The sequence below is a fragment of the Lactuca serriola genome, chromosome 4, assembly GCF_051521515.1.
Source record: "Lactuca serriola cultivar US96UC23 chromosome 4, Lser_US96UC23_V15, whole genome shotgun sequence".
NCBI lineage: Eukaryota > Viridiplantae > Streptophyta > Magnoliopsida > Asterales > Asteraceae > Lactuca > Lactuca serriola.
The window spans coordinates 342,154,561-342,298,739 of NC_136411.1; the positions used below are offsets into that span (position 1 = coordinate 342,154,561).

The 144,179-nt window shown below is 37.4% G+C and overlaps 6 protein-coding genes and 1 pseudogene across 7 annotated transcripts; 3 read left to right on the forward strand and 4 right to left on the reverse strand.

Moving 5' to 3' along the window:
• The first annotated feature begins 54,090 nt into the window (after nt 1–54,090).
• On the forward strand, nt 54,091–55,368 carry LOC145099635 (protein CANDIDATE G-PROTEIN COUPLED RECEPTOR 7 pseudogene; annotated as a pseudogene).
• A 23,298-nt stretch (nt 55,369–78,666) lies between these two features.
• LOC145097498 (putative amino-acid acetyltransferase NAGS2, chloroplastic) lies at nt 78,667–84,079 on the forward strand. The gene is made up of 6 exons (XM_079035065.1): nt 78,667–79,221; nt 81,429–81,516; nt 81,610–81,803; nt 82,906–83,057; nt 83,174–83,495; nt 83,738–84,079. Exons 1-6 carry the CDS (start codon nt 78,901–78,903, stop codon nt 83,852–83,854), a joined length of 1,194 nt encoding a protein of 397 aa, XP_078891191.1. The 5' UTR covers nt 78,667–78,900; the 3' UTR covers nt 83,855–84,079.
• On the reverse strand, nt 83,963–85,408 carry FRO1 (NADH-ubiquinone oxidoreductase-like protein). The gene is made up of 5 exons (XM_079035066.1): nt 85,177–85,408; nt 84,702–84,790; nt 84,458–84,587; nt 84,342–84,371; nt 83,963–84,213 (listed from the first exon to the last, which is right to left on the reverse strand). Exons 1-5 carry the CDS (start codon nt 85,339–85,341, stop codon nt 84,154–84,156), a joined length of 474 nt encoding a protein of 157 aa, XP_078891192.1. The 5' UTR covers nt 85,342–85,408; the 3' UTR covers nt 83,963–84,153.
• Nucleotides 85,409–91,974: 6,566 nt separating this feature from the next.
• On the reverse strand, nt 91,975–92,755 carry LOC145097500 (Ribosomal protein L12/ ATP-dependent Clp protease adaptor protein ClpS family protein). The gene has a single exon (XM_079035068.1). It carries the CDS (start codon nt 92,665–92,667, stop codon nt 92,182–92,184), a length of 486 nt encoding a protein of 161 aa, XP_078891194.1. The 5' UTR covers nt 92,668–92,755; the 3' UTR covers nt 91,975–92,181.
• Nucleotides 92,756–94,122: 1,367 nt separating this feature from the next.
• Nucleotides 94,123–96,376, forward strand: QQT1 (P-loop containing nucleoside triphosphate hydrolases superfamily protein). 2 transcript variants are annotated; one of them, XM_079035071.1, is made up of 11 exons: nt 94,123–94,235; nt 94,377–94,490; nt 94,598–94,642; nt 94,742–94,821; nt 94,960–95,034; nt 95,113–95,216; nt 95,305–95,461; nt 95,620–95,707; nt 95,791–95,863; nt 95,943–96,073; nt 96,198–96,376. In XM_079035071.1, the coding sequence occupies exons 2-11, from the start codon at nt 94,399–94,401 to the stop codon at nt 96,256–96,258; spliced, it is 906 nt and encodes a 301-aa protein (XP_078891197.1). In that variant the 5' UTR covers nt 94,123–94,235; nt 94,377–94,398; the 3' UTR covers nt 96,259–96,376. The 2 variants fall into 2 exon arrangements, with proteins under 2 accessions (XP_078891197.1, XP_078891196.1); XM_079035070.1 differs by having other exon boundaries at nt 94,129–94,282.
• A 222-nt stretch (nt 96,377–96,598) lies between these two features.
• Nucleotides 96,599–100,619, reverse strand: DG1 (Tetratricopeptide repeat (TPR)-like superfamily protein). The gene is made up of 9 exons (XM_079035069.1): nt 99,917–100,619; nt 99,639–99,830; nt 99,448–99,529; nt 99,170–99,361; nt 98,968–99,081; nt 98,779–98,872; nt 98,476–98,633; nt 97,725–98,159; nt 96,599–97,397 (listed from the first exon to the last, which is right to left on the reverse strand). The coding sequence occupies exons 1-9, from the start codon at nt 100,510–100,512 to the stop codon at nt 96,738–96,740; spliced, it is 2,523 nt and encodes an 840-aa protein (XP_078891195.1). The 5' UTR covers nt 100,513–100,619; the 3' UTR covers nt 96,599–96,737.
• A 35,238-nt stretch (nt 100,620–135,857) lies between these two features.
• LOC145097503 (ADP-ribosylation factor-like protein 8a) lies at nt 135,858–137,829 on the reverse strand. The gene is made up of 6 exons (XM_079035072.1): nt 137,530–137,829; nt 137,015–137,096; nt 136,873–136,905; nt 136,652–136,773; nt 136,385–136,546; nt 135,858–136,163 (listed from the first exon to the last, which is right to left on the reverse strand). The coding sequence occupies exons 1-6, from the start codon at nt 137,565–137,567 to the stop codon at nt 136,046–136,048; spliced, it is 555 nt and encodes a 184-aa protein (XP_078891198.1). The 5' UTR covers nt 137,568–137,829; the 3' UTR covers nt 135,858–136,045.
• Between the last annotated feature and the right edge of the window lie 6,350 nt (nt 137,830–144,179).

The window sequence follows — 144,179 nt, forward strand, 5'->3', positions numbered from 1 at the left end:
TTTAAGCATAAGAACAATCCTATGTGCTCATACAAGCCCTAATGCTTGGATCTAGGTTTCTCTATTGTACATGCTTTGAATCCAAGACTAATAAACTTAGATCTAACATATTATAAAGTAGATTAGGGTTTATAGAATTACCTTTGATTGTTATATAGCAATAACAATCAATTCCTTGCTTGGATTTGCTTCAAAAGCTTAGTGCCTCAAGTGTTGCACCTCTAATGGAGTCACAAACACCTTATGCAACTTGGATGAAGAGGAGAAGAAAGGAGGCTGCCCAAAAACGACTAGAAACCCTAGAGAATCAGTTGTCCACGTTTTTGGAGCCTAAGGGGTCCTTTATATACTTGTGTGGGCTGCTAGGGTTTCAGTCAAAACCCTAATGGACAGCTTAAACTCTAAGCAGCCCATGGAACCTTCTGGATAAGACCATGGATGAAAATATGATGGGCTTCCATCATAATTTCGTTCACCCCTTACTTCTTTAGCATTCCTTAGCCCAATAACTCAATTATCCAATAATTGCAGTCCAGTCCCCTAAATTTAATTAATCTCTTTTAGCCACAAAATTAATTATCAATTAATTCTTGACTAATTCTAATTAAACAATATGATTTCTCCTTTAATATATTATTCTCATAATATATTAATAAATCATATTTAAACCTTTCTCTCCTTAAATCATCCTACATATTGCTATGGTGAAGGCAACCCAAAAGGACCATGCTAATAATCGGGTCAAGTACATACCAAAATAGTTATGGACTTAGACACTAATCCAACATATATATATATATATATATATATATATATATATATATATATATATATATATATGAAACTCCTATGTTTACAACTTATCCAAATTAATTGTTTGATTAATTGAAATATTTCTAAAATTTAATTGTTTGATTAATTGAAATATTTATCAATTTAAGAAGATTATTTCATATTTGGTTATTCACAAAGAGGTAAAGATGAAATATCTTGAAAAAATAAATGTAAATATGATATTTATCAATTTAAGAAAATTATTTCATATTTGTGTATAAATCTATACGGGACTGACAATCTCGCACCTGAGCTGCTTGCAACAGCTAGGCCGGCAGGCCTGGGGTGACAAATATCATAACATTCAGACGCCTAAAGAACATCGTAGAGACCACTAGGTCATATCAAACACGGTTATATGAAACTCACAATAATATCAACTAAAACATTTGTTTATGGGATTAACACTACTTCAAATGTTTTATTTTATGTAATAAAACTACAGTACACTATTTTACACTAGAGCTGGTGGATTCCAAGCACTCATACAAAAGGTTTTATTTTAAATAATGAAACTACAGTACACTATTTTACACTATAACTGGTGGATTCCAGGCACTCATACAAGAAGGTTTTCATACAAACACTACTACAGACACTACTACCTTCTAGTACAGAGTACGCTAGTACAACATACAAATTTCAAGAAACATTCATGATATAGTTTTATTTATTAATAACCCTATAATTTACTACTTCAGAATACAGTAACTACATACATTTTGGTCTTAAGGCTTAAGACTACATTTCATTTACTAATGAAAATATTGGATTTTCTGGAAGTAAACTATAACATTTTCAAAGATCAAGAACAAGCTTTCCATCTCGAAAATATACTTATGAACTCACCAACTTAAATGTTAATACACTTTCAAAACTACTTGTATTCTCAAGGAACCGGTAGACAGGCACACCCATAGGTTTTGAGAAGACAGAGCTTTAAAGAGTCATGTCTTTTATAGTTTTGCTTTACACTTTTGATATTATACAAACTATGTATTGAACAGATGTAAACACTATATTTTATCAATGTAATGATTGTGTTTTCTTTGATTACTATGATGCAATTGTTGTGATATTGTACATGACGTCATCCTCCTTGAACGTTTCCGTCGTTCCGGTTTGGGGGTGTGACACATAGCAACATTTCATCTCTTCACGCTAATCAGACTTGCAAATCGAATATCACCAGAAAAAGGCAAACCTTAATCAATAACTTAATACCATCAAGTTTAACCAAAGGTCAAACTGGTCAAAAAATCAATAGTCAACGGTCAATAAACGTCAATGATCAACAAGTTAACGAACACCATGTCGTGGCAAGCTCTTGGCCACCTCGTGGCCAATCCAGGACAAAACAGTCAAAAAACTGAGAACCACCATGTCATGGAAAGCCTATTACCACATCGTGGGAACAGGAAGATTTCCATAAGCTTCATTAAGTGCTTAATCCTTTCAGATCTAATCTCATAATCTCTGATCCAAGTTTTTTTCAATTACTTAATGTATAAAGTTTTCAACTTTATCCATTAGGACTCTATTCAAGGCTAGATCTATATGTTGGATTTACTATCTATGTCCATAACTATAATTGGTATGTACTTGATCCGAGAGTAGCATGGTCCATTTGTGTTGCATGGCATCAGAACAATTTGTAAGGATTGACTTATGAGAAGTGGATATTTATGGTTTATTAATATATTATAAGTTCTAATATATTAATACGAAATCATATTATTTAATTAGTATTGATCAAGAATTAGTTTGGAATTAATTTTGTGATAAAAGAGACTAATTAAATATAAGGAGTTGATTTGGTAAATCATTCGTTCTTTTGGTGTGGGCTAATGATCCATGATTCCTTATGTTGGGCTAAAACCATGAGACAACCCATGGATGATCCATGGAGGTTTAAACCCATGGATCATAAGGAATACGGAAGGTCATGCACATTAGGGTTTACATGGTGCAACCCTAGTTTTGCCACACTATATAAGAAACCCTCGAGCTCCTAAAATCTGCTCCCTAGTGTTCTTGGAAGAGCCATAGTCGATTTTGAGTGCAATTCATGCTCTCTCAAGTCCTCCATTGTTGGTGGTGTTGTGTGAAGCATTTGAGGCATCACATTTGGGGTGTTAGGCTCTTAAAGGTCCAAGCAATCAAGCTACAAGAAAAGGTATGTGTTCTAACTAGATTTTTGATATACTAGTACCTATGTTTGTATGCTAGTTAGGGAAATGATTTGGAAAATCATTTTGCGTGTATAATTAGAGAAAACATAGATCCAAAGAATTTAGGGTTGTATGTGTACCTTAAGGTTGTTAGGATGCTCAAAACTCTTCAGTGGTATCAGAGCCTAGGCTTGTTTTCTATTATACTTGATGTTAGATTGATTTTCAAAGTGTAAAAAATCGAATTTCTATCTTCTGCCCAGTGAAATCGCCGAGTCCACTGGGTGACTCGTCGAGTTCCTTTGTTAAATGACCAACTCGACAAGTCCAGTTCATGCACTCGCCGAGTTGGTGTTGCAGTGGGCAAATTTTCGACTTTTGGCTAGAAATTGAATTAGGATCATTGCCCGAAACTGTTTTTTGAACCATGAAACATATTTTTTTTCATAAGGTAATGATCATGCTTGTCCAATTAAAAGATAATTGTCAAAGTTTCAAGATTTGTATTAGTTTATGTGATTAGCTAATTTCTTGAAAATTGGTGATGTGAATTATTTTTGCTTATGAGTTTGTCTAGATCATAGATATTATTTGACACTTTTAATTGTTGATCTAAATGCTTTTTAATGGATTCCACAACGTGTCCTCAAGTTATGGAAAACCAAAATTCTTTTTCAAAAAAGTCATTGAACTCATAAGTTAAGAAAATGAAAAGTTTTGAATAGTGTCAAAACTTGTCCTCATGATTTGGAATTTGTAAAGTCAAACTTAAGATACTTTAATTCCAAACCCTAGAATTTTAAAAGTTTTAAATTCAACCCTTATACTTTATAATATTATGATTTTATTAGTAGGCCTCATTCACGAAGTCAGTCTATAAGGGGATGTAAGGTTATTGCCTATAAAATGGCAGTTTAATGGGTGTTCACTCTCACCTGCTGCTTCCTTGACTGGTGGAGGGTCGTTAGCTGAACGGGTAGGATAGGACTATAACTCTCATTAAAAGTATAATGATAATAATAAAGTAACTAAATGTTTTATTAAAATTCCCAATCTTAGTTACTTTAGGAAAATGTGAAATTGATGCTAATCCATGAAAACTGCACTTTGCACCTTGCCAAGTCGTTAATGGAGCATGTGTGGTTAACCGACACATTAACTTGGACTAGTAAGGGTGGAAAAGGGTGGCTCGATGTTTATCATAAGATCAATGGAGCGTATGTGGTTAACCGGCACATTGATTGGGTGATAAATGATGTCGAGAGTACCAAGCACATTTTACATGGTTATTCACACTTTGTTTGTGATCATCGGTATCCCAGTCACAAACCTGAAGGGCATAATCGAGATTTAATCATGCCATTGAATTGTTCAATGAATCTCAATGGATCTAGGAGTTTCAATCCAATTAAAAATTAATAACAATTTCGTTTTTCATGGTGGAAATTGCTAAATCGTCATTTACCTACCTTAAAATATTTTGCAAGTTGGATTACGGCATCCCTCTTTCAATTTGTAAAATATTGTGTTGGGTCCTAGCCTTAATATTTCATTTTGGGTGTTATATTAAGGACTCTTTATCTAATCTAAACTTTGTCTTCTTTCTTTTTAGATGTCTTCCAACACTACTTTTGGCTCAAACCCTATTGGCTCCTTCTCTCTCATGAACTTGTGTAAGAGAGTCATTTTTGATTGTTTCAACTTTAATGATTGGATTAGGAACATCAGGATGGTCACTCGCTATGAGGACAAGGAATATGTCCTAGACAAGGAGCTTAAGGAAATCGATGAGTCTTCTGCTACTCCTAAGGAGATCGCTGAGTTTAGGACTCATGAAAAGGATGCCACCAAGGTGTCTTGTATTATGTTGGCCACCATGACAGCTGAACTCCAAAATTCCTATGAGGACTACTACCCTTTTGAGATGCACCAGGACCTGATGAAGAGATAACATCAGAGTGCTCGTCAAGAGAGGTATGAAATCATCTCTTTCATGATAACAACCAGGATGAAGGATGGTGAACCCATCACAGGCCACTTGCACCAGGATGAAATCATCTCTTTCATGATAACAACCAGGATGAAGGATGGTGAACCCATCACAGGTCACTTGCAGAAAATGTAAAGGTTTGTGGACCGATTGCTAAAGTTAATGTGAAATTCCCTGAGGAGCTGGCTATAGATATCATTCTACACTTTTTACCTCCATGTTATGATCAGTTTCGCATGTCCTATCATAGGAACAAGGAGGAGGTCACACTTAGCAAACTTCAAGGGATTTTAAGGACTGTTGAAAGTAGTCTCAAAGGTAAATCCATTGTTACTACTCCTACCATCGCCCCTGTTCTGGCAATTGGACAAGGGGAAGAAGAGGAAGGCTCCCTCAAAGATTCGTAAGGGAAAGTCTCTTGATGGATCCTCTTTAAGTGGGACCAAGGCTGGTTCTGTTGCTCCCTCTTCCATTCCTAAGGAAGCAGGGTGTTTCTACTGTCATGAGAAAGGACACTGGAAGCAAAGTTGCCCCAAATACTTGCAGGATGTTAAAGATGGGAAGGTTAAACCCACCCATGCAGGGCCTAAAACAAAATACGGATGCGGAGCATGGGAAGATAAACTTGATCATAGGGAATAGGAAGCTTTCACATATGACCAAGATTGGAGTTTACTCTTTATTGCTTAGTAGTTGGTTAGATATAGATTTGAATAATTATTGCTACTCATCTAAAATGGTGAGAAATATTATTTCATTTCATGGTTTGTACAAACAATGTTTTAGTTTTTCATTTGATAATGAAATTGGTGCTATAAATGCTTATTATAATGGTGTTTTTTTTATTTTAAAGCATTACCTTGTAATGGTGTATATGAAACTGTGATGGTTGTAGACAACTTACGAAATAATGTGTTGCACATTGATTCTTCCAATGAATTGGATAAAGCATGCTTGTGGCATTGTCGTCTTGGACATGTCAGCAAGAAGCACATAGGCTAACTCTAAAATGCTGAAGTTTTGGAGTCATTCGACTTAAGGTCAAATGACACTTGCAAATCCTGTTTACATGGAAAGATAACCAAGTCATCCTTCACTAATACTTGTGAAAGGGGTGAAGGTTTGTTGGATCTCATACACACTGATGTGTGTGGGCCCTTCAGAACCGCCACAAGGGATGCTAACTACTTCTATGTGACTTTTACTGATGATTATAGTAGATATGGCTATGTCTACTTAATCAAGCATAAGTCTGAAACCTTTGATAAATTCAAAGAGTTTAAACAGGAAGTGGAGAATCAGCTGGGCAGGAAGATAAAGATGCTCCGATACGATCGGGGTGGTGAGTATCTTAGTATCGAGTTCCTTGACTATCTTAAGGAATGTGGCATTGTTTCTCAGTTGATGCCACCTAGGACACCACAACTTAATGGTGTGGTTGAGAGGCACAATTGAACCTTGTTGGACATGGTTCATTCCATGGCGAGTCAAGCTTTGTTACCTATCTCATTCTGGAGGTGTGCCTTAGAGACTGCCGCCCATATCCTTAATCTAGTCCCAACTAAGAAGGTTGCCAAAACACCTCACGATATGTGGAGTGGGACACGAGATTCACGATAAGCTCGAACCTCATAGTGAGCAGTGTATTTTCATCGGTTACTCACATAAATCCTTTAGTTATCTCTTCTACAGACTGAGTGACAATGTTGTCTTCGTTGCGAGGATAGGAGTCTTTTGTGAGAAAAAGGTCATAAGCCAAGGAGACAGTGGGAGGAAAATTGACCTTGAAGAGCTTCAAAAGTCAAGCGGTGAAGGAACCTCAAACACTAGCGATCAACCTGAGGAGGAAACTCCTGTTGAGCCGATTGACGAGTATGTACCTCTGAGGTGTTCCAATATATTTAGAGTTTCACCTGTGCTTTATGGTTTCCATATTACTGCAGAAGGTGATACATTTATCAGTGATAGCATACTGGTAAATCTGGATGAACCTAACAACTACAAGGAAGCCATGGCAGGCCCCGAGTCTGCTAATTGGAAAGAGGCTATAGAAAGCGAGATTAAGTCCATGTATGACAATCAAGTTTGGAACTTGGTTGACAATGTATTGGGTCGTAAGATAGTCGGGTGCAAATGGACCTTCAAGAAGAATACTGACATGGATGGGAAAGTACACACTTATAAGGCGTGACTAGTTGTGAAGTGCTTTACTCAAACTCCGGGAGTTGACTATGATGAGACCTTCTCACCAGTAGCGAAGATTACGTCTATTAGGGTTATGCTTGCCATAGTTGCATTTCATGATTATGAAATATGGAAAATGGATGTCAAAACCACTCTCCTTAATGGAAAGTTGGCAGAGGATGTTTACATGAGTCAGACAGAGGGTTTTGTCGATGCAAAGTACCCTAATAGAGTGTATAAGCTTGAGAAATCCATTTATGGATTAAAATAAGCATCTCGCAGATGGAATCTTTGTTTCGATGAGAAAGTCAAAGAGTTTGGCTTTTCGAGGAGTGAGGATGAGTCCTGTGTATATGTCAAAGCTAGTGGGAGCATTGTTAGATATATATATATATATATATATATATATATATATATATATATATATATATATATATATATATATATATATAATTAGACTTTTAATGTTATATATAGTATATGGTGTATTTTACACTTTAAAATACTAGGTGGTTTATCTTAGTAAATTATACTTTTAATTTAATTAAATGTAAACCAAAACTTTATGGGCTTATTAAATCACTTTTAGTTATACACTTTAATTAATTAATAAAACCATAAGGGTGTGATTTGAACTTTTTCAAATTACTAGGGTTTTAGAATTTGACATTTCAAAATTAAACTTTTAATCAAATTTTAAAAATCCAAAACTTGAGGGCAAGTTTTGAAACATTTCAAAACATTAGGGATCAAACTACAAATAATTCAAATTAAACAATTAATTACATAATTATCTATATTTGACCTAATATTATTTTAGTCATTAGATAATTACCAAATAATTTGAAATAATCCATATTTATCATATAAACAACCAATATTTAAAAGATTTGAAATTATCTATTGTTTTGGCAAGGATAATCACTAATTTAAGATAAAAATCGGATTTTAACTTCAAACAACGAATTAAGCATCAAATCCAAGTCAAAACAGAAGTTAAAACCCGAAATTCCCTCTGTCTGACCCCTGGACTCGCCGAGTCAGACAGACTCGCCGAGTTCATCCACTGACTCACCGAGTCGGGTCGGGCAGAGGCCAGAAAATCGTTTTTTCAGCAAACAAAATAGTTAAGCATCACATACAACTGAAACCAATCAAGGCTCTGATACCACTAATGGGTTTTAAGCATAAGAACAATCCTATGTGCTCATACAAGCCCTAATGCTTGGATCTAGGTTTCTCTATTGTACATGCTTTGAATCCAAGACTAATAAACTTAGATCTAACATATTATAAAGTAGATTAGGGTTTATAGAATTACCTTTGATTGTTATATAGCAATAACAATCAATTCCTTGCTTGGATTTGCTTCAAAAGCTTAGTGCCTCAAGTGTTGCACCTCTAATGGAGTCACAAACACCTTATGCAACTTGGATGAAGAGGAGAAGAAAGGAGGCTGCCCAAAAACGACTAGAAACCCTAGAGAATCAGTTGTCCACGTTTTTGGAGCCTAAGGGGTCCTTTATATACTTGTGTGGGCTGCTAGGGTTTCAGTCAAAACCCTAATGGACAGCTTAAACTCTAAGCAGCCCATGGAACCTTCTGGATAAGACCATGGATGAAAATATGATGGGCTTCCATCATAATTTCGTTCACCCCTTACTTCTTTAGCATTCCTTAGCCCAATAACTCAATTATCCAATAATTGCAGTCCAGTCCCCTAAATTTAATTAATCTCTTTTAGCCACAAAATTAATTATCAATTAATTCTTGACTAATTCTAATTAAACAATATGATTTCTCCTTTAATATATTATTCTCATAATATATTAATAAATCATATTTAAACCTTTCTCTCCTTAAATCATCCTACATATTGCTATGGTGAAGGCAACCCAAAAGGACCATGCTAATAATCGGGTCAAGTACATACCAAAATAGTTATGGACTTAGACACTAATCCAACATATATATATATATATATATATATATATATATATATATATATATATATATATATGAAACTCCTATGTTTACAACTTATCCAAATTAATTGTTTGATTAATTGAAATATTTCTAAAATTTAATTGTTTGATTAATTGAAATATTTATCAATTTAAGAAGATTATTTCATATTTGGTTATTCACAAAGAGGTAAAGATGAAATATCTTGAAAAAATAAATGTAAATATGATATTTATCAATTTAAGAAAATTATTTCATATTTGTGTATAAATCTATACGGGACTGACAATCTCGCACCTGAGCTGCTTGCAACAGCTAGGCCGGCAGGCCTGGGGTGACAAATATCATAACATTCAGACGCCTAAAGAACATCGTAGAGACCACTAGGTCATATCAAACACGGTTATATGAAACTCACAATAATATCAACTAAAACATTTGTTTATGGGATTAACACTACTTCAAATGTTTTATTTTATGTAATAAAACTACAGTACACTATTTTACACTAGAGCTGGTGGATTCCAAGCACTCATACAAAAGGTTTTATTTTAAATAATGAAACTACAGTACACTATTTTACACTATAACTGGTGGATTCCAGGCACTCATACAAGAAGGTTTTCATACAAACACTACTACAGACACTACTACCTTCTAGTACAGAGTACGCTAGTACAACATACAAATTTCAAGAAACATTCATGATATAGTTTTATTTATTAATAACCCTATAATTTACTACTTCAGAATACAGTAACTACATACATTTTGGTCTTAAGGCTTAAGACTACATTTCATTTACTAATGAAAATATTGGATTTTCTGGAAGTAAACTATAACATTTTCAAAGATCAAGAACAAGCTTTCCATCTCGAAAATATACTTATGAACTCACCAACTTAAATGTTAATACACTTTCAAAACTACTTGTATTCTCAAGGAACCGGTAGACAGGCACACCCATAGGTTTTGAGAAGACAGAGCTTTAAAGAGTCATGTCTTTTATAGTTTTGCTTTACACTTTTGATATTATACAAACTATGTATTGAACAGATGTAAACACTATATTTTATCAATGTAATGATTGTGTTTTCTTTGATTACTATGATGCAATTGTTGTGATATTGTACATGACGTCATCCTCCTTGAACGTTTCCGTCGTTCCGGTTTGGGGGTGTGACACATAGCAACATTTCATCTCTTCACGCTAATCAGACTTGCAAATCGAATATCACCAGAAAAAGGCAAACCTTAATCAATAACTTAATACCATCAAGTTTAACCAAAGGTCAAACTGGTCAAAAAATCAATAGTCAACGGTCAATAAACGTCAATGATCAACAAGTTAACGAACACCATGTCGTGGCAAGCTCTTGGCCACCTCGTGGCCAATCCAGGACAAAACAGTCAAAAAACTGAGAACCACCATGTCATGGAAAGCCTATTACCACATCGTGGGAACAGGAAGATTTCCATAAGCTTCATTAAGTGCTTAATCCTTTCAGATCTAATCTCATAATCTCTGATCCAAGTTTTTTTCAATTACTTAATGTATAAAGTTTTCAACTTTATCCATTAGGACTCTATTCAAGGCTAGATCTATATGTTGGATTTACTATCTATGTCCATAACTATAATTGGTATGTACTTGATCCGAGAGTAGCATGGTCCATTTGTGTTGCATGGCATCAGAACAATTTGTAAGGATTGACTTATGAGAAGTGGATATTTATGGTTTATTAATATATTATAAGTTCTAATATATTAATACGAAATCATATTATTTAATTAGTATTGATCAAGAATTAGTTTGGAATTAATTTTGTGATAAAAGAGACTAATTAAATATAAGGAGTTGATTTGGTAAATCATTCGTTCTTTTGGTGTGGGCTAATGATCCATGATTCCTTATGTTGGGCTAAAACCATGAGACAACCCATGGATGATCCATGGAGGTTTAAACCCATGGATCATAAGGAATACGGAAGGTCATGCACATTAGGGTTTACATGGTGCAACCCTAGTTTTGCCACACTATATAAGAAACCCTCGAGCTCCTAAAATCTGCTCCCTAGTGTTCTTGGAAGAGCCATAGTCGATTTTGAGTGCAAGTCATGCTCTCTCAAGTACTCCATTGTTGGTGGTGTTGTGTGAAGCATTTGAGGCATCACATTTGGGGTGTTAGGCTCTTAAAGGTCCAAGCAATCAAGCTACAAGAAAAGGTATGTGTTCTAACTAGATTTTTGATATACTAGTACCTATGTTTGTATGCTAGTTAGGGAAATGATTTGGAAAATCATTTTGCGTGTATAATTAGAGAAAACATAGATCCAAAGAATTTAGGGTTGTATGTGTACCTTAAGGTTGTTAGGATGCTCAAAACTCTTCAGTGGTATCAGAGCCTAGGCTTGTTTTCTATTATACTTGATGTTAGATTGATTTTCAAAGTGTAAAAAATCGAATTTCTATCTTCTGCCCAGTGAAATCGCCGAGTCCACTGGGTGACTCGTCGAGTTCCTTTGTTAAATGACCAACTCGACAAGTCCAGTTCATGCACTCGCCGAGTTGGTGTTGCAGTGGGCAAATTTTCGACTTTTGGCTAGAAATTGAATTAGGATCATTGCCCGAAACTGTTTTTTGAACCATGAAACATATTTTTTTTCATAAGGTAATGATCATGCTTGTCCAATTAAAAGATAATTGTCAAAGTTTCAAGATTTGTATTAGTTTATGTGATTAGCTAATTTCTTGAAAATTGGTGATGTGAATTATTTTTGCTTATGAGTTTGTCTAGATCATAGATATTATTTGACACTTTTAATTGTTGATCTAAATGCTTTTTAATGGATTCCACAACGTGTCCTCAAGTTATGGAAAACCAAAATTCTTTTTCAAAAAAGTCATTGAACTCATAAGTTAAGAAAATGAAAAGTTTTGAATAGTGTCAAAACTTGTCCTCATGATTTGGAATTTGTAAAGTCAAACTTAAGATACTTTAATTCCAAACCCTAGAATTTTAAAAGTTTTAAATTCAACCCTTATACTTTATAATATTATGATTTTATTAGTAGGCCTCATTCACGAAGTCAGTCTATAAGGGGATGTAAGGTTATTGCCTATAAAATGGCAGTTTAATGGGTGTTCACTCTCACCTGCTGCTTCCTTGACTGGTGGAGGGTCGTTAGCTGAACGGGTAGGATAGGACTATAACTCTCATTAAAAGTATAATGATAATAATAAAGTAACTAAATGTTTTATTAAAATTCCCAATCTTAGTTACTTTAGGAAAATGTGAAATTGATGCTAATCCATGAAAACTGCACTTTGCACCTTGCCAAGTCGTTAATGGAGCATGTGTGGTTAACCGACACATTAACTTGGACTAGTAAGGGTGGAAAAGGGTGGCTCGATGTTTATCATAAGATCAATGGAGCGTATGTGGTTAACCGGCACATTGATTGGGTGATAAATGATGTCGAGAGTACCAAGCACATTTTACATGGTTATTCACACTTTGTTTGTGATCATCGGTATCCCAGTCACAAACCTGAAGGGCATAATCGAGATTTAATCATGCCATTGAATTGTTCAATGAATCTCAATGGATCTAGGAGTTTCAATCCAATTAAAAATTAATAACAATTTCGTTTTTCATGGTGGAAATTGCTAAATCGTCATTTACCTACCTTAAAATATTTTGCAAGTTGGATTACGGCATCCCTCTTTCAATTTGTAAAATATTGTGTTGGGTCCTAGCCTTAATATTTCATTTTGGGTGTTATATTAAGGACTCTTTATCTAATCTAAACTTTGTCTTCTTTCTTTTTAGATGTCTTCCAACACTACTTTTGGCTCAAACCCTATTGGCTCCTTCTCTCTCATGAACTTGTGTAAGAGAGTCATTTTTGATTGTTTCAACTTTAATGATTGGATTAGGAACATCAGGATGGTCACTCGCTATGAGGACAAGGAATATGTCCTAGACAAGGAGCTTAAGGAAATCGATGAGTCTTCTGCTACTCCTAAGGAGATCGCTGAGTTTAGGACTCATGAAAAGGATGCCACCAAGGTGTCTTGTATTATGTTGGCCACCATGACAGCTGAACTCCAAAATTCCTATGAGGACTACTACCCTTTTGAGATGCACCAGGACCTGATGAAGAGATAACATCAGAGTGCTCGTCAAGAGAGGTATGAAATCATCTCTTTCATGATAACAACCAGGATGAAGGATGGTGAACCCATCACAGGCCACTTGCACCAGGATGAAATCATCTCTTTCATGATAACAACCAGGATGAAGGATGGTGAACCCATCACAGGTCACTTGCAGAAAATGTAAAGGTTTGTGGACCGATTGCTAAAGTTAATGTGAAATTCCCTGAGGAGCTGGCTATAGATATCATTCTACACTTTTTACCTCCATGTTATGATCAGTTTCGCATGTCCTATCATAGGAACAAGGAGGAGGTCACACTTAGCAAACTTCAAGGGATTTTAAGGACTGTTGAAAGTAGTCTCAAAGGTAAATCCATTGTTACTACTCCTACCATCGCCCCTGTTCTGGCAATTGGACAAGGGGAAGAAGAGGAAGGCTCCCTCAAAGATTCGTAAGGGAAAGTCTCTTGATGGATCCTCTTTAAGTGGGACCAAGGCTGGTTCTGTTGCTCCCTCTTCCATTCCTAAGGAAGCAGGGTGTTTCTACTGTCATGAGAAAGGACACTGGAAGCAAAGTTGCCCCAAATACTTGCAGGATGTTAAAGATGGGAAGGTTAAACCCACCCATGCAGGGCCTAAAACAAAATACGGATGCGGAGCATGGGAAGATAAACTTGATCATAGGGAATAGGAAGCTTTCACATATGACCAAGATTGGAGTTTACTCTTTATTGCTTAGTAGTTGGTTAGATATAGATTTGAATAATTATTGCTACTCATCTAAAATGGTGAGAAATATTATTTCATTTCATGGTTTGTACAAACAATGTTTTAGTTTTTCATTTGATAATGAAATTGGTGCTATAAATGCTTATTATAATGGTGTTTTTTTTATTTTAAAGCATTACCTTGTAATGGTGTATATGAAACTGTGATGGTTGTAGACAACTTACGAAATAATGTGTTGCACATTGATTCTTCCAATGAATTGGATAAAGCATGCTTGTGGCATTGTCGTCTTGGACATGTCAGCAAGAAGCACATAGGCTAACTCTAAAATGCTGAAGTTTTGGAGTCATTCGACTTAAGGTCAAATGACACTTGCAAATCCTGTTTACATGGAAAGATAACCAAGTCATCCTTCACTAATACTTGTGAAAGGGGTGAAGGTTTGTTGGATCTCATACACACTGATGTGTGTGGGCCCTTCAGAACCGCCACAAGGGATGCTAACTACTTCTATGTGACTTTTACTGATGATTATAGTAGATATGGCTATGTCTACTTAATCAAGCATAAGTCTGAAACCTTTGATAAATTCAAAGAGTTTAAACAGGAAGTGGAGAATCAGCTGGGCAGGAAGATAAAGATGCTCCGATACGATCGGGGTGGTGAGTATCTTAGTATCGAGTTCCTTGACTATCTTAAGGAATGTGGCATTGTTTCTCAGTTGATGCCACCTAGGACACCACAACTTAATGGTGTGGTTGAGAGGCACAATTGAACCTTGTTGGACATGGTTCATTCCATGGCGAGTCAAGCTTTGTTACCTATCTCATTCTGGAGGTGTGCCTTAGAGACTGCCGCCCATATCCTTAATCTAGTCCCAACTAAGAAGGTTGCCAAAACACCTCACGATATGTGGAGTGGGACACGAGATTCACGATAAGCTCGAACCTCATAGTGAGCAGTGTATTTTCATCGGTTACTCACATAAATCCTTTAGTTATCTCTTCTACAGACTGAGTGACAATGTTGTCTTCGTTGCGAGGATAGGAGTCTTTTGTGAGAAAAAGGTCATAAGCCAAGGAGACAGTGGGAGGAAAATTGACCTTGAAGAGCTTCAAAAGTCAAGCGGTGAAGGAACCTCAAACACTAGCGATCAACCTGAGGAGGAAACTCCTGTTGAGCCGATTGACGAGTATGTACCTCTGAGGTGTTCCAATATATTTAGAGTTTCACCTGTGCTTTATGGTTTCCATATTACTGCAGAAGGTGATACATTTATCAGTGATAGCATACTGGTAAATCTGGATGAACCTAACAACTACAAGGAAGCCATGGCAGGCCCCGAGTCTGCTAATTGGAAAGAGGCTATAGAAAGCGAGATTAAGTCCATGTATGACAATCAAGTTTGGAACTTGGTTGACAATGTATTGGGTCGTAAGATAGTCGGGTGCAAATGGACCTTCAAGAAGAATACTGACATGGATGGGAAAGTACACACTTATAAGGCGTGACTAGTTGTGAAGTGCTTTACTCAAACTCCGGGAGTTGACTATGATGAGACCTTCTCACCAGTAGCGAAGATTACGTCTATTAGGGTTATGCTTGCCATAGTTGCATTTCATGATTATGAAATATGGAAAATGGATGTCAAAACCACTCTCCTTAATGGAAAGTTGGCAGAGGATGTTTACATGAGTCAGACAGAGGGTTTTGTCGATGCAAAGTACCCTAATAGAGTGTATAAGCTTGAGAAATCCATTTATGGATTAAAATAAGCATCTCGCAGATGGAATCTTTGTTTCGATGAGAAAGTCAAAGAGTTTGGCTTTTCGAGGAGTGAGGATGAGTCCTGTGTATATGTCAAAGCTAGTGGGAGCATTGTTAGATATATATATATATATATATATATATATATATATATATATATATATATAATATTAGACTTTTAATGTTATATATAGTATATGGTGTATTTTACACTTTAAAATACTAGGTGGTTTATCTTAGTAAATTATACTTTTAATTTAATTAAATGTAAACCAAAACTTTATGGGCTTATTAAATCACTTTTAGTTATACACTTTAATTAATTAATAAAACCATAAGGGTGTGATTTGAACTTTTTCAAATTACTAGGGTTTTAGAATTTGACATTTCAAAATTAAACTTTTAATCAAATTTTAAAAATCCAAAACTTGAGGGCAAGTTTTGAAACATTTCAAAACATTAGGGATCAAACTACAAATAATTCAAATTAAACAATTAATTACATAATTATCTATATTTGACCTAATATTATTTTAGTCATTAGATAATTACCAAATAATTTGAAATAATCCATATTTATCATATAAACAACCAATATTTAAAAGATTTGAAATTATCTATTGTTTTGGCAAGGATAATCACTAATTTAAGATAAAAATCGGATTTTAACTTCAAACAACGAATTAAGCATCAAATCCAAGTCAAAACAGAAGTTAAAACCCGAAATTCCCTCTGTCTGACCCCTGGACTCGCCGAGTCAGACAGACTCGCCGAGTTCATCCACTGACTCACCGAGTCGGGTCGGGCAGAGGCCAGAAAATCGTTTTTTCAGCAAACAAAATAGTTAAGCATCACATACAACTGAAACCAATCAAGGCTCTGATACCACTAATGGGTTTTAAGCATAAGAACAATCCTATGTGCTCATACAAGCCCTAATGCTTGGATCTAGGTTTCTCTATTGTACATGCTTTGAATCCAAGACTAATAAACTTAGATCTAACATATTATAAAGTAGATTAGGGTTTATAGAATTACCTTTGATTGTTATATAGCAATAACAATCAATTCCTTGCTTGGATTTGCTTCAAAAGCTTAGTGCCTCAAGTGTTGCACCTCTAATGGAGTCACAAACACCTTATGCAACTTGGATGAAGAGGAGAAGAAAGGAGGCTGCCCAAAAACGACTAGAAACCCTAGAGAATCAGTTGTCCACGTTTTTGGAGCCTAAGGGGTCCTTTATATACTTGTGTGGGCTGCTAGGGTTTCAGTCAAAACCCTAATGGACAGCTTAAACTCTAAGCAGCCCATGGAACCTTCTGGATAAGACCATGGATGAAAATATGATGGGCTTCCATCATAATTTCGTTCACCCCTTACTTCTTTAGCATTCCTTAGCCCAATAACTCAATTATCCAATAATTGCAGTCCAGTCCCCTAAATTTAATTAATCTCTTTTAGCCACAAAATTAATTATCAATTAATTCTTGACTAATTCTAATTAAACAATATGATTTCTCCTTTAATATATTATTCTCATAATATATTAATAAATCATATTTAAACCTTTCTCTCCTTAAATCATCCTACATATTGCTATGGTGAAGGCAACCCAAAAGGACCATGCTAATAATCGGGTCAAGTACATACCAAAATAGTTATGGACTTAGACACTAATCCAACATATATATATATATATATATATATATATATATATATATATATATATATATATATGAAACTCCTATGTTTACAACTTATCCAAATTAATTGTTTGATTAATTGAAATATTTCTAAAATTTAATTGTTTGATTAATTGAAATATTTATCAATTTAAGAAGATTATTTCATATTTGGTTATTCACAAAGAGGTAAAGATGAAATATCTTGAAAAAATAAATGTAAATATGATATTTATCAATTTAAGAAAATTATTTCATATTTGTGTATAAATCTATACGGGACTGACAATCTCGCACCTGAGCTGCTTGCAACAGCTAGGCCGGCAGGCCTGGGGTGACAAATATCATAACATTCAGACGCCTAAAGAACATCGTAGAGACCACTAGGTCATATCAAACACGGTTATATGAAACTCACAATAATATCAACTAAAACATTTGTTTATGGGATTAACACTACTTCAAATGTTTTATTTTATGTAATAAAACTACAGTACACTATTTTACACTAGAGCTGGTGGATTCCAAGCACTCATACAAAAGGTTTTATTTTAAATAATGAAACTACAGTACACTATTTTACACTATAACTGGTGGATTCCAGGCACTCATACAAGAAGGTTTTCATACAAACACTACTACAGACACTACTACCTTCTAGTACAGAGTACGCTAGTACAACATACAAATTTCAAGAAACATTCATGATATAGTTTTATTTATTAATAACCCTATAATTTACTACTTCAGAATACAGTAACTACATACATTTTGGTCTTAAGGCTTAAGACTACATTTCATTTACTAATGAAAATATTGGATTTTCTGGAAGTAAACTATAACATTTTCAAAGATCAAGAACAAGCTTTCCATCTCGAAAATATACTTATGAACTCACCAACTTAAATGTTAATACACTTTCAAAACTACTTGTATTCTCAAGGAACCGGTAGACAGGCACACCCATAGGTTTTGAGAAGACAGAGCTTTAAAGAGTCATGTCTTTTATAGTTTTGCTTTACACTTTTGATATTATACAAACTATGTATTGAACAGATGTAAACACTATATTTTATCAATGTAATGATTGTGTTTTCTTTGATTACTATGATGCAATTGTTGTGATATTGTACATGACGTCATCCTCCTTGAACGTTTCCGTCGTTCCGGTTTGGGGGTGTGACACATAGCAACATTTCATCTCTTCACGCTAATCAGACTTGCAAATCGAATATCACCAGAAAAAGGCAAACCTTAATCAATAACTTAATACCATCAAGTTTAACCAAAGGTCAAACTGGTCAAAAAATCAATAGTCAACGGTCAATAAACGTCAATGATCAACAAGTTAACGAACACCATGTCGTGGCAAGCTCTTGGCCACCTCGTGGCCAATCCAGGACAAAACAGTCAAAAAACTGAGAACCACCATGTCATGGAAAGCCTATTACCACATCGTGGGAACAGGAAGATTTCCATAAGCTTCATTAAGTGCTTAATCCTTTCAGATCTAATCTCATAATCTCTGATCCAAGTTTTTTTCAATTACTTAATGTATAAAGTTTTCAACTTTATCCATTAGGACTCTATTCAAGGCTAGATCTATATGTTGGATTTACTATCTATGTCCATAACTATAATTGGTATGTACTTGATCCGAGAGTAGCATGGTCCATTTGTGTTGCATGGCATCAGAACAATTTGTAAGGATTGACTTATGAGAAGTGGATATTTATGGTTTATTAATATATTATAAGTTCTAATATATTAATACGAAATCATATTATTTAATTAGTATTGATCAAGAATTAGTTTGGAATTAATTTTGTGATAAAAGAGACTAATTAAATATAAGGAGTTGATTTGGTAAATCATTCGTTCTTTTGGTGTGGGCTAATGATCCATGATTCCTTATGTTGGGCTAAAACCATGAGACAACCCATGGATGATCCATGGAGGTTTAAACCCATGGATCATAAGGAATACGGAAGGTCATGCACATTAGGGTTTACATGGTGCAACCCTAGTTTTGCCACACTATATAAGAAACCCTCGAGCTCCTAAAATCTGCTCCCTAGTGTTCTTGGAAGAGCCATAGTCGATTTTGAGTGCAAGTCATGCTCTCTCAAGTACTCCATTGTTGGTGGTGTTGTGTGAAGCATTTGAGGCATCACATTTGGGGTGTTAGGCTCTTAAAGGTCCAAGCAATCAAGCTACAAGAAAAGGTATGTGTTCTAACTAGATTTTTGATATACTAGTACCTATGTTTGTATGCTAGTTAGGGAAATGATTTGGAAAATCATTTTGCGTGTATAATTAGAGAAAACATAGATCCAAAGAATTTAGGGTTGTATGTGTACCTTAAGGTTGTTAGGATGCTCAAAACTCTTCAGTGGTATCAGAGCCTAGGCTTGTTTTCTATTATACTTGATGTTAGATTGATTTTCAAAGTGTAAAAAATCGAATTTCTATCTTCTGCCCAGTGAAATCGCCGAGTCCACTGGGTGACTCGTCGAGTTCCTTTGTTAAATGACCAACTCGACAAGTCCAGTTCATGCACTCGCCGAGTTGGTGTTGCAGTGGGCAAATTTTCGACTTTTGGCTAGAAATTGAATTAGGATCATTGCCCGAAACTGTTTTTTGAACCATGAAACATATTTTTTTTCATAAGGTAATGATCATGCTTGTCCAATTAAAAGATAATTGTCAAAGTTTCAAGATTTGTATTAGTTTATGTGATTAGCTAATTTCTTGAAAATTGGTGATGTGAATTATTTTTGCTTATGAGTTTGTCTAGATCATAGATATTATTTGACACTTTTAATTGTTGATCTAAATGCTTTTTAATGGATTCCACAACGTGTCCTCAAGTTATGGAAAACCAAAATTCTTTTTCAAAAAAGTCATTGAACTCATAAGTTAAGAAAATGAAAAGTTTTGAATAGTGTCAAAACTTGTCCTCATGATTTGGAATTTGTAAAGTCAAACTTAAGATACTTTAATTCCAAACCCTAGAATTTTAAAAGTTTTAAATTCAACCCTTATACTTTATAATATTATGATTTTATTAGTAGGCCTCATTCACGAAGTCAGTCTATAAGGGGATGTAAGGTTATTGCCTATAAAATGGCAGTTTAATGGGTGTTCACTCTCACCTGCTGCTTCCTTGACTGGTGGAGGGTCGTTAGCTGAACGGGTAGGATAGGACTATAACTCTCATTAAAAGTATAATGATAATAATAAAGTAACTAAATGTTTTATTAAAATTCCCAATCTTAGTTACTTTAGGAAAATGTGAAATTGATGCTAATCCATGAAAACTGCACTTTGCACCTTGCCAAGTCGTTAATGGAGCATGTGTGGTTAACCGACACATTAACTTGGACTAGTAAGGGTGGAAAAGGGTGGCTCGATGTTTATCATAAGATCAATGGAGCGTATGTGGTTAACCGGCACATTGATTGGGTGATAAATGATGTCGAGAGTACCAAGCACATTTTACATGGTTATTCACACTTTGTTTGTGATCATCGGTATCCCAGTCACAAACCTGAAGGGCATAATCGAGATTTAATCATGCCATTGAATTGTTCAATGAATCTCAATGGATCTAGGAGTTTCAATCCAATTAAAAATTAATAACAATTTCGTTTTTCATGGTGGAAATTGCTAAATCGTCATTTACCTACCTTAAAATATTTTGCAAGTTGGATTACGGCATCCCTCTTTCAATTTGTAAAATATTGTGTTGGGTCCTAGCCTTAATATTTCATTTTGGGTGTTATATTAAGGACTCTTTATCTAATCTAAACTTTGTCTTCTTTCTTTTTAGATGTCTTCCAACACTACTTTTGGCTCAAACCCTATTGGCTCCTTCTCTCTCATGAACTTGTGTAAGAGAGTCATTTTTGATTGTTTCAACTTTAATGATTGGATTAGGAACATCAGGATGGTCACTCGCTATGAGGACAAGGAATATGTCCTAGACAAGGAGCTTAAGGAAATCGATGAGTCTTCTGCTACTCCTAAGGAGATCGCTGAGTTTAGGACTCATGAAAAGGATGCCACCAAGGTGTCTTGTATTATGTTGGCCACCATGACAGCTGAACTCCAAAATTCCTATGAGGACTACTACCCTTTTGAGATGCACCAGGACCTGATGAAGAGATAACATCAGAGTGCTCGTCAAGAGAGGTATGAAATCATCTCTTTCATGATAACAACCAGGATGAAGGATGGTGAACCCATCACAGGCCACTTGCACCAGGATGAAATCATCTCTTTCATGATAACAACCAGGATGAAGGATGGTGAACCCATCACAGGTCACTTGCAGAAAATGTAAAGGTTTGTGGACCGATTGCTAAAGTTAATGTGAAATTCCCTGAGGAGCTGGCTATAGATATCATTCTACACTTTTTACCTCCATGTTATGATCAGTTTCGCATGTCCTATCATAGGAACAAGGAGGAGGTCACACTTAGCAAACTTCAAGGGATTTTAAGGACTGTTGAAAGTAGTCTCAAAGGTAAATCCATTGTTACTACTCCTACCATCGCCCCTGTTCTGGCAATTGGACAAGGGGAAGAAGAGGAAGGCTCCCTCAAAGATTCGTAAGGGAAAGTCTCTTGATGGATCCTCTTTAAGTGGGACCAAGGCTGGTTCTGTTGCTCCCTCTTCCATTCCTAAGGAAGCAGGGTGTTTCTACTGTCATGAGAAAGGACACTGGAAGCAAAGTTGCCCCAAATACTTGCAGGATGTTAAAGATGGGAAGGTTAAACCCACCCATGCAGGGCCTAAAACAAAATACGGATGCGGAGCATGGGAAGATAAACTTGATCATAGGGAATAGGAAGCTTTCACATATGACCAAGATTGGAGTTTACTCTTTATTGCTTAGTAGTTGGTTAGATATAGATTTGAATAATTATTGCTACTCATCTAAAATGGTGAGAAATATTATTTCATTTCATGGTTTGTACAAACAATGTTTTAGTTTTTCATTTGATAATGAAATTGGTGCTATAAATGCTTATTATAATGGTGTTTTTTTATTTTAAAGCATTACCTTGTAATGGTGTATATGAAACTGTGATGGTTGTAGACAACTTACGAAATAATGTGTTGCACATTGATTCTTCCAATGAATTGGATAAAGCATGCTTGTGGCATTGTCGTCTTGGACATGTCAGCAAGAAGCACATAGGCTAACTCTAAAATGCTGAAGTTTTGGAGTCATTCGACTTAAGGTCAAATGACACTTGCAAATCCTGTTTACATGGAAAGATAACCAAGTCATCCTTCACTAATACTTGTGAAAGGGGTGAAGGTTTGTTGGATCTCATACACACTGATGTGTGTGGGCCCTTCAGAACCGCCACAAGGGATGCTAACTACTTCTATGTGACTTTTACTGATGATTATAGTAGATATGGCTATGTCTACTTAATCAAGCATAAGTCTGAAACCTTTGATAAATTCAAAGAGTTTAAACAGGAAGTGGAGAATCAGCTGGGCAGGAAGATAAAGATGCTCCGATACGATCGGGGTGGTGAGTATCTTAGTATCGAGTTCCTTGACTATCTTAAGGAATGTGGCATTGTTTCTCAGTTGATGCCACCTAGGACACCACAACTTAATGGTGTGGTTGAGAGGCACAATTGAACCTTGTTGGACATGGTTCATTCCATGGCGAGTCAAGCTTTGTTACCTATCTCATTCTGGAGGTGTGCCTTAGAGACTGCCGCCCATATCCTTAATCTAGTCCCAACTAAGAAGGTTGCCAAAACACCTCACGATATGTGGAGTGGGACACGAGATTCACGATAAGCTCGAACCTCATAGTGAGCAGTGTATTTTCATCGGTTACTCACATAAATCCTTTAGTTATCTCTTCTACAGACTGAGTGACAATGTTGTCTTCGTTGCGAGGATAGGAGTCTTTTGTGAGAAAAAGGTCATAAGCCAAGGAGACAGTGGGAGGAAAATTGACCTTGAAGAGCTTCAAAAGTCAAGCGGTGAAGGAACCTCAAACACTAGCGATCAACCTGAGGAGGAAACTCCTGTTGAGCCGATTGACGAGTATGTACCTCTGAGGTGTTCCAATATATTTAGAGTTTCACCTGTGCTTTATGGTTTCCATATTACTGCAGAAGGTGATACATTTATCAGTGATAGCATACTGGTAAATCTGGATGAACCTAACAACTACAAGGAAGCCATGGCAGGCCCCGAGTCTGCTAATTGGAAAGAGGCTATAGAAAGCGAGATTAAGTCCATGTATGACAATCAAGTTTGGAACTTGGTTGACAATGTACTGGGTCGTAAGATAGTCGGGTGCAAATGGATCTTCAAGAAGAATACTGACATGGATGGGAAAGTACACACTTATAAGGCGTGACTAGTTGTGAAGTGCTTTACTCAAACTCCGGGAGTTGACTATGATGAGACCTTCTCACTAGTAGCGAAGATTACGTCTATTAGGGTTATGCTTGCCATAGTTGCATTTCATGATTATGAAATATGGAAAATGGATGTCAAAACCACTCTCCTTAATGGAAAGTTGGCAGAGGATGTTTACATGAGTCAGACAGAGGGTTTTGTCGATGCAAAGTACCCTAATAGAGTGTATAAGCTTGAGAAATCCATTTATGGATTGAAATAAGCATCTCGCAGATGGAATCTTTGTTTCGATGAGAAAGTCAAAGAGTTTGGCTTTTCGAGGAGTGAGGATGAGTCCTGTGTATATGTCAAAGCTAGTGGGAGCATTGTTAGATTTTTGGGAAGTGTTTTGCTATGAAGGACCTCGGAGAAGCTACCTATATTCTTGGGATAATGATATTGAGAGATAGGAGTAAGACACTAATTGGACTTAGTCAAAGTACCTACTTGGATAAGGTGTTGAAAAGATTCAGCATGCAGGATTCCAAGAAAGGTGACTTACCAATGCAAAGCAATGCCAAACTGAGTAAAGCTCAGATTCCGAGTATAGAGGCCGAGATAGTTGAGATGAGTCGAATACCATATGCTTCTGCTATTGGCTTGATCATGTATGCTATGACTTGTACTCGCCCTGATTTAGCCTTCGCTTTGAGCATGGTCATCGGATATCAATGGAATACTGGCAAGGGTCACTGAACTATCGTAAAGAACATTCTCAAGTACATGCGGAGGACTAAGGACTGGTCCTTACCCTCGGTGGGAGTGATGACTTGAGAGTGGTTGGGTAAAGTGATGCCAGCTTTCAGACCGACAGAGATAATTTTCGCTCTCAGTCGGGCTAGGTCTTTACCCTAAATGGAGAAGAAATAACTTGGAAAAGTTCCAAGCAGGAGATAGTAGCTGATTCAACTTGCGAATCAGAGTACATAGACACAAGTGAGGCGGAAAAGGAGGAAATATGGCTGAAGAACTTCATCGGAGACCTTGGAGTTATACCAGCTATAAAGGAGCCTATGAAGATTTTTTGTGACAACGAGAGTGCAGTTGCCTTAGCCAAGGAAACAAGGGATCATGGTTGATCCAGGCACATCGACAGAAAATACCACTTCATAAGACATCGAATAGAAGGACTCCTCGTGGAAAAGAGGGTATCGTCTGATGAGAACCTTGCAGATCCCCTCACGAAGGGACTGAGTAAGTTTAATCACTTACATCATGCGAGACGCATCGGGCTGAAGGACGATATTGGTTTTAATGATTAGATAGCTTTCGAAACTTGTAATAGTTGAAATTTAATTGACATTTGATGATAAATAAAAGGTGCTTTTTATTTATAAGTAAAGTTACTATCTTGTGTCGATCATTTACTATTGTTTCACTTTGCATGTTTTGACTTCCATAATAATTACATTATTCAAAGTATCCACAGTCGATCATACGTTTGAAGTAGGTATTGAAGCAAGACTGTCATGAATTGGGCTTGTAGATTTGTCTAAATTGTGTTAGACATAGCAAAGTGTGCTGCAACATTCTTGAGTGCTCATAAGGTCTGAGTATTGGAATAAACCCACGCTCACTTGTATCACTTCATGGAATTTATCTCGAGTGATCATGAGACGATAATATCATATAAGTATTCAAACCAAGAGATATGAGTTTTTGACTATGAGTTGGTTGTGCATTGATAGTATGAAACCGCTTCAGCAACTTAATGCTATAAAACGTGCTTTTGTGTACAATTAGATGAGTAGTTAGTACTGTTGGATAAGGTGTCTAAGTCCATAACTATTTCTGGTATGTACTTGACCCGACCTGGCATGGTCCATTTGGGTTGCATGGCACCATGCAATTGGATAGACTAAATGAGAGAATTAACACATATGGTTTATTAATATATTATAAGCTCTAACATATTAATAATATTATTTAATTAGTTTGGTCAAGAATTAATTTTAAAATTAATTAAGTGATCGAAAGATAACTAATTAAATATATGGGTTGATTATGTAAATCATCCATAACTTATATAGTGGGCTAAGAGGCTCCATGGATAATCAAGTTGGGTTAAACCCATTGGATGCTCCATGGAGGCTCCATGGGAGTTACAAACCCATGGGTCATGGAAATGAAGAGTCATGACACATTAGGGTTTACATGGTGTAACCCTAGATGTGTCAACACTATATAAAGGTCATGTATTCTCCCAAAATCGGTACTACTAGTGAAACAAGAGGGCTTGGTCGATTTTAGTGTGTTATACATTCTCTCCAAGTTTACTCCATAGCATTTGGTGTTGTGTGAAGCATTTGAGGCATCACACTTGGGGTGCTAGGTTCACAAGGTTTCAAGGAACACTTACAACAACAAGGTATGTAATTCTATCTATTATTAATGTTAAAATTGTTCCCCATGTATGCTAGATAGGATCATAGCCTTGGAAATCAACTTTGCATGATAATTAGACAAACAAAGATCCAAGGTTATTAGGGTTGCATGTACACTTAGGAAGTGTTAGAATGCTCAAAACCCATTAGTGGTATCAGAGCCTAGGCTTGTTTGTTTGTTATTTGTGCTAAATAGTTGAACAAAGTCGAAAAGCTTGATGTCTGCCTGATGAACTCGCCGAGTCCATGGGGGGACTCGCCGAGTTCACTTGTATCTTCAACCTACTCACCGAGTAGGTTCATGCACTCGGCGAGTAGGAGTGACAAAGTGCAGATTTTCAACCTTTGCTGCTGGAAATGGACTAGAAACATTACCCTAAACTGTTTTGGTGTTATTAAACTTGTTTTAGATGGTGTAATGTTTTTTCTAATCCATTTACAATGGCATATATCAATTTTTCATAATTATATGTGTTCATATGGTTTTGAAATTTTGATTTGGATATTCATGTTCTTGATCTTATGAATTTAGATGATCATAGGAATTACTTGTAACCTACTTGGTAGTTTAATTCTTGATCATAATGTGTTTTAATGGAGTCCATAACTTGTCCTCAAGTTATGGAAATCCAAGAGTCATCCTTGAATTAAAACCATTACAAGAACACAAGAGTTAGAAAAATGAAGAGCCTTCATTTTTATTACTGTATTTAACTCATAAGTTACAAGAAATGAAAAGTTTTGAAAGTTTACAAAACTTGCCCTCAAGTTTTGGAACAAGTAAAGTCATATTAAAAACTTTAGTTCCAACCCTTAGTTTTTTAAAAGTTAAAATTCTACCCTTATACTTATATTATTATGATTTAATAATTATATATATATATATATATATATATATATATATATATATATATATATATATATAAGAACAAAGTCGTCTTACCGCTAGTACGCCTCATTCACGAAGCCGGTCTATAAGGTGGGTATAAGGTTGTTGCCTATAAAATGGCAACTTAATGGGTGTCCACTCTCACCCACCGCTTGCTTGACTGGTGGAGGGTCGTTAGCCGAACGGGTAAGACAAGGACTTATAAATTCTCATTAAAAGTATAATGATTATAAAGTAACTAAATGTTTAATAAATTCCCAATCCTAGTTACTTTAGGAAAAATGTGAATAAGGTGCTAATCCATGAAATTACACTTTGCACCTTGTTTAAGTCGTTGGTGGAGCGTGTGTGGTTTACCGGCACACTAACTTGGACTAAACAAGGAAGGCAAAGGGTGAATTAAGGTTTTTCATGAGGTCGGAAGGAACGCGTGTGGTTTACCGGCACTACGATTAAGTGAAAAACATTAAGGGTACCAAGTAATTTGCATGGTTACTTCACACCTTGTTTTGTGATCCTCGGTATCCCAGTCACAAAACTTGAAGGGCACACTCGAGATTGAAACATGCCATTGAAAAGTTCAATGAATCTCAAAGAATCTAGGAATTTCTAAAAGACAAATAAAAACCAAATAATTTATATTTCGTTTTCATGGTGGAAATTGGTGAATCGTCATTCACCTACCTTTCAAATATGTTATAACTTGGATTACGGCATCCCTCTTCTAGGTTATAATATATTGTGATTGGATCCTAGCCTTAATATTACATTTGGGTGTTTTATTAAGGACTATCCCAATATCTAAACTAAAACTTTTCCTTCTTTTCAGATGTCTTCCAACAATGCTACTCCTGGCTCAAACCCTACAGGCTCCTTATCTCTCATGAACCTTTGTAGGAGAGTCATCTTTGATGGATCTAACTTTACTGATTGGATCAGAAACATCAGGATAGTCACTCGTTACGAGAACAAGGAATATGTTCTTGACAAGGAGCTCAAGGTGCCTGAGCCAACTGCTTTGCTGAATAAGAGGCACATGAAAGAGATGCTACCAAAGTGGCATGTATCATGATGGCCACCATAACAGCCGAGCTCCAAAAGTCCTATGAGGACTACTATCCTTTTAAGATGCACCAGGATTTGATGGACCGCTACCATCAGAGTGCTCGTCAAGAGCGATGTGAAATCATCTCCTCTATGATCACAACCCGAATGAAAGATGGTGAACCCATCACAAGCCACATGCAGAAAATGCAAAGGTATGTGGATCGTTTGATGAAGTTGAATGTGAACTTCCCTGAGGAGCTAGCAATAGATATTATTTTGCACTCCTTACCTTCGTGTTATGATCAATTCTGCATGACATACCACATGAATAAGGAGGAAGTTACACTGAGCAAACTTCAGGGACTCCTAAAGACCGCAGAATCAGGTCTTAAAGGCAAGTCGGTTGTGACCACTCCTACTACTACTCCAAACTCAGCACCTGTCCTGGCAATCGGGAAAGGTAGAGGGAAGAAGAGAAAAAACCCTTCGAAGGGTACCAAGGGTAAGACCCTTGATGGCTCCTCTTCTAGCGGAACCAAGAAAGGTTTTGATACACCTTCTTCTGATCCCAAAGAGGCTGAATGCTTCTACTGCCATGAAAAGGCGCACTGGAAGCGTAACTGCCCAAAGTACCAGCAAGATTTGAAGGATGGGAAAGTTAAACCCAACCATGCAGGTATTTACACTATCTCATATAATAATTCACTCTATTCTAACTCTTGGGTCCTTGATACCGGTTGCGGTATTCATATTTGTTCTGAAATGCAGGGACTAAGAAGAAGTGTGAATGTGGAGCATGGAAAGATAAACTTAATCATGGGGAATAGGAAAATTTCACCTGTCACCAAGATTGGAGTTTATACTTTGTTGCTTAGTAGTGGATTTACTTTAGATTTGAATAAATGTTGTTACTCGCCAAAAATGGCAAGAAATGTTATTTCCCTTCATGCTTTGTATAAACAAGGTTTTACCTTTTCTTTTGATAATGAAACTGGTGGAATAAATGCTTTCTTTAATAATATGTTTTATTTTAAAGCATTACCTTGTGATGGTGTGTATGAAGCTATGTATGTTGTAGATAACATAGGAAATAATGTATTGTGTATTGATTCTTCTAATAATAATAACTTGGATAAAGCATCATTATGGCATTGCCGTCTTAGGCATATAAGCAAGAAACGCATAGGCCAACTCCAAAAGGATGGAGTCTTGGAGTCATTTGACCTAAAGTCAGATGATAGTTGCGAATCATGCTTGCTTGGAAAAATGACAAAGTCACCCTTCACTGGTTCTTGTGATAGGGGTGAAGGTTTGTTGGATCTTGTACACACGGATGTGTGTGGACCCTTCAAACATGCCACAAGGGATGCTAATCGTTATTATGTGACTTTTACGGATGATTATAGTAGATATGGATATGTCTACTTAATCAAGCATAAGTCAGAGACTTTTGAAAGGTTTAAAGAGTTTAAACAGGAAGTCGAGAATCAATTGGGCAGGAACATTAAGATGCTTCGATCTGATCGAGGTGGTGAGTATCTTAGTACTGAGTTCCTCGATTATCTGAGGGAATGTGGGATTGTCTCACAACTGACACCTCCCAGGACACCACAGTTGAATGGTGTAGCTGAGAGGCGTAATCGAACCTTGTTGGACATGGTTCGTTCCATGATAATTCGAGCTACGCTACCAATCTCATTTTGGGGGTATGCCTTAGAGACTGCCACCCATATCCTTAATCTGGTCCCTACAAAGAAGGTTGCCAAAACACCTCACGAGATGTGGACTGGGAAAGTTCCTAGTCTAGCCCACATCAAAGTTTGGGGTTGTGAGGCTTTCGTGAGACGCGAGACTCATGACAAGCTTGAACCTCGGAGCGAGAAGTGTATTTTCATCGGCTACCCACAAAAATCCTTTGGTTACCTCTTCTACAGACCTAGTGAGAATGTGGTCTTTGTAGCAAGGAGGGTTGTCTTTGAGAGAGAGAGAGAGAGAGAGAGTTCATAAGCCAAGGAGACATTGGGAGGCTAATTGACCTTGAAGAACTTCAAGAGTCAAGTGGTGAAGGAACCTCAAACCCTAGCAGTCAACTTGAGGAGGAATCTCCTGTTGATCGGACTATACCTCCAGTTGTACCTCTGAGGCGTTCCACAAGGGTTAGGAATGTACCTGAGCATTACTATGGCTTTCATATTACTGCGGAAGGTGAGACACTTATTAGTGATGAGACACTAGTAGGCCTAGATGAACCTAACAGTTATGCGAAAGCCATGGCAGGCCCTGAGTCTGCTAAATGGAAAGAGGCAATGGATAGCGAGATACAATCCATGTATGACAATCAGGTTTGGAACTTGGTTGAGAATGTACCAGGTCGTAAGACTATAGGGTGCAAATGGATCTTCAAGAAGAAGACCGACATGGATGGTAATGTACACACTTATAAGGCTCGACTGTAGCAAAGGGCTTCTCTCAAACTCCTGGAATGGATTATGATGAGACCTTTTCTCCATTAGCCAAGATTAAGTCTATTAGGGTATTGTTAGCCATAGCTGCATTTCATGATTATGAAATATGGCAAATGGATGTCAAAACCACTTTCCTTAATGGAAAGTTGGCTGAGGATGTTTACATGAATCAGCCAGAGGGTTTTGTCAGCACAGAGTTCCCTAATAGAGTGTGTAAGCTTGAGAAATCCATCTATGGATTAAAGCAAGCAACTCGCAGATGGAATCTTTGCTTTGATGAGAAAGTCAAAGAGTTTGGCTTCTCTAGGAGTGAAGATGAATCTTGTGTATATGTCAAGGCTAGTGGGAGTATAGTTACCTTTTTGGTACTGTATGTGGATGACATACTACTCATAGGAAATGACATCCCAACTCTGCAGGAAGTTAAGTCCTGGCTTGGGAAGTGTTTTGCTATGAAGGACCTAGGAGAAGCTGCCTATATACTAGGGATAAGGATTTTGAGAAACCGAAGTAAAAGACTAATTGGACTTAGTCAAAGTACATCCTTGGATAAGGTACTAAAGAGATTCAGCATGCAAGATTCCAAGAAAGGAGAGTTACCCATCTAGAGTAACACTAGACTGAGTAAGACTCAGAGCCCGAGTAATGAGGATGAGATAGCAGAAATGAGTCGAATACCTTATACATCGGTAGTAGGATCGATCATGTATGCTATGACCTATACTCGTCCTGATGTAGCCTTTGCTTTAAGCATGGTTAGCAGGTATCAAGGGAATCCTGGTAAGGCCCACTGGACAGCGGTAAAGAACATTCTCAAGTACCTGCGGAGGACTAAGGACTGGGTCCTTACCCTCGGTGGGAGTGATGACTTGAGAGTTGTAGGGTATAGTGATGCTAGCTTCCAGACTGATAGGGATAATTTCCGCTCTCAGTCGGGCTGGGTCTTTACCTTAAATGGAGGAGCAATCTCTTGGAAAAGTTCCAAGCAGGAGACAGTGGCTGATTCAACTTGCGAATCAGAGTATATAGCGGCAAGCGAGGCGGCAAAAGAGGCTATATGGCTAAAGAACTTCATTGGAGACCTTGGAGTTGTACCAGCTATATCGAAGCCCATAGAGATTTTCTGTGATAGTGAAAGTGCAGTTGCCTTAGCAAAGGAACCAAGGGATCATGGGAGATCCAGACATATCGCATAGAAGAAGGACTTCTCGTGGCAAAGAGAGTATCATCGGATGAGAACCCGGCAGATCCCCTCACAAAGGGACTGGGTTGGGTTAAGCATCTCCAGCATGTTAGGAGCATAGGGCTGAAGGATGATATTAGTTTTAGTAGTTCGATAATTTTGAAATTTGTAAATTGTAATTGACATTTGATGATGAATAAAAGTTGTGTTTATTTATGAGTAAAGTGTTACTATCTTTTGTCAATCGTTTACTATATTTCTTTTGCATGTTTTGACTTCCAGAATAGTCATGTTGTTTTACATATTATTCAAATTATCCACAGTTAGTCATATGTTGGAAGTAGATATGAAGTAAGACTGTCATGAGTTGGTTGTAGAGGTCTAAGATGTTGGACATGGCCTCAACACTCATGAGTGCTCATAAGTTCTGAGTATTGGATTCAACCCACGCTCACTGGTATCACTTCTTGGAATTTATCTCGAGTGATCGCGAGACGGTAATATCATATAAGTCTTCAAACCTAGAGATATGACTTGTTAACTGTGAGTTAGTTATGCATTGAACGTACGAAATCGCATTGGTAACTCGATGTTATAAAACGTGCATTTGTGTGTAATTTAACAAGTAGTAGAACAAGCATATGAGTCGGAGTTTATCTGTTCCTTCTTGGATTAGAAGCTAATATATGGGCCCCTCGATGATTTTGTTTTGACCTATGTACCGGGCCCGGTCAGAACTAAGTTGATGTGTTCAATTGAGTTCTTTGTCAAACAAATCAGAAATCGGGAAACAAACTGCTAGACAATAAGTAAGACATTGTTCCATGTATTTGTCCGGCTAATATCTAGAACAGAGGATTATATGATCCCTTATCTTAAATGGCATACCATCATCTTCTCAGTTCCGAGAAACCTTGAAAAGAGCTACGATTGTCGATCGGTTCCTGAAGTCATACTTGCAGTTATAGTTATTAGACATATCCAAGTGGGAGACTGTTGGATAAGGTGTCTAAGTCCATAACTATTAATGGTATGTACTTGACCCGACCCGGCATGGTCCATTTGGGTTGCATGGCACCATGTAATTGGATAGACTAAATGAGAGAATTAACACATATGGTTTATTAATATATTATAAGCTCTAATATATTAATAATATTATTTAATTAGTTTGGTCAAGAATTAATTTTAGAATTAATTAAGTGATCGAAAGATAACTAATTAAATATATGGGTTGATTATGTAAATCATCCATAACTTATATAGTGGGCTAAGAGGCTCCATGGATAATCAAGTTGGGTTAAACCCATTGGATGCTCCATGGAGGCTCCATGGGAGTTACAAACCCATGGGTCATGGAAATGAAGAGTCATGACACATTAGGGTTTACATGGTGTAACCCTAGATGTATCAACACTATATAAAGGCCATGTATTCTCCCAAAATCGGTACTACTAGTGAAACAAGAGGGCTTGGCCGATTTTAGTGTGTTATACATTCTCTCCAAGTTTACTCCATAGCATTTGGTGTTGTGTGAAGCATTTGAGGCATCACACTTGGAGTGCTAGGCTCACAAGGTTTCAAGGAACACTTACAACAACAAGGTATGTAATTCTATCTATTATTAATGTTAAAATTGTTCCCCATGTATGCTAGATAGGATCATAGCCTTGGAAATCAACTTTGCCTGATAACTAGACAAACATAGATCCAAGGTTATCAGGGTTGCATGTACACTTAGGAAGTGTTAGAATGCTCAAAACCCATCAAGTACAACCATATGAGTCAAAGTTTATATGTTCCTTTTAGTCCTAGGAGGATTAAAAGCGATATTTTGGGCCCCTCGATGATTTTGTTTTGACCTATGTGTCAGGCCCGGTCAGAACTAAATTGATGTGTTCGATTAAGTTCTATGTCAAACAAATCGGAGATCGAGAAACAAACTGTTGGACAATAAGTATGACGTTGTTCCATGTATTTTTCCAGCTGATATCTTGAGAATAGAGGATTATATGATCATTTATGTAAAATGGAGTGTCTTAGTTCGACGGAGGCTTTTAAGAGCTACGATTGCTAGTCGGTGTTTTAAGTCGTACTTACAGTTATAGTTATTAAAGTTATCCAAGTGGGAGATTATTGGATTTAGTGTCTAAGCCCATAACTATAATTGGTATGTACTTGACCCGAGAGTAGCATGGTCAATTTGGGTTGCATGGCACCGGAACAATTTGTAAGGATGGACTTATGAAAAGAGGATATTTATGGTTTATTAGTATATTATAAGTTCTAATATATTAATATGAAATCATATTATTTAATTAGCATTGATCAAGAATTAGTTTGGATTAATTTTGTGATCAAAAGAGACTAATAAAATATAAGCAGTTGATTTGGTAAATCATTCATTCTTATGGTGTGGGACAATGATCCATGATTCCTTATGTTGGGCTAAACCCATGTGACAACCCATGGATGATCCATGGAGGTTTAAACCAATGGAGCATAAGGAATATGGAAGGTCATGCACATTAGGGTTTACATGGTGTAACCCTAGTTTTTCCATGCTATATAAGAAACCCATGAGCTCCTAAAATCTGCACCCTAGTGTTCTTGGAAGAGCCATAGTCGATTTTGAGTGTAAGTCATCCTCTCTCAAGTCCTCAATTGTAGGTGGTGTTGTGTGAAGTATTTGAGGCATCACATTTGGGGTGCTAGGCTCTTAAAGGTCCTAGGAATCAAGCCACAAGAAAAAGTATGTGTTCTAACTAGATTTTTGTTATACTAGTACCCATGTTTGTATGCTAGTTAGGGAAATGCTTTGGAAAATCATTTTGCATGTATAATTAGAGAAAACATAGATCCAAAGCATTTAGGGTTGTATGTGCACCTTATGGTTGTTAGGATGCTCAAAACCCTTCACTATAACCCTAAGTCCATTAAGTCCTTACTGAGGCTATAACTTGAGCATGAACACAATGTACACCAACCATGATCCTTCTTCTTATCCATCAGAAGTCTAATGTCGTTGAAAAAATCATCACAAGATTTGAAGTTCTTCAAACTCCAAGAGCATCCAAGAAAGCAAACAAAATCGTACAAAATGGACTCCAACTTGAATCAAGAAGAACATAAGTCAAGATGTGATCATTATACCTCTAATCACTCAAAAATCTGATGAAGATAGTGGATCCAAACTAGTTCCTTGCTCCCTTGCACCAGGATGACCTTCCTCTTTCATCAAGCTCCACCAAAAACCAAGAACAACGTCTTCAATCAAGTAAACAAGCTTATAAACAACCATTGAGGCTAGGGTTTCGTGTCTAGAGTTTAGAGGCTAAATAGGATGCCCTAATCCTAATCATGGGCTACGGTTGAAGCGGCTACCACGTCGTGGCCTTCCTTTTGCCACGTTGTGGAGGATATCGAATACATGTTCCATGCATTTGACATGCCATATCATGGTGCACAATTCACCATGTCGTGGCACAAGGTTTTTCCCAAAAATCTTAGCTTACATTCCTCTAATCCCTAAACCGATCTATTCTAGAAAATGCGTAATACATCAACATACTTCATGAAATTAACATGTATCTAGGATGAGATACAATCCATGTAATCGCAATCCAAGTCTTTGTGCGGAAAATGCTCATGTAACCTTGGAAAAAGACCCATCGGAGAGAGAGAGAGAGAGAGAGAGAGAAAGACCACATCTTTGAATTTTTAATGGGTCTCAATGATGAATTTGGAACGGTTAGAACCCAAATCCTTAGCGTCAAATCGGTGCCAAGCTTAGGGACTATGTACCATATAGCTACCGAAGATGAACAACAGAGAAGTATTACCACCTCACGCAAAGCCATTGTTGAGGTAGTAGCCAACCAAATCTAGAGTCAGAAAACCATAGATAAAAATCTTCTCGAAAAGAAGAAGTTGAAGTGCAAACACTGCAGAAAAAGTTGACACAATATTGACAACTGTTTTGAAACGATTGGATACTCGTAACGGTGGGAAACTCGCCAACACAAACCTACAAGGGACCAAAGAAGAAACCCTAAAGTGAAGCCAAAAGTTTCCACACTTGAGCTTAAAATTAGTCCCATACCCGGTCTCAGCTTCGAACAATACAAAACGCTTTTTATACAAGTGAATGATCAACCAAAACTAGAAGTAAACATGGAATGTAAATTAAACTTCATTTCTCTGTGGGTAATCGAATTCGAAGCCACTAAAAATGTTTCTTGTAATAATTCCATGATGAGATCCCTAAAGGAAACTACTGATGGGATACCCATCAGCATCCCAAATGGTGATAGTGTTGCAGTAAAGGGTGTAGGAAGTGTAGAATTACCAAACAACTTAGATGTCATTAATGTTTTATATATCCCTGATTTTAAATGCAATAGTTAATCTATTAGTAGGATTACTAAAGTCCTAAACTATTTTGTAACCTTTTTTCCCAACTCTTTCTATTTGCAGGACTTGCACTCGAGGAAGTTGATTGGCATGGGGATATGTAGGAATGGTCTTTATCACATGGAGAAGATGGAGAAAAGGGAAATTTTCATCATTGTCACTATAAACTGCGAGATCTAGCATAGAAGACTATGGTGTATCTCAAACTATAATCTTCAACAAATCAATGAGATAGGTAGCGTAGCAAGGTTTGATCATTGTGATTCTTGTGTTCGAGCTAAACAAGCTCGAATACCTTTTTTTATAGTAATATTAAGAAAAGCTCCTATTTTGATTTAATTCATTGTGATATATAGGGTGGGTATCAAGTACCTTCAATGTCAGGAGCATGTTATTTTCTCACAATAGTTAATGACTATAGCAAAAAACATGGGTTTGTTTGATGAAAAACAAGTCTGGCACTAGTTTATTTGTAATCAATTTTCACAAAATGCTCTTAAAACAACTTAATAAGAAGACCAATGGAATACGAAGTGACAATGGGGGAATTTGTTAAACATTATGAAAAAATTCTATAAAGATCATGGAATCCTTTTAGAAACAACATGTGTACACACCCCACAACAAAAAAGGTCGTAGAAAGAAAACACAGGCATCTATTAGAGATTGCTAAAGCTCTACGTTTTCAAGCCAACCTACCAATAGAATTCTGAGGAGAATGTGTTATTGCTGCCACCTATATCATAAATAGGTTACCTTCACGAGCAATCAATAACAAAACCTTGTATGAAATCCATTTAAATCAAAAACCTCAACATGAGCACATGAGAGTACTAGGTTGCTTGGCATATATAAAGGAAAACAAGGCATGAAAGGATAAAGTCGAAGAGAGCGGAGGGACTGTGCTTTCATAGGGTATCACCAAGGCCAAAGATGACATCGTGTTTTCGGTCTACAAGAGAAAAAATCTATAGTATCAAGAGAAGTAAAATTTGTTGAGATCTCTTTGCCATATGAAACAAATAAAACAAACCCAAATTTAAGGGATAACGAAAGAGATACTAAGAAATTCACAAGGGATCCCATACGCATAACATCGGGTTCCCATCAAGATAAGACTGTTGAGCCCAGTTCATAAGAAATAAACCTAACCGAACAACCAATTAGTGAGTCCCCCTACCAATTTATAACGAATACTTACACCCAAACTCAATCCAGATACCCGATAACACTTCAAACATACATTGCCAACCTACCCAAGCTAAAACACTGCCACGACATCTTGAAGAATGTGAAACTAATTTTACACCTTCCATAGACCATTCCTCCTTCAATGTCAATCAGGCTTCCTCATCGATAAATCTTCTATTTCACTTTGTCTCTTATAAAAAGTTTACTGCTTCTCATAAGGATTACCTTATTAACATATCATCCCAAGATGAGCCTAAACGTTTCTTTCAAGCTGTTAAGGTTCAGTAATGGAGATATGCTATATGCAAAAGGAAATTATTGCCCTTGAAAGCAATAACACTAGGACATTGACAACATTGCCTCCCAAGAAGAAAGCCATCGATTCAAAGTGGTTGTATAAAATCAAGTACAAGTCGTCTAGTGAGATAAAGATGTATAAGGCAAGACTTGTCACAAAAGGCTTTACACATATACAAGGGATTGATTTCCATGAAACTATTACCCCGGTTACCAAATTGGTATCTATGCGCACCATGCTAGATGTGGCAGTGAAGAAAAACCGGTACATTCATCAGTTAGATGTAAACAATGTGTTTTTACATGGTGATCTTGATGAAGAGGTCTACATGAAAGTCATGCAAGGACTTGCAAAAGAGAATGATGCACGTGTTTGTCAACTCTCGAAAACTTTATACGAATTAGTAAAAGCTTATTGAAATTGGTACAATAATTCACTAAAGCTCTACTTTCCATTGGTTTTAGATACTCCAAAGCCAATCATTCTCTATTTATATTCAAAAGAGATGAGCTTTATGTTGCAGCCCTCATATACGTCGACGATGTCATTCTCTTGGGAAACGATGGAAACAAAAAAGAGAAGATAAAGGTGTATGTTAACGAAAAATTCAACATCAAATATTTGGGTCCCCTAAAATATTTCTTAGGTATTAAGATCTCACGCATCTGTAATGACCCAAAAATCATGGGTAAAAAAATCATTTTTAATATAGCTAAAACATTGATACCATTTATTCGAATCATTTCAAATTATCATTAAGTAAACCATTTATCAAAGTTCATCCCAAAATCATTCATTGCGGAAATCATAGGTGTGTGCACTGCAATCAATCCGAGCTCTTCATTTCCAACACGATGATACCTGAAACCAAAACTGTAAACCGTAAGCATAAAGCATAGTGAGTTCCCCAGAGTTGTAACGCCCCATTCCTGGTATGTAATTGATCTACTTTTATATCATTTGTATTAAGTGACTTGACGAGTGGCAGCCCTAACTCGTCGAGTAGATGTGAGGTTGCGACGTAGGTTTAAGTAATCTACTCGCCGAGTTCCCTCTTGGACTCGACGAGTAGGCCCGTATGGATGAAACCCTAATTAAAGGGTTTGCACCCTATTTAAGCAACATTATGAGCTTCAGATCCAGTCTCCATCACCTCCAGAGCATTGCTTTCAAAACCCTAACTCCTTTTTGGCAAACTTGAGCTTTCTTAGTGACTTGGAGGGTTTTGGTGCATTGTATATCTAGTAGAAGAAATGGAAGGAAGAAGGATCAAGGGAGAAGGACTAGATCCAGGAGCAACATCATTTTCTCTTCACTTTCAGGTAATCAAGCTCAAAACTTGACTTGTAGTTTTATATATTTTCTCCTTTGCACCTTTATGGAGTTTTGGGTCAATAAGCTTGATCCTTAAGACTTGGACATCCCAAGTCAATTCACCTTTAGATCTAGACTCTAGAACCGAGTTCATGGCATAAAGATGCAAGCTTTATGGAAATATTAGCCCATGCACCCCTTTAGGCCTCATTTTTGGTCCTTAAAGCTTATACTTCCATGCATGCACGTAAAGTTCATAACTTTACGTGCTAGACCCATCTTAGAAGCCCAGATCTACCTTTTGGATAAGAGTTGTACGCCAAAAATCGAGATTATAGACTTGGAAAATAGGCAACTCGATGAGTTGTTCTTGGAACTCGGCGAGTCCGAGGCTTCAGTCCCCAATCTGTTGTGGTTCAAAGGGACCCAGCTGAGTGATAGCAAGAATTTAGACGAGTCTAGAGGAGTGATTCGAAATATTGAGTTATATCCTTAATCTAGAAATCATGGACTCGACGAGTGTTAGAACACACTCGGCGAGTCCAAGGAAATCTCCTTACCCACAAGAACAGACTCGACGAGTCGTTCATACAACTCAGCGAGTCATAGTCTGGACGTGTTCATATGATGAAGATGAACTCGACGAGTTATTCATACAACTCGGCGAGTCGGATGATGACTGACTCGAGGAATTATAGAAGTAGAACTCATTGGGTCTTTGCTAGGCTCAACGAGTAGAACCGGGTAAGGGGGTAGAAGAAAGGATAAGGACTCGACGAGTTGGCGGCCCAACTCGGCGAGTCGGGACAAGCTTTATGGCCATATTAGCCTATGCACCCCTTTAGGCCTCATTTCAGATCTAGACTCTCGAACCGAGTTCATGGCATAAAGATGCAAGCTTTATGGCCATATTATCCCATGCACCCCTTTAGGCCTCATTTTTGGTCCTTAAAGCTTATACTTCCATGCATGCACATAAAGTTCATAACTTTACATGCTAGATCGATCTTAGAAGCCCAGATCTACCTTTTGGAAGAGAGTTGTACGCCAGAAATCGAGATTATAGACTTGGACAATAGGCGACATGACGAGTTGTTCTTGGAACTCGGCAAGTCCGAGGCTTCAGTCCCCAATCTCTTGTGGTTCAAAGGGACCCAGCTGAGTGATAGCAAGCATTTAGACGAGTCCAGAAGATTAATTCGACATATTGATTTATAGCCTCAATCTAGAAAAATCATGGACTCGATGAGTGTTAGAACACACTCGGCGAGTCCAAGGCAATCTCCTTACCCACAAGAACAGACTCGACGAGTCGTTCATACAACTCGGCGAGTCATAGTCTGGACGTGTTCATATGATGAAGATGAACTCGACGAGTTGTTCATACAACTCGGCGAGTCGGATGATGATTGACTCGAGGAATTATAGAAGTAGAACTCGTTGGGTCTTTGCTAGGCTCAACGAGTAGAACCGGGTAAGGGGGCAGAAGAAAGGATAAGGACTCGGCGAGTTGGCGGCCCAACTCGGCGATTCGGGACAAGCGGAAGTTGAAATTGACCAAGGGTAAAATAGTCACTTTACCCTAGGATTTGTTATCAGTGTTGGATTAAGTGTCTTTGTGGGAATTGTGGCTGGGGAGTTACCGGAGCAACAGACAGACGGTTCCCGATATACCTTTCTGCACTTAGCCTTACGAGGTGAGTTTCCTTCCAGTAGGAACAGGTCTACGTCCATAATGTCGTCCTGTTTAGATAGCAGTAGTTCGGCATGCTTGATGTCTTTGTGATTCAGGCATGTCTACGTATTATGTGTTCCGGGATGCGATCTGATGCAGTATGCAGTTTGTGACTTATTGTTATATGTTATGATTATGTTATGCCATGTTCAGTCAGTTCCAGACTCCTGTCTAATGCAGTGGGTAAGGCCCTAGTCAGTTACGGGCTTCGGTCTGATGCAATGGGCAAGGCCCTAGTCATTTCCGGACTTCGGTCCGATGCCGTGTGCAAGGCCCTAGTTAGTTTCGGACTTCGGTCCGATACAGTGGGCAAGGCCCCATTCAGTTCCGGACTTCGGTCCGATGCAGTGGGCAAGGCCCTAGTTAATTCCGAACTTCGGTCTGATGCAGTGGGCGAGGCCCGGTATGTGCTTTATTTGTTATTGCATGGTATGTGGTAGTTTGGGGGAGCTCACTAAGTTTTGTGCTTACAATTTTCAAATTTGGTTTCAGGTACTTCAGCTAGCCTGGGGAAGGGCTCAGGTTGATGGCATGGCATACACCATAGTTTTAGCCTAGGAGTTGTACTCTGATATTTTGACACGATCATGACATCAGATTTGATTTGATACATTTATTATGACATTTTGAGATACACAACTTATGGTTTTGTTATATGATATTTGGATATTATGGTTTTACTAATGTTTTCAAATGAAAGTTTTGGCTTTTATTTTTGGGATGTTACAAATTGGTACCAAAGCCTTGGTTTGAGGGATTCGGGCACACTCTCGGGTGTGTCTGAACTCAAACTGAGGAAATGGTATAAGGTTTTCAAAAGATAAACATTTTTGAAAGAAACTTTTGAAAAAGAAACTTAAAAAGAAAAGAGTTTTTGAAAAAGAAAAAGAAGAGGTGTGGTGCATGCGATCGGCTGAGCTCAAGTAAGTACTCCCAAATTACCAATACGAGTTTATGTTATGATTATCAGTTTCAGTAGAACAGCATTCTAGAATTGGACTAAGGAGCTAGGAAGGATGCCTTATGTGCCTGCTATATGTGTTTCAGCTATATGAGAATTGCATGCTAGTATCGAGTAGATAGTAGTAGGATAGCCTGTTTAGGTTATGACTGATAGTATGAGCTTAGAATCGTATGCTAGTATAGATTCTTGTTAGAACAGAATTGTTTGGATTAGATTTCCCTTTTTGTCTGAATGCTACTTGCTTTGTGCTTTGTGGGACTCTGAGTGATGGGAGTTGGCCATTAGGTCAATACGTCACGCCACATATGATCAGGGTTGAATAATCTCAGAGGGCTGGATTTGGTCGTGCTGCGCAGCTCTCGTTTGAGTCTAACCGTTGTAGGGACGAGTCCTTTACTCGAAGGATTATCCAAGCCTCGTCACATGTGATGGTATTCACGTAGTGGCTAATCGGCATTACAAAGATGCCTTCAATAGCTGAGGATTGGGTGCGAGTTGGAGGTTCCCTAAGGCAAGCCTAGGATGAGAGTAACAGAGATCAGTAGTAGTAGAAGGGACTTGGTAGAGTCGAGGCAGTTCTTGAGGAAGGTACGGATAGATGTCAAAGGTAGTATGGGCCCGTATTACTGAAAGCAAAGGATCCATACTCGAATCAAGAAGGGCTGAGATAAGACCAAGGAACTCGTAGTAGATATGATCCCTCGAGATATAATTGTATTCTGATGTTGTCATTATGTGTTTACGAGAATGGTGGTTTTGCGCCCTAAACTAGCAGTCAGCAGCTCCGGTGCCGTTAGAGATGGCAACGGGGGCGGGGAACACAGGGGACCCCAATCCCCATCCCCATCCCCATCGGGGAATATAAATAAACCCCCATCCCCACCCCCAACAGGGACCGAGGATCACCAACGGGGAAATGGGGATTTATTTATCTCTTTTAACATGCAAACTTTTATGTAAGAAAAAACTCTATATTTCAATTTTACCAGCATAAGTTTAAAGATTTTATAAAATATATAAGTACCCATAAACTGCATAAAAAATATAAATAAACTTTCTACCAAATTTAAATGCATATATGAAAAATCAAGTAGAAAAAAATTATCAAATTGATATTTAAGGTAAAATAGATCAACCAAAGAGAAATATATATATATATATATATATATATATATATATATATATATATATATATATACGAGTTTAAATTGGATAAAAGAAAAAGCAAAAAGTATAATTTCAACCAAGTAATTACTAATGAGTTAGGTAACTTAGATCAAATTTTATGTATTATAAACTATACTATAAATATATGTTCTGTATTATTTTTATATATTAATATATGTCGGGATGGGTCCAGGGTCGGGGATTAAAGGTATCCCCATCCCCATCCCCACTTTTTATATTCGGGTATTCCCCATCCGTCGTCCCCATCCCCGGTCAACCTGGGGATTCCCCAGTCAAAACAGGTGCAGGTTTTGGGTTCCCCATTGGGTATGGGGCTTTTTTCCATCCCTATGTGTCGTAGAGGGATCAGGTTCAGGCTCGAGGGTCGAGCATTTGGATGAGCAGACTAGGGAGTTCATTTCCTCAGAAATTACACGTAGCATACTTGAACAGACTCTTGTGATCTTCGGTTCGATAAAGGACAGTATTTTGGAGCTTTTGGATGAGAGGATGAGTACGTTCCGAGCTGAGGTGGCGGCCATGTTGGGGTCGCGCACGCTCACATTCAGGGAGTTCAGGGCTTGTAGAGCTCCAGATTATCAGGGGGCCCGAGACCCCATCGCGAGTACCAGATGGTTGGCTGATGTGGCCAATCCCTTCCACACTAGCAGATGTCCCGAGGGGGACAAGGTCCGACTTGCATCTTGTCTTTTAAAGGGCAGGGCACGTGATTGGTGGGACGAGGTCAGACATGTCATCGGGGATGACGCAGCTCTTGATACTATGACCTGGACGTATTTCACGACTAGGTTCATAGACGAGTTCACACCTGTTATTGACATGCAGCAGCTTGCTAGGGAGTTACAGGATCTCCAGCAGATGACAGAGACAGTGGTGGAGATTACCGCCAAGTTCAGGGAGACGGCTCTTCTCGTTCCTCAGTACGCGGCAGAAGCGGAGATGAAGAAGGCCCAATACCATGAGATGGTGAGAAGTGATATCAGACAGTTTGTGAGTCGTTCCAACTGTAAAATCCTAGATGACATGATTGCAAGGGCTCATGAGAGGGAGATTGATTTAGAGATGGAGAGGAAGAGGAAGCCAGAGGTGGTATCTGGCACAGGGAGTTCGAGCAAAAATCCCAAGGTATCCGATCACAGACCTAGGGGATAGCAGAGCCATAATCGGTGTGGAAAGTGTGGGAGGTTGCACGATGGAGTGTGAGGGGCAGGGAGTTTCTGCTGCTATAAGTGTGGTCGGACTGGGCACATGAGCAAGGATTGTACCGCTACTACCACTACGACTCCCACCTCAGCATCTGATCTAATTTGCTTTCAGTGCAAGCAGAGGGGCCACAAGAGGTCCCAGTGTCTGAGCTTAGCAGCAACAGGGAAGGTGGTGGCACCTGCCCCTGCTATTTTGAGGATTACAGACGGCCGTCCGGGTCGGGCTGAGGCGCCAGTGGTGAAGAGCAGAGCCTTCCAGATGACAGCAGAGGAGGCGCGAGCGACTCCTGACGTGGTAATGGGTATGTATATTCCTCTTATCTTTGTATTTAGTATTGATTGTTTCTCATGATTATATGTTTGTGTATAGGTTCATTCTTAGTGAACGGCATTTCAGCTACAGTATTGTTTAATTCGGGGGCTACCCGATCATTTGTCTCGCTTGTGCTTAGCAAGCGATTTAGCAGAGTTCCAGGGGAGCTGGATTGCCCACTTGAGGTTGAGATAGCAGATGACAGGACCGTCAGGGTCGCGAGGGTATATAAGGGGTGTTCGCTGTGATTATTTGATGAGTCGTTCTCAGTGGATTTGGTTCCTATTCCCCTACGAGGGAATAAGGTTATAGTAAGTATGGATTGGCTGAGCCCCAATGTGGCAGTGATTGATTGTGAGTTGCAGTTAGTGAGGGTTTCCACTCCTAGTGGGGGAGAGTTAGTGATTCAGGGTGAGAAGTCGTAGCGCGGACCGATTCTTTGCTCCGCAGCGAGAGCGAGGCGCTACTTTCAACAGGGTTGCGCGGGGTACATCGCATATGTTATGGATGCCCGGGAGAAGGGTAAGGCGGTAGTTGACGATGTACTGGTGGTACGAGAATACCCCAGATGTATTTCCAGAGGATTTGCCTGGAGTACCTCCTGAGAGACAGGTTGAGTTCAGGATTGACCTGGTTCTTGGTGCGGCTCTGGTAGCCAAGGCACCATATCGGTTAGCTCTTCCAGAGATGCAGGAGTTGTCTACGCAGCTGCAGGAGTTGCTAGACAAGGGTTTTATCAGGCCAAGCAGTTCACCATGGGGAGCCCCGATCCTGTTTGTGAAGAAGAAGGACGGGTCGCATTGCATGTGTATAGACTACCGGGAGCTGAACAAGGTAACGGTGAAGAACCGTTACCCACTTCCGAGGATAGATGATCTGTTTGACCAACTTCAGGGAGGATCTTGGTTTTCCAAAATTGATTTACGGTCGGGATATCACCAGATGCGGGTCAGGGACGAGGATGTACAGAAGACCGCTTTTAGGACCCGCTATGGTCATTATGAGTTTGTGGTGATGCCGTTCGGGATCACCAACGCTCCAGCCGCGTTCATGGATCTCATAAACCGCGTATGCAGGCCGATGTTGGATCAGTCTGTGATAGTGTTCATCGATGACATCTTGGTTTATTCCAAGACCCAAGATCAGCACAAGGAGCACCTAAGAGAGGTGCTAGAGACACTGAGGAGGGAGAAACGTTTCACGAAGTTCTCCAAGTGTGAGTTATGTTTGTGCGAGGTGCAATTCCTTGGACAGCTCGTCAACTAGAAGGGTATACTTGTAGATCCGGCAAGATAGAGGCTGTGATGTAGTGGGAGGTCCCGAGGTCTCCTTCTAAGATTCGGAGCTTCCTAGGTCTAGTAGGGTATTATAGGAGATTCATTCAAGATTTTTCCAAGATAGCAGTACCGCTCACTCAACTAACTAACAAGTCAATGGCATTTCGTTGGGGTCCTGAGCAGCAGTCAGCATTTGCAACGCTCAGGCAACCACTGTGCGAGGCACTGATTCTTACCCTACCAGAGGGAGTGGACGACTTTGTAGTCTACTGTGACGCTTCGATCACAGGTATGGGGGCAGTGTTGATGCAGCAGGGGCATGTCATAGCTTATGGCTCTAGACAGTTGAAGCCTCACGAGGCTAACTACCCGACGCATGATTTAGATTTGGGGGCAGTGGTGTTCGCCCTCAAGATTTGGCGACATTACCTCTATGGGGTCCGTTGTACCATTTAAACGAGTCACAAGCGTCTGAGGTGCCTCATGGATCTGTCAAATCTAAACATGAGGCAATGTCGATGGTTGGATGTGGTAAAGGATTACAACTGTGAGATCCTTTACCATCCGGGCAAGGCCAACGTTGTGGCCGATGCTTTGAGCCTCAAGGTGGTGGTGGCTCCGATTAGAGATATATGTCTGAGGATGACAGTGATTACTCCATTACTAGAGCATTTAAGGGAGGCACGGGTTGAGGGCCTGAAGGAGGAGAGGCAAAAGTGTGAGAGAATCGTGGACCGAGTAGCTTCTTTTGATTATGGCAGTCGAGGATTGGTGACCCTGCATGGTAGGGTCTGGGTGTCATACTGGGGTGGGGTACGGCAGGTGTTGATGGACGAGGCCCACAAGTCTCTGTTCTCCATCCATCCGGGAGTGAAGAAGATGTATAGAGATCTTCGACCTGATTACTAGTGGCCCTGCATGAAGTGGGATGTAGCGTGGTATGTAGAGAGATGCCTGACCTGCAGGAAGGTCAAGGCAGAGCACCAGAAACCCCACGGAAAGATGCAGCCATTGGATATTCCCATGTGGAAATGGGAGGATATCACCATGGATTTCATTACTAAGCTTCCTAGGACCGTACATGGAGTTGATTCGATTTGGGTCATCGTGGATCGGTTGACCAAGAGTGCGCATTTTATATCGATCCAGGAGAGCGTCTCGGCTGAGAAGTTGGCCAATATTTATGTGTGAGAGGTAGTGGCACAACATGGAGTGCCAGTTTCAGTGGTGTCAGACCGAGACGTCCGGTTCACTTCCAGGTTTTGGAAGTGGTTTCATGATGAGATAGGTACTCGTCTTCATTTCAGCACCGCTTTCCACCCTCAGACGGATGGGTAGAACGAGAGGATGATTCAGGCTCTCGAAGACATGCTTTGGGCATATGTCCTAGATTTCGGTGGCAATTGGGATACGTACCTTCCATTAGCGGAATTTTCGTATAACAACAGTTACCACGCCAGTATTGACCATCCTCCTTTTAAGATGCTTTATGGGCGGAAGTGTAGGACCCCAGTCTGTTGGCGTGAGGTCGGTCAGAGAGTCATGAGGAATACGGAGGTAGTACTCAAGACCATAGAGTTGATACAGTAGGTCTGTAGCAGGCTTCAGACTGCGTAGAGTCGGCAGAAGAGTTACGTCGATAAGCGGCGCTCTGACTTGGAGTTCCAGGTAGGCGATATGGTCCTCCTGAAGGTGTCACCCTGGAAGGGTGTCATCCGATTTCGGAAGCGGGGAAAGCTGGGCCCCAGATTCATTGGTCCCTTTAGGGTTTTGGCCTGGGTGGGTCGGGTTGCGTATCGGTTAGATCTTCCGGCAGAGCTCAGCCAGATCCACAGCACTTTCCATGTTTATCAACTACAAAAGTGCCTAGTGGATGAGTCGACAGTTGTACCATTAGATGATATTTAGGTTGATGGAAGCCTGAATTACATCGAGAGACTTGTTGCGATCTTGGATCGGAAGACAAAGACCTTGAGAAACAAGGTGGTTCAACTAGTAAAGGTGCCACTTTATGGAGTTTTGGGGTCAATAATCTTGATCCTTAAGACTTGGATGTCCCAAGTCGATTCACCTTCAGATCTAGACTATAGAACTGAGTTCATGGCATAAAGATGCAAGCTTTATGGAAATATTAGCCCATGCACCCCTTTAGGCCTCATTTTTGGTCCTTAAAGCTTATACTTCCATGCATGCACGTAAAGTTCATAACTTTACGTGCTAGACCCATCTTAGAAGCCCAGATCTACCTTTTGGATAAGAGTTATACGCCAAAAATCGAGATTATAGACTTGGACAATAGGCGACTCGACGAGTTGTTCTTGGAACTCGGCGAGTCCGAGGCTTCAGTCCCCAATCTGTTGTGGTTCAAAGGGACCCAGCTGAGTGATAGCCCAGTATGTGCTTTATTTGTTATTGCATGGTATGTGGTAGTTTGGGGGAGCTCACTAAGCTTCGTACTTACAGTTTTCAGTTTTGGTTTCAGGTACTTCAACTAGCAAGGTAAAGGGCTCAGGTTGATGGCATGGCACACACCAAAGTTTTAGCCTGGGAGTTAGACTCTGATATTTTGACATGATCATGACATCAGATTAGATTTGATACATTTATTATGACATTTTGAGATACACGACTTATGGTTTTGTTATGTGATATTTGGATATTATGGTTTTAGTAATGTTTTCAAATGAAATTTTTGGCTTGTATTTTTTAGGATGTTACAATAGCATACACCACACACAATCATCATAACACATACCATATCATTTATAAAAGCTACAGGTATCACATAAGCCATGCATACATAAACCTAAAAGGATGTCATGGGCTACGCCACATGGTCTTTACATAGGAATGACATGGGCTACCCCACATGGTCTTACAACAAATTTCATGGGCTACCCCACATGGTCTTTACCTACGAATGTCATGCGCTACCCCACATGGTCTTACATCCAATGGCATGGGCTACCCCACACGGTCTTTACCTAGGAATGCCATGGGCTACCCCACATGGTCTTACATCCAATGTCATGGGCCACCCCACATGGCCTTTAACTAGGAATGCCATCGGCTACCCCACATGGTATTACATCCAATGTCATGGGCTCCCCCCGGGGTCTTCCATGCAAGTATCACAAAGACAACTAGCATAACACATATAATATGATCACTAGCATACCACTTAGCATAAATCTAACTATCATACCACATATCTCTACTACAGCTAGTGTACCACATAACATAAAATGGGTCGGCCTTGGTTCCTTAGATCCATTGGTATGGTGACAAGACTCACCTCGCACTACAGAAGCTTCCCGCATGAATTCCTTAGGTGCTGCCCCGCCAGCTTCCCAAGCTGTCACTACCAAACACTATACCCAATTAGCAATCGGGTCTCATACCATAATCCATAATCCTTGCATGGGGGTAAAATGACCATTCTACCCCTAGCCCAGTATGATCCAAACCGAGGCCCAATCCAAAACAAAAGCCCAACACTAGGTAGGCTTTCTAAGCCCAGTAATGGCCCAATTTGCTAAATTGGGCCTAACATTAAGCCCAAACATATTCTTGGTCCAAAACATCTAACTTTTGATGGTCCACTAAGGCCCAAAGTCCACTACCTGGCCCAACCCGAGGCCCAAAACACTCCAAGCCCATAACTGATGAGTACGCGGGGCGTACTCCCTTGTACGCTAAGCATACTGGCTGAAGGTAGTGTACGCCGCGCGTACCTGCATGTACGCCCATTGTACTCCTCTATTAAGCCACTTTTCCATTAAGTGCTTAATACTCTACTCTAGAAGCTACATTTACAGTTCCAAGAACTTTTCAACGTTTTAAACCATAAAGTTGCTTACTTGACGGCTTTGTATGACCCACATAAGCTTAAACTCCAAAAATGATAATCTACTTCCATGGAAATGGTCTGAACTCAAGCATGAACCCATTAAGACCTCTAAGATGGCAACTTTCTAGCTTAGGGACTCATTTAACACTGAGAGTGGCAACTCTAAGTCTAAGAATCAGATTTCAACCATAAAGTTCCATCCTTGGGACCAAAATGAACTAAAACTCTCAATGGTAGATCTAAGAGATGAATGATCAAGATCAAAGCTTTATACCTTCATCAAGTTGAGAATGAGTCCCAAATGCTAGATCCACAAGCTCCTCATTGATTCCCATCTTCGAAACAAGTTCCATCTTCTTGAAATGCACCAAAAACCACCCAAAATGCACCCACAAAGCTCACAACACTCTTGGATGAAGCTACCACTCGAATTTAAGGTTTAAGGCTCTAAGAATGAAAGGGAGGCGTACTTCCCTCAGACTTAAGGTGCTTAAATAGCGAGCTAACCCTAAAAATTAGGGTTTTTGTGATGTTGGATGTACGATGGGCGTAATCCCCGTACGTTGGGTGTACGTCTTCAACATCTGCGTTTCATTATGTAACGCCCGTGTTTCTGGGCTTGCCATTTTGAGCAATTTAATAGTCTAGGTTAACCTTTGTAACCCCAATTTGAAATAATAAATTGTATTATTTGTGAATTATTTGAATTATGTGATTTATGTGTGTATTTTCTTAATTTTTATAATTTAATGAATTAAGAATAAAATAAGCATCAAAATTAAAGTGTGAGATAAGCCCGATATCTTTACATAAAGTTGTAGTGGTTGAAACAAGGATTCCGGAGATATAAGGAATGCCAAAATCCGAGTTATAACGAAGAAGATATGACCTGTCGAAGTTTCGCGACAGAACCGGCACGACGCCGAGTGACGTAAAATATGAATTTAAGATAGAGCGATATTTATCCTTAGCGATCTAAACGAAAGTCGTAGATTTCGTTAAACCGAGAGCGTGAATAAAAGGAACGCCCAAATCTGACTTCGTATGAGAAAGTTATGATTTTTCTAAGTTTCGACTTAGCAGTATGTAGCCCAAATACTCGATTTGAGATCGAGCGGTTTTTAGCCGAAACAATCTAAATGAGAATCGAAGATCTCGTTGTTAGTAGCGAAACGATGAAAAGATAGGCGAGAACGGACGTCGGACGAAGAAGTTATGATTTTATAATGAAGTTTTCCTGTCCGGACCTTCTAAAAATAAATAATAAAAAATCAAGTCAAAATTAGCCGACAGAGTCTAAATGAAAGTTGTAGAGTATGGTCTGACCTTGGCGTGGATATAAAGAACGTCGAAAACAGAGCTTGTATGCGAAAGTTACGCAATTTAGAAGTTCGACGAGTCAATTACGCCCAGCGTAATTTGAGTACGCCCAGCGTACTCAGCCGGATGCAACTTGTCTGACCAATACTCGAGTGCCACCAGTCGACGCATGCAGTGACGTCAAAGTACGCCCCGCGTAACCAAGTTACGCCCCGCGTACTGAGTACGCCCTGCGTAATTTGAGATTACGCCCCGCGTAATCCCAGACCCTCAGTCTATAAATAGAACTCGAAATCAGCCATTTTCTCTTGTTCAAACTCTTCCCTCTCTCTAAGTTTTGCCTCGATTTGCGTGCCAATCATATCCCGAAGCCCCGGTAATATTCCCGAACCCCGAAGCAAGATCCGAAGCCCCGAGGATCCCGAAGAGCGTTATTCCCGAGCCGAAGCTCTGCCCGCGAGGAGTTCGATTTTGGTGAAAATCTTCGAGATCTATCGAAGTATACTACTTCTATAAGCCGTAGTGTTGTCGGATCATCTTCTGATCAAGTGAGTGTGTAGTTATTTTCTTTCCAACGGAATATTATGAAGTATCCTATATAAAATACGTGTTATGTGTATATATTTTTGCTGTTATATGTGTGAATGTATATTCACTCTCTTCTATCTCATAGATCTGACTTATTCTCTATGAAATACGTGTTATGTGTGTATGCCTCATCTGTTATGTGGAATATGTATTGATTAAAGCATGCTATACACGTTTTTAAACAATGTATAAAAATGTATATTTTTATCTAATAATATGTTGGGTAGAACATGGGTAGATAATTGGTGTGAAATAAACAGATGAGAGGCCTCGGTGTTATTGGTGTTATTCTAGTCATTCAGCAGAGTATGGATGACGACCACGGACTATTCTAGACTGTCCTGTGGAACACTAGCAGGCTCATTACCTGTAGGTGTTGTGAACGACATGTTCACCAGTGTACTCTATCCCCCACATGGTTGCCTTTAGGATACTTATTGTTGAGGAAGCCCCTCTGCAGTAATGTTCGTCCCGATGAAAATCCTGAATTAGGTTCCTTATAATAGAAGTTATTTAGGGACGTAAAGTGAGGATAACGGGAATGGGTAATCGGGTTTATTGTGGATTGTTGAAATTAAATATAATTATTGTGGGTTGAAAACCCTATATGCTCACCAGGCTCCCAAGCCTGACCCACTCAGTTTATTTGCATTACAGGAAGTGGCGCAAGAGCTTAAGATGGGCGAATCATCAAGTTGTTTTGTTTACAAGTCTGTATATGTATATATTTGTTGAATGACTTGTAATGTTATCGTTTATGCTTTATGATCTGTATCGGAACATGACATCCCGACTTTTGATTATGAAATAAAATCATATTTCTTTATGAAATGTTTTGATAAATATCTATTTTATCATGTTTTGTTTTTGGGAACAAATTCCGCATCTCTTTTAAAACTAAAAGGATTTACTCTGAAAATGTTTAAAAAGCATAAATGAAATCGGTCTTTTCTGGCCGAGATTTTGGGGATGTCACACATTATCCAGCACTACGCTTGGCGTACTCACCTGGCTGCCACCTTGCATGTATGGGCTGAAATGCAAACTTTTCCCTTCAGTGACCAATTCTGCCAATAACTTCAAAGTACTATAACTTCTTTGCTCTAAGTCCATTTCCGACGAACTTTATATCCACGAAAAGGTGGCAAGATGTCCTATGCTCCTAGCTACACCCCAGGCCTTAAAACCTTTCGAATAAAACCTGAGACCCATAAAAGACCGAATCTTTATATTACGCTTATACCCTTAGCCTCCGAAGACACAATCGGACACTTTCAAAACCGGGTGTTACAGCATCGCTAATGGAATTGTCATTAGTCAACGAAAGTATACATTGGACTTTGACTAACAGTGGCTTACAAGGCTGCAAACCCAATCAAATTCCCATGGAACAAGTCACCTAAATGGACATCACCCTTGCTGTAAACATGCTTAGCCAGTTTGTCTGGTCTCCTGACAACCTCACTAGGAAGTACCGATGCAAGTACCTCGCTATCTTAAAACTACACCCAGGAAAGGAATATTTTTACCCTACAAAGGGTAACTTGGGTTTAGTTGCATATTGTGATTCAGACTAGCTTGGTTGCTCACTTACTAGAAGATCAATAACTTATTTTATCACCTTAGGCAGGGCACCTATATCTTGGAAAACCAAGAAATCATCTATTCTTCCTGCTCTTCTGCTGAAGTTGAGTACATATCGATGGCCAGAAATCAGTGAACTCATATGGGTTTGTTGATTGCTCGCTGATCTAGAAGTCGCTCAGTCAGGACCAACTCCACTTTATTTACTTTATTTTGATAATCAAGCCACTCACCATATTTCTAAGAATCATGTTTTTCATGAAAGAACAAAACATGTCGAGATTGATTGTTAATTCTTTCGTAAGCGTGTGGAGTCCAAAGAAATTTTACCATGTGCAATTACTACTACAAATCAACTTGCATACATTTTTACCAAACAACTAGGGACACCCTGTTTTCGTTTTCTATTAAGTAAGATAGGCGTTCGTGACCTCCACGCTCCAACTTGAAGGGAATAAAGGAGTTTGTTTAGGATTAGATTTCCATATATGTAGTTTATTATTAGGATAGTTATAGTTTCCTTATTTTATTATTACTTGTTGATCAAGAATGTTCTTGTATAAATACTCTTCCTATTCTTCAATAAAAATATAGTTCATGAATGCAATTCTTCCTGTCAGCCTAATTCCGTTTTCTATATATTTTTCGGTTGCTACACTTATTTATTAGGATGTTGAAACATAAAATTCGAAAGCAAACGCGGTGTGGAAATATATACAAAGACTTTTACTTGGTAGAAAAACAAAAGGATTGAATTTCACGAACCTTCTGTGGATATATCTACCAAGTACATATTTCTATATGATTAGGATGATCAGTGGATATATACCTTTTCGTGTATATCCTTTCGATTTTTTCAATATTAGTTGGAGAAATTATAGGGTTTAGTTTTAGATTCTATATAAACTATCCATTGTATTATCTGATATTCATTGTCTTCCTTACCGGTGAATCCAGCATGATGAATTTAGCCAGAATCCTTACTGGTGTTCTCCTCCTCTTCTTCGTCTTCACAGCACCATCCACCGGGGAGATCACTTCTGTGAAGATCCGATCCGATAACCGACGCTTTATCTTCTTCGAGAATTTCGGCTTTACACAAACCGGTCATGTCTCCATTGCCATCTCCTCCGTTTTTGTTACCTCAATGCCGGTCACCTCCAACTTAACACGACCTGATCCTTCACGTATTGGTTTCTATCTTATCTCAGATGTTGCAAGACCCTATAAGAATTACGAACGTATTTCATGCAGTCTGGACTCCAAATACATCTCACTACTCTTTACTTTCCAAGATCTCTCCCCTTCTCCTCAGTCTTCCTTCAACAAATCCCACTCTGTGACTTTTCCCAGTGATTACTCGCTCTACTTCACCAATTGCAACCCTTTATCCTACGTGACGATGGACGTCAGGACAGAGTTCTACAACACTGACAATGGCAACACCAAAGACTATCTATCAGCCGAGCTAACACAGCTTCCGTCTCATTACTATAATTTCTCCCACGTTTATCTCATTTTTCTAGGGTTTTGGATCTTGGTATGCTTCAAGAACAAGGTATCTGTCAACAGGTTTCATTTACTAATGGGTGTGTTGCTTGTTATGAAGTCACTTAGCTTGTTCTGTGCTGCAAAAATTCATTATTATATGAAGGTTACAGGTAATCCTCATCATGGCTGGAATGTCATGTTTCACATATTTCAGCTCATCAAGGCTGTGCTTTTGTACATTGTGATGATGGTGATCAGTGATGGCTGGTTTTTGTTAAAGCCGTTTGTGCAAGAAAAGAAAATTAACAACAAGGTTTTAATGGTAGTGATTCCAATTCAGATTTTGGCTACTGTGGCTTCTATAGTAATAGGGGAAAGCGGACCTTTTATTAAAGGCTGGATGACTTGGAACGGTGTCGTATTGGTGATAGAGGCCGCCTGTTGCTATGTTATAATGCTCCCCACAGAGGTGATTTGTTGGTTTTGTGATGAGACTCGTGAGACTGATCAAGATGCGAAGGCTGCTAGGAAATATTTGGCAATGTTCTCTATGGTTGTTTTTGGATACTTCGGTATTGTGTGGTGCGGCGTTGTCGGACAGTTGATGTCTATTAGGTCATTGGAAACAACTGGTCTTGTGTTATATATGGTGATGTTTTGCATGTTCAGGCCATTTGGGAAAAACAAATACTTTCAACTTAATCTTAAAGAACAAGGGGCGCAGGAGGAGTTCGTACTTATCTAGATTATACTCGAGTAAACTTAATCGTCAAGTAGTTTTTTTTTTTCTGGAACAATATGTTGATAATGTCTTTTTGTTTTCTTTTTCGTCGTAGGGAATTAATGTGGTAATTGTTAAAAATCTTGGATACTTCTCGTTAATGTTGGTAGTTCAAAATATCTGCAGCTGTAGTTCTTCATATTATATTGTTCGTGTCTTACTTTGTTTCTTTTGAGGGTAATTCTAGTTTTGTGCTTGATCTGTTACATATCTTGACATTTGTTATTCATGATATTTTTCCCACCGCCTCCAACACATTTAGAGATCTCTCCGCATTATTATACGTTCCCCCATAGCATTTAAATCAAAAGATGTGATCTAAATATGTTAAAAGATAATGGGAAAATGACTTACCGGTCCAACAAAGTTTCCAAACCGATCAACAAACTCCAATGATGTTTTGTCTGTTCAAAAAAACACAACAAACTTAACATTTTGTCTAAAAAGCTCAACTAAGTTACACTTTCCTGAAAGTCAAATAAGAGAAATAGATGACATGGCTTATTACCGTCTCGGGAAAATGACTTGTTAGACCAACGAAGTTTCCAAAACGTTTAAAAAACTTCAATCATGTTTTGACTGTTCAAAAAAAAACCAACGAACTTAAACAAAACAAAATTGAGATTTTTTGAACGATTTAGAACTTTGTTGGACTTTTTAAACAAAATGTTAAGTTCGTTGGGTTTTTTTGAACAGACAAAACATGATTGGGGTTTTTTGAATAGTTTGAAAACTTCGTTGGGCTTTTAAGTCATTTTCCCAAAGATAAATAAATGGTATCTTCAAAAGAAAGAAAAGATAAACATATCACAACAAGAATTGGGAGTATTTGGGACGTCGCTTTTTGCGATGACGGGACCAATAGCGGCGACACCAAAGTAGACGCGCTTGCTGCCGCTGCTAAAACAACATCGTCGTCGCTAATAGAGGTGTCGCTAAAGATATGCGCCGGAGATCCGTCGGAGACACGCCCCTTTCAATGCTGACCCTTGGTTCGGCACATAATCCAACGGATAGAGTTTGTTCCAGTGGAAGGCAATAGAGACGACGCTTTTAGCAGCGACATGTCGCCGCTATAGGTGACGATCCGTTGACCAACCTTAGATCAAATCCTGGCCCTACGATTCTTACCCAATCCAACGGTTGGTGATCCCCAGAAAGGGCGCGTTCAGTTCCCTTAAGTATGTCGCCGCTAATAGCCCATTTGTCGCTGCTATTAGTGTTGCCCCCTTTTGTTCATCTGCGTCTTCCCAGACTCTATTCTGTAACTCCAATTGATAACCTATCTCAACTAAACGATCTCTCCGTCGACGATTTGCGACATCTCCGGTGGCACCACTGCTCTCCACCACCGATTCACCTCCAAAGCCGACTCCCACTGCCGGTATAACCTCCAAATCTAATTGCCACCTCCATTGCCGACTGCACCTTCGATTTAGACTTGGTATCTCCGGCGAGGTTTGTTTTCACGACCCATTTCTCTTTCTCTTCTTCTCTTAACACACATAACCACCACCGATTCCGATTTCAACTGATTTAATTTGTTTTTTTTTCTGTTTTAAGTTCCCAGCTTCACCACCGAGTGCAGCTTCACCACCGAGTCTAGCTTCGTTTTTCCAGCCAAGAACAGGTTAGTTTGATCTGTTTCACTTCTGAATATGGATTATATGCATGTGGATATCTTAATCATTGTATGAATTTGGAATGTATATGTAAATGTGATGGAAACTATTGACTGTGAAATTGATGAAAACTATTGCATATAAGTTTGATTATTTTGATTTGTTTCACTTGTTTGAATGTATATGTAAAATTGATTGAAACTATTGACTGTGAAATTGATGGAAACTATTGTATGCAGGAACATGTTAGTTTGATTAGCCTGATATGTTTCATTTGTTGATAATGTAAGAATTGATGAATTTATATGTAAATTGATATGTTTCACTTGTTGATCATGTATGAATTTATATGTAAATTGATAAGTTTCACTTGTTGATCATTTATCAATTGATGAATTTATATGTGAAATTGATGTATATATGTGAAACTATTGTATGTTTATCATGAATTTATATGTAAAATTTAAGAATGTTTATATGATTATTAGAAATATATTTTATTCTATATTAAAAAAAATACATCATAATACATAATTTTTTCTATAAGCTAATAAAGAAACATTGGTCAAAATGTTTTTAAAAGAAAAAGAAGAAGAAGAATAAACAAACTTGCAATTGCTACAGCCAATTCAGCTTTTGCTAAATCTTTTAATTTCATTATCTCTAATATATAATTTTTTCTATAAGCTAATATCATTTATGAAATATATTTTATATATTAAAAAAAGTCATAGTCCAGTTTTTAAAATATAAATAAACATATTTTATGATTTAAAACATTAGTGACTATATTTATATATTTTAATAATAATAAACCTAACTATTTCCAAAAAAGACTTTGATATAATCAACTTTTCTATTCTTTTGATATAATCTAACTTTCATATCTTTTACACTAACAATACTATTTCCAAAAAATATGATAGTTATCATTCAATAATACAATCATAATAAACTAATTAAATTATTTATAAATTAGTTATTGAAATATTAATCACTTTAAGTATAAATTAGATTAAATGAATCTTATTATGAAAACAAAAAAAAAAAAAAAAAAAAAAAAAAAAAAAAAACTTATTAAATGAATCTTATTACGTAAAATAAAAAGTAGGTTATTTAGTTACTTAATCCATCATATCCATTAACTTTATCACTTCAATATCTATATTTTCATTCCTAATTCTGGTTCTTGTAGAGTAACACTAAAACATAACCTATGTTTCAGTTGCAACATGTCTATTGATAAAACCTGGACTACTATTGAAAACCGGAACATTACCCTGTTCCAACAAGGACTCGAATCTTTTATCGAGAGGTCCAAACCACATGTCAATAACAAAGGTCAAATCAGATGCCCGTGTAACAAATGTAATGTCAATAAATTTATACTACTAGCCATAATGAAATTCCATATACTTTAACACGGTTTAGTCCACATTATGTTATATGGAAGTATCACGGCGAAAATATAGTCCATCCGGTTGTTGAAGGCATACCGCGTAGTAACGAGATGGACGGTGTTACTGTTGATGTTATGGGGGTGTGATTGGAAATGATACCAACCACGACGAAGGGAACCCAGATATTGGTGATAGCGGTGTCGATGATGGATTTCAAAAGCTGTTAGATGAAGTCTAATTAAAATTATATCCTGGATGTTCGTTTTCGTCCCTTGACTTTTTAGCAAAGCTAATGCATACCAAAGTGATCAACAAATGAACTAATAGTTCATTCGATCAGCTTCTTGAGTTGTTGAAAACTGCATTTGGAAACAGCCCCCCCCCCCCCCCCCCGGGGTCACATTATGAAGCAAAAAAGACACTTAAAAAATCGGCGTGGGTTATGAGTCGATACATGTATGTAAAAACGACTGTTTTCTTTTCTGGAAAAAAACACAAGTTGTTGCAAAGGTGTCCAATTTGTAATGAGAGTCGGTGGGTTGATGAAAATACAAAGGGAAAGAAGCTAGCTCATTCACTCCATGCATGTGATAGAAATTGGATTTGTGGTGCAATCCTAGTGTAAGATTTGGTGGTTCCAAGGAGATCTCTATCACAAGAATGAAACACCCACTTTGGGGCCTTGGATAACCCTAAATATAAGGCTTGGATACATGCATCTAAAAGATTCTTGTACTTCTGTAAACTCTAGTATATTATCATTCACTTTCAACCATAAAGGTTATGCATGTTGTTATTGTGAACATATGACCCAAATGGGAACTTTAATCAACCAAAAATAACATGCATTCTGTCAGAAACAATTGTTCGGCTGTGAACAGCCATATCTCACTCATTTCTTGACCAAATCATGATATTCTTTTTCTGAGATGTAATTCTCTGAGTTAATTTTCGAACCCAGTGCTCTCACTGTAAAACATTAAGAATTCGATTTTTTTTCGATTTTTACAAAACAGTTGCGCATACATAACTTTTTCTATGATCACTAGTATTTCATAGCATAATAAAAGGCCTTAAACCTCACATTAAATCTGTAGAAAATTTTTTTAGGTGACACATTTATCTCAAAAGACCTAAACTTTCATGAACAAAAACGTTATAGAAGTTTCTACAAAAATTGTTGAACTTCCAACTACATTTGGAATTCATGCACTAGTTAGTGCTATATTTCTAAACTTGTTGGGGTTGAATACCCCTATTTAGCTCCGAAATAATTTTTATCCAAATTGATTTATGTAAGCTCATGGTTTCAAGGGAAGGGATGTTCTGTAAAACCCCAAGTGCTAGAACAAATTTTTTGTTTTTCTACAAAAATAATGATTTAATGGCTAAAAACTCAAAATAAATACTTATGGATGAGATAAAATTCTGACAATTTATAGAACGGATTTATGTACGAAATAAGGATGTTACCTAAATTTTCATACAATTTGGTGAATGTTTCGTATTTTATTCAATTTTTTCATTAAATTAGAGCATGAATGTGCTAAGCTGCATAATGCTTAGATTACATAATTTTAGAGGATAGGTGTTACTCTATTGCGCATATCTTGTCTCAGTCCAACCATTGTAGTGTGAGACCTTTTAGTCGAAGAATTATCTAGTTTCGGTACTATGTAATTGCATTCGTGAGGTAGTTACATGGTATTAAAGGGGGTTCCTTCTACAGCTGATAGCGGAGAGTGGTGTGATAGTGTCCTAGGAGATCCTAGGAGATGCTTTAGAGCATTGAGCATTTCGCTATGTAAGTGGATATTTAGATTGTTAGAAAAGTAACTTGGAGGATTCGGGGTGATTCTTAAGGAAAGTATAGATAGATGTGTAAGGGACTATGGGCTCGTATTACTAGAAGCAAATGATTTGTACTCAAGTCAAGGAAAGTCACGATGATACCAGGGAGCTTGTAGGGTGTGGAATTCTTCGAGTATATTCAGTTGGTTTGTATGGTTTATTTTCAGTATGGTGGTCACTCAAGGAAATTCTGGTGTTGATATGGGTACCAGTGTCAGTTCTAGTACTGGTGATGGTTCGGGTTCAGGCTATGGGGTCGGGATTATGGATGATTAGATGTAGGAGTTCATTTCATCAAATATTACCCGCAACATTCTTGAGCAGACTCATGTTATCTTTAGTACAATCAAGGAGGATATCATGGATGAGCGCTTAGGCGCTTTTTCTGAGATGGTGGCAATGATGGGAGCTCGCACTTTGACTTTCTGTGAGTTTCAGGCTTGTGGGGCTCCAGAGTTCTTTGAGAAGAAGGACCTGATCACGAGCAAAAGTTGGTTAGCGGATGTCACGAACGCCTTCCGTACTAGTTGTTGCCCCGATGGGGTAAAGGTTAGACTTGCATCCTGTCTTCTGAAAGACAAAGCTAAAGATTGCTGGGAGGAGGTTGGATACGCCTTGGGAGGTGAGGCGGTGGAGTCAATGACTTGGGAGGATTTTGTTGACGAGGTTTTGGGCTGAGTTTGCACCATTGATTAAGGTCCAACAGTTGGCGAGGAAGTTTCAGGACCTTCTCCAGACTAGTGAGACGGTGGTGGAGATCACTGTTATGTTCTGAGAGAGGGTGTTACTAGTTCCCTAGTGTGCGGTGGACGAGGAAATGAAGAAGGTGAGATATCACGAGATGTTGAGGACCAGTTGCAGCGTCCGCTCCGACGACCTTGAGGATCATAGATGGTCGCCAGGGCCAGGCAGAGGCACCTGTTGTTAGGAGCAGGGCATTTCAGTTGACATCCGAGGAGGCTCGTGCAGCACCAGATGTGTTGACGATTTATGTATCTTATCCTTATCTTTTTATTTATTTTGATTTTCCTTCTTATATATGTGTTTTGTTTTTAGGGTCGTTCCTGATGAACGGTATCTCTAATTTGGTTTTGTTTGATTTAGGGGCTACCCGATCTTTTGTATCTCTCGTGCTCAACAAGAGATTTGTTGATGCTCTGGCGAAGTTGGAGTATTTATTAGAGGTTGAGATTGTGGATGATCGTCCTGTACGGGTATCTAGGGTTCATTAGGGAAGTATATTGGAGTTGTTTAGTGATCATTACCTGATTGATATGGTTCTTATTCCTCTGTGTGGGAGCAAGGTTATTATGGGGATGGATTGGTTAAGCCCCAATTGGGCAATGATTGATTGCGAACATTAGATGGTACGTATTTGGACCCCAAGTGGGGGAGAGTTAGTGATCCAGGGAGAGGGAGTTCATTATAGTTCAGTCCTCTATTCAGCAGTCAGGCTCAGGCATTATCTTCAGCAGGGTTGTTATGGGTTTGTAGCTTATATGAGGGATACCCAGGAGAAGGGTAAGACGACTATGAGTGATATACCAATTATTCAGGAATAGCCGGATGTTTTTCTGGAGGATTTGCCTGGTGTGCCTCCGGAGAGGTAGGTAGAATTTCGGATTGACTTGGTTCTAGGTGCGGCTCCGATAGCTAAGGCACCTTCTCAATTAACACCCCCAGATATGCAGGAGTTGTCTACACAGTTACAAGAGCAATTAGACAAGGGATTTATTCGGCTAACTAGTTCACCATGGGGAGCACCAATCATGTTTGTGGAGAATAAGGATAGGTCGCATCGGATGTGTATAGACTAACGGGAGCTGAATAAGGTAACAATGAAGATTCGTTATCTACTCTCGAGGATTGATGATTTATTTGACCAGCTTCAAGGTGCATCTTGGTTCACCAAGATTGATCTGTGTTCAGGTTATCATCAGATGAGGTTCAGAGAGGAGGATATGCAGAAGACGGCCTTCCAGACTCATTATGGTCATTACAAGTTTGTGGTGATGCCATTCGGGCTCACCAATTCTCTAGCCACATTCATGGATCTCATGAATCGCATATGCAGGCCCATGCTGGATCGGTCTATGATTGTGTTTAATGATGACATCCTAATCTATTCCAACACCTAGGAACAGCTTGAGGACCATCTGAGGGAGGTGTTAGAGACTATAACGATGGAGAGATTATATGCGAGTTTATCCAAGTCTGAGTTTTGGTTGTGCGAGGTGCAGTTTCTGGGGAACCTTGTCAACCATAACGGTATTTTGGTCAATCCGGACAGGGTTGAGGCGGTGATGAGGTGGGAAGTTCTGAGGTCTACATCTGAGATTCAGAGTTTCCTTGGATTGACAGGTTATTATCGAAGATTCATTCATGATTTCTCCAAGATAGTGGTTCCTCTAACTCGGTTGACGAAGAAGGTCGTCATGTTTTGTTGGGGGCCTGAGCACCAGGCAGCTTTTTAGACTCTGAGGTGGAGATTGTGTGAGGCGCCAATTATAACCCTGTCAGAGGATGTTAAGGATTTTGTAGTGTACTATGACACATTAATCACAGGTTTGGGTGCAATATTGATGCAGCGGGGTCATGTGATCGCTTATGCTTCGAGGCAGATGAAGCTTCACGAGGCGAATTATTCTACGCATGATTTGGAGTTAGGGCTTGTGGTGTTCACCCTCAAGATTTGGCGACATTACCTATATAGGGTCCGTTATACTATCTACACGAATCACAAGAGTCTGAGTTATCTGGTGGATCATCCAAATCATAATATGAAGCAGCATAGATGGTTGGATGTGGTGAAGGATTATGATTGTGAGATCCTTTATCACCTGAGGAAGGCCATCGTGGTGGCCGATGCTCTCAGCCACAAGGAGGTTTTCCCCCCAATCAAGGATGTGTGTTTAAGGATGACTGTGATTACCCCACTCTTAGAGAAAATTCAATAGGCTCAGGTTGAGGCAATGAAGGAAGAGCGCCGGAAGAGTGAGAGCATAGTGGGTCAGGTGGCTTCCTTTGATTATGACAGCCGAGGATTATTGATCCTTCATCGGAGGGTGTGGTTTCATTATTAGGGTGGTGTGTGTCAGGTTTTGATGGAGGAGGCTCACAAGTCTAGATTCTTTATTCATCCCAAAGCAACAAAGATGTATACAGATCTCCAGTCTGATTATTGGTGGTCATGTATGAAGCGAGACGTGGCCTGGTATGTGGAGAGGTGGTTGACTTGCAGGAAATTCAAGGACGGGCATCAACGACCTCACGGAAAAATGGAGCCATTGGAAATTCCTGTTTGGAAATGGGAAGAGATTACAATGGATTTTATCACAAAGTTGCCACGAACGACGCACAGAGTGGAATTGATATGGGTCATCATGGATCGATTAACCAAGAGCACGCATTTTATCCCGATCCAAGAGAGTATTTTGGTGGAGAAGTTAGACGATATCTACATTCGGGAGGTTGTGGCAAAGCATAGGGTGTCGGTTTCCATGGTCTCTAATAGAGATGTTCGGTTTACTTTCATGTTTTGGAATAGATTTCATGATAATTGGGGTACTTGATTGCACGTTAGCACGGCTTTTCACACACAAACTAACAGTCAGAGTAAGCAAACTATCCAAACACTGGAGGACATGCTGCGGGAATGTATACTGGATTTTGGCGGGAGTTGGGATACATATATCCCTTTGGCGGAGGTTCCGTATAACAACAGTTTGTTGGATTAGGTGTCTAAGCATATTATAATTGGTTTGTACTTGACCCGATAGTAGCATGGTCCTTTTGGGTTGCCTTCACCGGAACAATTTGATAGGATGGACTTTTGAGAAAGAGGTTATTTGTGATTTATTAATATATTATAAGTATAATATATTAATTGAGAGATCATATTATTTAATTAGTATTGATCAAGAATTAATTTGGAATTAAATTTGTGATCAAAAGAGACTAATTAAATTTATGGGGATTGATTAAGTAAATTAATAATACTTATAGTTTGGGCTAATGATCCATGGTTGATTAGGATGGGCTAAACCTATATGATAGTCCATGAAGGTTTAACTTAAAGGGCCTAAGAAATATGAAGGGTCATGGTGAATTAGGGTTTGCATGGAAGAAACCCTAGTCTTTGCCATACTATAAAAGCAATCCCTTAACCCCTAAAATCGGCCCCATGCATTCCAAAGAAGAACCATAACCGCTTTTGGTGTTACCTAGCCTCTCTCTCATAAGCCTCCTCTTGCATTTGGTGTTTGTGACACATTAGAGGCATCACATTTGAGTTGCTAAAGCTTTTTAAGGCCACGAACTACAAGCTACATTAAGAGGTATTAAGCTAACTTGGTTTTATGTTGTATATCTCCAATTGCATGCTAGTTAAGGTGTATGCTTTGGAAAAATGAAATTGCATGTATAATTAGAGAAAACTTAGATCCAAAGCATCTAGGGTTGTATGTGCATCATAGGAGTGTTATAGTACTCAAAACCCAACAGTGGTATCAGAGCCTAGGGTAGTTTTCTGTTATATTGATACATTGGTAATTGTTCAAAGCAAGAAAATTGTTTTCTTTGGAATCCGACTGATGACCACGATGTGGTGACTGTTCAGTGAACATTTTTTTCAGTTTTTTGGCCAAATTTTGGATTAGAATCATTACCACAAACTGTTTTGACTATTAAAAATCGTTTTTGTGATAAAGTAATGATTTCTCTCATCCAGTTAAAGGACAATTATCAATTTTTAAGGTAATAAGTTGATTATTTGTATTATTTGATTTGAATTGTCTTGTCTTATGAGTTAGATTAGATCAACGACAAATTACATGATAATTTTATTGGTTAAAATTGATCTAATTCTTTTAAAGAATTCCATAACTTGTCCTCAAGTTATGGAAAATGAAAAGTCTCATTCATAAAAAAAATGCATTAACTCATAAGTTATGGAAACCAAGAGTTTTGAAGAGTTTCAAAACTTGCCCTCAAGTTTTGGAATTTGTAAAGTCTCATTCATGAAACATTTAATTCCAAACCCTAGGATTTTAAAAGTTTAAAATTCAACCTTTATACTATTATAATACTAAAAGTTAATACTTATATATATATATATATATATATATATATATATATATATATATATATATATATATATATATATATATATGTCTAAAACAAGTCAATCTTACCCTTACTAGACCACATTCACAAAGCTGGTCTATAAGGAGGGTATAAGAAAATTGCATATAAAATGGCGATTAAATGGGTGTCCACTCTCAGCCACTGCTCCCTTGACGAGTGGAGGGTCGTTAGCCTAATGGGTAGGATAGGACATTAATCCTTATTAATAAGTATAATGAAATTATAAAGTAACTAAACTTTTATAAATTCTCAATCTTAGTTACTTTAGAAATATTTGAAAATGGTGCTATTTCATGAAATTGCACTTTGCCCCTTGCCAACTTATTAGTGGAGCATGTGTGGTTAACCATGTAACGACCCGAAAATCATATTGTAAACAACGATAATTTTTCTGTTACTTGAGGAACTATTTATGCAAAATATTTTAGCTCTATGAGGTTAAAATGGAATAAATTAACTAAAATAGTATTATTTAATATCTAAAAGAATTAACAAAAATTAAAAGGTGTGTAATTTAATGAAATTGACTTATGAAATTATTAAGGTAAAATATAATTCGTTTTAATAGGGTAATTGGGGTTAAGGAACTCAAATGTCATAAAAGGAAACTTTAATTATCAAGACTCTAGGGGTAGGTTGGAAAGGGTTTAAATTTAACAAGTGAGGGGGCATTAGGTAAATTATGGCATAACTCCCCAAGGAGAAGAATCGATCCTTCTCCTTGGCGTCCGTTCCCTATTCACGTGCAAAAAAGAAAACGGCAATATCTTCTATTCTTGTGTGTGTGTCAATTGGGAAACAAGAAAAAACAATTATTTGTGTGTATGATTGTGCGACACAAGCTGCAAGGGAAGAAAAAAAACAAGTTGAGAGGGAAGAAGACATCAACAAACCAAAGGAGGAGGGGGGAGGAAAGAAACCTTGCTTGATCGATCCTAGAGAGAAGAAAGAGGGCTGCGATTTTGGCAACAATTGGTAAAAAATTCTCTTCTAATCTCTTTTGTTATGTTTATATATCAAATCTCATGTCAATTGATGATTGTTGTTGTCAATTCTCTTCCTAATTGATGACTAATGGTTTAATTCCATTGGTGTTGGGTGTTTTTGATGGCTTAATTAACAATTTTATGAACACCTTAAATAATTTCCTTGTTCAAGTTCTTGTTTTTGTTATCTTCAATTCTTTTGGATTCGTATGATTGATTTCCTTCATCTAATACCTTGTGTTGAACCATCCAAAAGGTCCTCAAAACAGTCCCTAAAATGTCTTAATGTGAGGCTTAATGGTGGAGAAAACTAAAGCCCTAGTGATATTTTTCTCTGTAGCAACGTACTTTGTTTTTTCCATATAAGCAATGTACTTTGAATCATGGCTTGAGGTGGGAACTGTTATCTAAACTTCGTAACATGTTGCTACTGTTTAGTACTTAATTTTTGTAACACCCGAAATTAGAATGGTCAAGAAAGGAAAGGCAACCCTAAGTCAAAGGGTCAACTCGTCGAGTCCAAGGAGGAACTCGACGAGTCGGAGCAGGATTCGGGGATGGGGTAAGTGACCAACTTGGCGAGTCGGCCTCATGGACTCGGCGAGTCCGGTCTAAAGAGGGAAACCCTAAATCCGAGACTTTGGGCACTATTTAAGCATCTTATTCTCTCCATTAGGGTTCCATATAGCCTCTCTCATCCAGAAATCGAAACCCTAAGCCCCCATTATTGCTCATTCAAGTTTCTTGCCATTTTTGGGTGATTTGAAGGAAGAAGGAAGGAAGGAACCATTGGGGATTCAAGGGTTTGCAGTAAATCCAGAGTTTGAGGGCCTTTCCAGAGCAATTCAAGGTAAGGAGTCGTTACCTTCCCTCTTTTGCATGTAAATCAATCTTGATTGTGAGATTTGGGACTCTTATGCCATGTTCTTGAACCATTTCGAGTTAGAGCCCAGATCTGAAGTTGCTACTTCAGATCTAAGTGTATTCTGGCCTAGAGAGTCATAAAATATTATTCTTGGTGGTGTAGGTGAAGCATGGTTATCTTAAAACCTAGCCCTAGAGTGTTTTGAGCCTAGATCTCCTTAGTTATACGTAAAGTTTGCAACTTTATGTGGGGAATGGACTTTGGAAGTATGGATCTATGATTTGGAGCCCCTGCATGGCTCGAAAAGCCACTAAATGGATTAAGAACTAAAGTGACTCGGCGAGTTGGATGAAGATGGGAAGGAACTCGGCGAGTTGGTAGAACAACTCGGCGAGTTTGTTGAAGAATGCCTTGGACTCGGTGAGTCTGTTCTTGGACTCAGCGAGTCAAGTCGCGAAACCCCAAACCCTTCAAGTTAAGACTCGGATCAGTGAGTTGAGTGGGGACTCAGTGAGTTGGACAGGACTGGACTCGGAAATCGGTAGACTTGGCGAGTCAGGGGCTGACTCGGCGAGTCGAGTCGCGAATGGAAGGACTCTGAGCGTATGAACTCGGCGAGTCAGTAGGCAGACTCGGCAAGTAGGGTTAACCTGGAAGGTTGAATTTGACAAAAAGTTGACCAGTTGACTTCTAGGGGTATTTTGGTAATTATTGGCATTTATTGAGTTCAGTTATCTGGTGTTGACCAATGGAGGAGTTCGTGTCGGTGATTAGAGCAGCGTGATCTTATTTTCTTCAGCCGACAGTTGCAGGTGAATCTTCTCACCATACCAATGGGTCTAAGGCACCAAGGCTGACCCATCTTATGTTGTGTGATATGATAGTTAGCTTTATACTATGTGGTATGCTGGTAATTATGTGATATGCTAGTTGTCTTTGTGATACTTGCATGAAAGACCATGTGGGGTAGCCCATGGTAAAATGATATAAGACATCCTAGAACATGCTAAACACCTTATATAATCACACATATATGTACCCAATTAGTCTTAAACTACTAATTGAAAATGTTAAGAAATCCTAGAACATGATAAACACCTTATATAAGCGTTATAATCCCTAAGGATTGCATCTAATTTGTTGTAGGACAAGGCTAGTGGGTTTAGGGTTCCAAAGGACCCCATTCTTGAGTTTAATCCCCAAGAACCATCACACAAGGAGTTTACGGTCGTAAACTCTTGAGTTTACGGCCGTAAGCTCGTAAGCCTTAGCTTATTTGGTGCTTTGAAGCTTTATATGTTCCCTAGAAGCATTTCTACTTGATGGTTTAGTCCTTGGAAAGGTTTAGGGCATCAATACACTCCTTTGAGGAGTTTACGGCCCCAAGGCCATTTCCTTTTGGTTTTACTACCGTAAACCCATATGGAAAGTGGTATGTTTATGTTTTCAAGTCCCATGCTCATCTAGGATAGGGTTTAGACATTTATCTAAGGCTAATGAAGGCCTTAGGCACACTTTGGTACCCTTATTTGATGTTTACGGCCCAAGAACCAAAACCCTTAGAGATTACGGCCGTAATCTCTCATGGGTATGGTGTTTATGGTGTTTTCAAGTTCTACACACATTAGGGTACGAGCCTAGCATAGTTTCATTGCAAAAGGAAGGGACCTAGGCACTAATTTGGCCCTTAAAGAAGGGTTTACGGTCCAAGATGTTCTTGGGCCGTAAACTCTTAAATCTTGTTGGTTTCTTATGATTTCTAGTGTATTAGACACATATCAAGCCTTATAACACACTTAGATAGAAGTACTCACGATTTGGGACGAAAAGCCGAAGATCCGTGAGAGAGAATTTGGCTTTTCTCTAGTTGGAAATGTAACAAATGAATAAATATGGCTAAGAACCATATATATACCCCTAGGGTTTTTGGCAGAAAATATTTTATTCAGACATTGAATTCTAATATCAACGAGTTTTGGAATAACAAAGTTGCACAATACCCTAGTGCATCCTCTCTCCTGATATCTCTTTAAGTGTAAATCCTGAAATACTCAAACTTATACTAAAAAGTTTGAAAATTTACTGCAACCGTTCTAACTTCTATTGACTTGATATTGTTTGTACAAAATAGAAATTTCGGGTTGTCACAGCAGGGCTTATGTGATATATGGTAGCTTTTATAGCTAACTGTATATATGATATGTGTAGCTTTTATAGCTAACAAGATATGTGATATGTGGTTTGTGTGAATGATATGCTCTGGGAAACTCACTAAGCTTCGTGCTTACATGTTTGTTTATGGTTTCAGGTATCATCGTTTTGGAAAGGAAGAGCTCGGGTTGATCGCAGTGCACACACCTATGATTTGCGCAATGAATGATTTTGGGATAAACTCTGATAAACGATTTGATTGACTATGATTTGATTGTTAGAATTAAATGGTATCTATGTTTTAGTTATATTAAAAATGAAATTTTACCCCTGATTTCTGGGACGTTACAATTTTCATCTATATAGTTGATTTTGGTTAAGTCTTAATGGGTTAAGTTGTCAAATAACCCTTAAAATGCATTGCTGGGAAATTCTGAAAAATTATCAATCTGCCCCTGTTTTGAAAAAAAATGTAGAAAAATCATCAGAGATCGTATCAGTGATCCGTAAACTCTCAAAGTTTTCATTTTGAGTCTAGTTTGTCCATGAATTTTTTCAGGACCTGTTGTTTCCTCCAACTTAGGTGAAAATCGCCTTTTTCACCATATGGTCACAATTTAGCTGCACGGATGGGTTGTCTTGTAAAATCCATATAAAATTGTAGAAAAATCATTTGGACCTTTAAAAGTACTTTCTGAAAAGATAAGAGTCTAAAATACTGTAATATTCAAAAATATTGTATATTTTGAAGTTCTTGGTGGTGTTAAAATGGCTTTGAAACTTTACGTGGAAACCATGCCCTATGAGATTAGATCTGCAATATGGAGCTTTGGTGTGGCTTAAAAACGTCTGGATAAGAAATTGTGACAACCCGAAATTTTCGTTCGGTCAAACCCTAAAATCAATCACTTCAAATTATAAGTCAAGTTCATTTTTATTTATTTAAAAGTAAATTTAACGTTCGTTTGATTATAATAATAATTATTTTTTAAACGAACGGGTGAAAGGAAGTGTCGTCTCGAGTCTTGAAATTCCAAAACCGCAAGGACCACGTAGTTAAGGAATTCACGGCCAAACTTTTATGTTTGGGCGGTAAATTCTTCCAAAAACCGTAAACTCATTCCTTAAGCATGAGTTTACTCCCCAAAGTACCTCACTTCTTACTTGCAATCTCAAGAGCAAACTCCAAACACTCTCAACTACCATCCCGTCTTTCACCCGATTTCCCAAAAACGTAAGTACTTCTTGGCTTGATTTGTTGTTCTATCATAACAACTAGTGAGTATACATCTTTTCATCCATCAAATTTCGTGTTTTGTTTAGATTTCCAAAACACCAAGAACACACACTAGTGTTCTTGGGTCCTTAGCACCTTTTCAAGCTTCTAACTAGTAAGTGCTTCTACCCTAGTGTATTGTACAGCTTATTTCCTTTCCAAACATCAAGAAAGTGTCCCAAGAACACCAAGAACAAGGTGTCCACGATTCAAGAAGTCCTTGAATCGTAAACACCAAGTAAAGGTGCCAAAGGGTGCCTTAAGGTGCCTTAGTCCTTCACAATGCCTTAAGGACATGCCTAGCTCCTTCCTTGATGTGTTTAACACATAAAAAGACACAAAAATCCCTCTTTTATATGTGTTTACGGTTTGGGGAGCTCCCAAAACCGTAAACACCCCAAAGTAAGTATAAATGCCCCATATTCCTTCCTATGCCTTAGAAGCTAGCATGGATCCATTCTTTGTTGAACTAAGGACTTAAAAACCCCCAAAATACCATATACCTTATGAGTTTACGGTAGTAAACTCAAAGGAAAATGGTTTAGGGACCGTAAACTCCAATTAGGAGTGAATTGGTGCCCTAACTTCTTCCATAGGCTTATACTTCAAGTAGAAAAGCTTCTAGGGACTTTTTAGACTTCAAACCATCAAATGGTTAAAAGAGTAGGAGCTTACGACCATAAACTCAAGGGTTTACGACCATAAACTCTTTTAGTTGTGACCACAAAACCGTAAACTCCCTTAGGGAGTTTTCCTTGAACCCTACACTCACTAGCCATGCCCTACAACACTTGGTTGCAACCCTTGTGATCTTTAACACTTGAAACAAAGGGTTCCCATGTCCTAGAGTGTCTTAACTTGATTAATTAGTTATTAATTGACTAATTAGATTACACATATGTCTATTATATAATAACTAGGATCATAGAGTGTGTTCAAGACTTCACTTGACGCCTAGCAATCCTACATCTTCAGTTCATCCAAACCACTTGCTACAGGTGAGTTCATACCCCTTGAATTAACCTTTTAAATGTTTCTAAATGATTTTAAATAGTTTATGGGGGGGAATACAGGTTGAATCATGGTATTTATTATATCAAGCACATGTGATTAATAACTAACGTGCAATTAGATTTACTATATGTTGGTTGTTTTACCAAACAGATTTCTTCAAATGTTTTATTAAAGGTAATATATGTTCAAAACTCTTTATCAAACCGCTTTATAAACCGACATCAAGTCGAACTTTTCTTAGATATTAATCTTTTTCAAAGGCTTTATAAAACTCCTCTTATGCTTTTATATTATCAATTGCATGCCTATATATGTATAGTTATATAAGTAATGCTTGAAGGACTTAGGAAGGCTAACCCGCTTTATTTCCTTTTCCTCGTCGGGATGTGGTCTGGTAGGGTATCGAGTATCCGTCCGAAGGTCATTCAACTATTAGTTATATATCATGTATACATATATAGACATAAAAGTACCCTCAGTCAGTTAAGTACCTTTGGCTAGCAAAGGTATACCTTTAGTATACTTGTACCTTACTAATAACTATTATAGGTATAGTTAGGAGATACTACTTACCATTCCAAGTACAAGGAATACACCAGAGTCAGTTCATTCATGAGTCTATACTAAATGATATATGAAGGGATACACTTACTTGGATACCTTTACATAGATACTTTGTTAAAAGCATGTCTGTATATGTATAGTTATATAAGTAATGTTTAAAGGACTTAGGAAGGCTAACCCGCTTTATTTCCTAGTAAGCTATTATAGGTATAGTTTGGGCTTATATATGATTTGGTAATAAATATGGATTTCGACCTAGCGATTCGTTGCGAAAGTCACATTTAGTTCCAAATGTAGAATAGGGACTACCAATCATATTATTACTTACTTACAGTGGGTCTCGTGAGAAGACTACTTACTTACTAGACGGGGCTAAACATTCCGGCACCCAACTGTTAGCAACAGAGGTAATGAACATCTACGGATGCCTACGGTTAATACTTATATTAGGGTACCTTTACGGAACTAACCATTCCTACGCCCTGCTATTAGCTACAGAGGAAAATGAACATCTACGGACGTCCAAGGTTATTACTATTTCGGCAGTCGCGATGTCGGGTTGATCCTAATACAAAAGGATAAACAGTTACATGGCTATATTTTTCCTATTACTTTTATTTTGTGATACATTCACATAAACGATGAGGTAGACTATATATATTGTTAATGGTAGTCATACAAGGGAAAAACCATCTTTGTTACTTTCAAAACAGTTAGGTCTTGGTAGAAGATTTCATCTATACTAATAGGAATCATAGGGATTTCTAGGGTTTTTCAAACGTTTTCCAGTACTTACAAGCATTTCCACACTTGTACGAACTTTCTTTCAAAACAATGTCAAGACTTTCATTACAAGTTTTACAAAACAAAGACACATTAATACTTATGAATTCACCAGCTTTTTGGCTGATACTCACTTTCAAAATAACTTGTATTCTCAGGTGACTAATAGATAGGTACGATGACCGGGTTTTGTGAAGACGGAGCAGTTCAGACTCGTCTTTTATTTTGATTGTTCATTTTGTTGTCTTATACTATGAAAGAACACCCTTGTAACTAAAATTATACTATTAATGCAATGGATGATGTTGTTGCTTGTTTACTACTTTGCATTGTTGTGATACATTACATGACGTCCTCCGCCCCAGAACGTTTCCGTCATTCTTGGTTTTGGGGTGTGACAGAAATGGACTGCATGAACTCGACGAGTCGCATAGAAGACTCGACGAGTCTGATGACGATTGACTGTGGATAGTTTTTGCATGGACTTGGCGAGTCAGTAAGACGACTGGACGAGTCAGTTAGGGTTTTCCCAACTTTTGGACGCACATGGACTCGACGAGTTGTCAGGAAACTCGGCAAGTCAACTTGGGTTTCAGGAATTCTCGAGTTCTGGAAGGACTCGACGAGTCAATAAGCTGCACTCGACGAGTTGGGTCAACATGGAATATTAACCTTGACTGTTGACTTTGACTTTGACCAAGGGTTGACCAATTTCACTTTTGAGGGTATTTTAATAAATTGGAAATGTATGGAAGTGGTCTTATGGTATATATATAGGTGGTGGAGTTCGTGGCTGTAATTCGATAGTTTGAGCTTATCACTTCAGTTCGACATTTGTGAGGTGAGTTCTCCTCACTATACTAAGGGGTCTAAGGCACAAAGTTCGGCCCATTGGATTTGATATCCTAGTAGTTGTTGATATGTCGGGTATGAGTTAGTATGGCATGCTAGTTGTTAGGATAGTCTAAGAGTGGTTATGCATGCTAGTTTTTATAATAGCTTGGTAGATCTGTAGGACTACATGTGATATGGCCTGATTATCTGTATGCATAGTTAGTATTATATGTCGACATGTTATGTGGGTAGGGTTGAGGTTGCACTGCTCCATGCGGTGACCAACAAACCATGGAGTATGCCAGATATGAGTTGAGGGCCAAGGAGAGCATGCCAGACTCATACTAAGGACTCCTAAGCATTCCAGATGCGAGCTGAGGGCCAGAAGAGCATACCAGACTCGCACTGAGGGCTAGTCATTTCGTTACAGTCCAAGGACTGAGGGAGCAAGCCAGATATGAGCTATGGGCCTGTAGGGCAAGCCAGACTCATAGTGTGGGCTCAGGGGTAATCCAGTCTGTAGAGTTGTGGACCCATCACATGTTGTTTTTTATGTGTGCTACTTGTTATGTATTGGTATTTTGGGGAACTCACTAAGCTTCGGGCTTACAGTTTCAGTTTTGGTTTCAGGTACATCAGATGATCGCGGGAAGGCGGAGGCATGATCGTACAGCTCCTCACATTTTGATTTTGATTTCTGGGATACTCTGACATGAAAATATTTTGAAAACACTTTGTAATAATTAATGGTTTTAATTTGGTTGAAAAAGTTTTAAATTGGCTCAAATTTTATGGATGTTACATTCTCACTATACTCATGGGTCAAAGGCATTAATGTCGTCCCACTGGATTATGTTTGTAGGATGCTAACTGTCTTTGTGACTCTTGTATATGTATGTATGTTTTATATGGGTTGGGCTTGATTATGTGGGATCGGCCTGAAGCATGTATGTTGGGTTGGACCCGTTCTTGTTTGATATATTGTACTTTGGGGGAAACTCACTATGCTTTCTGCTTACGATTTATGTTTAATTGTTTCAGGTACTTCGGTTCAAATGGGAAAAGTCTGGTATGATGGCATTGAACACCCTAAAGTTTCTTCCGCATTATCTCTTGATTTATCATTGATGTTTTAGGATATATTATCATACTCTGATCATTTTTATTTATATTGAATGGATGTTGGTTATTGGCTATTTTAAAAATGAATTTTTTACCTTGAATTTTTGGGATGTTACATGGATCCTAAAACTTTATGATGTAAAAAAAATATAATCAATAATAATTGTTGATGCAAATTTTATGATCTATAATTTTAAGATGCAAAATGAGTGTTTGGATAATATACACATTCATCAAAAATTATGACTCATAAACTTTGGATCATATTTTTATGTATCAAAGAATTTTTTGAATCTTACAATTATAAATCATAAAAATTTTCATCATTTACTTTGGATCAAAAAGTTTTACATCATACAAATCAGAATTGTTTTTTATCATGTATTTTTTAATCATATTTTTAAATATGAAAAAAAAAATTGAACCATACAATTCTAAATCATAAAAAATTTGTATCATTTTATTTTGGATCATTAATCTTTTCTTATTATAAAAATACTTGAACTTTATACTACAAATATCATAAAGATCCAAACTTTTATATCCTATATTTTTGGATCATAACTAATATTTTGCGTCATAACTTTTGGATTATAATTTTAGGATAATAAATTTCAATTATTATAGTCATGACCAAGGTTGTAGAACTCGTTACTTGGTACCTGTTCAGCCGACTACCGAGTAGCGAGTACTCGGGAGTACTTGGGGAGTACTCGGATTTGGAAATTTGTGTGGAAATATTTTTAGGGAAATTATATATGTCAAAATCATAAGATAAAATCATAAGTTGATTGAAATATATAACAAAATTGGATACATGTGAATACAAAAAAAAAAAAAAAAAAAAAAAAAAAAAAAAAAAAAAAAAACACACACATAATGGTCTCGCTTCGTGAATAATTACTGAAAATTTAAGATATATATGTAGTAATAATCACATGTGTGTGTTAAATAATAAATCATTAAGTATATTATACATATTAATCACCGAGTTGACCGAATTTCACAACACTACTCAGTTCGTAAAGGGCCGATCGGGGAGTACTCGGGATATGTAACTCGCCTTGGCGAGGGGGGGAGTAGCGAGTACTCGGAGGAGTAATCGGACAACTCGGCGAGTTTTATAACACTGGTCATGATCCATAATTTTATAACTCATCTTATATTTTGGGGGTGTAAAATTTGGCATCATAAGTTTTGGATCATTAATTTTGTAACTTATATCTTTGGATTCAAAATATACAATAAATAATTTTTATGATTCAAAATGTACGACATACTTTGAAGCTTTTGTTAATTATAGCATTGTCCTTTCAAATGTTTAAAACTATGACATTATACTCTTACAAATATTCCTAGTTATAGCATTGGAGTTTTGAAGATCTATTAAATTGTACAAGTTGACCTTACAAAATATACATGTATGTTATGATTCAAATGGTGAATATGCATTCTAACTACCTACTTCTAAATTTATTTATTCAAGCATTATAATGGTATAAATCTACATGAGTATAAAATTATATTTTTTTAATGTTATGGTGCAAATAATCTCTACTATGATTCAAACACATAAAACCTATATTGTGTACTTTTTTTTAGTTATGTATTGTAACAACTATAAACATTTCATGCCACGTTATTCACTCTTCACATATCCTTTTTATGAACCCATATTTGTTATGATCTAAAAGTTGTTTTTTTTTTGAAACAGCAAACTAACTAATCTACTCCTAAATAACCATCTATGTCTCCATAGAGACTTGAACCCCTGACCTCTCATATGAGAATGTCACTCCATACCGCTAGGCCATTGGCCCTTTGGTGATCTAAAAGTTGTTATGATCCAATATTTTAAATGATGTAAAAATTGTTATGATCTAATACATGTTATGATCCAAAACCGACTATGATCCAATAGCAAATAGTTAAATTGATTTTTCTGGTCCAAAATGATATGATACAAATATATTATGATCTCAATCACTACAATGCTCTAGTTTATATCAACACATATATTATGATCCTAAACTCTACAATTATCTAATTCGAACAGTTTACAATCCAAATAATTTTATCATCTAAACATGTTAGGTTTCAACTCTACCAATGAGATTAAAACTAAATATATAATTTATCTAATCCAAAAGAGAATTAAAAATCCAAATATGTTATGAGCCAAAACTATGATATGATCGATAATTGTATAATGCTCCAATTCAACAATAAAATGATTCAAACATGTGATAAACCATAGAATATATCAAAGTATAGACCTAATACCAATATAAACCTACAAATAGAAGACATTCAAAAACATTTAACTTGAGCAACTTTTAGCTTAACATTAGGGCAGCTTGAAAACCATGAAAAACATTACACTTGTAAAGCTCTATGATTAAACATTAGGCATCTTGAAAACCTTAAAACATTACACTTGTAAAGCTCTATGATTAAACATTAGGCATCTTGAAAACCTTATACACATTGATGTCCCCAACAATAATAGAAAACGACTTTAATCCTTAACAATGACTAAAAGAGCAGCTTTAAGAGCTAAAATTGCTATGAATCTTGTTCATACTATCACAATTAACCCATTAAAGTAATGGAGATGAGCTTTTATCCCCTTACTAAATAAAAACCATGTATTGTGAACAATAGGGAAGCAACATCAGAAACCAACTTTGTAGTGGAACCAAACCAACCAAAGATGTAGTTTAATGCCCATAAGATGAACATTAAGATCAAGCATATACCCATGATCATCACCTATGACATTCCATTTCAAAAAAAAATAGGTCAAGCCACTAGAAGGAGGCCAATACAACAAAATTATATAACATTTAGGAACCACCACACACAAATTATGATCATTAGGACATCAGTTATAGAGCAAGTTGAACCGTCAAGCAATCCAAAAGACAACAAATAACATTATGAAACCTACAAATATGTACACCATCAAAAGAAAACACATTTGAAAGACACCCACTAAACACAAAATCGAGCTGAAAACGATAAACACTACAAGAAAAACTATGAACTCTCTTATACATTTCATCAAACACCTGTAAAGCATCATTAAACATAAGGTTTAGTTTTCCAATTTCGAGTAAAGATCATGATCAATCATATAGAAATATACCACAAATTAGATCCTAAACTACTTTCTTTTGTTCAACCATTAGTTCAATTAACAAATTAATGAACTTTGATTAACTAAATCAAAGTTTAATTGAAAAAATGGTTTTTTAACCTAAATATTGTAAAACATATAACATACTAGTTATTTTTTATAAATCATGTTTTTTATTCATAAATTTTATTTAATTGTATCGATTAACTATCTGAATCAATATGATTAAAAAAAGAACAATATCTTTTTTATTCTTGAATTAAAAGAAGAGTTTAAAGAAATTGAATATATAAATAATTACGGTTTGTTTTTTTTTATGGTTTTTGTAAAACTAAAAACCATACTATCGGATTTTGTTTATTTTATACGGTTTTTTCAATTTTCTGGTTTTTGCACATCTAAACAATATAAAACAAAAATCACACTAATTGTTTTCAAAATATACAAACACCTTTACATATGCTTAAACAGTTAAAAGAATAAGAAATATCCATATCGGCATATCCCCTTCTTCCAAGAACACTCCACGCAAATTGCAACATTGACGGTGTATGTACACATGTACCTGACTGTAAAACCAGCTCAAATGCAATTCCACAAACGTCCAAACTCTCTCTCACATCAATCAATCAATCCACAAACATTTCGCTGCATCTTTCACTCACGAATCACTATCGACACTAGTCCGTACTCAAAATCATTCACATTATAATAATATTCTACTCGATCACCGCTTTCGTTTTCATGGCTGTTCCAAGATCGAAACCTTTTTTTCCTCTGGAACACCGTCATTCATGGTGGAACACGGCGGAATGTGGTGGTGGAACTTTGAGAGGGTTTGGTGTAAGTAAGATCGGAGCTAAGTTGGTGATGAATTGTAAAGTTAATGAAGAGTGTAGAAGGTGTCGTGATTGTTGTACGGACGACGGTGGTCGGAAGAAGGATGAGTTTGTGGAGATGATGAGGGAAGCTTGGCCGTATTTTGAGGCTCACGGCGGACGAACGTTTGTAGTTGTGCTGTGTGCTGAAATAATCGAGAGCAACAATTTGGGGGGCATTCTTGAGGTATTTATATTAATTAATTTCCGTTTAATTAACTACTAGTACAATATTTGATTTGATCGACTTGTTTAAAATTAATCTGATATAAAGAAAATAAAAAATCTAATTTGATATTTTTAATAAAGTTTAAAAAATCATCAACAATAAAAAGCATTAATTCAAGCTCGACAATTTAGTAGCTATACACTTAGATTTGATTTTATGGATATTTATAAAACCAACCGCTTTGAATGTAATATTTATAAAAATAACCCTTTATCTAAAAAATGGTCAACTTTTTAAAAAGAACTCCGTACTACTTTAGGTCAAATGAAATGTATTTTTTCTTATTGAAATTCCGGATTTTAGACAAAATAAATAAATAAATAAAAACTATAGCGTAACAAGTTCTAAATCCAATGAACAATTCCAAATTCGAAATTTTTTTGTTTTTTACTAAAATCTAAAACAAATAAAGAAACATAGCAAATGGAAGTATGTATACGATACATGGGCACAAATGTGACATTTTATTGAAAAATATTGAAATTTGACATTTCGAACATTATAGATATGAGTAGAGAGAGTTTTTTGAGAAGTTTTTGTGCAAATGAGAGGAAAAAAATACACACTATATGTTCTTGATTGGTAATGAAGGAATTTAGGACAAAGTGGTAATTTTTTCAAAAAGACGGAAAACTTGGTTCTGATGGTTACTTTTGTTAATATCCATTTTTTTAGAAATGGAACTTTTCTAACAAGGGTTTTCGGACCAATTTTCACGCACCGACTAATCCCCCGCTGCGAACATGAGGTTATGTCTCATGCCTTGGAGTCACTGCAGGCGAATGGCCACAGGAGCTGAGTAGTGTCAGGATTTAAACATGGATCAATATGTTATCCACCATATCTTCCACATGTCTTACCAAGTCACCACAACCCAAGTGGTTGTTAATATCCATTTATTTTAAGGTTAATTGCAAATTATAGCAACCAACTACCACTCAACTATCAATAACAGCAACTATCTTTTCTTTCATCAATTATAGTGTCGTTTTTCACTAATCAAATTGCCACCCTAGGGGTAATAAGAGAGAGCAATACTATGTAGGAAAATGTACGTTTATATACAGAATCACACATTCTTAAGAATACTACAAATGTATGAGGAAAACCAACAAAATCGAAAAAAACACATTCTCGAGAATGCTTTGTATTCGAAAAATCCTTTAATAAACTCATTCTCAAGAATACTCTATCCTTTTATTTCCTTCACTCCCAACCTTGGAAATCCATTCCAACCTAAACTCATTTTGGTACATGTTTCTATGCATCAATGACAAATTGAGAGAAGAGGAAAGTGAGAGGGAGAACGTGCTTGCATATCCCCAACACCCGTGTATGCATAATCAAAAACTCAAGTTGAATTATGCTTCCCAACTCCATCTAAGACCCGATTTTGTTCACCAAGAATGCAATTTGAGCAAACATCCAAGTTTACATGGAACCTCCAAATTCTTCTTTGCCCTATCTAAAGTGTATCCAACTTCTTTGAGATATTTTCGCCCAACCTCGAAGGTATAGTTTCACCACTTATTTCTAGTTGAAACATGATAAATTCACGCACCATTTATTCTAGATCGAATTCAGAGATGGTTTTAAGGATCTTAAGTTTCCTTCTATGTTAAAAGTCTTGTTTATCTTGAAGAAGATCGGCACACAATGCATCAAGGTGTCACCTTACAAATAACATCGCACATGTTGCTTCATTAATCATATCATATCTTAACAAAAATAATAATATGTCGGCTAGGTTCCAATATATTTACAAATCAAAATGTAACATCCTCCACCGCGATATATAGAGTAAATATCTCGAATATCTCCATTGATCTCCTCTCTGATACCATTTAATTAAGAGTTAATAACAAAATGATCATTTATATAGCAAAAATGTCCACCACTTTACAAACTTACTTTTTGTGATATCATATATTGCGATTTCATCTTTTTATCATTGATTTCCACGCGATGAATACTTAATAACGATGGTAACAAACCTCCTTTTGAAGTTTCATAATATGAAGAATAAATTACAGTTTTTTTCCCAGATAATTTCCTCTTGTAACAAACTCAGGAATAAATTACCATACGGGACCAAATTTGCAGTTTTTGAACAATCTCAGGGACCAAAAATGTAACCTACTTTAATAACATGCAATGCAATGCAGGATATCTCTCTTCTTCATGGCCTAGGAATAAAGTTTGTTCTTGTCCCAGGGACACACGAACTGATCGACAAGCTGTTAGCTGAGAAGGGTTTGTAAAACTTAGCTCTTTTATTTGTTATAAATTATGGGTAATATTATTAATTAATTATTTATAATGAAAGTTTATAAAATTATATTACAGGATGCAAGCCCAAGTATGTTGGAAAATGGAGAATTACCGACCCTAATTCTCTTAAAGCCTCAATCGAGTCAGCCGGAAGAATTAGTCAAATAATCGAGTCAAAGCTCTCTCCCACACCCTCATTAAACATCACAGACAACACTTGCTGGCATCACAATCTTACTGTTGCTACCGGTAATTTTCTTGCAGCCAAGGTAAAATCATCAAACATATATATATATATATATATATATATATATATATATATATATATATATATATATATATATATATATATATATATATATATATATATATATATACATTGGACATGTTTGGCAAAACTAACAAAAAGAAACTGTAGTTGTGTAGCTGAAAGTTATAGCTTTTATTTGTATATGAGCGTTCTGCAAAAGTAGCCGAAAGTTTTTAAAACATATAAACTTATATAAAAATACATCTTTGTAAAATGTAAAATAGAAACATAATTTTAAAAAAGGATAATTTGCAAAAATATAAGAGTTTTTTTGTTAAACGCCACTTGAAGTAGCTTTTGGATTTGAAACATTTTGTTTAAACTAAAAGCAGAAGCTCCTACTACTACTGAACAAATCTTTTTCTTTTTTTCAAGCTTTTTTTATAGGCTAAAAGCTAGAAGTTTGTAAAAGTTGCATGCCAAACACACTCGTTATCTTTCTTTTTGAAATAATTGTTTTACTATTATATAATACACTAGTTTATAACCCGTAATAACCACGGTTATAAAATTAATTAAACTTTCATATTAAAAAATCAAAATTATTAATCAATTATTTAAAAAAGTTAAATAAATACGTTTATTTGAATTATTAATCAATTTTTTAGGTATATAAAATTATAACCGTTTATTTAAATAAATACATGAAGTTATATCAACTTATAATCTGTATTAATTTTATTTTGCTTTTTAATCTAATGTTATTAATTTAATATAATTAAAGTGAAAATTTTTAAAATTTGAAATTTAAATAAAGAATCAATTATTAATTTAATGTAATTAAAATGAGAAATTTAAATTTTGAAATTTAAAATTTATAATTAATAGGTTGACAAGTAGCAATGATATGTGACATATAATATTAACGAGAATCTCTAATAATTTGACACTTGCCAATAAAAAAATAAACTTATTCATTTATTAGAACAGAGAGATTTTCTCCACATCATAGATCGATCTATAAAACAATTGATATACATGTGTCTTTGATTTTATGGATTTTATAAAATTGACATTATCTTTTAGAATAATCACCATATACTTGTCCATTTTTTTGGTAGAAAAAAGGAGTGGTTGAAGGCATTGATTATGGAGCCACGGGTGAAGTGAAGAAAATAGATGTTTCACGTATCCATGAAACACTGGATAACGACTCAATTGTGATCTTAAACAACATTGGATATTCGAGCTCTGGGGAATTACTAAATTGCAAGTATGATTGATATAATACAAGAATATAACATTTACAATCTTTATGAATTATGAATTATTAATTATGACCACAAATAAACCATTTTAAGTATTTTTGTTATTAAAAAAATAATGCAGCACATATGAAGTTGCTACAGCTTGTGCTATGGCAATTGGAGCTGAAAAGCTTATTTGCATTATAAATGGGCCCATATTGGATGAAATGGGCCGTGTTATTAGGTTTTTAAGTGTTGAAGATGCGGATAGGTTGATCAAGCAAAGTGAAATAGCTGATAATTACGTAAATGCCATTGCTGAGAAAGACCATTCCAATTCCAATCCCACGTTCCGGAATGGAATTGGATTTGACTTTGACCATGGGAATGGTTTTGCTATTGGTGATCAAGAAAGATCAAATGGTTATCTCTCAGAGTTAGCTGCTGCAGCTTTTGTGTGTAGAGTAAGGGTTGCTTTTTTTTACTTGATATTTGTTTCTTGAATGTAAGGGTAAAATGGTCATTTAGTCTCATTCAGACAGTTTATCACGTCTAGAAAAGAAACATACCTTATGTATATATACAGACCCTTATCTAGACTAACCTAAGAAGGTGGAATAAGATAGAGATAGGGACTTTGCTCTAGATCTTTTGTTTGTACAAAAAGACGTAAATGCCCTCATCTAACATAAACTTTATACCACAGGGAGGTGTGAAGAGAGTGCATCTACTAGATGGGAACATTTGTGGAGTGCTATTGAAGGAATTATTTCAAAGCAATGGAGTTGGAACAATGGTAGCTAAGAAAGAAGAAAAAAGATAAAATCTTTTTATAACAAAATTTAAGTTTTATATGAAACAATTGTTAGCAGAATTCATGTTGAAAACAATGTGTAAACTAGCATATAACTATCTTATGTAATCATGTAAATAAATCAAATGTTCTTAATCAGATTCCATGAGCATAAATGTTTTTGTAGAATTGTTAAACACTTAAACATACAGAATAAGGAGAAATGAGGGTAAGTGCATCAAACAGACTGATTTATTGTAATCCATGAAACCAAACATACAAATTGCAATTGAAAGAACCTGAACAAGTGTTGTAATTGTAAAGCCACTTTAGTTCTCAGGTGTTTTTGGAAGCCCTTTCCATTTGAAGTTGTCTGAATATGCCTTTGCCTGAAAAAAGTTAATTACAAAGTTATGTCAAAAGAAGAAATTAAATTGGATATAAAAAACAAACCCATGATTGCTTCATGTAGAGGTAATTAAAAGAAGTAATTAGAGTTGGTTTTTGAGTGTCAAACCTTCAATAGAGGTGATTGGTACTTCTTGACCTGTAGTTAAGAATCATTTAGATGATCAATAAACAAGTTTAAGAACAAGAACAAAGCTGTGAAATAGTTTTGGATGTAGTTCTCACAGTGTAATCCCAACCATGTCTTTCTGCAAATGCTTTTGCATCTGCTTCACTACTAAAACTGAGTGCAGAATCACCGACATTGGCATAAGGATCCCCTGTTGATGTCCAACCCATCAATGGATTCTCCCATCTACATTGGAAGAAAACAAGACTTATTCCATCAGGTAGATGTCTAAATGAATGACAATACTTCCTTTAAGTTGTGGTGTATGTGAGAATCACAAAAGAAGAGAAAGAAGCATACTTCTGTGTCGACATAAAATTAATCTTCCACTTGCCAACTTTTCCAGCTCCTTGCTGTGAAGCTGTTCGAGCAGGTGAATAGATCAGAACCTGGCATTTATGGAAGTTATACAAGTTAAACAATCAGCAAGATAGGGAATTAAAACGTTTTGATCAATTAGGTCAACAGGGACATAAAAATTAACAATACATACAATCAACAATTGCATACGAATACCATATTACCATAAACAATCAACTGGAAAAATACGAGATGGGGATTAGGGATGCATGTTAGCTTATTGGTGATATGCATATCCAAAATGTTCGAAAATGACATCATGATTGACAAAAACCCTAGATTCAGAATCCCATCGATCGACGAACTAGATAAAAAGGGGGAAAATGAAGTGCTAAAGGTTCTAATCGATGGAAGAAAATGAGAATTCGGCGAACGGAAAGATGCAGTAAATTAAAGAATGATAAACGGATCTTACCCTCCGTTGAAGATGTTCATCCGGAATACCGGAAACAGTGCCGATTTCTCCAGCTTTATACTCAACAGACAAGGCATCTGTAGAGAATCGACTGATTAATTGAGGAAGAACAAACCGATGCGCGGTACTTGAATGGCTTCCGATACGACGGAGAGAGCTCGCCATTTGTCTGCAGAGAAGCAGATGCCTAGGGTGTTTGGATGTCCGACTAGGAATGTTAACCTCCGTTAAGCCTTTCTATTTTTATTGAATTAAATTATGATTTTGTATAACGAAACATATTATATATAATCAGGTTCATTAGTATCAAATGTTTATAGAAATAAGTAAAAAAATATACTCCCTCCGTCTCAATATTATTGTCCACAAACAAAAAACACAAAAATTAAGAAAAACATTAATTAACACTAATTTTATATAATAAAATGACAGTTTTGTCATTATTTTGCATTTAATGTTCCATTAAATGCTTAATTGGTTAAGTAATAATGAGGGGTATTTTGGTAAAAATGTTATTTATTTTTAGAAGTGGACTATTATTTTGGGACAAACCAAAAAGGAAAGATGGACTATAATTTTGGGACGGGTGGAGTAAAATACAATAATTTATAGTGACACGTATATAAAGTAAAAAAGTTTAAAGTTAACGAACAGAATTTCAAATAATCAAAAATATATAATATATGAATCGACTCATACATGGAAAGTGTTTATAAAATTAGCACAAAAACATAAAAACAAAAACAAAAACAAAATTACGTCAAAATATAGGCAAACTCAAATTTATATCGACACGTATGTAAAAAAAAACAAGTAAGTTTTTCTAATTAACGAACGTAAGTTCTAAATTTAAATCGAAACATTGACCGCTTCGAACATGTCGAATCTTTCTCATCATGGACACCCTATTACCTCCTCAGGATGAGCCATTGTTGACACTTTATTACTCAAGTTTGTTGCTTTAAACTGCTCGCAAATTCAAATTTTCAAGCAATCTGCTTTTTTTTAGCAAATAGGTTTTCAAGCAAGATTTTTCTTACCATGATATGTGTCGTTGGCAATGGAAGAGGTGGCGTTGGCGAGGTCGGAGGTAGTTGTGTGTGTCTGCTAAGATGGAGGAGCATAAGAAGGAAAATATGGGTGTCGCTTAATAAGGGAAAAAGGAAAACACAATTTATTATTTCATTTGGAATCTCCTTAGGTCTGATCGAATCAAAGCCTTGTTGGCCTATTCATATGCGTAAAAATAACAAACAAAACACTCTGAATTAACAGATTCAACGAGCCTCTTAATAGAACCATTAAGATGCTCAACAAACAACATCTTAGACGCTTTACATGTTCACCTTTCGTGGTTTCTTTTCTGGTTTTTTTAAGGTCTTGCTTGATATTTTATATTTGCCAAAAAAGAACTTCACAATCGGAATTTTTGTAACACCCAAAAACTAATATGTCTTGAAACCATCAAGATTTTATATTTTTGCATAATTGGTCCCTTGAGTACGTTGGGCGTACCTATGAGTACGCTTAACGTACTCTGCATGAAGGATCGTGGAGGAGCCTTACGTACGCTGGGCATACGTAAGGGTACATCGGGCGTATGCACCAGAGGGCTAAAACCCTAAATATCGGGCGTATACACCTTTTAGCCTCTTGGACCAAACCTTATCAGCCTCTTTTCGTCTACCTTCAACTGTGTTATTGTATGTGAGAGTTTTGAGCTTAAGGAGAGGGTTTTTGGTGGCCATTTTAGAGTTCTTTCAAGAAGAGGAAGTGGTCTAGCAAGCTTGGGTCGGTTTGGTGCTTCAAGGATCTGCATCTTGGTCATCTTGCAAAGCTCCTGGAGGTAAAAAGCTTGCACCTTTCCATTTAAATCTCTAGATCTAGCTAGGGTTTTCTAGTCTTGTCTCTTTGGTTGATTTTGGACACCCATTTGTGAGTTAAGCAACTCCAGAAGGTGGGGATGACAGATATGAGGTCCCTTGGTCCTTTAGTATCATAAAAATGGAGTCTTGATGGGAGTTTTGGCCTCATGCATGGGTTAAAGACCTTGGAAAGGTCTTATTGGAGGTGTTGGGTGTATATGAGGCATGCAAAGGCATAAAGTTGCCAACTTTATGCCTTAGGACATCTTAATGGACTTAGATCTGGCTTTTGGACGTAAAGGAACCGAGTATTAAGCACTTAATGGAGAAAGTGCTTAATATGGTAGTACGTTGGGCGTAACCCAGTGTACGCTAAGCATAGTCCTAAGACCCCAGTACACTGCACGTACCAGGATAGTACGCCAAGCGTACGCATCTCAGTTGGGCCGAACCTGTTTTGGGCCTTTGAGCTTTGGGGCCTCACTTGGTTATTGGATTTGATTACCTTCTGTGAATTATGGGCCGCTTCATCTGTTATGGGCCATGGATATTTTGGTTGGGCCTTATTGGGCCAAGAGGCCCATTAGTGATTTTGGACTTGGATTTTGAGCCCATTAGCAAGGGAAGGATAATTGGGCCTCATGGAAGGATTTGGGGTTGGGTTTTCCTTTGATTAATTTAAGGTCCTAACATTGATTAATATTATTTGTCCAGCATGGGAGATTACAGACTGTTAAGAGAGCAGCTTTTGTATTCAACAGACTGAGGTGAGTCTTATCACCATACCCATGGGTCTAAGGCACCAAGGCCGGCCCATTATGTGATTATGATATATGTGTTAGTCATTCTATGATTTGATATGATATGTGATTGCGTGTTTTGCATGAAGGCCCCGGGGGGAGCCTGTGGCATTGGATGTAAGACCATGTGGGGTAGCCCATGGTAGTCCTAGGTAAAGACCATGTGGGTAGCCTATGGCATTGGATGTAAGACCATGTGGAGTAGCCCATGACAGTCCTAGGTAAAGACCATGTGGGGTAGCCCATGACATTGGATGTAAGACCATGTGGGGGAGCCCATGGCACGCTTACAAGTTTTCTGTATACATGGCTTATGTGATATGTGTGTAGCTTTAATTAGCTAACAGGATATGTGTATGTGTAGTGTATGGTATGCTCTGGGGAACTCACTAAGCATTTTGCTTACAGGTTGTTGATTTGTTTCAGGTACATCTGAGCCCAAGGGTAAGGGCAAGGCGTAATGGCGCGGTGTGCACTCTATCTCTCTTTCACTGATATGTTTGGGGATACTCTGATGATTTAAAAAAAGATGTAATGAATGTTGTTTTGAAAACAAATATGTTGGAATTTCATGGTTTATGCAAATGTGTTTTGTTAATTAAAAATGAAAATTTTCCTTGAAAATCTGGGTCGTTACAATTTTTTTGCTGTGAAGATATCAATTCCAATCGAGCATCATGTTATGTTAAAGTTTTGTTTGGGGCCCAGCTGAAAAGCTAACTTTTAGCTTATAAATCAAATTATCAAAAGCTAGCTTATAAGGTATTTTATAAGCTAGGATAAGCTACATTTATGGTCTTACAACCACTAAATTATAAATTGTCTTATTTATGTCAAATAGAGCCTAAATGAAATTATAAAAATAACATGTTTGTGTGTAGGTAACATAAGAAATATTTGAGCACCACCACATCAGGATTCATATAGTTGTGTTTGTGACCAACCTGTTTACTTGGAGTATTATTGTTGTGTATAAGGAAAAAGTCTGCAACAATAAATGGTGTATTAGAGGTTAACCTTCACATAAAGAATGTATAACATTTAAATAAAAAACCCAGCAATATACACACACATGAAATATGGGAAAGAAAAACAATCTAAGTAATTTCTTAAGGAGTTACAAATGGATATATTGGTTCACTATTCATTGATGTTTCTAGAACCTTAAGCCTATGTAACATTCAAGAGTACCTAGAATTACTATTCAAAAAATATACTGTATAAAATGATCATTGGGCCATGCATACACATGTGTGTATACATATAGAACAAATATAGTGATTGATGTACGTTATTTTCGGTTTGATTCAAAGAAAGTTTGTTCATTTCAAAAGTTTACAGTTAAATAGTTAGATTAAAAAGGATGCCCATGTCACAAAATGAAAAGTTAGAAGATTTAATTTCCACTGTACCATAGAGGTCCTTTTCGTAATTTACCCATTATACATTATAAAAGTATAACTATATTTAAGGAGCTAGAAAAGGAAAAACAATTACAAAGCATTTAAAGCTAACATTTGGTTATGTTACTAAGAAAATCAATTGAAATTATTTTGAACAACTCAAAAAATAACAATGACATATTATTTTATCGAAAACATAACCTTTAAGAAACTTATGAGATTTAAATAACGCCACATTTGTGTACTTCCAAAACTCCCATATGATCATTAAAATGACTACCTCTAAACATGAACATTATGTGATAGTTAAGTGCACATAATCCACCCAAGACAGTTATTTTTTAATCGTAGTGACATAAGGAGTCGCCAAATCCCATCGTCGGTTGATGAGATATCTAGTAGTCATCGCCACCTCACACAAAATGAACAAGTTAATCAATATTATCATCGTGATTTTGACAAATCGGACAAAAAATAGAATCCAAATCAACACCCCTATTAGCAGAATTGATCATGTTGAAACGCAATTTAACAAAACTCTCCACATTAGGGTATTTAACTTTTAGGGCAATTCCATCTAGTGGAATAACCTCTAGTAACATCATCATTATGATTTCCGCGTTGAACTAATAGCGAAATCCTCTAAAACATCTATATATCTAGGGATGAAAGTGGATCAAACCCAATCCGGATGGACCCAAACACAAAAAACGGTTAACTGGATTTTGTAGGACCGGAAAACAGACCGATATATAGGAACCGATTCCGATTTTATTTCAGGTACAATACAGGGTAAAGTGGGTGTAGAACTGAAAAACTCGAAAATGTCAAAATGGGTCGGTGGAACCTGGTAATGTGGGTCTAGTATTGAAAACCCAAAAACTCGGGAAAACCAAAAATTTTTGGTAATCACTTAGTAGGTTGAAATTTGAAATTTTCCATATTTGATATCCCGACTTCAGGGGATTATAATTCATTGAATATTAAACCAAAATTAATGAAATTATAGTTTAAAATCATGTAAAACTTTAAACTAGACGTTGGAAAAATTGTATGTTAATCTTACTTAAAACGAATTAAATATGCATGTTTTAAAATTTTTACATAATTTCAGTTTTAATATCCTGACCTTGGGGGACTGTAAGTCAATGAATATGAAACCAAATTTGACATAATTATAATGTAAAATCATGCACAAACTCTAACTACATATTGTTGAAAATTGCATGCTAATTCGACTTCAAACGAATTATATATGCATTTTTAAAATTTTCATAGAATAACAGAAAAAGTTGGAAAACATAAAATTTCCAGTTTTGGTATCCTAACTTTGGGGATTGTAAGTTAATGAATATGAAACCGAAAATGAAAAAGTTACAGTTTAAAGTCATATACAAACTCTAAGGTTGCGTTTGGTTGTGGAAAATTTTCCAATTTCCATGAAAAATGAAAATGAAAATGAAAATTTTGAAAACACACTTAGTTGATTCAGTTTTCAAAAAATTTCCAAGAAAATGAAAAATTTCCCGTTTTTCAAATTTATGTAAATTAGGAAAGCGATTTATGTAGTTTTCCAACTTATAAAAAATAAATAAATAAATAAATAAACTCAATCAGTTTCAACCAAACGCGTTTTCTAAAATTTTCATTGGAAAACTAAAAATGAAAACTCAATTCTATTTTCTAAAAACGTTTTCTTGAAAAATGAAAAAAAAAAAACTTTCCACAACCAAATTCACCCTAAACTATACACCTGAAAAAAATGCATTCTAATCTGCGTTCAAACGAATGAGATACACATGTTTTAAACTTTTCACAAAAACCGGTTTTTGTTCCTAACATCGATTCTGGTTCTTAAACCTGGTTTACCCAGACCCAAAGGACCCAAACCCAGTTTACCTAGACCCGAAGGACCCAAACTCGAATAAAAGTCATTCTTTAAACCCGAACCAGTTTTATATATTCTGGTTCTAACGGTTATGGTTTTAAGTATATCTCTATCTATATCCAAAACCCACTTATTTAATTAATATGACACAAATGAGCAAGTGAACTAAACAAAACTATTATGAGGCACAATGCCTTTATTGTGTAATTGATTTATCAAACCAACAATTATGGACCAACCCGATGCCTATTTGCCTCATAACCATTCGACCCAAACCAACCTCCAACACCATATAGTAGCCCACAAGGAACTCGAATCAACAACAAACCGCCACCTCCATTCAAGTAACAAGGCCCGATCAAAAACTCCCAATGCGAGTTCCACCTTTGTCTTTAGAGGTCAACACCTTACTCCATTTAATCCAAAGAATTTCATATTGACCTTCTTCAACTCCTCAAAAGAAAGGAAACCTCAAACTTTTGCACTAATTCTTCCTAGACTTTAAAATGTGACCTATAAAATTGCTCAAGCAACCCAAAACCGATTTCAACAAAGGTGTACTCACATTTTTACTTTCGAACTAGAGTTTCTTCTTGAATCTCTCAATGACCCCATCCCCCAACATGACACTCTATACAAATTTTTCGCATTATCTTACCTACTCTAACAATTTTATATATAAGATATATGTATATTTGTTTTAAAAAGCATTGTAATATAATTTTTTGTTATTATGAAAGTGTATATGATAAGTAAAAAGTTGTACAAATTGGGTACATGTTTTACCTCAATGAACATTTTATGAGCACCTCTCTTAGGCAACCGAATATGAAAGTTAAAACTAACAAAGAACATCAAGTGCAACATTTCTCCCAATGAATTACAATGGAATCTTCATTCTAAAATGTGTGGCTATATAATACTTTGATCTAAAACACATTGAAAACTGAGGAAATCAACAATCGAATTAGAAAAATCGTTTGCAACTACTCAAAAGAGCTTCAAGAGTTATTCAAAAATGATAATGAAGAACTAAAAAGAGATCAAGTTTATTCCAATACCACAGTAGCACCCAAATCCTTGAGCTTCGCCATGATTGCTTCAGCGTCGTCCTTGGTGATTCCTTTCTTGACCACCACCGGTACTTTCTCCACCAAATCTTTCGCTTCTTTCAATCCTAAATCAGTAAAAGATCTAACTTCCTTAATGATTTTGATCTTCGAAGCTGCATCATATTTCTCTAACTTCACATCAAAAACAACCTTCTCGGCGGCTTTGGCATCGGATCCTGGTCCGGCAGAGGCAGCGCCGGCGGATGATGGTGAACCAATGCCGGTCACCGCTGGGCCGTAGTTATTGAAACCCATCTTGTAACGTAGGAGGACTGCGTAATCATTCCTCTCGAGTTTTGTAAGGCTGAGGATCTCGTCGGCGATTCTTTCGAGCTTCTGTGATTGAGTTCCGGTGGCCGTGCAAAGGTGGCGTGAAAGCGAGAAGAATCTGGTTAGCGATTTAGGAGCAGTTCTGGCAATCATTTTGGCTGGGGTTTCAGATTTGGGGGTTTAGGGTTCCATAGTTGTCTGGTGGAGTGAGTTAAGACGAGAAGAGGGTGATTTTGTCATTTCGATAGGTATTTGATCTCACATTTTAGACTTATTTGCGCTTTGAGTCCCTCTACTTTCAGTTATTGTGAGATGTGGTGTATAGCTTTAATTGGACCAATTTTTGTTTAGAGAGTGGTGATTTTGTCATTTCGATAGATAGGTATTTGATCTCACAACTTAACTTCCTTAACGTTTTCATCAACTTATCTATGAAAACCATCAGTTCTATTTATATTATTTGATCAAATTTTATACAAATTGTTCATTTTAAATCTGTTAGAAAATCTATAGGACCACATAATCAGTAAATAAGTTCAATATAAGAGCAGATGAACCTATTTTTTCTGCCCCTTCCAATCTATGGCCACCTAGGAGCTACATAAGCTCTTTTTTTTACTTTCATTTTTATAATCCTCAAACACAATGAATTATGGTGAACAAAAAGCCCCGAACTAGAATACTGAATCAACGTTGTTTATGTTAATATGAGACGATGCTTGATGCTTGAAAATCACAAAATTTAGGATTTGGTACGGTGGGTATCAGTGCTACTGCCAAAAACCAGTACCGTATCGGGTACCAATACCATTAACTTCAGTTCTATTCGGTATTCATTATCATTTTCCCCTCATTTTTGATACCCGATATTCTTGGATCGGTATCGATTGGTCCAGTATCATGATCATCTCTATAAGGAATCCAACTTTTCCAATCCACTCCCATTATACAACTACTAAAGTGTATTGTACAGCTTGAGAAAGAAAGAGGGCGGTGTGTTCAACAAGATCACCATCTTTCCCAACCCTCATCTTTTGACATCTTTCACGTAAATGGGTGGTGATCTTGGAGGTAACTAGGTACCACAACCACCTTTCATGCCATCTTTTACAAGTCTTTCTATCCTAAGTCTTTGTAAATTTATAAACTATTTAAAAAAGCGTTGGAATAAACACTATAACTTCTTTTGATTTATAATAGCTTATTTGACAATATAAGTTCCTAAAAAAGTCATATTTTAGACACTCTTAGTAGGGGTGTGTATATATCAATTAAATGAAAACATCTAATCAACTCAGCCAATTTGAGAATCGTCTAATTTGTCAGCAAGTTTGAATTATGAAAACCAAATTATGTTATATTTTAAAGTAAAATATAAGTTGTCTATGATGTTTTACGTCAACCATAATATTTATATTGATATTACTATTTCAGGTTATAGAGACCAAATAAATAGGTTATAACCCACATTATGTGTTCGTAAAAAAAAAAGTTTAATGACCATTTAAACCAAAATCAAATAATCAAAAGCTAAGTGTCATCAACCCAAAAAATTAATTGTAAAACATAAAGTTGAACAAAATGAATATGAATTTGTATGGGCATCGGGTCGGGTTGTTTGGAAAAGAACTTTCTAGTATCACGGCTGGAGAAGCAGAACAAAACAGCCGCGGCTTGCCTGCTTTACGAGTTACGACTTCCCGACGACTGTTCTTTCAGAGGTCGTATTGCCGGCGATCAACTTACTGTTTACATACTTTTGCTTGGTGTACCCATACACATACCCTACGTTTTCTCCAAAGAATTTCCTTGCATTTTCCCCTAAGAATCTTCGTTTTTCTCACACAATTCTTAAAATTTAGGGTTGTGCGGAAGGGCTAAAAGATGGTGTTCGGTCAGGTGGTTATCGGTCCTCCGGGCTCCGGCAAGACCACTTACTGCAATGGCATGTCGCAGTACCTTCAACTCATCGGGAGGTAATATCTGTATTCATCTTAAATTCATCCTTGTTCCTTCTCACTTCCCTAAAAATCAATGTGCAGCTGTTTTTCAATTTCGAGCCTGTTTTTCATACTTGTTGCAGGAAAGTAGCTATTATTAACTTAGACCCTGCAAATGATTCATTGCCGTATCCTCTATAAGCTTAGATTACTGCAAATTTCGCTATTTTTATTGTTTTTGGCAATTGGGATTTGGGAATTCATATTTCTTTGACATTTATATCAAGATATGATTGTGCAATCAACATTGAGGATCTTATAAAACTCAGTGATGTGATGAATGAGCACAATCTTGGTCCTAATGGAGGTTAGACATCTTTTGTAGTTTACTTGATTAATTCATGTCCCCAATAAGCCCATTAAGTCAAAAAGAATCTTCTCATTATTCATGTGTGATTAATACATAATACTATTTATATTTGATCTTTTTGTTGTTCTCAACTAGGTCTTGTTTATTGTATGGATTACTTGGAGAAAAATATCGATTGGTTGGAATCTAAATTGAAGCCACTTCTGAAAGGTTAGTATTCATTGAAGGCTTTTATGTAACTTTCAAGTTAACTTTGTTCCTTTGATTTAACTTTACATTTATTTACAGATCACTATTTTCTCTTTGATTTCCCTGGCCAAGTAGAACTATTCTTCCTTCACTCAAATGCAAAAAAAGTCATCATGCAACTTATCAAAAAACTTGATCTTCGGGTAATTTAATGATATCATTTTCAAGTTTCTTTTGTAGTTTGTACATTTCCCTTAACATTATTAGATGAGTTTTTAATTTCTTCTACAGTTGACAGCTGTCCACTTAATAGATGCACACCTGTGTAGTGACCCTGGGAAATACGTGAGTGCATTGCTTCTCTCACTATCAACAATGTTGCATATGGAATTGCCACATGTCAATGTTTTATCAAAGATTGATCTTATTGAGAACTATGGAAAACTAGGTACGAAAATCTTTTTCATTACTTTATACCAAAATTGCCCCTGCATTGACTGGGACACTTGTGATTTTCCATCCTCCACGTTGTGGGGGCGTTTTGGTCATTATATTTTGTAGTGATTAAACCATTAAATTTTTTTTATTGCTTTGTTTGTTATGTAGCCTTCAATCTTGATTTTTACATGGATGTTCAAGATTTATCTTATTTACAACATCATCTGGATCAAGATCCCCGTTCTTCTAAGTATAGGTAAGCTTTTTCACTTAGTTGTGCCACGTCAGCGCCAACTCAGCAACATGAATTTTCTAATGAATCCTTATTTATGGTGTTAGAAAACTTACAAAGGAATTGTGTGAAGTGATTGAAGACTTTGGATTGGTCAATTTCACTACTTTGGCTATTCAGGCAAGTTGATTACTTGATTTCTCCCAAAAAAAAAATATTTAATAAATATATTTTATTTATTTAGTTTTGATATTTTCAGGATAAAGAGAGTGTTACAAATCTTGTGAAATTAATAGACAAAACAAATGGTTATATATTTCAAGGGATTGATGCTACTGCAGTTGAATTCAGCAAAATTGCTATTGCTCCAACAGATTGGGAATACTATAGATATCCTTTTAATAAATTTCATTTGTTTTTTTTTTTTAATATATTTGTGTATAATTTCTATAATTGAGTAGATTTTTTTAAAAATACATTGCTATTTCAATGGTGTCCTTAACAGTAATTTCACAACAGCAGCAGTGCAAGAGAAGTACATGAAAGATGATGATAATTTTGATTCTGATGATTAATTCAAGATGTGATCTTTTTTTTTTTTTATATATTTTCTTATGATACATGGAAGTAGTATCAAGATATGTAATTTGTACTTTGGTTTATAAAATTTTGTGTTCTTTTTTTTTTCTCCAAGGAGTGTGTTGATTTTTCTTTGAATTCTTATATATTATCATCACCCATTCCATAAAGGAGACGTATGTGTATAAGGGACAATATGTTGAAAAGAAAATTTCCAAATTCAAATGAGCAATTGAGTTGAAAAAAAGACGATGATTTTAATCATCTTGGTATCTTATAATGAAAACTCTGAAATAAACAATTGGGTTATTTTTAAAAAAAAAGTCATTGCCAGGGTTTTTCAAGTGAATTTGAAGATTCGTATAAATTAAAGCGTTTGAAAACTAGATTTTCAGCCGTATATAAAAGCATTTATAAATTATACATACACACTTTTACACAAACTAAAACTCTCATCTTCATACTTGTATGCAAATCACTTCATCCCGATTTTAAAAGGCAAAAAAACTCCATCTTTTATCATACTTTCCTTCCAATTCTCCAAAATCCCATCCGCAGAAGGCAACTTACTTTTCTTCGATTCATCCACTCCCCCTTCCCCCAATTCACCCACCAAAAACCCTTCCGAATCATACCCATCATCATCATAATCCAACTCCTCATCATAATCGGTCAACTTTGACTTTTCATCACCAAAACAGTCAACCGATTCATCAATAGTCAACTCATCCGCAAAATGTTCCATTATACTATCCAATTTCCCTGGTAATTCACGTTCAATCTCACCCCCTTCGTTTGACTTTGGCTTTGACTTTGACTTCGGCCCACAGAGCGATTGCAATAGTCTTGATAACTTATATGCGGAAGCTTCCATTGTGATATCATGAGCCCCGATTTTTTCGAAAAGTTTTCGTAAGTGGGACCGGGTGATTTTACCTTTGTACTCCTCAAATAGGCCCCGCCATTCCTTTTCACGCACGTGGAATGGGGCGTGGGCCATGGTGTTGAGAATGGTCAACGCCCGGTCAAAGTCATCTTGGATCATGGATCGACATATGATTTCAACAAAGAATGATGATGGTGGGATTTCTCCCGATTCCAACATCACATCAAAAGCATGCTCTAGTAAATGAGTCTGTAAATAAACATAAAATTTTTATTATTATTATTATTTTTGGTAAAATATGGATTTCCCACGAGAAATCATAACATTATGTTACTCTTGTAACATGCAATATGTAACCTGAAACTTGTAAAATGCTTACGAGTTTCATGTTACATATTGCTATTAGTAAGGTTGACAACAAAAATCAACCTTACTGATATTATCAAAATAAAACTTACAAATGCAATATGTAACCTGAAACTTGTAAAATGCTAACGAGTTTCATGTTACATATTGCTATAAGTAAGGTTGACCACATAAGTCAACCTTACTAATAATAATAATAATAAAACGTACCTTTCCGGCCCTAGAGGCTTCAACAAGCAAAAACGTGTGTTTATTTTGATCAATTTGATACCCCGAAAAAACCATTTCTTTATAAATATAATCAAAATACTCCCATTGATGAGCACTTGCAGAGACTCTAAGCATCTCTCCATACGTATACGCATCCGGGCTAACAAAAGGACCATCACGCCCTAAGCTTATATTATGACCGTTGGATCGTTTTGTATCTTCAAATAATTCTTTTGCTTCAAAAAACATATCATTTCTCCCATAAACTTTCAACATCGCGTTTATAATCCCAATATCGGATGCACAATGCTCTTTACTTGTTTCAAATATCCTTATACAATTACCAATATGCCCTCCGTCCATTGAAGACAATATCATCCCCGTGAAGGTAACCACCAATGGTCTAGTGAGTCGAAGTCTTTTCATTCTCTTGATCTACAAGAATAAAAATGATTGATGAGAGTAAATTAGTAAAAAGCTTGGACTTTATGGGAGAATCTCATTTTCTTGACTTTCTTTATTAAGTTGTTCTTTCTACATTAAGCCAAAAAGATTAAGGGGTTGTTTCAACTTTCAAACCATCTAGATGAGACTAAATGACCATTTTGTCCTTACTTTTCAAAGCTAATAAATTCACAATGTCATTATGTCAAGAGTAAGTAAAAAAAGAAACAACCATATATAACTATCTGAATTAAGTGCTTAACTCATTAAATCTCCTTGAGTCAACTAAGTCAAAGTTAAAAAGTACCTCTAAAATAGCTTCTTGCCACAATCCATTATAGCAAAGGGAAAATGCTAGCTCACAATATACGGATGCTTCTCCAACAACACCTTTTTGTTCCATATCTCTAACTGCTTCTATGGCTTCATTCACTTTTCCTTCTTTTGAGAACGCCTTCACAAGCACTAAAACATTTGCACAATAAAAAAAGTGTTTAAACTCATTGTACACTTCAATAACATGCTTTCAAAGATATTGAAATTACCTTTTCACTATTTATAACATCAAATACATGTGAAATCATGATACATTTGAAAGGAAAATCGGTACCTTTATAAGTAAGGGCTTTTGGAGCATTTCCACTTTTCTTCATCTTCTCAAAGTACTCATGCACAAGGTCATATTTCCCAGATGCCATCATCACCTATAATTTTTTTTATTATAATTTCTTTTTTACTTAATCTATATATGAAAGTGTGGGAAATGAGGCTTTTTACAAATTTGCCCTTGTAAGTATACCTCCATTGCAAGTCCATAAGTTGCTCCAGATGGTTTTAAGCCACTTTTTCTCAACTCCTCAAACACCCATGAAACTCCCTTCCATTCACCAGATAAAGTACAAGCATTTAACACCTAACAAAAAATTTTAAAAACATTATTTTGAAATAAATAACAAAACCCCATGAAGCTAAACGATAAATCTTTTGGAAATCTAACTTACAGCATTGTATACGACTAAATCCGGTTGAAGAACAGGATCCCAGTTTTTGCGTTTTGTTTTCTTGATAAACTTTGAAGGATTTTGCTTCATGGAGTCAATCACGTTGACCAATTCTTTAAGAAGACCAGATTGACCAAGTGCAATTGCAATACAATGGTATGCAGCCATATCAGGATATAAGTGGTAATCAGCCTACATCGATTGTTTGATTTCATAAGAAGAAGAAAATTACAAATTTGGTGTATAATAAAAAGAAAAGATGTGATTTTGATCATTACTAGCATCAAATTAAAGATTTGAAGGGCTTCATGGGGTCTTCTTGATTTTCCCAAAACTGATAAGAGTTTTGTGTATACAAACCTATAGATTAGAAAACAGAATTGTTCATATATGGAATAATGGAATGTTTATTGCTCAAATGGGGAAGAAACTATAGAAAGATTATTACTAAATTGGAAGAAAAATTAACCTGCTCTTGAAATGTTTATGCTCTTTAGAGTTGTATACGTATTTTACAACAGATAAAGCATGCTTCCATTGACCTTTATCACCAAGTCCACCTACAATCTTCAACAATTGATCTTCTGTGAACTGTAATTCCGATTGTTTCATCATCTTAGAAAATTTCCAGTTCTTCATACTCGGTTCTGTTCCACTAAGCCTACAAAACGAACAAAAAAAGCCCCAATTTTACTGTTTTGCTATCGATTGTAAGAAAAATGAAAAGCCTCATGGATGGATGGATACCTATCGACAAGAAACCGAATAGCTTCGCCATCTGAAACTTTCCTTTTGGGTGGAACCCAATTGTCGTTCTTATTCTGAAGCATTCCATCTTCCAATTCGATGTCATCTTCCATAATCCATTTGAATTTATCACGCTCCTTCTCGATAAACTCGCTCAATTCATCCAAATGCTCGTACTTCAGATTCTCCCCACCAACAAACTCCTTGTTAGTAATCGCACACTCCATCAATTCAGTTCTCTCCAACCTCTCCCATGGCTTCCCCACCAGCGACGATGACACTCCAGCGTGTTTTATGTCCGTGTCTTGTTTACTTTTTGTGGCTTTAACGATTTCCCTGTTGAAGGTTTTGAATTCGGCCTTTAGGGTCTGAAAATTGGCTACTTCTTGTTGTTCTTGTTCTTGTTCTGGGGTTTGGTCGGGCGGAGGAGGACGGCTGCGGTTGGATTTTTGAAGCTGTTTCTTCCGGAGGGTGTGGATGATTTTGGGGGTTGGAGTGACGCCATTTTTGAGGAGATTGCGCTTGATGAGTTCGGTGTCTGGTTGTTGAGAAGGGATGGGTGGACGTGGTGGCAACCTTAACCTTAAGGATTCCATTGTTGAGACTTGAGAACAGAATTTAGCTCATCTGGAAACAAGGAAGATGAAAAAATCTATAAGGCCGGGGTTTTAGATAGTACAACAACCCAATGCATCGCACAAATGTGTTCATAGATTTAGGGGTTTGGGATTTGCTTCTTTAAAAGAAATTTTATCGAAATATAATTTTAAAAAAATGTTTATATGAAAATGTAATAAATCGAAATTTTTATCCAAATATGTAAGTTAATTTATTAGTGGTATAATATCATTAATAATATGATAATTTGCTTTTTTTTTCTGAATTAACATAACAACTGAAATACTAAAATTGACTTATTAACGATATAAAACTATAATAACATGATAAGTTAATACAAAACAATTTATACAAAGATAATCAGTTAACTCAATAAATTTTTATAATCCAAATAGGCAAATAATTTTTAATATAAACATACAATACATTAACAAATTCTTCTATTAGCAATCCAAAACACTCTTGCTAAACTAAACTCTCAAGGGCTAACTGCATATTTTAGTGTTAATTGGTATAATAATATGTTACTTTAAATAAAAAAAATAAATTATAGTATATCGTATGAATTTAAAAAAGAATAAAATAAAAATATGTTGCATTTTTAAACCTTTTTAATAATAAAAATAATATTTGATTCAAAATTATGACATAGATTTTATCATTTTCTAATAAATATTTTTTTTCACGTGCCTAAAAATATTCACACACTAAGCAACAACAAGAATGATGTCAATTTCATCTAGTATACAAGAGATTCTCCTAGGCTATCAGGCATCACACATCACACTTCAGATAATTTTATCATGCAATTCTTAAGGATTTCTAGGCTACAAACTAGCATGCAATTATATCAAAATCATCATAAACAAATAACAATGTGAGTATCATCATAAACAAATAACAATGTAAGTATCTAGGGGGTACACTTTTTTGCTCTGACTAATCGTACACATCGCATCCTTCTTTAGTTACCTTTGAAAACTTTTATAGATCCTTAGTTTGAGTTCGGATTCACACGAATGCTCATCCAGTGCACTCAAACCATGGCTCTGATACCATATGGTCTTCTTATAGGGTATAGTGAGAAGACTCACATGTCTCACAAAGTCGGCTAAAAACTCAGCTCAATGTCACGACTCCTCAGCTAACAGTTTCCTCCAGCCAACAAATGGGTGCTAAACACCTCCTAATAATTCACACAAGGTAAACCTAAGTCTACATTCTAAAAAATAGAAATTTGACCAAAAGTCAACCCATGCCAAAACTCAACGGTCAAAGTCAAAGCCAACAACAAACATTGTCCAAAATTAAGTCTCACATCATGACCAGTCACGTCGTGAGAGCACACTCGGCCTGATTCCAACTCGACTCGCTCCAACTCAGCCAACTCGGTCACAGACAACTCGTTAAGCAAACCTCACAACGTGAACATTCTTCTATCACGTCGTGAGCATAAAAGACACAACAGTCGCAGATTCCTTACATGGTCACGTCGTGACACCCTTAGTGTCATGTCGTGACTATAGTCTGAAGCAACATCCCAAATATTTGAGTCCTTAATCTATTAAGTCTCTAACTCCAACTTTTCCATAAGCTAAAGGGGACTCCAAAGGTCCATAAAAATGATCACTTTATGGGCATACATGCTTTATGTATGTCCTTTATCCATTCTAAGTTAAAAGCGGAGATATAACACCAAAGCTCATATGCATGGATCCAATAATCAATCAACTTCTAGATCTGAACCTTATGATACTCAAGGGACCCTTAGAACCCATACAGTTGCCAAGTTTATGATTCCCTTCCATTTAAGCTTGCACAGACATGAAGAACATGGGACAAAAACTTAGATCTAGCGACATTAAGCAATAAAGTTTGGATCTTGGACACTTACAAAGGTCCAGAATGAGTTCAATATGATGATGATGAAGCTTCCTTGTTGGATCAACACTCTAGAACACGTCTTCTTCTTCTTCAAGCTTCCAAAAGTGCCAAAATGAGCCAAGAACCACAAGGAGAGGCTATGGTTAGGGTTTTTATGAGTTTGAGGATGATGAAAGTTGATAATGAACCCTAAAATTGACTTAGAGGGGTTTAAATACGAAGGAAACCATAAAAGATCATGGGTTTGGGCTGCAATAGGCTTCACATCGTAATCACCTATGTATCACGTCGTGCGAACAGTTGTAACATCCCAAAATCAAGAGGTAAAAATTCCATTTTTAATACAATCGAATCACCAATTATCTTTTACAAAATCATTCAAAGTAAAATAGTTATCAGAGTACAATCCCAAAATCGACACGTTGCGAAAACATAGGTGGATGCACTACGATCAAACCAGGCCCTACCATTTTGAAACTGAAATACCTGAAACCAAAACAGAAAAGTGTAAGCACAAAGCTTAGTGAATTCCCTAAAATACCACATACCATACATATCAACATATATTGAGCCCCGCCCGGCATCGGACCCCGTCCGGCATCGGGCTCCGCCCGACATCGAGCCCCGCTCAGTATATAGATCTGTTAGTCATCAGGTGTGACATCCCCAAAATCTCGGCCAGAAAAGACCGATTTTCATTTATGCTTTTAAATATTTTCAGAGTAAATCCTTTTGATTTGAAAGAGTTGCGGAATTTGTTCCCAAAAACAAAACATGATAAAACAATGTTTACCGAAGCAATTCATAAAAGAAATGTATTTTTCATTATAATCAAAACTCGGGGTGTCATGTTCCGATACAGACCAATAAGCATAAACGAATACATTACAAGTCATATAACAAATATAAACATATGCAGACTTGTAAACAAAACAACTTGATGGTTCATCCATCTCATGCCCTTCCGCCACTTCCTGTAATACAATTTAAAACTGAGTGGGTCAGGCTTGGGAGCCTGGTGAGCATATAGGGTTTTCAACCCACAATAAATATCATATTTAATTTTCACCAACCAACAATAACCCAATTACCCATTCCCGTTATTCTCACTTTAATGTCCCTAAAACAACTAACATAAGGGACCTAGTCTAAGAATATTTCATCGGGGCGACAACACATGCTTCGGGGGTACCTCAGCAATATAAGTCAAATAAGGCAACCATGAGGGGGATGGAGTACAGCGAATGAACACCCAAGTTCATTAACACCTACAGGTGGCGAACCTGCTAATGTTTCCACAAGACTGTCTAGAATAGCCAGTGGTCGTCATCTAAACTCCGCTAGATGACTCAATCAAACAACAACGAGGCCTCTCATCTGTTTATTACACACCAACTGTCTACCCATGTTCTACCCAACATATTAGTAGATAAAAATATACATTTGTATACATAGTTTAAAGAAAACTTGTATAGCATGCTTTAATCAACACATATATCACATAACAGATGAGGCACACACACACATAACACGTATCTCATAAAGAAATAAGCAGATCTATAAGATAGAAGAGAGTGAATACTCATTCACACATAACACAACCAAATATATACACATAGCACGTATTTTTATATAAAATACTTCGTATTATTGTATTAGAAGAAATAACTACACACTCACTTGATCAGAAGATGATCGGACAGCACTACGGCTTATAAAAGTAGTATTCCTCAGCAGATCTGGAAGATCTCCTCGAAAATCGAACTTCTCGTGGGCAGAGCTTCGACTCGGGAACCGCACTTTTCGGGATCTTCGGGATCTCGGGACTTGCCTCGGGGATAAAGTATGATATCGGGACTTCGGGATAGCTTCGGGGGTTTTTGCGCAGAGCTTCGACACGAAAACGAGAGGGAATTGGCAAAAATACCCGGAACCCTCGCATCCTATTTATAGGAGGCTGGAGCCTCGGAGTACGCGGGGCGTACTGCGTTACGCGGGGCGTACTGCCCAAAACGTCATTGCTTACGTATCCGAAGTGCTCGAGTGCGAGTGTCGACATCCCTCGGAGTACGCGGGGCGTACTCGAGTACGCGGGGCGTACCTCGGATCAGATCGGTGACTCCTTCGGATAATGCTTCCGAATTTTGATTTAAATATAAATACAAAATGATTAATAAACTTCGGAAATTCATAACTTCTTCATACGAACTCCGTTTTCGACGTTCTTTATATCCACGCGAAGGTGAGACCACGCTCTACGACTTTCGTTTAGACTCCGTCGGCTAATTTTGACTTTATTTTTATTAATTATTTTTAATAGGCCGGGACAGAAACTTTCGTTATAAATTCATAACTTCTTCGTTTGACGTCCGTTCTCGCCTAACTTTTTATCGTTTCAATACCAACAATGAGATCTTCGATTCTCATTTAGATTGCTTCGGCTAACAACCGCTCGATCTCAAATCGAGTAAAACAGGCTGTATATCGCTAAGCCGGAACTTCAATAAATCATAACTTCCTCATACGAAGTCAGATTTGGGCGTTCTATATATATTCGGAAACCTCGTTTCAACTACTACAACATTAACCAAATATATTAAGTTTATTTTACACTTAAATTTTGACGCTTATTTTTATTCTTAATTAATCAAACCACATAATTAAGCAATTAAGCACAAAACACATAATACTCAAATAATACACTTTTATTATTTCAAAACGGGTTACAAAGGTCAACCTAGACTATTACATTGCTACAAATGGCAAGCCCGAAACACAGGCGTTACAATTCTCTCCACCTTAGAATGATTCCGTCCCCGGAATCACACATCAACAAACAAATGCGGATAGCGACTCAACATGTCACTCTCCGTCTCCCAGGTGAGATTCGGCCCATTCGTGTGTTTCCATCGGACAAGCACTAACCCAACCATTTTGCGTCGCAACTTCTTAGTCTTTCGGTCAACAATTGCCTCTGGTTCTTCAATCAACCTTTTGTTCTCATCAATTCTCAATTCAGAAATTGGAATTATATCGGGAACTTCTCCCGTGAACTTCCTCAAATAACACACATGAAAGGTGTTGTGAATTCCATTCAGTTCTTCGGGTAATTCGAGCTTGTAAGCTTGATTCCCAATCCTCTGAAGGACTCTAAACGGTCCAATAAACCTTGGACTCAACTTTCCCCTTTTACCAAATCTTATAAGTCCCTTCCACGGCGAGACTTTAAGCAAAACCGAATCTCCAACCTCAAAAGTCATCGGTCTTCGCTTCTTGTCAGCATAGCTCTTTTGACGATCTTGAGCTGCTAACATTCTTTCCCTAATTATTTTCAACTTTTCAGCAGTTTGATGAACCAACTTCGGTCCCATAAACTGCTTTTCCCCAGCCTCAAGCCAACAAGACGGCGTACGACACTTCTGTCCATACAAAGCTTGATAAGGTGCCATCTTAATGCTCGAGTGAAAACTATTATTATAGGAAAATTCTACCAACGGTAAATGTTCATCCCAATTACCTAGGAATTCCAAGGTACATGCTCTCAGCATATCTTCAAGTGTTTGTATTGTTCTTTCACTCTGACCATCAGTCTGCGGATGGTAAGCTGTGCTTAAACATAACTTGGTACCCATTTCCTCTTGTAGACTTTTCCAAAACCTTGAGGTGAAACGGCTATCACGATCCGATACAATCGTTAACGGAACACCGTGAAGCCTCACAATTTCCTTCACGTAAGAATTCGCAAGCTTTTCCATAGACCATTTCTCCCTGGCCGCTATGAAATGCGCACTTTTAGTGAATCGATCAACGACCACCCAAATCATGTCGTGACCATTCTTTGTTCTGGGCAGTTTAGTGACAAAATCCATAGCAATGTCTTCCCACTTACCCATAGGCACAGACAAAGGTTCTAAACTCCCGTACGGTTTCTGATGTTGTGTCTTGACTCTCGCACAAGTCACACACTCGGCCACATACTTTGCAACATCAAGCTTCATCGTCGGCCACCAGTAGTAGGGTTTTAGGTCCCTATACATTTTAGTGCTACCCGGATGAATTGAGTACATGGTTTTGTGAGCTTCTTCCATCAGAAGATCCCTAATTCCTCCTGACTTAGGTACCCAAATACGATCTTGGAATACCTTCAGTCCATGACCATTAGTACCAAACACCAACGTTTTACCCAAACGTTCCTCCTTTCGGTCATTTTTCTCAGAAGCTTCCTCTTGAGCTTTCTTTATACTTTCCACAATAGTCGAGACAACTTCAATTCTCAACGCTCTTGGCCTCTTCCTTTCAAGATTGACTTTCCGACTGAGAGCATCAGCAACAACATTAGCTTTACCGGGGTGGTAAAGTATCTCGCAGTCGTAGTCTTTAAGTAATTCTAGCCAGCGTCGTTGCCTCATATTCAATTCTTTCTGATTAAAGAGGTATTGGAGACTCTTATGATCAGTGAAAAGTTTGCACTTCGTGCCATAGAGGTAATGCCTCCATATTTTCAGAGCGAAAACTACCGCTGCCAACTCCAAATCATGAGTCGGGTAATTCTTTTCATGCTCTTTCAACTGTCGAGACGCATATGCTATCACCTTTTCTCTTTGGGTCAAAACACAACCCAATCCAACACCAGACGCATCGCTATAAACAGCGAAGTCTTCAACTCCATCGGGTAGAGAAAGTATCGGTGCCTCGCATAGCTTCTTCTTTAACTTCTCGAATGCTTCTTTATGCTTCTCACTCCAAGCATAAGTTGCTCCTTTGTGGGTCAAAGCTGTCAATGGAGTAGCAATCGAAGAAAAGCCTTGGATAAACCTACGGTAATATCCGGCTAATCCCAAAAAGCTTCGAATCTCCGTGGAACTTTTCGGTTGTTCCCACTTCGTCACAACTTCAATCTTCGCTGGATCAACCATTATCCCTTCTTGGTTGACCACGTGACCCAAGAATTGGACCTCACGAATCCAAAAATCACATTTGGAGAACTTCGCATAAAGCTTCTCCTTCTTCAAAACTTCTAACACTTCTCGCAAGTGTCTGCCATGCTCCTCCTGGCTTTTCGAGTAGATCAGAATGTCGTCTATAAACACTATCACAGATTTATCAAGGAAAGGATTACAAACCCTATTCATCAAATCCATGAACGCTGCTGGAGCATTGGTTAGTCCAAACGACATAACCAAGAACTCGTAGTGTCCATATCTAGTTCTGAATGCAGTCTTCTCGATATCTTGCTCTCTTACCTTCAACTGATGATATCCTGACCTAAGATCGATCTTCGAGAAATAGCTCGAACCTTGCAATTGATCAAATAGGTCATCAATCCTCGGCAACGGATATCTATTCTTTATTGTTGCCTTGTTCAGCTCTCTGTAATCGATGCACATTCTCATACTTCCATCTTTCTTCTTCACAAATAACACCGGAGCTCCCCAGGGCGATGAACTAGGTCTAATGAAACCTTTGTCCAATAACTCCTGAAGTTGCATCATCAGCTCCTTCATCTCCGTCGGTGCTAATCGATAAGGTGCTTTTGCTATTGGCGTGGTTCCTGGTAACAAGTCTATTCTGAACTCCACTTGTCTATCAGGTGGTAATCCAGGAAGATCTTCGGGAAATACTTCCGGATAATCACACACCACTGGAATACTCTGCATCACCTTCTTTTCTTTCTTAGCATCAATCACAAATGCTAAATATGATGTACATCCCTTGGTCAAACACTTTCTGGCTTTCATTAGAGAAATGATTCCAGAATTCACTCTGCGTTTGTCCCCATACACCATAAACGAATCTTTTCCAGGCGGGTTTACTTTAACTATCTTTTTCTTGCACAAAATTTCGGCATCATTGGCACTAAGCCAATCCATTCCCAACACGATGTCGAAACCATTAAGATCGATGGGCAATAATTCCTCGTGAAACTTATTCCCATTAAGGTCGATCAAGACGTTTTTCATACGATGGCTAACAGGTACAAACTTGCCACTAGCTACTTCGACTAATAAAGCATTATTTAGTCTATCAACAGGCAAAGCTAGCTTTATACCAAACTCATGCGAAATAAAGGAGTAGTTGGCTCCAGAATCAAACAATATATGAGCAGGTAATTCGTTTACGAGAAAGGTACCTGAAGCGACATCAGCTTCATCTTTAGCAGCCTCAAGTGTCATCTGGAAGGCTCTCGCCTTCGGCTTTGGTGGAATGTTGGGCCTAGCTGCCTCCTTCTTCTTCGGACAGTCTTTCAAAATATGCCCCTCTTCATTACAACCAAAACACATCCTTTTGTTGTTCGGACATTCATTGGCAAAATGTCCAACCCTACCACACTTGTAGCAGGTCACATCCTCGCTACATTTCCCAAAGTGCCTTTTCTTACACTTATCACACCACTTTGCTTCGCCTCCTTTTCCCCCAAACTTTTTCGAATCAGATTTCGAAAATTTTCCTTTCTTACCGGAACCAGATGTTCCCTCAAACTTCCTTTTCTCACCAACCTCAACTTTGACGGTGGTTCTCCCCTTGATCATGTTCTCCACAGACTTGGCAGCCCAGATAGCTGCCTCTAGAGTAAGTGCCTGACGTACTGGCACCTCATACTCCCATGGAAGTCCCTTCGCATACCGATCCACCTTTGTCAGCTCGTCTGGAACGATACGCAAGGCAAACTCCATCTTATCGGTGAAGTTATTGGTGTATTCATCAACTGACATGCTGCCCTTCGTCAATGTCAAAAACTTATTCTCCAACTCCAACAGATTTTGAGCTGAGCAGAACTTGCGCTTAAACTGCACCAAGAACTCTGCCCATGACAATTGCAGTGGCTCATTAGGGCTTAAGGTCTTCCCTAGAGTGTTCCACCAACGAACGGCTCCACCTCGGAATTGACGCACGGCATAGATAGTCTGCAACTTACCTCTGCAGCCACACGTCATGAAGGCTAGCTCCATTTCGGAGATCCAATCCATAACCCCAATCGGATCCTCCTTTCCATTGAAGGTCGATGGTTTGCAAGTCAAAAAGTCCTTGTACTTGCATCCCATTCCATCATTCCTTCCATCATGGTTATCTTGCCTAACTATCGGTGGGTTGGCTGGACCAACAGACCCACTGAAGTTTCCTCCTTCTGAGTGCCCTTCATTTAATTCAGGCTCTTCCACACGAATCGACAGTTCTTCACGATTTTGTTGAAGCAACCGTCTAGTTTCATCCATCTGACGATCCAACATCGTCTGAATCATCAATTGCACACCAGCCATGGTTATTGGCTCAGGTGCTGCTGCTACGACAGGTATTGGCTCAATCACTGGTGGTTGATTCCTGTTTTCGTCAGCATTTCCAACTCCACTTCTTGTTCTCACCATTTTGATCTACACCGAATAAGGTGAAATTAGATCCTCAATCATGATAGATATTCAAATCATCCTTATCACTCCGAAACGTTTATATGCTAGTTCTAATATCGTAGATGTACGCTTAGAATCCTACACACATAAGGTTTCTAGATCCGGTCGGCAACAGACCATAGATCCGAACAAATAATATCATATATGGCGACATATAACATTTAGCACATAAAAGCATTTTAGGCAACTTTCCTAAAATAAACTAGTGCTCGTGTCTAAATCACAACAGACACACATCTCAAAACTTCACTTAGCATTCTAAGTTTAAGTCTAGAAATCCTACAAATTCCTAGTTCGCTTAAACTAATGCTCTGATACCAACTGTGACATCCCCAAAATCTCGGCCAGAAAAGACCGATTTTCATTTATGCTTTTAAATATTTTCAGAGTAAATCCTTTTGATTTGAAAGAGTTGCGGAATTTGTTCCCAAAAACAAAACATGATAAAACAATGTTTACCGAAGCATTTCATAAAAGAAATGTATTTTTCATTATAATCAAAACTCGGGGTGTCATGTTCCGATACAGACCAATAAGCATAAACGAATACATTACAAGTCATATAACAAATATAAACATATGCAGACTTGTAAACAAAACAACTTGATGGTTCATCCATCTCATGCCCTTCCGCCACTTCCTGTAATACAATTTAAAACTGAGTGGGTCAGGCTTGGGAGCCTGGTGAGCATATAGGGTTTTCAACCCACAATAAATATCATATTTAATTTTCACCAACCAACAATAACCTAATTACCCATTCCCGTTATTCTCACTTTAATGTCCCTAAAACAACTAACATAAGGGACCTAGTCTAAGAATATTTCATCGGGGCGACAACACATGCTTCGGGGGTACCTCAGCAATATAAGTCAAATAAGGCAACCATGAGGGGGATGGAGTACAGCGAATGAACACCCAAGTTCATTAACACCTACAGGTGGCGAACCTGCTAATGTTTCCACAAGACTGTCTAGAATAGCCAGTGGTCGTCATCTAAACTCCGCTAGATGACTCAATCAAACAACAACGAGGCCTCTCATCTGTTTATTACACACCAACTGTCTACCCATGTTCTACCCAACATATTAGTAGATAAAAATATACATTTGTATACATAGTTTAAAGAAAACTTGTATAGCATGCTTTAATCAACACATATATCACATAACAGATGAGGCACACACACACATAACACGTATCTCATAAAGAAATAAGCAGATCTATAAGATAGAAGAGAGTGAATACTCATTCACACATAACACAACCAAATATATACACATAGCACGTATTTTTATATAAAATACTTCGTATTATTGTATTAGAAGAAATAACTACACACTCACTTGATCAGAAGATGATCGGACAGCACTACGGCTTATAAAAGTAGTATTCCTCAGCAGATCTGGAAGATCTCCTCGAAAATCGAACTTCTCGCGGGCAGAGCTTCGACTCGGGAACCGCACTTTTCGGGATCTTCGGGATCTCGGGACTTGCCTCGGGGATAAAGTATGATATCGGGACTTCGGGATAGCTTCGGGGGTTTTTGCGCAGAGCTTCGACACGAAAACGAGAGGGAATTGGCAAAAATACCCGGAACCCTCGCATCCTATTTATAGGAGGCTGGAGCCTCGGAGTACGCGGGGCGTACTGCGTTACGCGGGGCGTACTGCCCAAAACGTCATTGCTTACGTATCCGAAGTGCTCGAGTGCGAGTGTCGACATCCCTCGGAGTACGCGGGGCGTACTCGAGTACGCGGGGCGTACCTCGGATCAGATCGGTGACTCCTTCGGATAATGCTTCCGAATTTTGATTTAAATATAAATACAAAATGATTAATAAACTTCGGAAATTCATAACTTCTTCATACGAACTCCGTTTTCGACGTTCTTTATATCCACGCGAAGGTGAGACCACGCTCTACGACTTTCGTTTAGACTCCGTCGGCTAATTTTGACTTTATTTTTATTAATTATTTTTAATAGGCCGGGACAGAAACTTTCGTTATAAATTCATAACTTCTTCGTTTGACGTCCGTTCTCGCCTAACTTTTTATCGTTTCAATACCAACAATGAGATCTTCGATTCTCATTTAGATTGCTTCGGCTAACAACCGCTCGATCTCAAATCGAGTAAAACAGGCTGTATATCGCTAAGCCGGAACTTCAATAAATCATAACTTCCTCATACGAAGTCAGATTTGGGCGTTCTATATATATTCGGAAACCTCGTTTCAACTACTACAACATTAACCAAATATATTAAGTTTATTTTACACTTAAATTTTGACGCTTATTTTTATTCTTAATTAATCAAACCACATAATTAAGCAATTAAGCACAAAACACATAATACTCAAATAATACACTTTTATTATTTCAAAACGGGTTACAAAGGTCAACCTAGACTATTACATTGCTACAAATGGCAAGCCCGAAACACAGGCGTTACATCAGGCCATGTTTGGTATAAACATATAAACATATAAAAACACAACACATGCCATAATCATATAGATAAATAGCATACAGACTAGTCTTCGGGACCCGCCCGACATCGGGTCGTACCCGCTAATCATAAAAACACATACAAATAACTAACATACAATATACTCATCAGGCACCGCCCAACATCCAGCCCCGCTCGATAAACATAAAACACATAACACATGTAAGAGTCATGCAGACAATAATCATTCTAAGCATAACAAACCATGGGCCGGTATTGGTGCCTTTGACCCACTAAACATAGTGAGGAAACTCACATCAATCTACTTATAACCAAATAACTGTTCGGACCTGGTGGTTGTCGAGGCCAACACAAATAATAACCCTAAATATTACACACTAAAATAGTGTATAGTGGTAAAGGGATCGAATCCACGGAGATTGGTTCAATTTATAACTCTATGAAAAATCTCTTTGTAAAAATACTTGTAAAATGACAATAAAAATAAAATGGGGGGTTTTGTTGTTTTGAAATACTTGAAACAAACTAGAATTAACTATGATTTAAATAGACAAATGCAACAAAAATAAGAGTTTGATGTAAAATCAATGAGGGAAAGATGGTTGACTTAAAGTTTCCTCACTTTGACTTTTGATGAACATATCATTAGAATCCAATGGTGCAATACTTTGATTTAAATCCTTAATTTGGCTATAGTAATCCAAGGAGCTTGAGATTACCTAGACTTTTCTTAATTGTTGAAATGGCTAGAGAAGCTCACAACAATTTCCTTAGTCAAAGTCACTAATTCCAAATAGCATGTAATTAGTGAAAGTCAACTAGCATTAAGAACCAAAAAGTCATCAAATCCAAGAGGGGTCAAATGCTTTCACCACCATGTTGGAGGAAATGTTTTTATGATTGTGTGAAGCAAAAACAACACAAAAATCATTTGTTGCTTGTTAATTTGAGGATCCTTTACTTAATCAAGAAATTAGCCAACTAATCACCACAAACACATTTAAACTCATGAACTAAAACATACAAGTAGTGATAAGATGTTAAAACACAAAACATTCCCATAAAGATTTAAGAACATGTTCATGGGTTCTTCAACATTCAACAAAAGTTCAAAGGATTAACCAAAATTCAACCAAGATTAGTTTAGCCAAGCATGGCTAAACCCAAAGAAACAAAGTTAGAGAAATTTGTACCAAACATTAAGCAAGAATCAAGAGGTAAAAATATGATGTTCTTCAAGGGTTCTTGGCCTTCAAAAGTCTCCAAAACTCCAGAGAGAATCTTCAAAAATCGGATGTCCAAGAGTCTCCAAAAGATGGGCACCAACCTTCCTCAAATAGCTCAAAAGAAGAATTTCCGAAACTGCCCCTGCAGGAGGTTGCGCGACCCGCGTGCTGTTGCGCGGGTGGGTTGCGCGGGTGGTCCCTGGATGTAACATCTTTGAGGTTTTGGGCCTCCATAGCTTAGCCCACTTAGCCCAGATCGAATCCAATCACCTCCTAGCCCATTTTCTTCAAGTTTTTCTTCATTTTAAGCCCAATTTGATCTCTCCAAATCCTCCAAAGCTCGTGCACTCTCCCGATTAAAAATCTACGCACGCTTGAATAAACTCCCGCATCTTGCAAATTTAAAGTTTATTTCTCTCCAAGCCTTCAAATAACCATCAAGCTCGCTCCATGCATCATCTCCACAATCACCAAGCCTAACATCATTTGTGTCTACCAAATCTCATCGCTTCCCATACGTCCCGAACACTCCCGCTCCGCTAGACCCGAAAACCTGCAATTATGCTCACAAGATTCGAAAGTACCCGAAATAGTCATAAAATAACAAAAGGGAAAATATGCATGGAAATTATCTAAATTATGAATGAAATATGCTAAAATAAACTATAAAAAGAAGTAAACAAAACTAACTATCAAATCATCCCAAGCTTAAACCTTACTTGTCCTCAAGTAAGACAAGACTAAAATGAACTTGGGATGAACTATCCTAGAGAAAATAAAAAGAATGGATAGAGCCACAGAACCTGATCACCGTTAGTCAACATGGTCAAAATTGATCTTGCTATTACCTCACGAATTTTTCATCCGATGACAATGGTACCATAAACCATAGCCAGGACAACTCCTTTAGGTGAGTAAGGAGGGATGAGCAGTCGCAGCCTCAATGGAACATGCATACAATGAAGAATATCTGTAGTAGGGAGAAAGCAGCTGGATGGGCTCGGGTGGAGCTCTTCTTTAAATGTACACTCTGATCTCACGTTTGCCGGTTTCTCTCATGTGTAACTAGGTTTAATCGCTCGGGCACCGTTGTAGGAATCGGATCACTTGGTGTTGGCCCAAACCTCCCGTAGTATCTGACTCGACAGTCTCCCTAACATCACCAATTTGCGAAAAACAACTCGATCTATATACAATAAAACATACCTAAATAAATGAATATCAAACGTTGCGTGACCAAAATATTGGAAAATTTGTTCAATAATTGAACCGGTCGCCCATCTAAGATAATCGTCGCTTGGATTTTTATTTTATTTTTTTGTATTTTTTTTCTATTATTTTTTTGTTTTTGTTTTTTTTTTCTTTTTGGAGGTATCAATATGATAACACATACTTGAAGGTAATATACTAACAATCGGAATTTTTAACAAGAAAACCCTTTGACTCAAAATTTGGTTCCTAAAGTGTGTAAGTGGAACCGAAAGGGTAGTAATATAATCCGAATGGTCTCAGCGAGAAAATGACCATGTATGGAGCATAAAGATATAATGTAAGCTCCTCTTCAAATTTGTGAATTTTTTTTTCAAAAATAATGAAAATGTCCACATGCGGACTAAAAGACTTCTCCAAAATCCTAAGAAAATCGCAAAAAGATATGGTGATGTAAAGAGACCGGATATGGATTCTACTCGGGGACAAGCACTAGTGCTTCATCCTAACGGTTCAAACATGATCAAGTGTGATCCTCTCGGCGGTAGTGACCGCAAGGCTAAGACATCCATTGCTATAGTATATCCTACAGTCATTAGTATTGTATGCATAATTCTTCATGAAAACTACCTGTCCATGATCACTTACCCCTTTAAGCTACCGGCATCTGATCCCAAGTATGAGATCCCAAACTGCAGCTAATGGTCCCGGTTCGATGGGTGAGATAACAACAAGATCCTGGACCAATAATGATACAATAACTGTGAACCTATTCCATGGCATCCAGGGGTGAGAATAAACAGACAACAAAAATGCATGAATGTTAATGCCTAAGCTAAATGTTATGCAAAAATATAAAAGGTGAAAAAGAAAAAATAAAATTTTTTTGGATTTTAAAAAAATGAATGAAAATTAGCTTAAATCTAAAATGTTATGCAACCTAATTAAAAATGCATGAAAAAAAATATAAAAGGAAAATGAAATGCCCCACCCCAAGCTTAAGAACAAGCATTGTCCTCAATGCTTAAGGTAAGGGCAAAAATGACCTAAATCGGAGGATTGGATGACGGGAGATGTTTGTGGCGGTGGTTTCGTGAAATTACGACCAGTAGAACTCCGACAATCTTGAATTTTCCGGTGAGGTGGGTGCTGGAAGGTTATATGAGAGGAATGGAGTGGGAGGTCAAGATGATTAAATGAGGAAGAAGGGAAGCTGAACATTTTAATCTATGGGTCAAAAAGGGTCAATTTCAGTCAATGTTGGTCAAGAAAAGTCAAAAGGTCAACTCATTAAAACCTTTGGTCAACACTTGGTCCAATAATAGCCAAAAATAGCCCAAATTGCCTAGCACAGTGCGCGGGTCGCGCAGTGTAGCACGCGGGTCGCGCAGACCTTGCAGTTAAGTCTTGGGCCAATGTCGCTTCATCACACCTGGCCGCGCAACCCACCCGCGCAACAGCACGCGGGTCGCGCAACCCGCTGATGCTGATCTTCATTTTCGCTTCATTTTTCTTCGTTTTTCACCCGTTCTTGCTTCGGACAGCCCCAAACACCTAGAAACTCTTGATTTCTTCAAAAAAACAACTCTTTTGAATCCCAAAAACATCTTCAAAACTCATTTTGTTCAAATTAAAAACACGAAAACACAATGCTTTCCAAAAATGCCCTTCTTTAACGTCTTTGGCGAGACGCCTCCAAACTTCACTTTAACACTTTGGGGCGTCCAAATGGACGACATCTTGGACATTTGAATCAAAACCTTCATTGAATGGCTTCAATCGATGTCCATTAACCTTGCAAATTTGCCCCGTGTCTACATTTTTTTAATTTCCACACCTCCATTGGGACTCTTTTCTTGTATTTGACTTTCTTTTTACGGGAGAACCATACCGGACTTAGACCTTTGATAATAGAAATCATCCAACCATATTCTCTCTCGTACTTGTTCCGTAAGGTGACCAACTCTTCCCTCTTTGACATGGTGGTTGAGTAGGTGACCGGTTGGGCGTCTTCTTTCTCGGGATAGGTAACCTTTGAAGAGTCCGACAAATTTATCGTTTGTGGCTCTTGTGGTTGGTCTACCACTGGAGTTAGTTTCTCAATGGTAGTGGGTGACTCAACCTCTCTTTCGTTAACCCCTATTACTTCCTTTACAGATTCATTGACAACATTCTTAATTTCTTCTTCATATAACACTCTTGGGGCATCAAAAGTTTTCTCATCTTTCAAAGGAATGCAACATGCGTTATGACATGGGCTCTCTTCAGATGGTAATTTGTGTTGAGATTCCACTATACTCAATGATTGAGAAATTTGTGTTATTTGTTGCTCTAAGCTTTTGAGGCTAGCTTGAGTTGTTTCCTGAAAAATTTGGGTTGAAGTGGCAATGCTTTTCACAATGTCCTCTAAGGACATGCTTGGCGTTTCAGTTTGTTGAGGAGGGTAAGGATAGGGTTCTTGGAACAGTGGAGTTGGTTGGTATTGGTTATTTCCCCATGTTTGGTATGGGTTTTGGTAATGGTTATTTCCCCAAACTTGGTTGTTGTCCCACCATTGATCATGTTGAGGCTGATCATAACTCCATTGGTTTGACCGGTAGTAACTTCCCTTATCTTGCACTTCTTCCCATTCTCCTTGTAAATATGAACACGTGTCGGAATGTTGTCCATTTTGGGCACAAAAATCACAAAGAAGAGGTGTGAACTGCACACTCTGGTCACTTTCAATCATCATAACTAACTGAGCTAGCTCAGAAAGTTGCTCTTCGGTGCAAGGTGTGTTCATTTCCAAATCATACTTTTTTTTAATTTCGGGGTTTTAAATTAGAGTACCTGCACAATGAGATGTAGGCATAGAGAAACAAACTGATTAAATCAAAACCAATCCCCGGCAACGGCGCCAAAAATTTCGTGGTTGTCGAGGCCAACACAAATAATAACCCTAAATATTACACACTAAAATAGTGTATAGTGGTAAAGGGATCGAATCCACGGAGATTGGTTCAATTTATAACTCTATGAAAAATCTCTTTGTAAAAATACTTGTAAAATGACAATAAAAATAAAATGGGGGGTTTTGTTGTTTTGAAATACTTGAAACAAACTAGAATTAACTATGATTTAAATAGACAAATGCAACAAAAATAAGAGTTTGATGTAAAATCAATGAGGGAAAGATGGTTGACTTAAAGTTTCCTCACTTTGACTTTTGATGAACATATCATTAGAATCCAATGGTGCAATACTTTGATTTAAATCCTTAATTTGGCTATAGTAATCCAAGGAGCTTGAGATTACCTAGACTTTTCTTAATTGTTGAAATGGCTAGAGAAGCTCACAACAATTTCCTTAGTCAAAGTCACTAATTCCAAATAGCATGTAATTAGTGAAAGTCAACTAGCATTAAGAACCAAAAAGTCACCAAATCCAAGAGGGGTCAAATGCTTTCACCACCATGTTGGAGGAAATGTTTTTATGATTGTGTGAAGCAAAAACAACACAAAAATCATTTGTTGCTTGTTAATTTGAGGATCCTTTACTTAATCAAGAAATTAGCCAACTAATCACCACAAACACATTTAAACTCATGAACTAAAACATACAAGTAGTGATAAGATGTTAAAACACAAAACATTCCCATAAAGATTTAAGAACATGTTCATGGGTTCTTCAACATTCAACAAAAGTTCAAAGGATTAACCAAAAGTCAACCAAGATTAGTTTAGCCAAGCATGGCTAAACCCAAAGAAACAAAGTTAGAGAAATTTGTACCAAACATTAAGCAAGAATCAAGAGGTAAAAATATGATGTTCTTCAAGGGTTCTTGGCCTTCAAAAGTCTCCAAAACTCCAGAGAGAATCTTCAAAAATCGGATGTCCAAGAGTCTCCAAAAGATGGGCACCAACCTTCCTCAAATAGCTCAAAAGAAGAATTTCCGAAACTGCCCCTGCAGGAGGTTGCGCGACCCGCGTGCTGTTGCGCGGGTGGGTTGCGCGGGTGGTCCCTGGATGTAACATCTTTGAGGTTTTGGGCCTCCATAGCTTAGCCCACTTAGCCCAGATCGAATCCAATCACCTCCTAGCCCATTTTCTTCAATTTTTTCTTCATTTTAAGCCCAATTTGATCTCTCCAAATCCTCCAAAGCTCGTGCACTCTCCCGATTAAAAATCTACGCACGCTTGAATAAACTCCCGCATCTTGCAAATTTAAAGTTTATTTCTCTCCAAGCCTTCAAATAACCATCAAGCTCGCTCCATGCATCATCTCCACAATCACCAAGCCTAACATCATTTGTGTCTACCAAATCTCATCGCTTCCCATACGTCCCGAACACTCCCGCTCCGCTAGACCCGAAAACCTGCAATTATGCTCACAAGATTCGAAAGTACCCGAAATAGTCATAAAATAACAAAAGGGAAAATATGCATGGAAATTATCTAAATTATGAATGAAATATGCTAAAATAAACTATAAAAAGAAGTAAACAAAACTAACTATCAAATCATCCCAAGCTTAAACCTTACTTGTCCTCAAGTAAGACAAGACTAAAATGAACTTGGGATGAACTATCCTAGAGAAAATAAAAAGAATGGATAGAGCCACAGAACCTGATCACCGTTAGTCAACATGGTCAAAATTGATCTTGCTATTACCTCACGAATTTTTCATCCGATGACAATGGTACCATAAACCATAGCCAGGACAACTCCTTTAGGTGAGTAAGGAGGGATGAGCAGTCGCAGCCTCAATGGAACATGCATACAATGAAGAATATCTGTAGTAGGGAGAAAGCAGCTGGATGGGCTCGGGTGGAGCTCTTCTTTAAATGTACACTCTGATCTCACGTTTGCCGGTTTCTCTCATGTGTAACTAGGTTTAATCGCTCGGGCACCGTTGTAGGAATCGGATCACTTGGTGTTGGCCCAAACCTCCCGTAGTATCTGACTCGACAGTCTCCCTAACATCACCAATTTGCGAAAAACAACTCGATCTATATACAATAAAACATACCTAAATAAATGAATATCAAACGTTGCGTGACCAAAATATTGGAAAATTTGTTCAATAATTGAACCGGTCGCCCATCTAAGATAATCGTCGCTTGGATTTTTATTTTATTTTTTTGTATTTTTTTTCTATTATTTTTTTGTTTTTGTTTTTTTTTTCTTTTTGGAGGTATCAATATGATAACACATACTTGAAGGTAATATACTAACAATCGGAATTTTTAACAAGAAAACCCTTTGACTCAAAATTTGGTTCCTAAAGTGTGTAAGTGGAACCGAAAGGGTAGTAATATAATCCGAATGGTCTCAGCGAGAAAATGACCATGTATGGAGCATAAAGATATAATGTAAGCTCCTCTTCAAATTTGTGAATTTTTTTTTCAAAAATAATGAAAATGTCCACATGCGGACTAAAAGACTTCTCCAAAATCCTAAGAAAATCGCAAAAAGATATGGTGATGTAAAGAGACCGGATATGGATTCTACTCGGGGACAAGCACTAGTGCTTCATCCTAACGGTTCAAACATGATCAAGTGTGATCCTCTCGGCGGTAGTGACCGCAAGGCTAAGACATCCATTGCTATAGTATATCCTACAGTCATTAGTATTGTATGCATAATTCTTCATGAAAACTACCTGTCCATGATCACTTACCCCTTTAAGCTACCGGCATCTGATCCCAAGTATGAGATCCCAAACTGCAGCTAATGGTCCCGGTTCGATGGGTGAGATAACAACAAGATCCTGGACCAATAATGATACAATAACTGTGAACCTATTCCATGGCATCCAGGGGTGAGAATAAACAGACAACAAAAATGCATGAATGTTAATGCCTAAGCTAAATGTTATGCAAAAATATAAAAGGTGAAAAAGAAAAAATAAAATTTTTTTGGATTTTAAAAAAATGAATGAAAATTAGCTTAAATCTAAAATGTTATGCAACCTAATTAAAAATGCATGAAAAAAAATATAAAAGGAAAATGAAATGCCCCACCCCAAGCTTAAGAACAAGCATTGTCCTCAATGCTTAAGGTAAGGGCAAAAATGACCTAAATCGGAGGATTGGATGACGGGAGATGTTTGTGGCGGTGGTTTCGTGAAATTACGACCAGTAGAACTCCGACAATCTTGAATTTTCCGGTGAGGTGGGTGCTGGAAGGTTATATGAGAGGAATGGAGTGGGAGGTCAAGATGATTAAATGAGGAAGAAGGGAAGCTGAACATTTTAATCTATGGGTCAAAAAGGGTCAATTTCAGTCAATGTTGGTCAAGAAAAGTCAAAAGGTCAACTCATTAAAACCTTTGGTCAACACTTGGTCCAATAATAGCCAAAAATAGCCCAAATTGCCTAGCACAGTGCGCGGGTCGCGCAGTGTAGCACGCGGGTCGCGCAGACCTTGCAGTTAAGTCTTGGGCCAATGTCGCTTCATCACACCTGGCCGCGCAACCCACCCGCGCAACAGCACGCGGGTCGCGCAACCCGCTGATGCTGATCTTCATTTTCGCTTCATTTTTCTTCGTTTTTCACCCGTTCTTGCTTCGGACAGCCCCAAACACCTAGAAACTCTTGATTTCTTCAAAAAAACAACTCTTTTGAATCCCAAAAACATCTTCAAAACTCATTTTGTTCAAATTAAAAACACGAAAACACAATGCTTTCCAAAAATGCCCTTCTTTAACGTCTTTGGCGAGACGCCTCCAAACTTCACTTTAACACTTTGGGGCGTCCAAATGGACGACATCTTGGACATTTGAATCAAAACCTTCATTGAATGGCTTCAATCGATGTCCATTAACCTTGCAAATTTGCCCCGTGTCTACATTTTTTTAATTTCCACACCTCCATTGGGACTCTTTTCTTGTATTTGACTTTCTTTTTACGGGAGAACCATACCGGACTTAGACCTTTGATAATAGAAATCATCCAACCATATTCTCTCTCGTACTTGTTCCGTAAGGTGACCAACTCTTCCCTCTTTGACATGGTGGTTGAGTAGGTGACCGGTTGGGCGTCTTCTTTCTCGGGATAGGTAACCTTTGAAGAGTCCGACAAATTTATCGTTTGTGGCTCTTGTGGTTGGTCTACCACTGGAGTTAGTTTCTCAATGGTAGTGGGTGACTCAACCTCTCTTTCGTTAACCCCTATTACTTCCTTTACAGATTCATTGACAACATTCTTAATTTCTTCTTCATATAACACTCTTGGGGCATCAAAAGTTTTCTCATCTTTCAAAGGAATGCAACATGCGTTATGACATGGGCTCTCTTCAGATGGTAATTTGTGTTGAGATTCCACTATACTCAATGATTGAGAAATTTGTGTTATTTGTTGCTCTAAGCTTTTGAGGCTAGCTTGAGTTGTTTCCTGAAAAATTTGGGTTGAAGTGGCAATGCTTTTCACAATGTCCTCTAAGGACATGCTTGGCGTTTCAGTTTGTTGAGGAGGGTAAGGATAGGGTTCTTGGAACAGTGGAGTTGGTTGGTATTGGTTATTTCCCCATGTTTGGTATGGGTTTTGGTAATGGTTATTTCCCCAAACTTGGTTGTTGTCCCACCATTGATCATGTTGAGGCTGATCATAACTCCATTGGTTTGACCGGTAGTAACTTCCCTTATCTTGCACTTCTTCCCATTCTCCTTGTAAATATGAACACGTGTCGGAATGTTGTCCATTTTGGGCACAAAAATCACAAAGAAGAGGTGTGAACTGCACACTCTGGTCACTTTCAATCATCATAACTAACTGAGCTAGCTCAGAAAGTTGCTCTTCGGTGCAAGGTGTGTTCATTTCCAAATCATACTTTTTTTTAATTTCGGGGTTTTAAATTAGAGTACCTGCACAATGAGATGTAGGCATAGAGAAACAAACTGATTAAATCAAAACCAATCCCCGGCAACGGCGCCAAAAATTTCGTGGTTGTCGAGGCCAACACAAATAATAACCCTAAATATTACACACTAAAATAGTGTATAGTGGTAAAGGGATCGAATCCACGGAGATTGGTTCAATTTATAACTCTATGAAAAATCTCTTTGTAAAAATACTTGTAAAATGACAATAAAAATAAAATGGGGGGTTTTGTTGTTTTGAAATACTTGAAACAAACTAGAATTAACTATGATTTAAATAGACAAATGCAACAAAAATAAGAGTTTGATGTAAAATCAATGAGGGAAAGATGGTTGACTTAAAGTTTCCTCACTTTGACTTTTGATGAACATATCATTAGAATCCAATGGTGCAATACTTTGATTTAAATCCTTAATTTGGCTATAGTAATCCAAGGAGCTTGAGATTACCTAGACTTTTCTTAATTGTTGAAATGGCTAGAGAAGCTCACAACAATTTCCTTAGTCAAAGTCACTAATTCCAAATAGCATGTAATTAGTGAAAGTCAACTAGCATTAAGAACCAAAAAGTCACCAAATCCAAGAGGGGTCAAATGCTTTCACCACCATGTTGGAGGAAATGTTTTTATGATTGTGTGAAGCAAAAACAACACAAAAATCATTTGTTGCTTGTTAATTTGAGGATCCTTTACTTAATCAAGAAATTAGCCAACTAATCACCACAAACACATTTAAACTCATGAACTAAAACATACAAGTAGTGATAAGATGTTAAAACACAAAACATTCCCATAAAGATTTAAGAACATGTTCATGGGTTCTTCAACATTCAACAAAAGTTCAAAGGATTAACCAAAATTCAACCAAGATTAGTTTAGCCAAGCATGGCTAAACCCAAAGAAACAAAGTTAGAGAAATTTGTACCAAACATTAAGCAAGAATCAAGAGGTAAAAATATGATGTTCTTCAAGGGTTCTTGGCCTTCAAAAGTCTCCAAAACTCCAGAGAGAATCTTCAAAAATCGGATGTCCAAGAGTCTCCAAAAGATGGGCACCAACCTTCCTCAAATAGCTCAAAAGAAGAATTTCCGAAACTGCCCCTGCAGGAGGTTGCGCGACCCGCGTGCTGTTGCGCGGGTGGGTTGCGCGGGTGGTCCCTGGATGTAACATCTTTGAGGTTTTGGGCCTCCATAGCTTAGCCCACTTAGCCCAGATCGAATCCAATCACCTCCTAGCCCATTTTCTTCAAGTTTTTCTTCATTTTAAGCCCAATTTGATCTCTCCAAATCCTCCAAAGCTCGTGCACTCTCCCGATTAAAAATCTACGCACGCTTGAATAAACTCCCGCATCTTGCAAATTTAAAGTTTATTTCTCTCCAAGCCTTCAAATAACCATCAAGCTCGCTCCATGCATCATCTCCACAATCACCAAGCCTAACATCATTTGTGTCTACCAAATCTCATCGCTTCCCATACGTCCCGAACACTCCCGCTCCGCTAGACCCGAAAACCTGCAATTATGCTCACAAGATTCGAAAGTACCCGAAATAGTCATAAAATAACAAAAGGGAAAATATGCATGGAAATTATCTAAATTATGAATGAAATATGCTAAAATAAACTATAAAAAGAAGTAAACAAAACTAACTATCAGGACCGCTGAACCGGATAACCTCGCGCCAACTAACAAAAGAAATACAATCTTAATCAATAATTAACCCAATAATCCAAAAATCTGAGGCTCAATCCATAAACCAACCTCCTAAATGGTAAAAGACCATTTTACCCTTTTCTTACTTGTTCCATAACCAAGGCCCATCCTAAAATGCATAAAAAAGCCCAAAACCCAAAATGGCAATCCAAAACCCAAATCAAAAGCAACAAAAGCCCATTATGGCCCAATAACCTGATTGGGCTCCTAAACCAACATGGACCTACTTCCAAGAAAACCCTACGTCCATCCATGACCCAAAGTCAGAAATCCAATGGCCCAACAAGGGTCAAATCTTCAAAAATCCAAAAATGCAAACTGGGGAGTACGACCCGCGTACTAGAATGGTACGTCCCATGTACTCGCCCTAGAAGCATACTATACAAGTCCATAATACACAAACTCAACATTACGATGAGTGTACTCTTAAGTATGCCCCGCATACTCCTCTATCCACCTTTTCACTCCAATAAGCCCTTAATCGGTTAAGACAAAGTGCCAAACTCTCATATATGATTCTATAAGACTACTTATCACGTAACGTTGGAAAATTTACGTGCTTGCATGGCAAAAGGGGACTTGAAAGCTCAATGAGGACTTAACAAAGGTCTTAATGCTTGCATGGACCAAAATACACCATAAAGCTTGCATTTTTATGAACTTGGGACTGAATGGGGTTAAGATCTAGCACCCATTGCTTCTAGAGTATATCAAAAACCCATCTTTATCACAAAAGATCCAAAATGCACAAAATACTCCATGAATTAGATCTAACAAAAAAAATCATCAAGATAGAAACTTTATACCTCCAGTAGATCAAGATGCAACAACCTTGGATCCAAAAGCTTCAAGCAATCCTACACTTCTCCAAGAAGTTCCTTCTTCTTCTATGAACACCGAAAAGCATGAAATACCACCAAAAGCTCAAAAACCACTCAAATGGGGGCTAGGGTTTCGATTCTAGGGTTTTGAGGGATGGAGGCTGAAGATATTAGGGTTAGGTGACGAGATAAGGATCTTAAATAGGGTACAAGACCCTAAAATAGGGTTTGGGTCTGACTGGAGTACGTCATGCGTAATTCCTATACGCTAACATCCGCGACCAAAATGCTTAGTACGCCCCAACGTACACCATGGTACACCCGGCGTACTGCCTTAGCACTAGTACGCCATGCGCACATAAGTGTACACCCCGTGTACTTGCTTTAACCCAAAAGCAATGATTCTTCCGAAGGTCATAACTTCTTCGTTATAAGTTCGTTTATGACTATCCTTATATTCACGAAGAGGTAACGAGAAGCTCTACGCTTTTATAAACCCATACTTGCATTAAAACTTCCCAAACTTAAATCCAGTTCCCATAAAATCCGAAAATGACACTTTACCGAAATACCCTTTGGCTCAAAACACAAACCGAACTCCCGGATCATCCAAATTACATTACCCACACGACCACACCCAAATAGGTCTAAATATCTTTTCCTTAAATTCCCTAAACCTGATGATCCTCAGTCTTCAGGTCACCACCCCGTATTAGGAAACGATTCGAAACAGGGTGTTACAACAGTTCTGAAATGCGTTTTTCATATTGGCTTGTTGTAACGCCCCATTTTTGGTATGTGATTTAAATATAAGTATCTTCCCTCCTTAAGAGGAACTCGACGAGTCAGTAGCCCGACTCGTCGAGTAGAGACGGGATTTGAACACGTTTTTGTTGGCGACTCGGCGAGTCCGCTTGTCTGGATGAAACCCTAAATTCCAGGGTTTGTACCGAGGAGGTCCCAAGGTCTCCATCTGGGATTCGGAGCAGTCCGCTTGTCTGGACACCTCGCCAACCAGAAGGGTATACTAGTAGATCCGGCCAAGATGAAGGCCGTGATGCAGTGGGAGGTCCTGAGGTCTCCATCTGAGATTCGAAGCTTCCTAGGATTGGCAGGGTACTACAGGAGATTCATCCAGGATTTCTCCAAGATAGCAGTTTCACTCACTCGACTGACCGAGAAGTCAGTGGTGTTTCGTTGGGGGTCTGAGCAGCAGGCAGCATTTGAGACCCTCAGACAGAGATTGTGCGAGGCGCCGATTCTTACCCTGACAGAGGGTGTAGAGGATTTTTTAGTCTACTGTGATGCTTCGATCACAGGTATGGGAGCAGTGTTGATGCAGCAGGGGCATGTGATAACATACGCCTCCAGACAGTTGAAGCCTCACGAGGCTAACTATCCGACGCACGATTTAGAGCTGGGGGCAATGGTGTTTGCCCTCAAGATTTGGAGACATTACCTCTATGGGATCCGTTGTACCATTTACAAGGATCACAAAAGTTTGAGGTACCTCATAGATCAGCCGAATTTGAACATGAGGCAACACCGATGGTTAGACGTGGTAAAGGATTATGATTGTGAGATCCTTTATCATCCGGGTAAGGCCAACATAGTGGCCGACGCCCTGATCCGCAAGGCGGTAGCAGCCCCGATCAGGGATATTTGTATGAGGACGACAATGATTACTCCCTTGTTGGAGCAGATTAGAGAAGCACAGGTTGAGGGCCTGAAGGAGGAGAGGTAGAAGTGTGAGAGGATTATGGGCCGAGTAGCTTCCTTTGACTATGACAGTCGAGGATTGTTGACCCTTCATGGGAGAGTTTGGGTACCGTACTGGGGTGGAGTACGGCAAGTGTTGATGGACGAGGCTCATAAGTCTCATTTCTCCATCCACCCAGGGGCGACGAAGATGTACAAAGATCTTCGACCCGATTATTGGTGGCCCTGCATGAAGCGAGATGTAGCTTGGTACATGGAGAGATGCCTGACTTGTAGGAAGGTCAAGGCGGAGCATCAGAGACCTCACGACAATATGCAGCCGTTAGACATTCCCTTGTGGAAATGGGAGGATATCACTATGGATTTCATCACTAAGCTTTCCAAAACCGCACGTGGAGTTGATTCGATTTGGGTCATAGTGGATCGGTTGACCAAGAGCGCGTATTTCATACCGATTCAGGAGAGTATATCGGCCGAGAAGCTAGCCGATATTTATGTGTGTGAGGTAGTGACACGACATGGAGTGCCTTTATCAGTAGTATTAGATCGAGACGTCCGGTTCACTTCCAGGTTCTGGAAGCGGTTTCACGATGAGATGGGGACTCAGTCTTCACTTCAGCACCACTTTCCACCTTCAGACGAACGGGCAGAGCGAGAGGACGATTCAGCCTCTCGAGGACATGCTGCGGGCATGTGTTCTAGATTTTGGTGGCAATTGGGATACGTATCTTCCATTAGCAGAGTTTTCGTATAACAACAGTTACCACGCCAGCATTGACCGCCCTCCTTTCGAGATGCTTTACGGAAGGAAATGTAAGACCTCGATTTATTAGGGAGAGGTCGGTCAGAGAGTCATCGAGAGTACGGAGGTGGTACTCAAGACCACAGAGTTGAACTAGCGGGCCCGTAGCAGGCTGCAGACTGCCCAGAGTCGGCAGAAGAGTTACGCCGACAGGAGGTGTTCGGACTTGGAGTTTCAGGTGGGTGATATGGTCCTCCTGAAAGTATCACCCTGAAAGGGTGTTATCAGGTTCTGGAAGCGGGGCAAGCTGGGCCCCAGGTTTATTGGTCCTTTTAGGGTTTCGGCCCGGGTGGGTCGGGTTACTTATCGGTTGGATCTTCCAGCAGAGCTTAGCCAGATCCACAACACTTTCCATGTTTCCCAGTTGAGAAAGTGTTTAGTGGATGAGTCAGCAGTCGTGCCATTGGAGGATATTTAGGTTCATAGCAGCCTGAATTATATTGAGAGACCAGTTGCGATCTTAGATCGAAAGACGAAGACCTTGAGGAACAAGGTAGTCCAATTAGTGAAGGTGCAGTGGCAGCACTGGAAGGGTTCATAGTGGACGTGGGAGACCAAGGAGGAAATGAGGGAGCATTATCCAGAGTTATTTTTGGATTCAGCAGCAGTAGACTTCGAGGACGAATTCTAAAATAAGTGGGGGAGAATTGTAACGCCCCATTTCTGGTATGTGATTTAAATATAAGTATCTTCCCTCCTTAAGAGGAACTCGACGAGTCAGTATCCTGACTCGTCGAGTAGAGACGAGATTTGCACACGTTTTAGTTGGCGACTCGACGAGTCCATATTCCGGACTTGGCGAGTCCGCTTGTCTGGATGAAAACCTAAATCCCAGGGTTTGTACCCTATTTAAACGTCATTATAGCCTCCCACCCCAACCTGCAGCACCTTTAGAGCATTCCTCTGTAAAACCCTAGCCCCTATTGTTGAGCTTGAGTGTGTTTGTGCTAGCTTGGAAGCTTTGGAAGAAAAGGAAGGAAGAAGATCAAGAGAAGAGAAAGGAGGTTCAGATTCTAGTCTCCATTTGCTGCAAATTTTGGTAATGAAGTTAACACCTTTGTTATTATTCAATTAAACCCTCTTTTATGCTTGTTTATGCTTCTCTTGGAATGTTGGCTTGAGTCAAACTCAAATTTAAACTCTCCTTTGGATGGAAACCTTAGATATGGACATTATTGAACTCCAGGAGCTCAGTATAGCCACCATTATGCAAAAATAGCCTTGTTCCAAACCCTAAGTGCTTAGTATTGGATGATTTTGGTATTGTAGCCTCATTCTCGTGTGCATGCACGTAAAGTTAGAAACTTTAAGTGCAAAACCGGCCCTAGAAGCTCAGATTTGTGATTTGGAAGCACTGAAATTGACTAGAATCGACTGTATAGTTTTAGCATGCATGAGACTCAACGAGTCGTTCTTAAGACTCGACGAGTCGGTTCATGCTCAAGAACAGACTCGACGAGTTGTTCATACAACTCGACGATTCACAGACTAGACATGTTTACATGATGATGGAGAACTTGACGAGTTGTTCATACAACTTGGCGAGTCAGATGAAGTTAGACTCGATGTTAGCATCGAAGAAGAACTCATCGAGTCTTTGCCAAACTCGACGAGTAGAAGTGGGTAGAGGATTAGAATGGATGATAGGGACTCGGCAAGTTGGCGGCCCAACTCGGCAAGTCCGGTCAACTGAAAGTTGACTTTGACCAGGGGTAAATAGTCATTTTACCCTGAGATCAGTTATCAGTATCTGATTTAGTGTTTATGGGAATGTTGTTGAGGAGTTTCGGAGCAGCAAGCAGCCAGTGTTACGAGGTGAGTTTCCTTCCAGTAGGAACGGGTCTACGACCATAATGCCAGCCTGTTTAGTCAACAGTAGTTCCGGACTTCGGTCCGATGCAGTAGTTCAGTGTGCTCGATGTCTTTATGATTCAAGCATGTCTTTGTGTTATGTGTTCTGGACTTCGGTCCGATACAGTATGCAGTTTATGTGTTATGTTAGTAGATGTGATTATGCCATGCTATGTTCAGTCAGTTTCCGGACTTCGGTCCGATGTAGTTTCCGGAGTTTGGTCTGATGCAGAGGGTAATGCCCTAGTTAGTTTCCGAACTTCGGTCCGATGCAGTTTCCGGACTTCGGTCTGATGCAGTTTGTAACGCCCGTAGATCCAGACTAGTCAATTTAGAGACGATAGACATCAAAAATGAATTTTTGATGAAAGATTATTTAGAATGAATAATCTTAACTAAGTTATAGTATATGTTACAAGGTTTCCGTGCATATAAAGAACGCCAAAATCCGAGTTACAACGAAGAAGTTATGACCTGTCGAAGTTTCGCGACAGAACCGGCACGACACAGCGCGACGTAAATAGTGAATTTATGTTAGAGCGATATTTAGCCTTAGCGATCTAAACGAAAGTCGTAGAGTTTGTTAAACCGTGAGCGTGCATAAAAGAACGTCCAAATCTGACTTCGTATGAGGAAGTTATGATTTTTCTAAGTTTCAGCTTAGCAGTATGCAACCCGAATACTCGATTTGAGATCGAGCGGTTTTTAGCCGAAACAATCTAAACGAGAATCGAAGATCTCGTCAATTGTAGTGAAACGATAAAAAGATAGGTGAAAACAGACGTCGGATGAAAAAAATTATGAATTTATAATGGAGTTTTCCTGTCCCGGCCTACTAAAATAATATAATAAAAATAAAGTCAAAATTAGCCAACGGAATCTAAATGAAAGTTGTAGAGCATAGTCTCACCTACGCGGGGCTATAAAGAACGTCGAAAACGAAGTTCATATAAGGAAGATATGAATTTTTGAAGTTTATAAAATAATTTAGATATTTAATTTAATTATAAATTTCGATATTATCCGAAGGGGGGGAGTCAACAACCCTATCCACATTACGCCCAGCGTAATTTGGGTTTCCAGCCCCTTATAAAAGGAAGTCGAGTGCAGCCGAGTTCTTTGCTCATTTCTTCCCTTTCTCTCGCGTTTTTGCATTGTTTTTCGTGTAAGAAATATCCCGAAGTCTCGGTATCATTCCCGAGCCCTGAAGCAAGTCCCGAAGCCCCGAAGATCCCGAGAAGTGAGATTCCCGATCCGAAGCTCTACCCGCGAAAAGCCAATTTTTGTGAAGATCTTCCAGATCTACCGAAGAATACTACTTCTACAAGTCGTAGTGCTGTCCAATCATCTTCTAAATCAAGTGAGTGTGTGGTCACTTTCTTCTAACACATAAATATTAAGTATTTGCTATGAAATACGTGCTATGTGTATAATATATTGTTGTTTATTTGAGATGATTGTGGAATGAATGAATTATATAAGTTTTAATGAGTTAAACTATATATGTATTTTGTATCTAAAAATATGTTGGGTAGAACATGAGTAGATGAGGTTGTTGGTAGGTGATAAAAGATGGGTTGGACCATGAGATAAAAGGATAAAGAGATAAACTTGTTCTAGATCTGGATGTATGGATCAGATCAGGAGGTTAGTTTTAGATCTGGATGTATGGATCAGATCAGGAGGTTAATTTAGATCCGAGAGTATGAATCAAATCAAGAGGTTAGTTTTAGATCCGAGAATATGGATTAGGTAATGAGGAAAATTTAAGATCCGGGAGTACGAATTATGTATTTTAGAACTACGTATTCATTCGATAAGGTATCATGTGTATAGTCCCTTTTAGGAACGTGGTTTTAATACGAGTATTGATTATACTATGAAATATACATATGTAAGTCAAGTATTTGTCATTGTCCGAAATACGCGTTAGATATATTTGATCATATACAAAGTGTGAATCAGATTTGGTTCAATATGTGTTAAGATGTGTATATATGATACTATTACTTAAAACCTTGTGTTAAGTATACACTAGTTAGCGTTTCCTAAATGGAGATAGTATCAAAAAAAATTGATTATAAACATTGTAGGTTTGCCTAGTGATGGGTTAAGACTCAAATGGGATGTTTAGTTCAATTAAGATTGGAATTTGGGTAGTCTCTTATTAAGAGTGCGTGTGGGGTGAGATTGATGATCGGTGGAGTACATCCTACGTACAGAAGTACATTTTATGTACGAAGTCTTTTTCAAAGCTCTGTGTCTTGGGTGCTGCTTGTGCCAGGGTACTATTATGTTCTCGGGTACGATTCTTTCGCATACCATAGTACTATAATGTGCCAGAAGTACTATCATGTACAAAGTCTTTTTGACAATTTTGTGTGTCGGCTATGGGAGCGTATGGGAATACTCTATTAGTATTTCCTCATACTTTTATTTTGAGAGATCTTTGGAGTCAACGTTTCTTTTATGAAGTGATCGATCGAGCTTCATATGTCAGCGTTTTCTTTCACAAAGTAATTAAGGGAACTTCGTAGACTGCCTAATAAAGTGTGTCGGTAATAGACCACTGCTAGGTATGTCTGGTGTTATATTGCTGGATAGGGTGCGTCTGGGGGTGAAATACCTCATGTATTCAGGCCACTACTAGGCAAAGTTCGATGTTGGGATAGGTAGAGTCTGGAGGTATAATACCTCATGATAGTCGGACCACGCCTAAGCATTGCTATCTAGATAACTACCCCTGACTTAACTGTCTTGTGGTTATTTCTTTTACAAATGAAGGTTCGTGGTGAAAATTATTCCATTCCCCTCATTTGATGTCTTTATTGATCTTCGTTTGCTGCCAGGGAATTTCCGAAGCAGCTTCGTCAGTGTGTGGTTCATATCGATTCCTTAGGCTAGATATCGTAAAATCATTGTATAGGGTCAGTATGTGGGGATCGACGGGACGTGATATATTGTTTTAATTTATATGTGTTTATAACATTAGTGGTTTCGCAGGATCGAGATATACTTTATTATCACGTTGTTTGAACTAAGAGCTTTCATACTCTATGTTCCTTAGGGTGATTAGGTTCACAAGGGATATTCGAACTAAGTGTTCATTAGATATTTGAACTTAGTGTTCATCAGAGATAATTGAACTAAGTGTTCATTAAGTGTTTGTGAACTAGGTGTTCATTGGGTAATATTGGAACTAAGTGTTCATTAGGTGTTCATTAATTATTGTGAATTGCGTGTTCACCAGAGATAATCTAAGAACCTTGGCAACACTAGACGTTGTGTCAGTTCCTTAGGGCAATCCTTAGGAATGAATGGGAGAAGGGTAATCGGTTCTTAGGATAAATCTTTAAGAAATAAATAGAGATAATGGGGGTGGGTAATTGAATTAATTGTTTGATAATTGAACATAATAATTATATTATTGTGGGTTGAAAACCCTATATGCTCACCAGGCTCCCAAGCCTGACCCACTCAGTTTTCTTTGCATTCCAGGTAATGGCACAAGAGTATAAGTTGGTGGACTTGACGAGAGATTTTGGATTATAGATCAGTAGTTATAAATAACTGTTGTAAGGTCTATTTTATATTGTTTATGCTTTTAGTCTGTATCGGAACATGACATCCCGAGGTTTTATTATTTAATGAAAATACATTCTCTTGAGAAACGTTTTGATAAATTTTATCATATTTTGTTTTAGGAACAAATTCCGCAACTCTTTTAATCAAATGATTACTCTGATTCTATAAAACAAAGCATAAACAAATCGGTCTTTTCTGGCCGTGAAATTGGGGATGTCACACAGTTTCCAGACTTCGGTCCGATGCAGAGGGCAAGGCCATGGTCAGTTTCCGGACTTCGGTCCGATGCAGTTTCCGGACTACGGTCTGATGCAGTTTCCGGAATTCGGTCCGATGCAATGGGCAAGGCCCAATATGTGCTTTATATGTTATTGTATGGTATGTGGTAGCTTGGGGAGCTCACTAAGCTTTGTGCTTACAGTTTCAGTTTTGGTTTCAGGTACTTCAGTTAGCAAGGGGAAGGGCTCGGGATGATGGCATGACACCCACCACAGTTTAGCTTGGGAGTTAGACTCTGATATTTTGTCATGATTTGACATCAGTTGTAATATGAAACATATTTTATGATATTTTGAGACACACGACTTATGGTTTTATTATATGGTATTTTGATATTATGGTTTTAGTAATGTGTTAAAACAAAAAATTTTGGCTTGTATTTTTGGGATGTTTCATTTGTCATGTCGTGACCACCCTATGGTCACGTCTTGACACTCGATTTTCTCCAAAAATCAAGCTTTTGATTCCTTAAAACCTAAATCGATCCATCTTGGAAAACGGGTGTTACATTTAGTTTCTTTTAAAAAAAATATATTGTATACCAATATTGTTCTTTTTTTGTAGAGAATTAAAAACCATAAATTTTAATATGTTTTTATAAATTTTTAGTGTATATATATAATTTAATTAAATACTATAAAAACTGAAAATATGTATGTGTGTGTGTGTGTGTATATATATATATATATCATTTTTAACTGTTGGCCAATAAGAGAAGGAAAGAGAGTGAGGGGAAGCTACCCCACACGGGAAAACCCTTCACCTTGACCGCACTCATGGTATGATGTTCTCTGGTGCAGTTTCTTGTCTAGTCAGCAAACCACACTGCAAAAGAGACGTATACCATGTTGCCTAAGGAGTAAGGGCATGACCATTCGTTGTAGATGTGGTTATGATATCAATGTGCAATTCCCTCAGTATTGTAGACCTATTTTTTGAGCTACTTTATACATACATTGTGATGCGATGGTAGCTAGTCATTCAACAATCAGCTAGCCTAACAAACCTAAATTAAATAGATATCAAAAGAACACCTAAACCTATATGTTTGATACGTAATTAACCCCGCTTGTAAACAATCAGCTAGCCTAACACATAATGATGGAAGCTTCATAGTATGTTTTTTAAATCATTAGTTAAGAAAACATGTTTATCATTCCTTTTCAAATACATAAAACCTATTTCTATAATTTCACTTCAACATGTGACATTTTATTTCAGTTCACATAAGACCTTTTCTCTAGTCATACTAATAATAAAAAATTAAAATTTTCCAACCACAAAACTCAACAACCACTATGTCTCAAATTCAATCCCGTAATATCACATGTCACACATGACTCGTGGAATCACAAGCTAAAAGAATGAGAACATGCTAATCAATGTGACTGCACACATAAATTCTAGTTAGTATTTCAAAAGTGTTTACAAAAATAGTTTTTACTCACAAAGTAACCATACAACACACGCATACACTTTTTAACCAAATACATGCTAATGTTTTAACTGCAACAACTATATAATTCATGCTCAAAATATTGGAATACCATGCGACGACCATTACCAAAAGTCTACAACAACATTTATTGTAATAACTAAATGATGATAGACATCCAGTTACTCGGTCTAATCCTCTATGAAAAGTAAGAAAGTCCGCATATTTTGACCAATTCAAGGTGAAAAATGGGGTTGCTTCCTAGGCAAAACTAGGATAAAGTTGAGCCAAAAGATCCTAATTCAAAATAAATTCACAAGGAAGTGGTATTCCTTCGGTGTTTAGAAATTAGTTAATCGGTAAAGATATATGTACTTGATGTCCCGTCCAACAGAAAAACCCAAGTCCTAGTATCACCGCTAAATTAGGGACAATGGACATTAGACATATGTATGGGCTTAATTCCAATAATATTTACAATTTAATACTTTTGGGCCTAAAATCTCTTTTGCACTTCTGTGAGTCAAAAACAAAAGCTGCATGCAATAATAACAGCAATATCATACATCTCAAATCATTAATAATAATAAGAAGAAGAGGAAGAAAAGAGAGACTAAGATTTTTGAAAAGTGAAGTCACCTTGTATTGAAATTAGTCGAAATTCTTATGTTCCTACTTTCTTAGCTTAAATCTTGTCCATAAAATACTTAGGACTATTCTAATTCTAGTTCACATCAAATAGAGTCCACATACTCCAAACGCATTAACACAATATCCAAGTATCGCAAATTAAACTTTAAGCCTAAATTATACATTTTAGACTTAAACCATTTTTGTATCTGTAAACACACATAGCTCAAGTACACTACACATTAAATTATACACTTTAGACATACATACATCACACTAATACTAATTGCATAAAATAAAAACTTAAGCAAGTTGAAAATGTTATCTATCAAAATTTCAACCAATGATTTGAGCTATAAACCACACAATAAATAATATCTATATAAAAGCCCTGATACATACACACAGAGGATTAGGCGTTTAGCATATAAACGTATTGATAAAACGAAACTTTCTTAAAATCAATAGAAAAAAACTAAAAAAATTATAGAATACAAACACACCTCTAACAAAAGCATGACATAATTCACTCAAATATTCCTCTATTCCACTTAAAGTTTGGAAAACTCAACCCAAAAAACAAGCACAAAAAAATGGTGTTCCTCAAAATCTTTCTAATTGAGTTTAAGTTTTTGATTTGGAATGCTTCACAAGCCAATCAATGACTTGATCGATGTTTGTTGAGTTCTTGCACGAGATCATAAAGCAACATACTTCTCTATCACCTATACCTTTCAAGTCCCTACAAAAAAAAATTGAATGTATGTATAAGTAAGTAAAAGACATAAATGCCCTTCTCATCCTATCATATAACATGCCATGTTGTACTGTGTTTGTCATGCATTCGACTAACACCAAACCGTCAAAAGTCACAATAAGAACTAGAACAAGCTCCCGATGTCTTGTCCATGCAAAAAGACATAAATGCCCTCAAGGTGTGAAAAAAATGAAAAGTGGGCTTACATTTGATCAGTCAAAGCTTGTTTAGAAAGAGCACTAGGCTTGTCAATTTTGTTGCCCAAAACAAGCAAAGGAATGCCACTCAATGCAGGTTTACTCAAAAGATCATGGAGTTCACCCTTTGAGATGCTTAAATTATCATGATCTGCAGCATCAACAACATAACTGCATCCAACCCATGATAAAAAAAATCAAGAAAATGTGAAAAAGGTGAAAGCTTTTTTACAAAATCATAAGTCAAAATGATTTCTTGAAAGTTAAGTAGCATACACAATGGCAGAAACTGCTCGACAATATCTCTCCCACATACTGCGAAATCTAGGTTGACCTCCAAGATCCCACAGCTTTATTGTCACATTTCCTTTTGTTACTTTTCTCATATTAAATCCCACCTGAAATCACAAATAAAAAAAAGTAAGATGAAATCAGTTTTAGGGATTATGTTAAAGATCGATGTAAAATTTGAAGGAAAAAGAAAAAGAAAAACTCACTGTAGGGATCATGTCCTCGCTGTATCCACCAGTCTATGAGAAAGAAAAGTGAAAAGACAGTTTTGACCATGTTAGAAGATGATTTCTTGATAAATGAATAAAAGTTAAACCTGAATTACTAAATGTGGGTTGATTGACTTACAGCAACAACATTAACGAGTGAAGTTTTTCCAGCGTTTTGGAGCCCAATTAGAGAAAGCTCCATTTCTTGCTTGAAAAATAGGCTGTATACAACATATGATGATTTCAGGATTAGGTTTATTTTACACCAATTTGTAGCATGAAAGAAAGCTCGTAAACATTATTAGCCTTCACAAAGATCATCTTTATATGCTTATTTGAGAGTCATATCTATAATCGAACAGCTCAGTGAGTGCTAAAAGAATCTTGTATTGATATTCTTCAGTTAACAGACTGATTTCACAACCATGAACATAATCAATCGCATCACCTAAAATTCGCAACAGAATAGAGACGGATGATCCAAAATATTGACAATTTCATAGATAAACTTAAGAATAAACAACCTGCAACCGTTACCAGAACAACCTAATGATAACAAACAGAAAACCCTAGAAGAATTCTGCCTTAAACAATCACGCACATTCAAATTCAAACGAAACATAAGCGAATTCGATGGACAAATCAAGAGATTACCTTCGCAGCCAATTCAGAAAAACTTCCCATATACCCATAACGATTCAAATAAGAGGAAGAAATAGAAATCTCAAACGAAAAACAAAGAGAGAAAGAGATCTATTGAACCAACGAGATCACTCTTTCTCTCTTTCTCTATGACCTTCGTGGATTGATTTTGACTTTCTTCAACAATACTTTTCTTTCTCCTTTCTTCCCACCCTCTCTTCTCGATTAATTTTTGAAGAACATCTTGAAGCGGAATCCAAGGGAATTCGGTGAAGGAATACCGTGATTTTCAAATTGGGGAATTAACGTAATGATAAAACTGACCTGTGATTTTGAAGCTCGATTTCACTGAGTGAGCATGACGTGGACCAATCATCTGAAAGCTGGTACATCTCATTCAAGTCTATGGCGCGTGTCTATCACGCGTTTTTATGAATGGATGTGAGTGGATGACGACAACACTTCATCTTAATAGTATTGGTGCGTGTCGTTCACTTCTTTCTTTGGTTCGTGTGTTTTATTTTTTATAAATGGGCCAACCGCGGAGGCTGGTTTGTGTTAGAGGTTCGGGTGTTTTATGTTCCCAACTCCCAAGTTTGAGTGAATTTGGAAAATACTTTGAATGTTGAGTAAATTCCAAAAAGATTGATTAGATCCGAGGCTAATATATTAATATAACCAAACTTTCAATTAATATCACATAATTAATCAAATAATCATTTTCTGTGAATTTGTATTCCCTATTATACAGGTTTCCTATTTAAAAACAAATATATTTACAACATTATATATGGTTTTATACATTTCTTCCAACTTATTTGTAATTAATAGACGAGATTAAAAAAATTATAAGCTAATAGGACACGAACCTAACCCGAAATAAACGAGTATAGATAAGAAATTTCAATTGTTTACATGCATGAGTTGACATGACACCTGTGTTTAGTTATGTATTTTTCTATGATACTCCATATATCCTATATGCATTATCTATTTTTAAAATTTAAAGTCTTTATTTTTCAACTTTAATTTTAAATATTTTTATTTTTATTATAAATTAATTAATGAAACTTATAGCAATGAAAAAAAATTAAAACACAATCTATTCATATATTTTAAATCAAATATTATATATCAAAAACAAAAATATTTAAAGTCAAAGATAAAGAATAAAGACTTCTATAGTCAAAAGTAGATAATAAATACATAAAAACCTTATATATTTTTTATTATGTTATGTTCTTTTATTGCTTCACATTCTATGTCAAAATTGTTCTTAGATAATTAATCACTTTGTACTTGTCTGGAATGACACGCTAGGAATACAATCAATGCAGTTTGTTGAAAATTGTGTCGTAGAACCTGTCTATGGGTTTAATCAATTGTGAGATCGTGTGTATACCTTATATATCATAATATAGGTGCAGTTCTCAAGGATCTTTGATAGTTAATCATTAGCAACATGTCACGGGTCTTGATTATCATGTTTGCAGATATGAGATAATTTGTGAATCTACCCTAATAAATAAGAATGATTTTGCCACATGTTCTCTTCTCTTTCATTTTGACACTTGTCATTTTCTAGATGTTTTAATTATTTAATATCCATTTGTCATTTTTATAGTTTTTTTTTATTTTTTATTCAAATCTCACCTCATATTAATTAATTTTATAAATATATTTATTAATGTACATAATAACTTTCAGTTTTTGAATTCTTCTTTCTATTAATATATTAATTAATGTATATGTATATTAATATAGATAGTACATTCCATATGTGAATTTATATTAGTTAATTTTATTAGTATAGATTAATTAAGACCAAATTACATAAATAATGCATACGGTTTACCAAAAAGTCACAAACTCAATCGTTACTTATTTTTTATGAACATGGTCTTTGTGGTTACCAAAACTTTCTTTTAATAAACCCGTGTAATACACAGGTCTCACACCTAGTTCTATATAAATAATAAAAATGCATTAGTGTCAACTCCACCATTTATGAACGAATCACATTGGTTGAGAATGTCATGAACTTGATTGAAAGTCGTCTCAAAATGATTGTGTTGCACATTTTCCGAGCCCACTGTGCCTTGTACTTGTATAATTTCCATTGAATTTATAGGTTTGTAACATTATTTAACTTGTTTGTACTACATAACATGTTTTTTTGGTAAAACATTATATAATGAGAAACACCATCTTATTTATGTGGAAGCAAATGTACAAATCACTTCTACAATATTTTATAGTTTATATGTTATTTATTGCAATCAATATATAAGAAAATCATTTGATGCTTGTCTACCGAAAGCTTACTTGATGAACATGACCTATAATCATGTTGGTTGAGTTGGTCTTTCACCCTCAACAACAATAACACCAATATTTGAAGTAGTGGTAGCTTGGTAAGTACATATGGTTCATCACTTGATTGAAAACATGTATGGATCAAAGGATTACATATGAATGATCAATTGCCACATAGAGAATTATGTGACAACGAAGGAAGGATATTTAGATTCATAGGAAGAAGACATTATCAAGTGAAAGGATGGTGAAAAACTTGATAGACTTAGAAATATGATATAGATCAATAGGGATCATGAAATTAAAGGTTTATCTTGCTTCTTGTTATATAGAATATATGAAAATAAGAGCCCCCCCCACCCACCCATACACACACATGCATGAGGGGTGTTGATACAGTTTTTTTTTTTTTTTTTTTTTTTTTTTTTTTTTTTTTTTTAATATTAAAACATAAAAATAATAACAATGAATATCATGACCGTTTTTTTTTTGGAAAGGGAACTTCCGTAACGAGGGTTTTCGGGCCAGCTTTCACGTACCGACTAATCTCACGCTCCAAACACGAGGCTTTGCCTCATGCCCTGGAGTCACTACAGACGAACCTTCATGGCCACAAGAGCTGAGTGATGTTAGGATTTGAACATGGATCAATAAGTTATCCATCATATCTTTCACATGTCTTACCAAGTCACGACAACCCAGGTGGCTGAATATCATGAAAATTAATAGTTACTTAAACAAAAACTCCAATGAGTTTTACAACTGTGAAAGAGAAAAATCCATTTTCTCTTTAAAAGCATAAGAAATGCATAAAAAACTTTCTGAATATATATGCACTAGACCGATACACACATATGAATTTACATTGTTGTTTATAATTATATTTGAGAGGATTGTAAAGATACATAAGTATCTTTATGAAAATACCTTTATCCTATCAAGGCTCTTCAGATTACTTTGAAGGCATTACGTGAAAAGTAAAAATAATCCCAAAATATAATTTGTTTATATATAAGCATAATTTATTAATACTACGATAAGACTCGACACCTAATATATAATTGTTAGTTATATTAGTAACTATGATTAACAACGTAAAAATGCTCATTTAAAGACAAGCAACAATGAATTAGCGAGGACACCATGGCAAAACCCACCTGGTTCCAAAGTACATCGCTAACTCCATCACCAAGTTTCTTCCTAATTCCACAACTAAGACCAACTGATCGGTGGTAGTTTTTATGTGAACCGCTCAGCAAAATGAAAATAAATAATAAATAAAAATTAACCAAAAGTGGTGACCTAGGCAACGATCAGAATCCGTGCATCCATGGAGATTGATAATAAAGTTTGTCTTTACTACAAAAAATTAAAATATATCAAAATAAATAAAATATTTTCTTCATGAAATTATCCAAATATAAATCATTTTTAGTCACCGAACTTTTTTAAGTGTTTTATTTTAGTAATTATATTTTATTTAAGCTATTATTAGTCACTGAACTTGTTTATTATTATTATTATTATTATTATTCATTATATCCGATTGTAGTTTATAACATGGAACAACTTCATCAAGATTATAATTAATTATTGAATTTTTCTGAATGTCTTATTTTAATTATTATACTTTGTTTAAGTTACCATTAATCACTGGATTTGTTTAAAATTTGCATTTCAGCCACTTTACTTTATTATTATCATTTAAAAGAAAATAACAAAAAATATTTTTTCCCCTTTTCTCCACACTTGTTACATCATTTATTTTAAAATAAATTACACGAATGATCCATGTGATTTAGGATAGCATGCACATTTAGTCCTTAGTTTTTTTTTCTTTAACTTAGATGATCTCGGATTTCAAAAGACTATTTTGTCCTCATCCACCCCATCGTTTTTGTCTCCGGAATTAATGCACCCGGTACCCGTTGATACTTAGGGGCTGTTTATTTTTTTTTATTATTTTTTTTTGTGCAGATCTGCTCAACCACTTTTGTCTGCGTCGCGGATACATATACCCTTGCAGGGTGTTTGATTTTTGGAAGTGCGCAGATCAAAAAACGTTTGCGCGAGGTCTTCCTGTTGTAGACATGGGCTATTGTCTTCAAAATTCTTCATGCCTCATTGTAACCTAAACCAAAAAAGAAAAAAAAAAACATCGTCCATCTTTTTTTCCTTTCTCCGCCGCCTATCTTTTTCGTTGAAAATGTCTTTTTTATGTTTATGGCATGAAATTAAGTTTGAAAAATCAGTTTATGTCAGTACCTGCAGACGTTAAAAAACAAACTTCTTATTGCAGACTACAAACATTTGGTCCGCCTCTTCTGTTGCAGAGGCTTGCAGACATAGTTCACAGACTGCACACGTTTTGACTTCAGAAAAAAAAACACCTTAGTTTCACTTTGGTCTCACACATCCTTTGAATTTAGTCGTCATTTTAATGTATAGAAATTAATGTAATATTGATTATTTTCTTATATGTATTTTGGATTTCTAGAATTTAAAGTAGATATCCAATACTAATCAATTAATCACTTACCATAGAATTCAAAGGACCGAGTCCCCCGATTCGAGCTCCTAGAAGAAGAAATAGGCTTGTTTATGTTTCAATTAATTCATAGCTACCAAAATATTGTCCACTTTGACCACCCAATGCAAAGACTTTTTTAACGTCCCGTCTCTGGTATGTTGTTTTCATGTTTATTTATTTTGAAGTTTTCCAGAGGGACTCGGCGAATCTATAGCCCGACTCGTCGAGTAGAGACGGGATTTCGAGCACGTGTAAGTCGGCGACTCGACGAGTCCATATTCGGGACTCGGCGAGTCCGCCTGTCTGGAAGAAACCCTAAATCCCCTGGTTTGCTCACTATTTAAGCAATGATATGTGCCCCAAACTCGCCTCCTTCACCCTCAGAGAGTCTGTGAGCAACCCTAAACCATTCCTTGTTTGATTAAAGTGTTTTGTGTGGATTCTTGAAGGTTTGAAGAAGAAAAAGAAGAAAGGACCAAAAAGAAGAGGCGTAGAGCAAAGATCCAAGGTCAAAATCAGAGTTCATTGAGGTATTTCTCGGAATCATTCTGTTTTGTGCTTAAAACCTCCATTGGAACACCTCTAAGGCTAGTTTAATGTATTTTCCAAGCTTTGTAGTTGTATGGATGCCTTGATGGGTCAAGATATCCCTAGATCTGTTCATTTAGGAGTTGTAGAGCCCTGATCTATTGCCTTTTTGAAGTTGCTTTGCATGAGAACCCTAGATCTAGCCTTTATTATGCTTTTTGAGCCTTTTAATCTTCATGGATGCTTATGGGCACGTAAAGATAGAATCTTTACTTGTTAATCGAGCCTAAGGAGCCCAGATCTACAAGTTATATGCGCTGGATTCAAGCAGAATCGAGTTTATAATAACTGCATGCATGCGACTTGGCGAGTCGAGCCGTGAGTCCCCGATTTCCCCCCTTTTTGAGTGATTCTGAGTGGGGACCAGTGAGTAGTGGAATGGACTCAGTGAGCCGGGGTCAGACTCAGTAATGGAGGGACTCGACTAGTTGTTCATACAACTCGGCGAGTCGGATGCAGATAGCCTGAGTTCTAGAATCGAAAGGAAACTCGTCGAGTTGATGCCATACTCGACGAGTAGCAGCAAAGAGGGTTGAGAAGTGAGAGTAGGGACTCGGCGAGTTGGCGGCCCAACTCGGTGAGTCAGATCAACTGTAAGTTGACTTTGACCGGGAGAGTTGACTTTGGCCAGGGGTAAAAGCCAAATACAGTTATTAGTATTTGATTGAGTGTGTTTGTGGAATTGTAGTCGGGGAGACACCGGAGCAGCAACAACTAGCTTCCAGAGCCATACACTCAGCAGCCAGTTCACGAGGTGAGTTCCCTTCTAGTAGGAACGGGTCTAAGGCCACAATGCCGACCCGTTCAATTAGTAATAGTTTCCGGACCTCGGTCTGATGCAGTAGTTAGTATGTTTGACGCCTTCGTGGCTCAGACTGGTTTGCGTGTTATGTGTTCCGGGTTATGGCCCGAAGCAGTATGCAGTATGTGTTGTTGTGTTAGTTGATATGTTTATGCTATGCTATGTTCAGTAGTTCCGGACTTCTGTCCGATGCAGTCAGTTCCGGACTTCGGTCCGATGCAGTTAGTTCCGGATTTCGGTCCGATGTAGGAGGCAAGGCCTCAGTAGTTCCAGACTTTGGTCCGATGCAGAGGGTAAGGCCCTGGTTAGTTCCGGACTTCGGTCCGATGCAGTGGGCAAGGCCCAGTAATTGTTATATGTTTGTATGGTATGTGGTAATTTGGGGGAGCTCACTAAGCTTCGTGCTTACAGTTTCAGTTTTGGTTT

What these genes read in the sequence shown, in the direction of transcription:
- LOC145097498 (XM_079035065.1), top strand. Translation starts at nt 78,901, where the DNA reads ATGGCTGTTCCAAGATCGAAACCTTTTTTTCCTCTGGAACACCGTCAT. An exon ending in CAAGCTGTTAGCTGAGAAGG is followed by an intron (nt 81,517 to 81,609) that starts GTTTGTAAAACT and finishes ATTATATTACAG; the next exon opens with GATGCAAGCCCAAGTATGTT. An exon ending in GGGGAATTACTAAATTGCAA is followed by an intron (nt 83,058 to 83,173) that starts GTATGATTGATA and finishes AAAATAATGCAG; the next exon opens with CACATATGAAGTTGCTACAG.
- FRO1 (XM_079035066.1), bottom strand. Translation starts at nt 85,341, where the DNA reads ATGGCGAGCTCTCTCCGTCGTATCGGAAGCCATTCAAGTACCGCGCAT. An exon ending in AATTTTATGTCGACACAGAA is followed by an intron (nt 84,588 to 84,701) that starts GTATGCTTCTTT and finishes CTTCCAATGTAG; the next exon opens with ATGGGAGAATCCATTGATGG. An exon ending in ACCAATCACCTCTATTGAAG is followed by an intron (nt 84,214 to 84,341) that starts GTTTGACACTCA and finishes AACTTTTTTCAG; the next exon opens with GCAAAGGCATATTCAGACAA.
- LOC145097500 (XM_079035068.1), bottom strand. Translation starts at nt 92,667, where the DNA reads ATGATTGCCAGAACTGCTCCTAAATCGCTAACCAGATTCTTCTCGCTT.
- QQT1 (XM_079035071.1), top strand. Translation starts at nt 94,399, where the DNA reads ATGGTGTTCGGTCAGGTGGTTATCGGTCCTCCGGGCTCCGGCAAGACC. An exon ending in CAATCTTGGTCCTAATGGAG is followed by an intron (nt 94,822 to 94,959) that starts GTTAGACATCTT and finishes GTTCTCAACTAG; the next exon opens with GTCTTGTTTATTGTATGGAT. An exon ending in ACAGATTGGGAATACTATAG is followed by an intron (nt 96,074 to 96,197) that starts ATATCCTTTTAA and finishes CAGTAATTTCAC; the next exon opens with AACAGCAGCAGTGCAAGAGA.
- DG1 (XM_079035069.1), bottom strand. Translation starts at nt 100,512, where the DNA reads ATGGAATCCTTAAGGTTAAGGTTGCCACCACGTCCACCCATCCCTTCT. An exon ending in ATTTAGTCGTATACAATGCT is followed by an intron (nt 99,082 to 99,169) that starts GTAAGTTAGATT and finishes ATTTTTTGTTAG; the next exon opens with GTGTTAAATGCTTGTACTTT. An exon ending in AAAAGCCCTTACTTATAAAG is followed by an intron (nt 98,634 to 98,778) that starts GTACCGATTTTC and finishes CAAATGTTTTAG; the next exon opens with TGCTTGTGAAGGCGTTCTCA.
- LOC145097503 (XM_079035072.1), bottom strand. Translation starts at nt 137,567, where the DNA reads ATGGGTATATGGGAAGTTTTTCTGAATTGGCTGCGAAG. An exon ending in CACTCGTTAATGTTGTTGCT is followed by an intron (nt 136,906 to 137,014) that starts GTAAGTCAATCA and finishes TCTTTCTCATAG; the next exon opens with ACTGGTGGATACAGCGAGGA. An exon ending in GCGAGGACATGATCCCTACA is followed by an intron (nt 136,774 to 136,872) that starts GTGAGTTTTTCT and finishes TTGTGATTTCAG; the next exon opens with GTGGGATTTAATATGAGAAA.